Source organism: Sturnira hondurensis, unplaced genomic scaffold, assembly GCF_014824575.4.
Source record: "Sturnira hondurensis isolate 20B ecotype Veracruz unplaced genomic scaffold, ASM1482457v3 Scaffold0003464, whole genome shotgun sequence".
In the NCBI taxonomy this organism is placed as follows: domain Eukaryota; kingdom Metazoa; phylum Chordata; class Mammalia; order Chiroptera; family Phyllostomidae; genus Sturnira; species Sturnira hondurensis.
The window spans coordinates 1-117,831 of NW_028076095.1; the positions used below are offsets into that span (position 1 = coordinate 1).

General features: G+C 36.0%; 1 protein-coding gene across 1 annotated transcript; it reads right to left on the reverse strand.

Annotated features, from left to right (window-relative positions):
• Nucleotides 1-21,800: 21,800 nt before the first annotated feature.
• On the reverse strand, nucleotides 21,801-97,579 carry LOC118984195 (kynureninase). Its single transcript, XM_037041966.1, has 10 exons — nucleotides 97,269-97,579; nucleotides 87,919-88,100; nucleotides 68,862-68,982; nucleotides 50,009-50,091; nucleotides 42,840-42,901; nucleotides 39,768-39,839; nucleotides 38,511-38,585; nucleotides 35,391-35,537; nucleotides 22,663-22,761; nucleotides 21,801-21,878 (listed from the first exon to the last, which is right to left on the reverse strand). The coding sequence occupies exons 2-10, from the start codon at nucleotides 88,085-88,087 to the stop codon at nucleotides 21,801-21,803; spliced, it is 906 nt and encodes a 301-aa protein (XP_036897861.1). The 5' UTR covers nucleotides 88,088-88,100; nucleotides 97,269-97,579.
• Between the last annotated feature and the right edge of the window lie 20,252 nt (nucleotides 97,580-117,831).

Consider the following 117,831-nt stretch of genomic DNA (forward strand, 5'->3'; position numbering starts at 1 on the left):
TGGACCTAAAAACTGGCACATTTCCCTATTCACTGGCAATGATTGTCTTCCCTGCCCTCACGTTTTTGCCAACCTGTCAAAAACTAGAGTCCTTAGACATAAGATACAAGTGGCCTCTTTTAGAAGGTTCTCTGGACCCTGACCTCTGCTATTCCTAAAGCCATATTCCTTGTCCTATTCCATGCTTTGTTTTCTGTATGAAACCATGTCAATGAGAGAAAAATATCAGGATTCAAATGGCTTGTAATTGTAATGTTGCCCAAAGGCAGACATATGAATGAAATGACCTCTGAAGTTGACTTTCTGCTCTAGGTCAAATGGCTTCTCTTAGGAAAAAAAAATAAAAAAGGTCTAAAAAAACAATCTGCCTAAGTGTGATATAGTAAAAGGTAAATGCCAGATAGTATACTAATTAGAATGAATTAGATTGAATAGTAGAAAGTTAAAGCCAATAGAGTTAAGATTGCTGACTAGAGTCCCAATTAAAACTAAAGCTGCCTGAAAGAAATTTAGAATATTCTGTATCTTTAGAAATTCATCTGATCCAGACTAGGCAAAGTATGTCCTGTGGGCAAAATATGGCCCACCACTTATTTCTATAAATAAAGTTTTATTGGAATAGAGCTACACTCATTTATTTGTATATTTCTATGACGACATTAGCACTACAATGGCAGAGCTGAGCATTTGCCACAGCGACAGTTAGGCCCAAAAAGCTTAAAATATTTCCTCTCCAGCCCTTCACAGAAAAACTTTGTCCAGTTCCCTCATTTACAGATAAGAAACCCAGCACAAGGAATTTAAATGACTGGAATAACAACATAGCTAATTATTTCAGCAGCCAAGATAAAAAAAAAATCTCATGATTTGACTAGAAGAGCCCATCTTGATCCTTTGCATCTTGACTTCTGCAAATGTAAATTGGGTTAAAATACTATCTCAGGGTTGAAAGCAATTGGAACAACCAAGTTTGTTTAAGTTGAACTCTCACAACATTTGCGAAGCTTTTTGTATCCTGCATGATTGAAAACGGTTACTGAAGAAAAGAAGCAGGGCAATTTGGGAGCCCACTGTGCCTGGTGTACCTTCATTTCTACCTACTGAGGTTTAACTGCTACTGTTCAGCAAGTAGCAAAAGTTACAAAAGGAGGAAAAATTGGGAGAAGAGGAGATAAAAATGAATATATCTTCAATAACACTGCTGTTTGCTGCTTGAAATTGTCCTTACCCCCCAAACAAATCTTGAAAGAGAAGTTATTCACATGAAATATGTAAAAAGAATAATAAGAAAAAAACAGGATGATGTAACTTGTGTAGCACCACAGAAGTATTAAGCAGCAAAGTGGGATTGACACCCAAGTCTCTCTGGGCCTGACTTCAAGCCCAAAATTCCTTCTTGTCCTCACTGCCTCATGCTTTAAATACTCCATATTGATGAGACCTGAGCCCTTTATGTTAGATTTTATTTCCTCTGATCTCCCTACAAAGGGATAGACTCAAAATCATGTTAAAAGCTACAAACACTTAGCCTTACACTGAAAATGTCGTTTCTTATTTTAAAAATTCTCAGTGGCATTTTAGAAGTGCCCTCTCCAAGTGGCATGTATATCACATATCACACAAAGGGAGATGAAAATTAAGATAAAGTTAAAATAAAATTACAAAGTAAAACGGAGTACACTTACTGTTATCCATTTTAAATCTAGTGCTGAGTTCATGACCAAACCATCCCACTAACCTAAAATATAAATAACATCATTAGATATTTTGATCTACAAAAATAAGCATAGTTAGCACGCTAATCCAGGGCCTGCATATTGAAACCACTTGTGATATGAGTCATCAAATACTTAAGTATATATATTCTATATGATATCCATAAATTCTATATGAATGCATATAACCTTATCAAGAATAAGGATAAAATCAATTTATTCCTATTAATAGTTACACTATATTTTGCAAAGAGCTATTAGATAGTGACCTTTTTATTTAAAATAAAATGAAAAACAAAAAATGATGAGTTTTTCTATTTTAAAACAAAGATAAAGCTCAAAAAGGAAAAGCAATTAAAACAATATTTTTACAATAAAAACTCTAAAGAGAAATGGTCTAAAAGACCCCTATGTAATAGCCAAAATTTTTTGAATAATTTTTGAAAGGAATTGGTTTTCTTCATATTTTAATAAAAATGTTAATTGGCCAGACCTAAAATACAAGATACATAGGAAAAATCATATACATGTATGTGTGTGTGTGCATATGAGATGAAAAATTGCAAAATAGATTAAAAACACAAAATTGAAGGAAGAGTAATACAATAAATCTGATAATCAAGTCCACCTAAGTAATTTTTTACTTTTAAAAGACTATAAAACAAGTGAATAAACAAGAAAACAATAGAAACTATAAAATAATACTCTAGAAGATGGAAAATTACTAAGTAGAATTGCATGAATAAAACTGATATAGCTTGACAATAAGAGAGTTAAAAAATGAGTTCACAGAAATCAGAAAAGAATTAGAAAATAAAAATAAAATACACACACAAAAAAGAAGAATTTGGAAAGAATGCAAAGAAGTCAGGAAACCACCTAGAAGACATCAAAGAGGATAGCTGTAAGGAAAAAAATAAACAAAAAGGAAAAGTTTTAAAATAGTTTAGGGGGAAAGTTATAAACATAATAATCAGACAAAAATATTCTATAAGTGAACTCTCAAAGAAGAAAAGCAAAAGAAAAACTTTTGAAAAAGTTGTAATTCAGGAGAATTTTGATTAAATAAAAAATGATTTGAATGAACATACTGAAAAAAATACAATGTTATCTCTGAGAGATTTGGGAGAATTAACCCAGTGTCATTAATTGTATTTATAGCTTATTAGAGTTATTGGATTTTACAGATGAAGAAAATAATTGTGGTTCCAAGCAAAAAAAAAGTGATGACGGAACTAAGGGAAAAAACACCAGATTGGCTTCAAATTTATCCAATAATGACAGAGAATACTGTAGAAACACCTATAGTACTCAAAGAAAAAGAAGGAAAACATAATTATAAATATTATTTTGGGGTAAGCCAAACTGTATAAAGGTTACTGGTGTTGATCAAACAAGATTTCAGCTAGTATTTTTCCCATGACCTCTTCTTGAAAGTCTACCTGAGGGTTAACTTAAGTCAACCAAGAGAAGAAAGGGAAATCATGACAAAAAGATATGTGGTGACTAATGAAGGCATTTAATTATTAAACTAGGATTAAACAAATGTGAGGACGGAACATAAAAAAAGGAAATGTTATATGACAATGTAAAACTAGGCAACTAGTAGAGGAAAATGAACTATTTTACTGGTAATCTATAATTTACTGGTAAAAAATAGAAATACACTCAGATCAAGAAATACAAAGTAAACTCTAAGAACTATAAATTGATGGAATATGAATTAATGAGAGAATAGATAAGAGAAAGGGAAAACCTGCTAAATCTATTGTTTATGCAATGGAACTAATAGGAAAAATAAAAATGTAAATTAAGAAGGACATATTTCACAAATATAGAAAAATATTTCAAAAATCTCTATAGAACCATAAATGAGCCAGAAGAGTCTCAGCAATTTTGAGAAAGAAGAACAAAGTAAGAGGGATTAGAATATCTGATGTTAAACTGTATTACAAGGCCACTGTAATCAAAACAGCCTGGTACTGGCATAAGGACAGACACATAGACCAATGGAACAGAATACAGAGCCCAGAAAGAGACCCATCTCTCTATGGTCAATTATTATTTGACAAAGGGGGCAGGAGGATAAAATGAAGTAAAAATAGCATCTTCGATACATGATGTTGGGAGATCTGGACAGCTACATGCAATAAAATAAATAAATAAAACTGGAGAACCAATTTACACCAAGCACAAAAATAAACTCAAGATGAATAAAATACTTAAATATGAGTTGTGACAACTTAAAAGTCCTAGAGAATAACATAGGCAGAACAATTTCAGATATTCCACACAGCAATATTTTCACCAATATGTCCCCTAGAGCAAGGGATACAAAGGAAAGAATAAACTGATGGGACTACATCAAATACAAGCAACAAAGACAACAACAAAACCCTTCTGCAATGCCAAGGACAAGGAAAAGGCAACCAACCATATGGAAAAATGTATTTGCCAATGATACCTTGGACAAGGGTATGATCTCCAAAATTATAAAGAACTCACAGAACTCCACTCCAGGAAGACAAACAACCCAATCAAAAAAATGGGCAAAGACCTGAACAGACACTTCTCCAAGGAGGACATACAGAGGGCCTAGAGACGAATGAAAGGATGCTCAGCATCAGTAGCCATCAGAGTGACACAGATTAAAACCACAATGAGATGTCACTTCACAGCAGTCAGAATGACCATCGTAAACAAATCAACAAACAACAAGAACTGGCAAGGCTGTGCAAAAAAGGGAACCCTAGTACATTGTTGGAGGGGATGAAGACTGGTGCAGCCACTGTGGAAAACTGTGGAATTTCTTCAAAAACCTAAAAATGAAGCTGCCTTTCGATCTGGCAATTCCACCGCTAGGATTATACCCTAAGAATCCTGAAACACTAATTCAAAAGAACCTATGTGCACCAATGTTCATAGCAGAATTATTTATAATAGCAGAGTGCTGGAAACAGCCTAAGAGCCAATCAATACATAACTTGAGTTCAGATCCCATTTTGATCCTGGTCATGGGGTAAACTGAAAGAAAATAAAAAACTTATGGCATATTTTCATATGAGATGCTGAAATTTACCACAATGTATATCTACTTTGAAAAACATTAAGAATTAATTTAAAAGATAGTTATAACAAAATACCTGAAATTTTCTGGTAGTGATTTATAACATACACTCAAAAAATTCTGAATTTATATTGTATAGAAAAAAGAACTTAATGATTGTATTTAAAATAGCCTAAATTTTTGTAAAATATGTATTTTCATGTTGAAGGATATATCTATTAAAAAACCATTTGAATCATGGTTACATACATTCCAGTTAGAGCAATCATTAACCATGAAGTTTACATAATAGTAATTAACTTAGTACTTTACCTTAAAGATGAGCACTTTCAATTTTCAAAACCTCAGGGCAAGCTTTATTTAAAAAGTTAACTTGCCAAATTTTAACAGAGTAAACTCTGTTAAATAAACTCTGTTAAGTAAACTGTTAAGTAAACTCTGTAAACTCAGTTAAACTCTAGGAAATAAGAAGGAATATTGTTCATATTAGTAAATAAACAAATATCTCAGCTTACATTTAGCATATATATTTGTGCCTCCAGGAGAGGCAGTTACTGTTTGCTCTTTATTCGGTCACTAGCATTTGAACACTGATCAGATTTTCAGCTGTATACACGGACACTGTGAATGACCACTAAATGCCAATTCATTGTTTGGCTCACTGAGCAGTTTGCATGATGTGCCTCCCTGGTCTGCCTTACATTTCCAACACATATAGACTATGAGGGCTAATCCCCCCTTACCTCCCTTTCCCACTCTTATTTTTCTTTTTGTGCTATATTGTTTTATCCTAAATGGGTTCTGCTAATTTTCAGACTTAAGTTCACTAAATTTCTAGATGTGTGCTTAATATTCAACTTTAGAATTGTTGTTAAATAATTTTTACAGAATAAACTATTAAATCTGATTAGAAAATGGATGGTCTAGTTTAGATTCTGCTCCTGTTACTATACCATTTTGGTCGCACATTAATTCCAAGAATCCCCTCACCTGATAAATGTATGGATTTAGGGACAACTATTAATTTAATATTGCTTGGGAAAATATTTGGGATAGTAAAATCTTTGAAGATATTAATTAAAATTTTTTCATCACTTACAAATGGTTTCCTACCACTCCTTCTCCAGAGTGAACCAATAAATTTCATTGCTTCAGGGTCATTTGTTAAGTGGAGAGCACTGCAGACAGTACCAAAACACCTTTTAGCTTTGAGTTCTAAATTGGGCTTTTGAAATTTAGAGCAGAGACAGTCATCTTTTAAAATCAAAGTTTCTGGTTTGCAATAGACAAATGTTTTGGAAGTCTAACTGTCTCAGGTCTCATATGGCTCAGCATAGATTTTATGCTGTAAACAGCAAACAAGAAAAGAGAATAGGAGGAACAATGAATATCAACCATGAATAAATTCAAGTTTTCTCATGCTAAGGAAAGAGAAGCTTTCCTTAAAAATTGCTTGATCCATGTTTCCTCATCTTCTGAGGCATTCCAAAGGGTTTGTATATAATCTCTTTATGCTAGTTCGGTGCCATATGGTGCCATATGAAATGTAAAAATGTTAGGAGAATGAACCTGAGATAGTACCTCCATTTACAACCTAGACTCATACTCTCCCAAGAGACCCAAGAGAGTATCTGAGATTCTTGTGCCCTCAGATAAGAGAGTACAAGTGACTGAAAAACTCATCATCTTCATTGGAGCTGGAGGGTTGGCATGAAGGGCAACAGTCATGGTAATTCCACAAATGTATTAGAACGTGCAGCAATAGAAAGAAGATGACCACAGAGGTGCCAGGTACATTGTAATGGATCCCAGGAGGTGGTTATAAACCAGGTGCCTCACCCTTACCTATGTCTGCGTGCTCTGTGTATCATCTATCCCTGCCACCTTAGATGTCCTCCTAAGGGCAAAGGACAAGAAGCAAGCTCTCTACTGACAGAGCTTAAACTATGAATTGACTGAGAAAAATCAGAAACATTACTCTGTTTACCTAGAAGTTACAAACCGGTATCCCCTGTATCAAATAAGTTGATAGATAAGTATGAAGAAAGTAAAAGTATTCGCCCACCTAAATTTATGATCTGATGATATATACCTACATAGCTCTTAAAAACTATCAAATTTTTGACAAAACAGCGACATTTTTTCATTTCTCTTTAATGGGATCACTATAAAAATTGAGAGACTATTTCAATTAGTCTATTGAAATAGACTATTTGAAAGCTTTTTTAAATAGTCTATTTCAAAGCTTCTTTATTTAGCAACTTTCTTCTTCATTTTTTTACTAATGCACTGGAATCAATAATAAAATTCAAAGTATATTTGTCAAAGTTCTGAAATAAAATGTTTTTGTATTAAATATCAGAATCTGACTTACTTAATTTGAACAGGTAAGTGAGCTACATCGATGAGTTAAATTGAATGGGAAAAGAAAACCACCATACCAAATATTAGTTTATTTGAGGTTTATTATGATGTGTATTTATTCAAAGCCCATTTTTTCAGAAGGCAGGGAACTGTGCTGGGTACTAAGGAAAACTCAGTCTCACCCTTTCTATTGAGGCTCAGATTGTGTTCGCATGAAAAGGAGAAAGTAGGAAAGGGGTTCCACCCTGAATAAACGTGATCATTTACCATCATTTGGAACAGAGAAATTGATTATACTTTCATTTTACGTCTTTTGAAAGAGAAGGAAAAAAACCCTAAAGTTTGTTAAAGAGAATTATTTATTTTTGTATTTACATATAAAAAGGGTCCCTGCCCACAAGGTGTGGCTGGGGGTAAGAATTAATTAAACAGATATCAACCCAACAAAAGGGTGGGCAGATACCCCTCCCAATCCCTGCTTCCTAGTGTTCATGCCTTTGAGTGACCCTTTTCCTCTTAATTATAGTGGGACCTATGACTCTTTAACAAGAAGCAAAGATTCAGGGCACATAGTGAAATGGAAAGAATCCAGAGGGAAAATGGACTCAGACCTACGTGTCTGATATTAAGCAGAGCTGAGGAAGACAGAGTTGCTGACAAATCCTATCAGAAGTGAGACACTGAATGGATTTAAATCCTGAAAGAAATNTAAGTGAGCTACATCGATGAGTTAAATTGAATGGGAAAAGAAAACCACCATACCAAATATTAGTTTATTTGAGGTTTATTATGATGTGTATTTATTCAAAGCCCATTTTTTCAGAAGGCAGGGAACTGTGCTGGGTACTAAGGAAAACTCAGTCTCACCCTTTCTATTGAGGCTCAGATTGTGTTCGCATGAAAAGGAGAAAGTAGGAAAGGGGTTCCACCCTGAATGAACGTGATCCATTTACCATCATTTGGAACAGAGAAATTGATTATACTTTCATTTTACGTCTTTTGAAAGAGAAGGAAAAAAACCCTAAAGTTTGTTAAAGAGAATTATTTATTTTTGTATTTACATATAAAAAGGGTCCCTGCCCACAAGGTGTGGCTGGGGGTAAGAATTAATTAAACAGATATCAACCCAACAAAAGGGTGGGCAGATACCCCTCCCAATCCCTGCTTCCTAGTGTTCATGCCTTTGAGTGACCCTTTTCCTCTTGATTATAGTGGGACCTATGACTCTTTAACAAGAAGCAAAGATTCAGGGCACATAGTGAAATGGAAAGAATCCAGAGGGAAAATGGACTCAGACCTACGTGTTTGATATTAAGCAGAGCTGAGGAAGACAGAGTTGCTGACAAATCCTATCAGGAGTGAGACATTGAATGGATTTAAACCCTGAAATAAATGAAACCAAAGACTCAGGAAAATAAGTGTCTCTGGATCCTCTGTATGTCCTCCTTGTAGAAGTGTCTGTTCAAGTCCTTTGACCATTTTTTAATTGGGTTGCTTGTCTTCTGAGAGTTGGAGTCATGTAAGTTCTTTGTATATTTTGGAGATTAAAACTTTGTCTGAGGTATCATTGACAAATATGTTGTCCAAAACAGTTGCTTCTCTCTTTATCTTGATACTGTTTTCCCTAGCCATGATGAAGCTTTTAGTTTTGATGAGATCCCATTTGTTTATTCTTTCCTTTACGTCCCTTGCTGTAGGGGATGTATCAGTAAAAATATTGCTGCATGGAATATCGGAGATTTTCCTGCCAATGTTCTCCTCTAGGATTTTGATAGTTTCATAGCTTATATTTAAGTCTTTTATTGACTTTGAATTTATTTTGGTGTATGGTGTAAGTTGGTGCTCGAGTTTCATTTTTTTGCATGTAGCTGTCTAGTTCTCCCAGCACCATTTGTTGAAGAGGCTATCTTTACTCCATTTTATGTTACTGCCCCCTTTTGTCAAATGTTAATTGACTGTAGATATTTGGGTTTATTTCTGGATTCTCTGTTCTATTCCATTGGTCTATGTGCCTGTTTTTATGCCAGTACCATGCTGTTTTGATTACAGTGGCCTTGTAATGCAGTTTGATATCAGAGACACAGGAAAAGATGCTCAATATCGATAGCTATCAGAGAGATGCAAATTAAAACCACAATGAGATACCACTTTACACCAGTCAGAATGGTCATTATAAACAAAGAAACAAACAACAAGTGCTGGAGAGGTTGTGGGGAAAAGGGGACCCTAGTTCACTTTTGATGGGATTGCAGACTGGTACAACCATTATGGAAAACAGTATGGAATTTTTTAAGAAAACTAAAAATGAACATGCCTTTTGGCCCAGCAATTCCACTATTAGGAGTATATCCTAAGAACCCTGAAACACCAATCCAAAAGAACCTATGCACCCCAATGTTCATAGCAGCACAATTTACCATAGCTAAGCATTGGAAGCAACCTAGGTGTCTGTCAGTAAATGAATGAATCAAAAAACTAGGGTACTTTTACACAATGAAATTCTATGCAGCAGAAAGAAAAAAAGGAGCTCCTACTCTTTGCAACAGCATGGATGGAACTGGAAAGCATTATGCTGAGCGAAATAAGCCAGGCAGTGAAAGACAAATACCACATGATCTCACCTTTAACAGGAATCTAAACAACAAAACAAACAAACAAGCAAAATATGACCAAAGACACTGAAATGCAGAATAGGCTGATGGGGACCAGAGGGGATAGTGGAGAGAATCACAGGGGAAAAGGGGAAGGATTCACATGAACAAGTATAAAGGACACATGGACAATAACTAAGGAGGGGGGTCGAAATGGGAGGGAGATGGGGAGCACTGGGGTGGGGTGGTTGGCAGGGCTGGGAATATAAGACAGAAAACTGTACTTCAACAAGAACTAGATAAAAAAGAGAGTTAAAAAAAGGAAGATAAGTGTCAGTTTCATCAACATGAATATTGAATTTTCTCAAAGAAGGAAAGTAGAGTAAGAGAAACAGAAGAAAATAACAGATTTTATAGACATGTTTTATACCATAATTCTCTAAAAACTAGTAGTAAATGGGGTCAAATTACTCCAGAGCAGGAGAATAATATAATTTTCTATTTAACATACCACAGAAGTCTAGCATCTAGATGTGACCGTGATGTCCAGTGGTTAAACAGTTACTTGAAGAAAATGTTTATCAAAATAACTAAACAAATGATAAATACAAACTTTCTTACTGTTTTTTGCCAAGATGCCATTTTAAAAATGGGGAAAAATATTCCATCTCGTGTGTACTTCATAGTCAGTACTGGTTAATTATTTCAGACTGTCACTGATTTTTTGTATGATGCTTTTTCCTCTTTGCATCTATATTCTTATATTAAGTATTAATAATTACCGTGTTCTTTTAATCATTGGTACTGTCTGTCTTCAATCTAAACAAAATTCTAAATGTCATTTCCTCTGGATATAACTGCATCTTTTAAAAATACATTGTTCTACACTTTGACTTGATAAAAAGAAATGTAATCATTTAATTGGGCATTTGAATGAATGACATTTTTATCTTATTAAAATTTATTTCTATCTATAATCCCTTTTGAAGTAAAAATATCCTTTAGGTCACTTCTTTAATATGTAACATTTTTCAGGTTATTTGAATATTTTCATGAAAAACAATATCAATTATATATTTTAAATATAAGTCCATCATAATATAACTCTTTGCATAACTAGGTAAAAAAAGAACTTAATATTAAAAAAAACTGTTTTCAATAATTAAAAAAAATTGGAGAACATTGTTCATTTAAATAAAGTAAGAATATAAAAAATATATTTAATGAAAGAATACATTAGATAATTCTTTCTGCCTTATTGTCTTCCAGATGATAGAAAGTGAATGGGAGCCCAGGCAATTCAACTCTTCAGTTAGCAAAGGTCTTGTAAAAATGGTCAAACAAATTTAACATAGGGAAATGTATGTTTTTTCTCATTAGGTTCTTGTAGTTGTTTCTATAATTTTGAGAGCAACAAAAATGAATAGTAATTGGATTCTGTTATAAGTCAGACACTGTTCTAAGCAATCATTTACTCTTCAAATACTCCTGTAAAATAGATACTATTATTAACCTCATTATACAGATAGGAAAATTGAGGTTTTAAGATGCTTGACAAATAGCTTAAGATAGCACAATTATTAGCAGATCAAGCCCAAAGGTAGAATGCTGAAGTATATTCATGATCAAAACCAAAATCACCAGTGGTAGAATATTTAAAAACAAATCTGAAATTCTATACAGCAATATTCTCCAAATTACTTAAATGTGGCACTTAGGCTTCTGAACTGGCAGCATGCCAAGCTGGATGACAGCCATGTGCTTTATATAGGCAATGCTTTTTTTTCACTTTAACAAGGATTCTTCTGACTTTCTCTGTTCTCTTATAATTTCTATAGTCAGTTTCTCTTCTTCAAAATGCACTAAACTAGGCTCTAATTTAGGGAACTTAGGTAAGCACATCACTCATATTTATTATATGAGGTCTTTACAGATGGGTCGAGAGCTGCTTAAAGTCAAATAAAGAAATGATTATTTCAGAAATTATTCATTCAAACTCAAAATACATCACAAAGAACCTAGGGAAAAGTTAAATTTATTTTAAGATTTCCACCACTTGGAATACAGGACAGGTAAAATCAAAATACAATAAAAATATAGTCTAAATGAAATCTTGGCATGAATCCTAAGAAACAAATATTCTAAAGTTAGTACAGCAAAATTGAAAACCATTAAATTAGTTTATAAGTAGCTATTATCACAAGCTCATAAATCATTCCTACAAACTGAATATGAGCAATAACAATTAAGATGCAATCTCATAGTACATAAACTAGAAATTTGAATCCCTTGCCATCAAAAATAAAAAATCAAGCAAGGAGTTAGATTACTTAGAATGAAAATATTAACATAATTTGGAGAAAAGATCTTGGAAGAAATTTAATAAATAATAAAAAAGAAAAGATTTTAATATGCTTAGTGTTCTTTGAACATTATACATTCCCTAAAAGAAATTTCAAATAAATATTATCCAATGGAAAGCATCACTTATTATAATAACATCTTGAGGCATGATATTCAGATTCAGTAAGAGAAAACCACCAGGGACCCACCGAATGTGATTTTGCAAGCTAAGAATTATGAAATGAGTTATCCAATTCTCCTCAATCTCTTTAATAAGCCTTTAGTGGCAGCATCTTCAGTATAAATCCCTAAATATTTCATGCACTGAATTAATTTAACTTATTCTGCAAACCTCTAACCTCTTCTCACTCTGTACTTTACCAAAACTAAACAAAATAACTTATCCCAGTTATCTTAGCCTGTGTTAAATATGCAATTTATCACTGAAGCAAAATTCAACAAATGAAAAAATGAGATCACAGTTTTTTCTAAGAAGGTACAATTACATTAAAGGCTGCTTTTATAATGTCTCTTAATTTAACAATTTATCATTTAACATTTAATAACATAAGTCTATGCTTAGAGATGTGAACCTGAGACAAAATTTTATTTTCCCTTTTCTTTTCCTCTTCCTTTTCTTCTTCTTCACCCCTTTCACTTCTCCTCCCTTCTCCTCTCTCTCTCTCTCTCTCTTTCTCTGAAGGTCACAACTTAGCAATAAATACAATTTAGTTTTACTGTGCTCACAGCTTCAAAAAGTGTGTTCAATCAGACAAACTGTTATAACATTGCAAAAACATGACACATTTGAGATACGACATAGTTTATTCATAAGCGAAATCTGCAATAGCAACTGGGAATACGTTGGAATCTCTCATCTTCCACCCAATGTCCACTATAACCTAACCTCAAGTAAAAGTGTATTACTTAAAACCTTCTTCAAATAGTCACGTTTCACAAGATCAAAAGTAACACAAAGGTTGTTTTATTCAGAAAGTAATGAGACATTTATTCATTCATGTAGCTTTGATATATTCTTAATTTTCATAACAAAATTTTTGTCATGAAATTACAAATTTGTCTGCACTCACTGTGCTTTATTGCATCCACCTCTCGAACAAAGGGGAAGGGAAAGAGGGTCACCAAAGCCGCTGAATAGTCAATGACACACAGGTTTAGATCAAGTTGGTTTTAGGTTCTGAACTATCCCTACCAGCAATGCCCTTTATTGCAGAGCTTCATTTTCATCATTTGAGAACCAGAGAGTTTAAAGTCTAGGAGGGAAGTTTAGAGATCACTCAGGCCTAACCATTTATTTTTTTCGTATGAGCAAACTAAGACCTGATGAGGCAAAAAGACCTATATTTGTAATTTTGTTCCACTGGAACAGTCAATGGTTCATCTTTATCTTTAAGATAAAAATGGAAATCCTTCCCTGGGATGCAAAGACTTCAATGCCCTGGCCCCAGACGTGGCTGCATGTAAAACCACTCTGCCTGAAACAGCCCATCACTCCCTATCCTCCCTCAGTCTGACACAGAGTCAGGAGGACTTCTCCAGTCAGCTCTAATGCTACTTCTTCAGCAAACACTTCTTTAACCTCTTTTCACTCTTTATACTGAATAGTAAATTCTAGGACATAGGGATTCATTTATGTCTGTGTTCCCAGTGCTTTGCATACTGCTTAGCTTAGAGTAGATGCTCAAAAATATTTTTAAGTTAATAAATAAAACAATTGTATGACATTTGATTGATGATTTAGCATCTTTTCTCCCAAACATCAAATGAATATTTGATTCTAATTTCATTCTTGCCCATCTATTCACACTTTTCTCTCCGTGCTCTCAATTTCCTCAGAACCCTGTTCTGCTTTCTTCCTCTCATTTGCATTGCCATATTTTAGATAATGAGCAGCTCACTTCTGTATGATTGCAAACATCCCTTAACTGGCATTCCTGTTTCTATTCTCATTTAGAGTTCTACAACCAACCCTTTAGAGTAGATCCAAAGTTCTACAACCTCTTGACAGCTCTCTGCTGCTCCCCTGCCTTGAGTTGTGGTCACTTCTTGCCTGCTTTCCGTGATGATTCCCCAGCAGGTCTTCCAAAGCCCACCTTTATCTTCATACAGACTATTCCCAACAAAGCCACCAAAAAGTTCATTTTAAAATGAATTAGTAATTTCATCTACTAATCCTCAACTTGCTCAATCTATTTAGCCATGGGGACCTTATTGATGTTCCTGAAACATTCAAGACACATTCCTGCCCTTAGACCCTTTGAAAAAATATTCCCTCTTGCCTGGAGCACTCTTCCAAAATAACTGCTGGGTTATCTACATCTCCTTTATCCTTTTCAAGCAGTTATTTATATTAATATGAATTTTTTCCATTACATATTCAATTATATCTTTGAATCTTATTCAATAAGAGGCATCTTCAAATATGCCCAATGAGCTACCAGTATGGTAAGCATAGTTATTTTAAAAATGCTTCCTGATATTATGAGTTTCAGTTAATGAAAATTGTTTCCTGAAGTTGCAGAATAATGTGTTGTCCTTATAAGAGTTAGGTCAGTTTTTTGATATGAAAGCTTTATTAACAAATAAAGCCTTTGAAAATTTCCTGCATATATTTTCTTAAAATATATTATATATTTGAAATGTTGATTTATAATACTTTGAGGCAGTGCTGATGAGAAGAGAGAGAGAGAAAAGCACACAAAGAGAATGTCTGAATTTAGAACTTTAGAAAGAACTATTTACCACATTGATTAAATGCTTATAAAATATTTTTAAGTTTCTACAGCTAGTTTTCATGAATATATTTGGTATTTGAAGAAGCATATGGAAATACATATTTAATTTGTAGTATTTTGCAAGTCATACCCCTTCAGAATAACTTATAAAGTAGAAATGCTTTCATGTGCTAGAAAATGGTTTGTCTATTATGCTGAGTCAAGAAAGAGCTATATATTCAACAACAAAAAATATTTTCTTAGACATTGTGGATAATAAAAGTAAAGATCAAAGTGACAATGCCCCTGTACTTAAGAATTTCAGAATTAATTTATCATCAATTTTTCAAGTAGCCTCCTTTAAAAATAAAAATAGCTAAATTGTCTTTTTCTGCCCCAGTTGCCATGGCTTGTGCCCAGTCTTTTTCTGTGATTGGCCAAAGCAGATTGAAGATGGATTGATATAGGTGCCAAGGCAAGCTGTCTGTCCATGAACTGGCCGTGATGAAGACAGATGTCAACTCTAGAGAAAAGGATAATTCCCATCCAATCAAATCTCCTTTGGAGTAGAATGAAAAGAAGAGAGTAGAGAGAAAAAGGATCAGATGTGTTCAGACCTGTATTCTGAGCTATGTTTTATACATAGTCTCATGGTGTGTGAAGTTAAGCTGCCCCAGTCTTGGATGACCAGGACTCAGTGGGCCTGTGTGTGACGCGCAGTCCTCCATGCTGCCCCACACAGCATGTGTCACTGCACTGTGACTTTCTGGCAATCATAAAGTGCCAGACACATGTATTTTCCCCACAGGAACAAATAAAAGTTTAGCAATAACTCTTCATAGTTAATATTAACAACAACAAACCCTACATATTTCAAAGGTCACTTTAGGGATAAAACCCACAGCAATTAAAACAAGAGCTAAAGCTCTTTGACAAGTTTTACTTTTTTGTGTCTTAAAGGTTAAATGACCTCCTGTATCTCCAGAGACACTAGACTGCAATATTAGAAGAGAAGATAAAGTTCCAGGTTTCAAAAGGAGAGAGGTGAGAGTTACGGGTCAGAATTCCATAGATGGCTCTCCGTCAATCAGTTTGTCTCCCTTTGTAATCCTTAGAGTAAGAACCTGGGCACTAGGAGTTAGGACAGGTATGACCTACTCCTGCAGCGTGGCTTTGGAACTAAGTGAGAGCGTGAGGCAAAATCAACTTTACCTCTGTAATTTTAAAATATTGTATAGAATGGGGATAAAGAACAAATTTTTGATAAAAGGTGAAATTTTAAATGTTAAGCCAATAGCTCAGATTCCATAAAATTTTAGTGAAGAGTATGAAAAGGAAAATATTATTTGACATACACCTTTAAGAAATGCCATTTAAGTAAGTCTTCCTTAAATTTATGGGACTAATCAAGTGAAGTCTCTGTCGTAGGGAACTATTCCAGCTTTCAAAGTCACAGTAAATTTATTCATTTAGTTAACATAGCATTCCAATTTGTAAAGGATTTGTACCTATAAGTCCCCTACGCCTGCTCAAGATGTTCTGAAGCAGCTCTGAGTGAAAGTCATCTGTCCCTCTGCTGTCCCTATGACAGTGCCTGGGAATCCACCTCACACCGACCAAGAAGTTGCCTTGTGGCATATTTCTGCCTTTGTGTTACCTGTTATTCAAACCATTTATTTGACTATTGAAACTGTAGTTCTCCAAACAGAGTGTAAGATTTTAAAAATCATAGGCATACCCTACATGTATTTCCATTTATGAAAGTTTCTTATATAAAAATATTTGTTGGTTATATTTTTTATATCCTTAATTGACTCTGGTCATTCTTGCTATATGATAAAGCAGTGAGCACATTACAAAGGACACTTTTGTTGGAATAAGTCAAAATGGAAGTTTCCTGAGATTAGAAAGTTATATGGATATATTAGAAGTCCTCATTATTGGATTACAAATAAAATTTTTAAAAGATCCATTTAAAATAAATCAACTTTATGCCAGTAACTAAACTTTTACAGTAATCGATGGTGAAAAAATAAAATATTTGATTGATACGCTCTGGAAATAGAGTTTAACATTGTACAAAAATTTAAACAAAATGTTATGATATATAGATTAAGATTATAATATTCTAATTATTAAAGTGAATAAATGCTAAATCTAGTTTTATTTTGGTGTATTTTGGCAAATACAATGATAGCAAAATATAATCTTTTTCATTTTACATTTAACATTATCGGCATGACCATAAAGATGATCATATCTACAAAATGTTTAAAGCATTCATCTTTTCCTTTTAATCCCTGATGTTCAAATCATTTGTTTTTGAAGTACCATGTCCAATTTCCTTCACTTCATCTGTTAATCATTCTAAATCTGAAAGACTCTCATTGTTTGTGATTTTGTGATTCAATAGTTCATTAATGTCAATTGCATCATGAATTCCTGAATCTCATGAAATATTTTACTTTACAATACAATTTATTATGTTTTCACTGTGTTTTCTGCTATTTATAACATCTATAATCAGCAAGAGGCCAAGTGTTTTTTATAGTAATTCATAGATATATATGCTAATACCACCTGGGGAAAGGTGTCAAATAAGTGCTAATTTTTGTACATGGGTAATTCATAGTGAATGTTTCCTATCAGCCCTTGCTTTCCTATATTATCATGTATTTTGGGCAACTGAAGAAATGCTTTGATAATCAGGAACTCTTATAATTTCCAATCAGATGAAAATAAGAGTTAAAAAGGAAGCAAATGGTATAGGTAGAAGTGGAAATCGGTGCCCTCCACAAATGTTTGTTGTTGAAATCATTCATGACAGTAGAAGAGATACTCCTGGGTGAGAGGACCAAGGGTGGGGAATTGAGAGAGTCTTCTAGAATATAGAAGAATAATCACCTACTTTGGAACAGGAGCAAGAGAAAATGGTACACTGTAAACTTAGAGCCGTGGGAGGTAACATTAATGAAATAGGAGATGGTCAGGTATATCTGATACAGCTGAGAGGTCAAGAATTCATGGCTGAGAAGTCATCCGTGTTAATAACTAAACAAATAACTCCAGTAATCAGTTAAATAGCTAGAACAGATTTCCTGAGAAGTCTAGGTCATATTTCAACCAGAGATTCTGTGAAAACTGTCACTTCAGAATCTCCTGATATTGGCCTATCCCAATGGAAAGAACCTGGAGTCTTGTGAGTTCACACAACTTGCTACTGCCACCTATACGTCTGTGTTCTTTCAGTCCTTGTCAAGATGACCTCATGCAGGTACTGGGTAAGGATATAATGTTTAGGAAACCAGAAAGGATTACTGGGATACCAAACATAGTTTAAATTACAGATGAGTTGTGGATTATGGCATTCTCCAGTATTGTCTGGACAAGAACGTGGAGTCAAATATACCAAGTGAGCATTGTCCAGAACAAAGGTGCTGTAGATGTTCTCATCATGTAACCTTAATTGTAAAGTTGGGCCAGGCATGACATATACTTATCATTTTAATATCTTTTTGCTAAAATTTTGATGTTTACCTTTATCTGTTTAGGCTTTTATAAATATTATTTAATGTGCCTTTTTTCATGTTGTCAAATGGTAATAATTAAAAAACCCAAGAAACTACATTTCTGAGTTCTAAAATTTGCCCTAGCCACACACTGAAGTTAGCCAGCCTCTTTGGCTGGTGCTTTTTAATCTGCAAATTATTTACTACAATAAAGAAGATGACTCAAGCTCTTAATAGAGTTTTAAAAATGCCACCCATTTAAAGCCTTCAATGAAACACCTCTAGAGGTTATGCAAAAATTTTGGCATGATTTGAAATTCTAGCATTGTCATCAAAATTATCATTAGGCATCATTCTTGGTCACTCAGAATGTGGGATTCTTATGGGATTAAAAAACCCCAGGAGAAAAGAGCATCTCAGCAGATTGAATACATGGGAGCATTGGGAAGTATGTTGCACCATCACAGGAAGTGAGGAAGAGCAGCCTAGTGGAACGCATGATGTCACTGGACAGGCATAAAATGGTAGGATGAACCTTAACAGATCATATGATCCACTCCTGCATTCCTGGTAGAGTTTCTCTGAACATTGTGGGGAGGGGATGATGGGATCCTGGATTGCAGTCTATGGGTACTTAGAGAAGATGTTCCATGGGCTTGACTTATTTTTGAAGTCACTAAAATGAAAAGGTTAAGTAGTGATCTAAAGTGCACCAGAAAAACAACATTTATGCAGTTAAAATAAATATGTAAAGGTATTTAAGCACCTATTTTAGTGATATATACCTGATTGTCAAGTTATTACAATTGAAAGTATTTCCCTTCATATCTCAGAGAAATAATTACTAACTTTGTAGACAATTACAGTAAGCCCTTAAGGAAAAAATGTACAACATAGTATTTACTCAAGATCAGTCCTAATTTAGTATAATTTGTAGCTACATTAGATACTTAGCATATGACATTCGAATGAGATCAAGTATGATAAGCTCGGAAAAGTTCAAATTCTAGTTGAGAATAGCAGTTTGAGTTATGATGCTTAATGTAGTGGATTGACTTTGACCTTTACTCATTCCCCTTATTGGCAAAATGTTTTGGAAAAAGTCTTAGGGCATCGGTATAGAACAATGGCCAAATGCCTAATTTAAACAAACAAACAAAAAAGGAAGTGAAATATCTTGGTAAAGATGTAATTTACCAGTTGCTAATGGAAATATCATAGCAAAGATATTTCAAAATTATATACCAAATAATACACTTTTAGAGTGCACATTTTCATATTCTGGGCCCCTCTCTATACTAGGTGGGCTGTAACACCCTTCTTTCCCTGTTTTGATGAACACAGGTGTGGGCTGTCTAACCTTGCACCTAGAATCCCTCTTACTTCAATGTCTGCTTTCATCTTGTTCTACCTCTTTATCAGAGGCTTTAATGAAAAAATTATTGTGCTATAAGTATGTAGCCAAATGATATGAAATAATAAATCATTTAAATGTATATACTTTAAGAATACTTTATAAGGGATGAAAGACTCCACCAGGAAATGTTATTTGGATATTATTTATCTGAAATAACATAGTTAGCCACTAGATATCATCCATTTTCAAGCAACGAAATTTGTAATATCAATATTAGTTACTTTCCCTAGAGGGTATTAGTTGGGGTCATTGAAATTAGCCATACTATCATCACATAAAAGAAGACTTAACAAACTAACAAACAACCACAAACTAGCAAACAACAACCACATTTTCCTGGAAGGAGGGTTTTGTGAGTCAAGCCTGATTTGAGTCTTGTCAGTCTCCGAGGCCAGATAGTTAAAATTGAACAATAGTTAATAAGGTATAATTTAAAAAAAACAGTTAAATGTATGGCTCTTATACAAATAAAAAAATGAACATGCATAAAGGTCTTGTTCAACTCATTAATTAGTAAGATAAGCCAGTAAGATAAAAGGCAGGTAAAAGAGACAATCAAGAAATGGAAACTTACATAGTCAGTCTATCAAAGGCCTGTGGAAATGAACTTGGTGATAGATACAAAATTGTATAATGTCCTAATGGTCAAAACTATAACATAGTGTTGGGGTTATATTCTCTCCTCCAGAGAAATGAGCTCTACTAGGCAAAAGTCTGTAAGTCAAAAATGCCACTTTACAGAGAGGCGACAAAGTTCTCAGCTTACATTTGTGGATCACATGTAATACTCATGGGATGTGCATAGTGCTTTACATGTATCGCACCATTTTAGTCTCACACAATTGACAGTGAGGCAGATGCTGATACTCTCTTTGCTTAGAGGCTAGAACAGAATACGGAGATACCAAGAAACATTCTTCAAATCATGGACCAGCAAGCAGTCGAGCTGTCCTGTGAATCTGGTCTGCCCAGATGGTCTTTCTCCTACATGCATGGCAGTCTTACAACAAATGCTTTACATTCTTTTCAGAGAACTGGGGGAACAGGGAAAAATCTACTAACAATCAGTAGAGGAAAGCATCTACCTGACAAAATACCTGTCTAGAGACAATGATCTATCTAATTTTAAAACTCAATCTTAAGGAAATTGTGGAAATGAGTAAATGAACTATAGAAAATTATCTTAGATTTTTAGGGTTTATGTACACAGAATCCCAGAAATGTGAGGTACTCCAAGCTTAATTACTAATTCAGCTTCAATTCTTATAAAGATTTTACCACTCAGCCAAGGCCTGAAAAGATTCAGAAAATTAATTGAATTTTATTATATTACCTAGTAAGAGTTTAGTCAGTCTCCTTATGACACATACTCGGATACAACTATGAAAGGTTTTTTTTCCAGAATATGATTTCTTTATCCTCATACCAGACAACAGGAAAAGGTACACTGTGAGTTCCCCAGTCACATAAAAATGTGTACATTTGTTGGCATATCACATTTGCATTTATACTTGCTCTAAAAAACGAAGTTATATAACATAGAAGAAGTATTGGTTTTTATGTAGTTAATCAGTTGTTTAGTGTTCAGCTTTTTCAGTTTTCATAGATTATAAGATCATTTAGGGTATAAGATATTCTCTACAAGACCATCATATTATGTTTCTGCTTCAGCAGTAGGTGTGACTTAAATAACAACACACTACATTTAAGGCTCTATTAGGCACATCTCTGGTTGCCTTTGATTTATTCATCAATGTGAGAAATCAGAACTTTCCTGAAGACTAATTATTGAAAAAAAAATGAATCTTTGTGTTAAACCATCTGCTCTGCTTGACTACAATAACTCATTTTTGGCATTGGAGTCTCCCTTTTGTGATTTATTTTACTCAACCAATTAAATTTCTTCCTGATAAAGCACATCATTGTTAATACAGTAGTAAAAATAACTATAATCAATGCAGCTTCATAATGGATAGCACTTTAAAAAATTCACAGAAATTTAGCATTTTATTAATGCAGATTAATTTATTCATCACCAAAGGAGAATTTAAAATGGTACTCACGCTGGTTTAACTGTATGGGTGTGTTTTTCATGGACAAAGGCACCGGCAATACCTCCTGCTCCTGAATTTAAATACTAGATTGAAAATAAATTAAATTATATGGGTTCATCTGAATATATGTCAAAGATAAACAACGTAACCAGACTTTTTTGTTGTTATGAAACCAATTTAACCAGCTCAAAATGTGTGATTAGTTAAGCATTCATAATGAAACAGAATTTTGGGTCACTTTATTCAAAGAAAAGCAAATAAAACATAGAATTATTAATTGATAATAAATAGCTATTATTTTTGGCCAAATTTTGCCCTGACTAGTAGATAATAGTTCCAATGAAATCAATCTAATTTCAAAATATATTAATTTTATTTATTTTGCCACAAAAATATTTAAATAATAAAACTATCATGTTTTAAAATTGTCTAAATTAAAATAAATTGGTTTTATTCCTATGCTCCCTGTTAATTAAATTGTCTTCAAATGTCACTATCAACTCAGTTCTGTGATAATTATCTTATACATGTAGAGATTTCACAACATACCAAAAAAACTAACTAAAAGTTAATTAACTTAAGATAACTTTTAAGTGTAGAATTGTTTTTTCTTTTTCATAACCTCCTGACTTTTTATAGTAGCCAGAGAACTGAAGGAATAAGCATTCAATAGTGGATGGAAACACCAAATTTAATTATCATACTATTCTATTGTATGACTATAATTAACTGAAATCAGGAAATACACTAGTAAAAGAAATGAGCAAATGTAATTCCAGTAGTTAAAATTGGTCACCTCTACAGTTTTTAAATTTAGGTTAATGTTAATGTGGAAAGAAGGATATACAGATGTTAACTACTTTGTACCTTATAGGAGCACCAGCAGGCAAAATCGACTCCCCAGTCATGTAAGTGGAGTTCAACATTTCCAACTGCGTGTGCTAGATCAAAGCCAACAAAACAACCCTGGGGGGAAACATAATAACACGTTTTAAAATTGCTTAATGATTAGAAATAATAAGTACAAATATCTTTAAAAGAATCTTCGACAAGCTGGTGTAATATTCAATATAAATATGGATCACCCTTTGGTTCTGTGGTTCACTAAGTGAGAAACACAAAAAAACTCTGGGCATTTTCAAAGTTCTTGTAGGTCAAGACAATTTTCATAATACCAAGACGTTCTTTCCCCCCTTCACTGTGTTGATATTTGCAGTGGTTAAGCAAAAGCACTTATGGGCAAAACTGCTCATCCACTGGCGGCTTAGCACCAATCCAGCCAGTGGCACCAAACTCTGTGAGTGGTCACTACATCCTAAAGCCATTCAACTGCAGGGGGGAAAAGATAATTTGACTTAAAAGCCTCCTTGATAAATCTGCAAAAATGATACATTTTTAGATCCATCATTTGAATCATTTTCATTCAAATGAAAAAAATCTCAAAACCTAACTTTTCATATTTTTAAGGTTTAATAATGTGGGAAGTATGCATAAAGTATTCGACCACATTCTGAAGATGGTTGTCTCAAAGTAATGTACTTAATGTTATAATTTAAGTTGCAGGTCAACAAGCTACTTTCACTTGATGAAGAACCTTTTTTTTTCATGTAACAGAAACTGATAAGTAGTAGTGTGAATCATATGAGTCGATCAATTTGAGGAAAACAATTCATAATATTTGTTTCCAATTAGAAAAATAGTTCCCAAGAGATGTTAGAACTTTGGGAAATTTGTATTCACTTCTGTGAATATTACCTTTTCCCAGTATCTAAAGATGTTTCTGATTACCTTAGTAGTGATATACAATTTAAAAATAATACACAATGAAATATGTAAATATTTGAAAAATCTTCATAGCTCAGAAAACCAAATGACCGATGCTTAATGTAATGCGTCATGGATTACAGCTCTATCCAAAATGAAAAATCAACCAATAAATTTTTAAAGAGCAAAGTAGAGAAAGTTCAGTCATTTTGTTTCACATTCCACACTACTACTCCAAAAAGTCCTCACTTGTCAAATTCTGGTGCATTACCAAAAAATATCCTCAATTAAACTACTTCTGCTTTTTCTGACTCTATATCTGTATGAGGAGCAATTTTCTTCATATTCTTCACAAACACAAAAAAGCAAGAGATTGAATGCAGAAGTAGATATAAAAATAGCTATCTTTTATGAAATCAAACAATAAAAGGATTTGTCAAATATAAAACATTTTTACTTGTTTCAAAAAAGTTTGTTTATCTAACAATATGTAATTTATGTTAAAATGTAATAGGTTTTAAATTTGCTATTCTGAAATAAATAAAAAGCTATAATATTTTAAAAGTTTTTTAATTGTAATTTCATTGAATACAAATAGATATACATACAACATAAAACCCTTTTTGAGTCCTGTATGATTTTTGAAGTTACAAAAGCTTTGTGTTACTGAAACATTTGAGGACAGTTGCTGTAGTGTATCCTACTAAAGTGAAGGAATTAATGGAAGTTTTTAGTTTATTACTTAATCTCACATCAAGCCACATTTAATTTAATTGGCTCAAATGTATACATGCTGTGACAAATTTCCTTAACAGTTGCGATTCTTTGTCCCTTCTTATATTCATGTTGATATAAGTTATCTCCACAGATAATTTCAGTCCCTCCCACTGTGGACAGGGTTCAATTCTGTGCCACTGGGATGAGACAGATAAGTTGTTTGGGTCAAAGGAATGTTAGCACACATACTACAAGCAGAATCTCAAAAGCACTTGAGTGGATAGGCATGCTCTCTCCTGCCCTTTGCCATCTCTGTGAGAAGGGATAGCATGAGCCAACCCTGCTGCCCAGATGGAAGATGAAAGAAATGTATTTAGATCAGAATCATCCTTAGTGAGCTCAGCCTGGATCTGCTTGTCTGCCCACCCTCCTCTAGTTAGCTGGAGGTACCTAAATGAGCTCTGCTGAGACTAGCAGGACTCCTGAGACCAAGTCCTGCCTCAGTCAGCTGACATAAAGATAACTGTGGGGCACTGAGAACGAGTCACACCAAGATGCGCCTCAGAGGTGCCCTGGCTCCTGTGGGTCAGTGAAATGAGCACCAGCCTATAAACCAGAACGTGGCCAGTTCCATTCCCAGGCAGGGTTCCTGCCTGGGTTGTAGGCCTGATCCTGGGTTGGGGACATGCACAAGAAGCAACCGATCAATGTTTCCCTCCCTCTCTTTCTTCCTCCCTTCCCCTCTCTCTGAAAATAAGTAAATAAAATCTTTTTAAAAAACAATTTAAAGTACTTAGACTTGGATGTAAAATAAATAAATAAATACAAAGATGTGCCTCAATAGTATGCAGATTACTTAGAGCCAATGTCAACTTTAGCAGCAGACTGAAGAGGAATTCCTGCACTCCCCTTTAACTACCTAAAAAAATTAAATATAGGGTTTTCCCGGTACTAAGTGATCATCAGATATAACTTCTATTTAATAAACATCTTCTATTATGATCTTCCACTGACTCTTTGAAGCCTCCCAGGCACATTACCTCATTCCTGGCTCTGCGTGTCCTATGTGCCCACATGCCCTTGTATCTCTGAACCATTTCTGCGTGTGGGGCCTCTGACTCTATCACACATGCAGGATTCCCATACATACATACGTGTTAAATTTAGTTATTTTACTTGCTAATCTGTCTTATGTGTGTTTGATTATTAATCAGCCAGAAGAACCTTGATGATAGAGAAAAGTTTGTTCCTCCCCACACACAACTCATAAAAATATTTTTGACTCTACGCTGTGTTCTCTATATGCATTGACTTGAATCCTTAACAGCTTCATGTTGTCTGAATTTATTCTCTCATTGCTTCCTTATATGGCTTCAAGTGTTTTGTATGTCTGCCTAGTAGAATTCAGTGTTTTAGAAACAAATTCTTCTGGAAGGACTATCTGGATTAGTAAATTTGTATTATCCAAACTGCACCCAAGTAAAATTTTCTAAATGAATAGCTAACCATCAAAACCATTTAGCTTTCTGCATATCACAATGCTAAGTTTTAATTAGAGAATATAGTGATTCACTTCACATTAAGATAAGTTTGTGCCCTGACCAGTGTTGCTCAGTTGGTTGGGTATCATTCTGCAAAGCAAAAGGTCACTGGTTTGATGGCACACACCTGGGTTGTGGGTTTGATCCCTGGTCTGGATGGTGTGAGAGGCAACTGATTGATGTTTCTCCCTCACATTGATATTCTCCCTCCCTCTCTTTCTTCCCCCATTCCCCTTTCTCTATAAATAAATAAATAAATAAAATATTTCAAAAGGACAACTTTTTACATGAGTGTAAAACAAAACAAAGACCAACTGGTCATTAAATAGGGGTGATAGTTCACCTTGCAAAAATGTTTTACCTCTGAGTTCTGTATTGTTAGTTTGCTAATAGCATATATGTTACATTCTCAAAACTTTAGATTTTCTGAAACTTTGAAGAAACATCTACCAATTGATATTTTGAAGGAAATAATTACAGAAGGACCAATTTTAGACTGTTCTAACATCACTTAAGAATAACCCCAAATCACTGTTATAAGAATTTCACCTAGAAGAGAGGGTAGAAACTATGACCTGTTTTAAACAAATAAAGTTCTATTTGAGCACAAACTTCTCATTTGCTTGAATACTATCTGTTGATGGTTTTGCAAGTGAATTGAGTAGCTGCAACAGAGACCATATGGCTGACAAAGTATAAATCCTTTACTATCCCACCTGTAGCAGAAAAGAAAGAATTTCTGATCCTTACCATAAAGCATAGTTTCTATTTTACAAACATCAATATATTGAAGAATTAGTTAATTAGGAGTCTTGCTGATTATAATGTAGACATAAGTAGCATCTCAGAAAAGTTTTTACTGGTAAAAAATAACTAATTTTTTGAGAGATATAGATTTGGGCTTTGTTTCTCACAAAAAATAAGCAATGTATAGCATAAAAATACAACAGATTCTCCATTCTAATATAAGGTTTAGGAATGATAGAAAAAATGCAATTAACTTTTATTAAGATTTAGAGATTATTAAAACCAGCTTTTGCAGACTAATGAGTTTTCATCTTAACTAAAATTTTAGACTAACACAGTTTTTATAGATACAATTTGCAAATCACACTTCTTTTAGAAAACTCAAGGAAGAGAAAAGACAGCACTTTTATTTTATTATCAGTTTATTATGAATAGCACAATGAGGAACTATGGAAGTTCACACATAACTCGTTACTAAAAGCCCTGTGGTCACATCTGTGACACCACCTAAAAAAAGCACTTGTGGCTCCTACAATGTGTTCTAATGTGTGTACGATTCTTTCCTAATCGATGGCATCAAACATAATTGATTAAAAGACCAGAAGATACAGAATTGATTATCACAGAGTGATTTCACCAAAGGTTCACTAGATGGCAGCATCATAAAAATAAAGAACTCAAAGATTCCACAAACCTCCCCAGTTAAAATTTTTATTTTGCTTTTAAGAGTAAATTTTATACTTACTTAAATTTAAATTTACTTAAAAGAGTAAGTAAAAATATGAATGGGATAAAATGTAAACCCCATAATTGAGTACCTACTTCATACAAATTTTCAAATAAACAAATATTTCTTAACAGGTTTTAATAAAATTACCCACAGGGCTCATACTCTGAGGCTGATAAAGCCACTGAGAACCTTGCTTTATAACTACTCCCTGGAGCATTGCAGTGGTCTTCTAATCATTCTGAGTACTGCCAGCCTGCCTTCCTCCAATATACTTCCTACATCACCCATTTGATTGTATGATTCCCTGTGCCTCTTCAGAGAACCACCCACTAACTTCAGAATGTAACTCATTTTATTTGGTATGGCTTTTCACTGCATTGAATCTGGCCCTTTCCAGCTTCTCCTCTGGGGTACCCCAACATATCACCCTCTATTTGCGTAAATCTTTCTCTGTCTCCAGGGTACTCTATCCTTCCTCACTTGCCTGGGGAACTCAGATTTTGATCACAGTGCAACATCTATGGAAACATTCCTTTGTCAAAGCCTTTCTCTTCTGTCTCATTTCACAGTTCTGTTTGCAGATATCTTGTAGCAATTTTATCTTTACTTTTACACAGTATAAACCCAAAAAATTGTTGAATAAATAAGGGAATATACAAATAACAAAATCATAAAATTGTCAAATATTCTTTAAACTGATGATAAATTTTAAAAGAATATTACTTGAGGTTCTTTTTTCCTGTAGTAATTTTATTGCATAATCTATTCAGAAAGCATCCTTTAAAATGAAATTTCTTGCCCTGGCTGGTCTGGCTCAATGGATCAGTCTGAGAATCAAAGTGTTGTCGGTTTGATTCCCAGTCAGGGCACATGTCTGGGTTGCAGGCCGGGTTCCCAGTTAGCAGTGTGCAAGAGGAAACTAGACATTGTTGTTTCTCTCCCTCTCTTTCTCCCTTGCTCCCTCTCTCTAAAAATAAATAAAGGCTTTAAAAATAAAATTAAAAGAAAGAAAATAATAGTTTTTAAATGTTCAAAACCTATCTCAATAATACAAATATTATCATGTGTTTTTTCTTGCCGTCTTTAACAAAATGCTAAATATAGTTTTAAGCAGTAAATATTATACACAGGGCTTGGGTATAATATTTGCACAGAGCACTAATATAGAAGCTACATTAATCTTTTTAGGACAGGCTATTTTAAAGGAGGTATTGATGACATAGGCAAATCTAGAGATGAGAAATATGAGGTGGGGAGCATGGTAGTATTTTGATAATAAAATCTAAGGGAAAATGTGTTAGATAAGAAGGTATGAGGGGCTGGGAGAGGCTCCCAGGCTCACAGAGAGTTCTTTGGAGAGACCCACAGGGTCCTGGAGAGTAAACAGGCCCACACACACAAGAACCAGCATGAGAGAGACCAATTTTGCTTGTGGGAAGCCGCAGAGGAGACAGAAATCTGAGAGAGAGCAGAGTGAAGCAAAGCGCCATTTTTCCCCTCTCTGACCCTGCCCCCACATACATCACAACCCAGCAACTGGGTCAACCCGCCCTGGTGAACACCTAAGGCTCTGCCCCTCCTACATGACAGGTGTGAACAGACCAAGCATTATGACTCAAGAACAGCTCAAAGCCCCAGAGCCTAAAAGTCTAAGTGACCAAGAGATAGCCAACCTTTCAGATGCACACTTTAAAACACTGGTGATCAGGATGCTCACAGAATGGGTTGATTTTAGCCACAAATTAGAGGAACCTATAGAGGCTAAACTGATTGAAATGAAGGGAAATGCACAGGAAACCAATAGTGATGGAAAGGAAACTGGGACTCAAATCAAGGGAGTGGACCAGAAGAAAGAAAGAAACAACCAAACAGAAAAGAAGGAAGAGACAAGAATTCAAAACAATGAGGAGAGGCCTAGGAACCTCCAGGCCATCTTTAAATGTTCCAACATCCAAATTATAGGGGTATCAGAAGGGGAAGAGGACCAGCCATGAGTGGAAAACTTATTTGAACAAATAATAAAGGAGAACTTCCCCAGTCTGGCAAAGGAAATAGACTTCCAGGAAATCCAGGAAGCTCAGAGAGTCCCAAAGAAGTTGGACTCAAGAAGGAACACACCAAGGCACATCATAGTGACATTAGCCAAGATGAAAATGAAGGAGAGAATTCTAGAAGCAGTAAGAAATAAGGGGACAGTCATCTATAGAGGAGTTCCCATCAGACTGTCAGCGGATTTCTCAAAAGAGACCTTACAGGGAAGAAGGAGCTGGAAAGAACTATTCCAAGTCATGAAATCCAAAGACCTACATCCAAGACTGCTCTATCCAACAAAGTTTTCATTTAGAATGGAAGGGCAGATAAAGTGCTTCTCAGGTAAGATCAAATTCAAGGAGTCCATCATCACCAAGCCCTTATTGTATGAAATGTTAAAGGGACTTATCTAAGAAAAAGAAGATAAAAAATATGAACAGTGAAAAGACAGCAAACTCACAGTTATTAACAAACACACCTAAAACAAAAGCAAACTAAGAGGACAGTTAGATCAGGAGTGGAAACATAGAAATGGAGATCACATGGAGGTTAGCAACAGGGGAGTGGGAGGAGGAGAAGAGGGGAGAAGATACAGATAATAAGTAGCATAGAAGATAGGTAGAAAATAGAAAAGGGGGAGGGAAGGAGTAGTAGGGGAAATATAGAATCTAAAGAACTTGAGACACATGGACATGAACTAAAGGGGGGAATGGGGAGAGGGGGTGTGCAGGGTGGAGGGGAGTTAAGGGGGGGAATGGAACAAATGTGATGGCATAATCCATAAAATATATTTAAAAAATGTAAAAAAGAAGTTATGAGTCAGAGCTAACAGCTATGTGGCAAGAAAGCATAAAGGATTTGGGAAGCAGGAAAAAGAAAAAGATCTCGAGAACCAGAAGGGCTAAGTAATTTGTAGATGAAAACCTCTTACAATCTAAAGGTATGCTTCCAAAAACAAATGCCACCTTTTTTTAAAACTGGAAGAACAGTGATTGTCTTCTCTGTTTATTATCAACATAAGTACAAAACTGAAGGCGACAATGAAACAGATTGTCTTCTTGAGTTTGTCTGCAGCTCATAAGTACCTCAAACAAGATATAATTTGTTTGATTTATTTCAGATACTGAAGATAGGAAAAAATAGCTCAAGGTAATATTTTAAGCTTAATTTAGTTCATTTAATATTTATTGACTTAATGAAGCATTGTGCATGTTCTAACAAACAAAGTGTGCCAACAAACAAAAAATGAAATTTGAAAGATAACTCGAAATTTACAAAAATGCATTCTAATTTTTAGAGTAATTAATCATATAAGTCATTCTTCAGAAGTTTCTGAGTCTATTTAAATGGGAGCAGAGTTGTAATTTTTATGCAATATTTTTATGCTATAAAAGTCTGATCTACTCTTCCTAATGCACACTCACTTATTCTTCCACTGGCCAAACAGGTGTGCATTTAAATGCAAATGACACTATGCAAAGCACAAGCATGAATCTGTAAGTTTTGTAGGGTCAACCCTTAATCAGTCATTAAACACTTTGTTGACATAATCTTCTTAAATTGGATCGTTAAGATAGGCATAGAAATAATTGCCAGATAGTGTGATAATACATCTTATTATAAAAATACAATGGGAAGAGATATTTAGCTTGACAGAGGAGCACAGAAATTTTGTTTATGGTCACTAATGGAACACTCATGTTTCTACAGGAGTTAGGCAAGTAATATATGAATTTGGTCTATAAAAATTCCTTGCTTTACCCTTTATTGTAAGAATACTGCACCATGAACATAAGTACTTATGTCAGCTGGCACTGTCCTTCAGTGCGGGGGTCAATAGTGCAGGTAGAAGCAGTGTTGAACTCCAGGTATGCAAAACCATAAAAGGCTAAAGCTATTTGAACTTTTGTTTTATAAGTGGTAGAAGAAGAATGCAAGCCAAGAACTGAAAGCAACATAGATGCTCCTCAGTAGATGAATGGATAAAGATGTGCTATTATTGAGTCATAAAAAAGAATGAGGTCTTGCTATTTGCAGCAATGCAATGGACCTAGATGTCATTATACTGAGTGAATTAAATCAGAGAAAGACAAATACCATATAATCCCACTCACATGTGCAATCTAAAAATAAATGACTAAACAAAACAGAAATAGAACCTGAGATATAAAGAACAAGTTGATGGTTGACAAATGGGGGAGGGTGATGGACTAAAATATAAATAAATAAGTGAATGAAACCTTCCTCCCTCCTCAAAAATATTGTGCAATAAAACCCACAGGCATATGGGGAAAGTGTTTTGGGGGGACAGCACTTAAAAATTTGGTGACACAAAAAATGGATAGGCATCTAATAAAGATGACAACACAATTTTACAGGTTAAATAGTTAAGAAATGTCTAATAAATGTGTAGAAGCCTTGAATAATCTTTTTTTCAGAGAAGACAGACAGGCACATGCAAACCCTCCTGATGTCACTAACCATCAGGGAAATGCTAAAATGAGATATCACCTGTCAGAACGGTGATTATCAAAAACTTTTAGAAAAGTGTTGGTGAGGATGTGGAGAAATGTGATTCTCTATACTCTGCTGGTAGGGATGTAAATGGTGCAGCTGCTGAAAAACAGGAGAGAAGTTCTTCATAAAATTAAAAATACTGTTACCATATGATCCATCAATTCATCTTGTGGGTATTTATTCAAAAAATCTGAAACAGTAATTTGAAGAGCCACACATACCCCTGTGTTCATTGAAGCATTATTTAAAATAGTCAAGGTGCGTAAACAACCTAAGTGTCCATCAATAGATTAATGGGCAAACATGATGTGGTACATTTATACAATGGAATATAACTCAGGCATAAAAAGAATGAAGTCTTTCCACTTGTGACAAAGTGGACATACCCGGGTAGTATGCTAAGTGAAATAAGTCAGAGAAAGACAAATACTGTATGATTTCACTAATATATGGAATCTAAAAATCAAAACAAATGGACAAACAAAACAAAATCTAAACAGACTTACAGAGCCAGGAAACAAAGTAGTGTTTAGCAGAAAGGGCAGTGTTTGCAGGGTGGTAAAATGAGTGAAGGGGTTTAAAAGGTGTAAACATTCTGTTTTAAGATAATGTTACTGGTGTGTAATACAAAGGATAGGGGATATAGCAGTAATATTATAATAACTTTGTATGGTGACAGAGGGTAACTAGGCTTATTATAAAGTTTATTTTGTAATGTATATAAATACAAAAACACTATGATGTACTCCCAAAACTAATAAGATAATATATATGTTGATTATACATCAAGAAAAAACCTACAATGTAGCTACTATTATAAAGTAATCAGATCTGCTTTTGAGAACAATAGAAACTCTTATTAGAGCTGGTAATAGTATATGCCAAATTGATACTTTGGAAAGTTGGCATTATTGATTAAAAATCATCATACACATACCTAAGAATTCCACTTCTAACTGCATATTTAGCAGACCTGTGTATGAATGCTTACCCAAAGAATATGAATGCTTCCTATAAATGTTCAAAGTAGCATTTATTTTTAAAACCCTGGAGTGAAAGTAAAACCTAAATATCTATCCTGATTGAAATGGATAAAAATAAATTGTGATCTATTTCATACACTGTAATAATACACTGAAATAAAAAAAACACAACCACTGCTACATGCAACATGGATAAATCTTACAAATGCAATAGTCATCAAGTAAGCCAGACACAAAATAAATATATTAATCCATTTATATAAACTTCAAAGATGGACAGAGATAATACATAAAGTTAGAAGTCAGAAGAGTGGTACCTTCAGAAAAGAGGCAAAACAGGCAGTGTTTAGAAGGCACAACTGAGGATTCTGAGTAATATAAAGGTTCTAGAAGTTTCTTGATGTAGGTGTGATGGTTTTAGGGATTCGAAATAACTTATCAAGATATTTATGATTGTTGTTCTTTTTCACATGCATGCATTTCTTAATGAACATGTTATTCAAAATTTCTATCTTCAATTTCCTTTTACATAATTTGAAGCCATACATCAAAATCTATTCTTGTTGACTTTCATTGCTCCATACCAACATGATTTTTGTTTCCATACTTCATTTCTGAAAGCTTTCCTCTTTTTTTATCTCACTGAGCCACTCCTAATGACCTTTTGTAGAATTTCATATCTCTCTCTTGATTGACGCCTTTAATATTCTCTCTGCCTCTCATTCGGGTTTATCTTTATATACCACCTAAGAGAGCTACGTATGTCTACATTTTAAAGAACTTTCCTCCACCTCCAGTGAAAATAGGGGGGAGGAAAATGTAAAAAAAGACTATAAATGTTTGCTAAAATAAGTTTAAAAATATATATATACACACACACATATATATATATATATATATTTATATCTGCTATATCATCATTCCACTATCATAGTGCATCACACCCTTGTGGTTTCACTTAGATGGAACTGCTCGCTCTTATCTTTATTGGACTGAAAATTCTGACAGAATTTCAGGTGGCAGGCACTTACTACATTTTCAACTGAATGAAAGCATGCAAAACACTGAGAGAATTATTTTAGCAACCCAAGTAGTTAAGAGTAAGAATAGCATATAACACCTAAGTAAACAAGTGCATTTTGTTTTCAAGTGGGAAAGAAAAGAAAACGTACATCTGAGCACTTTCCCTAAATTTGTATTTGCTGAGGACAGGGAAGGGGGAACATGGCCATCACTTAACAACAACGGAACAGATATTCTGTACTCTTCCACATCTACACAAAATGTATGAACTGGCTCTTGGCATTCCGAAATAACACCTTTGAAGACAGCGACTCAGAAAAGTCAAGTAATTTGACTGAGACTATATAACAAATGATGTAGCCAAGATTTGAACCTCAGACTGTGTGGTTGATTCCTAAACCCCTGGTCTTTCTTCTGTATCTTAGTGCTCATTTCTGTGAAAGTTAATGAGATGTGCATGTATACTGAGGGACTGCTGATTTCTTATATAACATTTTAAAACATGATGTTTTATTGGCCTCCCTTTATTTTGGTGCTTAACATTTAATATCTAAATTGGTGTTTAACATTTGATATCTAAATTAAGAAGACATTATCTTTATATCTTTTGTAATGCACCACTTTCACCGTTATCCATCAAATCAGTTGGAAGTCGTGGTTGGAAATTCCTAGAGATTTCTGATAATGGTGCTAAATTTCTCTTCATTAGTTCCATTCATTAGCTTCAATAACTGAATATATTAACTAGACCTCACGTGTACATTACTCCCATAACTTATTAATGTTCAGAACAAAATTAGATTGTCACCTTTTTGAATACATGACTTGATTTCCAAATCAAATAAAACTAATTAAAATTTTTTAAATCCAAATTTTAAACGTTGAGCATTGGTCCTCTCTGATTTCTTTTTTTAAGCAAACAAATGTTAAAATGACATTTTTATAAACACATATATAAAGAGACAAAATTTCAAAATGCTAAACAGTTTAATGCGATTTAGTAATACTTAAGGAATTGTGATAGGTGAAATTATTTAAGATTTTTAGGGGGGGAATGTCTTCCTTAACGTAAACTGTGCAAAACTCAATCTACTGATAAATGTTTCTTCTTCATTTCCTTTTCTTCAGATACCAAGGATTAATAGAGAGTGAATTATATTTGAAATGGGTCACAGTAGGACAAACAGTCCTAGAATGTAGTTACTAACCTAAATATTCCATTTGCTTCTATTGACTAAGCAGCTCATTCCCATCAATACTACCTGTAGGAAGCTCGCCTGTTCCCTTGATTAGAGGTAAAGGTCGAGACAGGAGATGCTAGTAAAAAGGTGAGACCAGAGAATTGACAAAAAGATGTTTGTTTGTATAGAGATGCCTAAAGCAAAACAGACTATAGGTCTTTTAAATGCAACGCTTTTTCTTTTTTTAACTCTTTAAACACTTTTACGCAGACAGAAAGGTGCTCTACTCGAAGTGTGGTTAGTATACTTCTCAGTAGAGTGATGCTTGGGTGTGATGGGAAGGAGCAGATGAGCCACACACCTTTGCTTGCCCTGCTTTTGTGATGGCGGGTATATCAAAGAACTGTCCAGTATAAAAATGCAGGCCGCTGAACAGGATCACTGCGATGGAGTCTCCTTCCTTCTCAATTACTTCAAGGATATCTTCTGTTCTCAAGGTCTCTTCTCCCTAAAGTCGAGTGAAGCCTAGGTTACATCATATCCACAATAATGAGTTTCTCACTTCATATTTCCCCACCTAAAATTCTCTATGAGCTCTTTCCCACCATAAATAAAGTCAAAGGTAAGTTCTTTTCAGGTTATTGATTTTCCAAAATTTGGTAAGAAAGCAGCATTTGAGCATGTTTTGTCTTATTATTAAGTAATAATAATAAAAGAGTAAAAAAATTTCTACAAAGTGTATGTTTTTACAGAACCCTAATTGATTTATTTTTCAGTTTTTCAATGAACTGTTATTATATGCTTACCTATCAGTTGTTTCCTTCCTATTCCTATTCAATACAACACAGGAAGTAAAAGTTCATGAAATACTCAATAGTGAGATAACTTTTTAGAAATAAGTAATTCAATGTAATATTTTTTTCAGCTTAAATAAAAACACATGCATATGTTATAAATAAAGTGTATGTGCCTTTCCTCTGAATATAGCCTAACCAAGATCTTCTATTAACTTAAGCATTAAATCTTCTCCACAGCAATCTAAAGATCAAAACTCAGACATGAAGGAAAATATCAACAAAACTCAATTATTAAGGCTATTTTTCTTTACATCTCCCTAGCTAAAATTAATGATTGATTGCTCAGTGGAAATTGTGAATGAATTTAGATTTGGTCTTACAAACAACATGAACAAAAAGAAGTCAGCTACACAGGAAGCATCAACTTGTATCATAACAATTTTTATCTATTTACAAACTCAGTGATACTCAGCAAAACATCTAATTCCAAATTTACTAACTTTCTAATTGGAAAAAGAAATTGTGTAAGGAATGAACTAAAACTGGCTAGTATTTTTTTAAAAAAGTGTTAAGGACTCTTCTCCAGTGCTGAATCTCACATGACTGTGAGGTCAAAGCATCATTAGCTGTATTACTATCTGAGGAAAATTTGTTATTGTATTCATAAGTTTTCCTTCAGTTATGTTTAATGTTCGGTAATTCTTGCTGCTTGCTAATTACTGCATCCCATGTCAGACATAAATTATGTGTACCACAAGCATAAACACACTCTAACTTCTACTAAAAGCTTAGAACTTGTTCACAAAATAGAATCTATGAAAACAATATTGATATTGCAATCTCTAAGTTGTTAAGTGATCCATACTTTATATATAAAAAAGAATGATTTCAGTAATTCTGAATAAATCTAAGTAATAATGCAGAAATATAGAACTCCTTTTCTTAAAAGACTCTAATGTGTTGTGTCCACTATAATTTCAAAAAGAGTAGGAAAAGTACTCAATATAATAATATGTTATTTATTTTAAGACTCAGTATTAAGCAAACAAATATATTTATTAAAAATAGAATAAGGCAGCAATTTTCAACTGGTGTGCAGAAAAAAAATTCAAAACATGCAATACTCAACTATTTAGCCATGAGCAATGACCTTTTTTTCTTTTAGGTTGTTAAATAAAAAAGTGACAATAGTCAACACAATAGCCACCCAATGAGAAAGAATAACATTATCCCTATTTTTTGTCAGATTGGCAAAAATATAACATATTTTAGTGTGCCACAGACTTTTAGTAATCAGTTTATCTGTGCCATGGGTGGAAAGAGGTTGAAAATTCCTGGGATATGGTCCTTTTCCATGTTGACTTGCTCTAATCTACCAATGNATTTATTAAAAATAGAATAAGGCAGCAATTTTCAACTGGTGTGCAGAAAAAAAAATCAAAACATGCAATACTCAACTATTTAGCCATGAGCAATGACCTTTTTTCTTTTAGGTTGTTAAATAAAAAAGTGACAATAGTCAACACAATAGCCACCCAATGAGAAAGAATCAACATTATCCCTATTTTTTGTCAGATTGGCAAAAATATAACATATTTTAGTGTGCCACAGACTTTTAGTAATCAGTTTATCTGTGCCATGGGTGGAAAGAGGTTGAAAATTCCTGGGATATGGTCCTCTTTCATGTTGACTTGCTCTAATCTACCAATGCACAAAAGTGTCCCCAAGATTATGACTACTTAATGAGGCTTCATAACACTTGTCATCTTTAAAATTAAGATGTGACATATTGGTGGCTATATTCACTTTTGTTTGACATAAGCTATTCATATATGACCTATGAAAACATATCCTCTCACAGGTGTGGGAACTTTTTGTTTCATTGATTTATTGCATATTAACAGATAAAAGTGAATGAAGTAGATTTTAATTCCTCCAAGTATTCTAGATTGAGAGAAACAATTGCTCAAACATTGGTTTAGCAGCCTGGTAGCATCATTTTTGGAAACTAAAATTTATTCTGTGTAAATCTCTTAGTGTGAAATTTCACAAGCTGCAGGGTTTGTATGTTAAAGTTTCTACAGTTTAGATATGCCTCTATTAATGTAAAGTGAGCAATATTTTAGATCTTGAACCCATGCTCACATCTTTTAGGTATTTCCACTGTTGCCTGTTTAAATATGAAGGAATCCCAGAGAGATAAAGTAACTTTCCTAAAGCCCCTTTCCCAGTAAGTTGGTGGGTATGAAATTTTTCACAGGTATATTATCCAATTACAAAACCCAAGCTTTTTCTATTATATGAATCCCTTCTTTCACCTTAGTCTGAGCTCAAAAGAAAACATGTGATCCTTAGACTAAGAAGAGATAAAAGACTGGGATCATTCAGCAGTTCCAAAACATTATCACTAGTTTTTAATGTTATTTTAATCTGTAGACAATGACATTTGAATTTAAAAATTTGCAGTAAAACAACATGCTTGTAATATAACTAGCCTTTGAAAAATAAAAATAGATATATATCTGAGATACTTCTCCATTTTTAGCAAAATGATCTGTCATAGGAATATAGTCCTTTTACTTCCTTGAAAGTTCCATTGAAATAATGAAGATAATAAATTGAGGAAAATTTTAAAATCAATATTAAATAGAGGCATGATGAATATTTATTTGTTTCTCATATACCTCTCTTGGCTTTATCATCCGCATGCTTTTCTCAATGCTGAGTCCATGAAGTCGCAGCTGGGATTCAATAGCATACTGGAAAACAAGGATAATGTATGGAATCAAGTCCAATATATACAAGTACTTTGAAATAAACTCTGATAATAGATAATAAGACAACAGTAAAAGTGTATTGTTATATTAAATCCAAGGTCAAGGTTAAAAATGATAAACATTACGCATTAGAGAAGAACTGCTTAATTAATTGACACGTTCAGGAATCTGAACATTCCTCAGACACTAAAGGATAGAGACACATGAAAACACAGGAGTGATCTAGGCTTTACAGGGCCATAAGAAATTTTTAGAATAGGATATTAAATCACTTATGAAAGTCAAAACCAGAATTACAAAATAACCAAAGTGAGTAGTGTCAACTTACTAGTCTAGAAGAGAGCATATAGAAATGGCTTGCCCTGGAAAGGGCAAGCTAATAAAAGGAAAGAACACCAAAATTTCTCTCCCTTGAGAGTACAAGATAAGAATGGGTTGCAATCACAGTGACTTGAATTTTTTAAAAATATTAATTGAGAGTTTGTTTTTTTTTACTATAGTAGTGACTATTAATAGAGACACAGTTAAAAGACTTAAAATTACAAGATGTGGGCTAAAATAGTTAATGGTGAAAATATAAAGACAAAAGTTTTCTTTGACATTAAAATTGAAATGTGCAATACACTGTTATCTGTGTCTGTGTCTGGAATGATCGGATTTCTTAATTGAATAGCCGGTAAAGTAGCATGATTTTTTAGTGAACCACATGAGATATTTTAATACCTAATAAGCAATTTTTAAAATATTTATTACTAGTATGCTATAAAAATGGACAAATAAGAGTTTATCTTACTACTTGTACCTAAAGGGTTAAGCCCTGGGTTATGTACCAGTTTGCTTTTATATAAAATAAAAAACTAACATGAATGAACAAAACTTTTCTAACTGCACTAGACTTAGACCAGCAGTTTGTTCAATGTCGTTAGAAAACACTAATGAGTCAATGTTCTGTTCAATTTTTACCTTCCTTAGCACATGTTTTACTTGAACAAAAGAAATAAAGATATAATTTATCTTTTAAAAATTCCTCATTAGAACATTTGGCAGATCTTTTATTCTAAGGTTACTTGACAAAAACTAGAAAATAAACATTCAAGTCAGGCAAGTGATACACTCTTCTAGAAGGAATAGGTAGAATATAAATATAATTTGAAGAATCCTTACATGGTCTGAGGGGAAGGCTTTGGCTTCTAGAAGAATTTTATACCGTTTTGGTGTAGGCTTAAAAAATGATAACTGCAATAAAATGGATTTATTGAGAAAATCATTAATTCACAATTATACATTTATTTATTTTATAACTATACACCATTTTATAATCTCCAGCATTTTAAATACATTAATTATACATCTAGGTGTCTGTCAAGCATACCTTTTCCAATTAGCCTCATTTCCAATGAATTATAAAAAGAAAAAAATACTGGCTCGTTATATTTATTGCTGTAGAAGCAAATTCAGGAGAAAATGTGAATCACAAAATACAAACCCTTCAAGTTATTTAAATTTCAATCAAAAATGATCTTCCCAATGCATTCGATGGTAATTTCTCTATTGTGAGACTGAAATCCCATGGCTTATACATGTCTTATTTATGCTGATTTATCTTCCACTGCAGATTTGGTTTCTAGTACAGAATATTTTCACTGCTTTATTATGTTATGGGACTTTACTTTAGATCCAACTAAAAAGTACCTAAGCCCTAATACGAAACACTGCACATTTCTAGAGGCACCAGGGAGAAGTGGCTCATTTATGCAGTGGAGCCCTTTTATTTCTCCCCTCAGCTCCCAGCGGAGAATGACAGTAACAGCAATGAAGATGATCACTGCAGGTAATTCGGCGTCGATCACTGGTGTGAGTGCTAAAGCAATTTTCACATAGCATTACATTTCAAACTGATGCATCCCTACAAGGGAGGTATTATTTTCCTCATATTCACAAAGAATAATATTAAGATTTTAAAATGCCAAAAAACCTTGTCCAAATTCAATCAGGCACTAAGTAACGTAGGTGGGAGCCAAATCCAGAGGTGTCTGAACTTAAAACTATGCTTTTCACCTTGATACTTAACATACCCCATAAGTATGTTTCTTCAGTTGTATTAGTAATGATTTCTCCATTTTACTAAAATAAAATATTAATATCTTCATTGTGAATTTTGGTCATGTAGACATGTTAATAAAAACTTAAAAAGAAATTTCAAAACATCAAGCAATTACTGTAGATATTATACTTCAAATCCAGAATATACTGAGTTGGCCAAAAAGTCTGTTTTATTTCATAAAATAAAAGACATATTTTTCATTTTCACCAATAACTGTATTGATTTGGATATTTTGAGTGTGTCTGCTACCTCCTGCAGGGTATAGTGTTGATTGTTCTCAATTAATGTCTCAATTTGGTTGCTATCAATTTCAATTGGTCTACCCAACCATGGAGCATCGTCCAGTAAGAAATCTCCAGCACGAAACCTTGCAAACCACTTTTGACCACGTTTGGTCTCTCACAGCACCTTCTCCACATCTTTTGTTGCATTTCAGTTGTATTTTTGCCTTTCTTCAAATAATAAAGCATAATATGGCAAAATATTGTGTATTTTCTTCCATCTTCAGTATTAAAATGGCTACACAAAAATTCACCAATCTTGACAAGTTTTTTTAATGCACACTGATATGACAGCTGTCATAGTGTCACAATAAAATCTAACAAAACTCTTTTGAATGAAGTTAAAGACAACTAAGTGCTATTAGAACCATCCTTGAGAAAAAAAAACTGACAAACTTTTTGGCAAACCCAATATTTCACATTTATTAAATACTTATAGTACAAGAAGCACCGTATGCATGGTGACTCATTTTGGGTACTAGGTCCCTTTTCTCCAATTTAAAGTTGGGAACTGCTCTGCCTGGTTTCAGGAACTGTAAACCATCTCCCGCGTCTAAGGCTGTGAGCGACCTCCAGAATGCGAGCCACTGAGGAGACAATGCTTGTCTCTGGCAGCAGATGCTGCCCCTGCTTCATCTCCCTGCCTTCAAAGTATGGTCAGATGGTCAGAGACAGGTGAGACCTCTCAGAGGAGGGGCAACCTAGGCCAAACACAATCATTTGGGAGGCGATCATAGAAAGACTTGGGGGGCTGCAACAAAGAGAGAGTGATGGACCCTTGCCCCCCTGGGCTTTGATGAAGCCTAAGTCCCCATGTCCTCTGGGAGAAGAGCTTCCTGGTTCTAATCCACTTAAGCCTGAAGACCTGTGATGGGGAAGATGGTGCAACCTTTCACCAGCTAGAGCAGGGCCTGGGTAATCTGGCAAGATAAAGAATTCTTAACAATCCCGTGAGATCTGCTTTGCTGAGAATGCTTTTAGTTAAATGATAAAGGCCTGAACGAAAGTGAGTTTGTTTTCCCAAAGTTCTGTAGCCTTTTAAGTGACAGACCCTGACTTAGGAGAAGTCCTAATGGTTCTTTGTATACTATCTACTGTTTACTGCCTGGCAATGATTAATAAGTTGTACCTGAACTCCTGTGCAAAAAACAACAACAACAACAACAACAAAACAACAACAACAACAACAAAAAACAATAAAAGGCTGTCTAGGCAAGGGTCAGTGTGCTCTCTCTCTCCTTGAGAGAGAGTTGCCAGACCACTCCAAGCCACTCTCCCTTTGAGAGGGTGGCCAGGCCATTCTGAGGCTCTCCCCCCTTGAGGGACTAGCTGTGCTGGACTTTTTCCTCCATAGGAGTTGGTAGTCCATGTGAATTTGTCTCATGTCTCATCCATGATGTCACGGGCACTGCTGGTCGGTGCACTCGTCAATTTAACCTTATTTTCAAATCTATTTCAAATAGATTTTTATCTATTTTTAAATCTATTTTTAATCTATTTCCAAAAACGAATCTACTGACCTATACTAATCCATACTCCTCCCCTGCTAAATTCCTGCATATTGAAAAACTACCTCTCTATAAAGTTCAGTGTTTACTAGCATTTGTACATCATTAGTTTGCGTGCCTGCTTCAGTTTTTCTTTTTACCCACCATGACTCTTATTCCTAACATTCTGAGATAAGTGTTGTTCATTATTCTAAAGCTCTTCACAAGAGTCAACTCTCCCATGAGTATGAAGAAGCCATTTTATCATGGTCCATCATTTCCTGTTAAAAATGAAAAAAAATCTAGAAACATGTCAGATTATGTAATGAATGTATACTAAACATTGGTGGGAAAGAAAACTTACCAGTAGAAGATGTAAATTAACAGTCAAACCATTCATTAGGACTATTTCTTTTTCATTGGCTCCTGCAAAGTAAATATGTCATAATTAAAATATTTCTATTAGAAGCCCTGGCTGGTGTAGCTCAGTGGATTGAACTCGGGCCTGTGAACCACATGATCGCAGTTAGATTCCCAATCAGGGCACATGCCTGGGCTGCAGGCCAGTTCCCAGGGGACAGACGAGAGGCAACCATACATTGATATTTCTCTCCCTCTCTCCTTCCCTTCCCCTCTAAAGATAAATAAATAAAATATTTTTTTAAATATTGCTATTAGTGCTAAAGATACTTGAAAAAACAAAGTAGGAAGTTTTCATTCCATCCTCCTCAATGTTTTTAGGGATAAGAGTACATTTGATGTGTCATCACAAAGAAATGGAAGTTTTCCCACTTGACTCATTTTATGAAACAATATCTGGACTTAATGGAAACAGCCAGCTAAAAATATGTTTTATTTTTTATACAGTAAATAATAATAGCAAAGTAATGAAGCATTTGTTTTTTCCTGTAAACTAGAAATGATTTACTCTATTATCAGCTAGCTGGTCAAATTCCCCCAGAGCACATTTTTGTGGTAAGTGTACGTCCAAAAGAAATTGTAAATGAGCCCCGGCTGGTGTAGCTCAGTGGATTGAGCACAGGCTCTGAACCAAAGGGTCACTGGTTTGACTCCCAGTTGGGGCATATGCCTGGGTTGCAGGCCAGGTCCCCAGTGGGGGCCAAGCGAGAGGCAACCACAGACTGATGTTGCTCTCCCTCCCTCCTTCCTTTCCCCTCTCTCTAAAAATAAATAAATAAGATATTTTTTAAAAAAGAAAGAAATCGTAAATGAAATGAAGTCCAATTACATTTTTAAAGTTGTTTTTAACATCAAATTAAAATGCACATTTTACAAAAGAAGGCTGCTACACCAAACTTAATTCACTTTAATTCCAGAGAGCTATGTGATAGTTTAGAAGACAAGAGAGCTAGCAAGTAAAAATACAAATATCTAAATAGTCATGGGGCTTATTTATACACGCTGACATAATTAACATACATAAGTATTGTCTGATGAAAAAAACATGCAAAATTAAGATATCCACTACACAATCATATCTGATCCAATTTCTGTTACTGAGAGTTTTGGCGGTAGAAACAGACCCAGAGCACGTACTGGAGCACATACTGGACAGTAAACTCAGAGAATGTTAACAACAATGATAATACTTTTCCTATTGTTAATTCTCATGTTGTCTCTTAAAGCCAATTAGACCTGTGCAATTGGGATAATGCCTCTTTACCATCACTGGGAAAAATAGGCTACAAGTTTTAATATTTGTAAAGCTGAACTAAGTAATAGAAAAAACATATAATACAAGTCCTCTATTCTGCATGCAAAGAAATGCTTCTACTAGAGTCATTGTAATAGAAGGGACAGTAATTGGAATAATTATTCTAAATAATACATAAATTACAGGATTAGTTTACTTGAGGGGAGGCCACTAGAAATAATTGTACAACTTATGCATTTAAATTTCAACATAGCCATTTAGGAAGGAACCTGTGTCTTCATACAGAAACAACAAACACACAGCCAAAAAATCCGCCTCTTGTTGCATTTGGCAAATGGATTTCCCCATTTGATATGCAGGGTTTGATATGCAAGGTGGGTGTATGCCTGGTCATTGTGAGATGTACAGTACCTGATGTCAAGGGGCAACAGAAACAATTTAATTCTACATTCCAAGGAGTAAGTAAAATTTATCTTAAACGTACTACATAGATATGGATATGATGTGCTTATGATGTGTACATGACATGTATCTATTATATGACAATCTTTTTGAAATCTGATAAATGATGCCAGATCTATTATGATTGTTTCTCTGCATGACAGTATAAATATTTGCTATTATTTGTACAAGATTACATTATCTAAGATATGTAATCTGATATTACCCTTCACTCCCTGTTAGTTATTTACACAGTTATTTACAATGGTTTCTGAGAACCATTTATTTCAATAAAATGGCAGGGAGAGTGGAAGAAAGGAAGGAAAAGTAAAGAGACAATGAATTAGTAGAAAAGGAAGCATTGAAAGAGTAAGAAGAAGAAAACACACACCAAAAAAATCACAAAATGAAACTAAAGAAATAGAAGAGTCAGGATGGAGCAGGGGAGAATTTCTACAGAAGCTCAGACATTCCATTTTTGCTTAATTCCAATTTTGATTATATTCTGATTAAAATAATGATAGATTCCTGGAAAATTTTAGTCCTCCATAAAATGCAGCACTCATATGAGGTCACCAATATTTTTTTCTTGTATTGGAATGTGATGAACCAGATGTACTGAGTGTAATTAATCTAGACACACACTTGGCACTGTGCTTTCCTCCCCTCAGAAGCTAACACTGAGTCAACTCTTTGTAAAGAATCCCTCACTAACTAGAATAATTTGTCTGCCCAAACACATGACAATTATTCTGCCTTGGGACATTTAAATTAAAAATTCAGCTTCTCAAAACGCTGTCCTCATGTGCTACTGAAGTTTATCAAGAACAGGGTCAGCCTGGCATACATACCCACACACACATGTACACCTGAGCACATATCTTTTCCAGTTCAAATAGTATTTCTGAAACCATCATTGTTTTTCTAATATATTTAAATATTGTCAGCATTCCTTAAGAAAATAAACCTTTAAAATAAAACCTGGAACTCTTTTAAGTTGATTTTCTTTGTTTCTCTTCATTTTTAAAGAGCTTTTAAAAAATTAATGTTGCATCATCAACAAGTATTCAGGAAAATTATTTTGAAACGCTTCTCCAAAGCTTATCAGACCCTGAAAGAGTCTTCACTTTGAAGGCCATCCTATAACTCACTGTAGTATGTGTTAAGGTTGAATCACTTCATTTGAGATGGGTGTGAACCACATCTCTCATGGGGAAAGTGAATGCCTGCTTGTTTATTTATTGAACATATATATATGCAAGCAATACCTTCTTATCTCTTTGCCTGGCAAATTAAAGTTTTTTGAGCCCTTACTAAGTGCCAACACTTTTAAATATGTGACATGTATTAACTCATATAGTCTTCATAGTAAACTGATGAGGTTATCTACTTAGATTTTTCATATTTTATCAATGAATAGAAGGATTCCAAAGAGATGAACTAACTTTCCCAAAGTGTCACAGAAAGTAGAAGACAAATAATTAGCCTCTTGTAGAAAAAAATGTAATTAAAGTCTTTGTTCACAATTATACAAAAATTGTCTATTCCCTGTACATCAAATATAGGAAGTCATGTAATTCACAGACTTTCTCCTGCATCTTTCTAATTGTAATTTATTTTCAAATATTTTGCAAGGTGAATATGACAGTGTTCCCGGCTGCTTAACACGGTAACAGGGTTCATGATGGGTTTTGCAACTTCCATATTCTTTTCTGTTCATTTTATTAAGCAGTTGCAAATATTATTGTGGATGTAAAGTCTGTGGCTGGAAGAAGTTTGAGAACTCTCCACTTTATCTTTCAAGCAGCAAATTCCTTTAGCTTCTCAAGGTGGCAAATGCATGGCTGAGCATTCAGACTCCTTGGAGAGAGCCTTCAGGGATTACTGCTTCTCTGAGGGTCAATTCCAAATTTCATAAAGCAAATTTATGTTCACATTACAACAATATTATAAGCTGAGATGCATGTATCTAGACCTTTGTAATTTTTATGTACCCAGGGAGAAGTAGGTTTAGTAATAATACTAATAATATTCTTCAGCAATTCTATTTCTAGTATCTTGATAATATGATATTAAATATAAGAGAACATTATTACATGTTTTGAAGAATCATTGGCTCTATATAAAATGTGTCCTTAATAGATATTCTTCTCATCTGAAATTGGTATGTTTTTTTATGTCTATGAATACTGTTTGTTCATTGTCTCTTCTTCCTTTCTATCCACTCTATCAATTTGAACAGCATAATAATTTTTATTATCCTCCTGTTACTTCTTTTTGAGATATTTTATGATGAAATAAAGGCTGTGGTTTTAAGAACGTGGAGGAATAGACCAAAACACACAACTCATCCATTTGCCCAGCAGGCAGCAAAAGCAAATTTGGTTTCTGCTGCTCTTTACTGTACTAACCACACCGTAATTTTAAGTATTTTGTGATTGTTACCAATTCTGCTCTCAAAGAAGATTCCAGGATTCTAGTATTACGATGTGGAAAAATAATAAAAGTAGATATAGAGTATAGTATATACTCTAAAACTAAAAACAAATGAGCAGCTTATTAAGTGTTTTTCCTATTTTAAATTCGACCAAATTTTTCAGAACTTTCTAGTAACTGAGACAGAAAAAGAACTTGCATGGGATTTGCAACAAAGATAAATATATGCCAACACATTCTAAAGGATGTATTTCTATTAAAGCAAACAAAGTGAAATCATTCAGTTTTTCCACTTGACTTAAGAACCATTTCTGTGACTAGTACATACAATTTTAAGAGTAAAGGAATTTGGGCCTAGTAGCTACTCAAGTTAAAAGAAAATACCAAGCTTTTAAAATATTGCTCATAACATAACGTTTGTAGATGCTGTCAATTGGTATATTTCTGATCAAAAACAAAAACCCAAAACAATAAAATAATAATTAAAATAAAAATTACGTTCATTCACTGACAATATTTCAAAGGAAACATGACAGAAACACAGATAATTAAGAGAAGTTTGTTCCATACATGTTATAACTTTGTATAATATTTCCAAGACTAGCAGAACATCCTAAGGCTAGAGTTCATAAATATTCTTTAAAAATTAAATAATTTCAGTCTCTTTATCCTTCTAAACAAATCTGAGTTTTCTTTCATTTTCCTTGCAAATGATAATGATGGGTGATTGGTTTGAATCTTCAGGGATTATTGTGACATACATTTATTTACTAGGCAACAAAACACATGCATATTTACTAAGCAGCAACAGAGCTATATACTTTTAAATGGTCAAAGGAGATGTTCTTGCGGGGTTTATTGGCTTTATAAATAAATCTCACTAAATAATATCGGCTGACCGGTTTCCTGGACTGGATATAAACATCCTAACTCCTCTGTAGAGGATGATAAATATTAAGCACAAACTAACGGGATTAGAATAGAATTGCTATTCTGAAAGCAATCCTGGAGGGGAGGAAAAAGATCCAAAGCTAAGGAAAACATGTATTCTCAGGTCAGATTAATGGAGGAGCTATTTTAGGCTTTTTTGTTTACATGTTAGACATTTGAATGAGTGTAAATGGCTTCTAAAAAGTGAGTACAGATGAAAGCGTTATTAAACAAATGCTTACTACGTCATTAGACACAATTCCACGTTTGTTCAGGGGTGAGTTCCTCCATTAGAATATGCATTCCTCTTAGTAATGCCCAGAGCCTGATCAAGTGCTGCATTTTTAAGAACCTGGCTGGTCTGGCGGAAAATGCTCGGTTTTTGCCTTTAGCAGCACAGGATGACAAAAAAACTTTCATTCTCAAGCCCCGGCGTGGACAGCTGTGTTAAAATGCCCGGAGAGCTCATGGGGCAGTCCTGGACTCAGGCCCTGCACATGGCCTCCCTCCACGTGCTGCCCCCCAGATACCTCCCTTCCAGCCTCTCCACTGCTTCTTTCTTCAGCAATGGCAACGTTTCTGGTTTGTAATGATTTCAATTTAATTCTTTAAAGGTACTATATGTTTGTTAAGTACGTTTTTGTACCATTTTTCTGTGTTTGGAATAGAAGGAAGAATTTTCAGTTTGTACTTCATTGATTATGGTAAACTAGAAGTCAACATACTGATCTTATAATATAAAACAGGTAGAAATGTGTAGGGTATAAAGATTACTTAAAAATAACTAGTTGGAAATACAGCCTGATTTTGCTTGCAACCATTCTGTGAAGTTTTTTATTGTTTAAATATTTTGAATTGGTAACATATTAATATATTTCATAAACTAAGACAGATTATCCTTAAAAGTCCAGTAATTTGGGCTGTTTTAAACATGAGGATACTCTTCTTCATGCTTGTGGTAGAATTTGATATAAGGTAATTTTAGGAGGCCATTGTACAGGGAAAAAATGTCAGAATCTTTGGTTGTCCAAGTACCACAGAGAAGACTTTTTCAGTGCAATCACAGAAGGTGGTATCTACAAGCGAGAGGCCAAGCCAGGAACCAGTCTTTGTTCTTGGACTTCTTGCCTCCTTCCAGCACTGTGAGAAAATAAATTTTTGTTGTTTAAGCCACCCAGCTCTCCTCACTCTAATTCCATTTTCTCACCAGCTCAAGTTGATTTTGTCTTCTGATTACTGGCCAAGATACAATTAGGGTAAAATAAACGTATTTTTATACTTGCCTATAAGGGGAAGAGTTTTGAAAAGCCTTTTGAAAGTCAAGATTCTTCTAAATCCTTGATATATTTGCAAATAGCACCATTCCAATTGCTTAAATATTGTTTTTCATTTGTCTAAAACCCTAAATTTCATATAAGATTACAGGCAATATGGAGTACTCAACCCAGTTAAGTAAACACTTTTCAAAATGTTAATACATTTACTATGTAAAACTAACTTGAATACCACTAAGAGTACATATAACTCACTTTAGGAAATACATCATAGATCAAAAACCAGCATAATAAACTATGTTATTTTAAGTAATGTTTATTCTAATCTTCAAGAGAACTCCATGGATTAAATTGTAAGGAGCCAGAAAAGAAAAAAACACAATATAAAATTATTGGATTTTTAAGCTTTTACCATGTAAAGGCTAAAGTTTATTTTACTATATAATGAAATCTTAGAAATTTTACTTAAGATGATTTTTATGAATTTTGTTTAATTATAGTTAATGCAATGCATGTGTTTTCCACTGGAGAGTAAATATTAGTTTTAAAATAGACAAGGAAAGCCATAACATGTTTTATTTTTGTACCAAATAACCTAGTTATATTCTTGGTCGATAGCAGTCAAGTCCCAATTAAAAGTGTGCTTGCTTTTCCCTATTATGGATTAAAATGGAAAATCAGGATGTTTTTCAATAAGATTGTAACATCATAATCTATGTCTATAATTAAATAATAAGGTCTTTATAATTATTTTGGGATAAATTGTTTTGTACTTACCGACAATGTCCGTCATAAGGCCTATAATACCCTCATCTCCTGTAATCCAAGGACGTTTCCCTGTGTCGTGACCATAGATTCCCCTGAAAGGGACAAAGGGAATAAACATTCTTTTCTTGCTTGTGTGTGTGTGTTTGTGATATTTTCAAATATCATCATTAACAACTGGACAATTCTACATGAGCTTTGTAATGTTTTAAAATGTGTTAGAAGCATGCTTCTAATGTGTTTCAAAATGTTTTAGAAGCATGCTTTCAATCACATGAAAGCATGCTTCTAAAACTAAAAGCAATACTTGAGAACTCTGTTTTTTAACCTGTCATTTAAAATTTTCTTTGATTCACTTTCTCTGCAGGATGTAGGGGAAATTACCTATATACTATCCATTACTTTTATTTAGAATCTAAGATACTTTTTAAAATTATTTTCAAAATGTTAACACTATTTGTGTTACTACTTGTATACCTGTAGCTTATGTAGTATCTATAATAAAACACACCTTTTCTGAGGCTAAACATTCCAATGATTACAAATTCAATGATAAAATATGGTTACAATCTCTAAAAAGTATATACAATATAATTATACTTATGATGACATTTTAGGTAGAAAAGGAAACTTGGCAATAAAGTCCATCCTACATCTTGACCTATGTCTAGCGATTTCATCTATCATATTTCAGATTAATTTCATTATTCTAGTGAGTATCCCAGAAGGCATAATAAAAAAATTTAAAAAATACAAGAGAACTTCAACTCACAAGTTTTCGTCAAATGAAGAAGGCAAATAAATACATGAAAATATAAAAGATTTTAAACAAAGGGCCAAGCCAGGAGGTAGGGGTAGGGATGGGAGGATGGTTGCTGTTACAGACTTCTTTTTAGGAAGCTCCTAATTAATTGTTCTTAATTTTTAGGGGATCAAAACCTATGTAAACTTGGAAGAAAGAACAAGCATGTGATTTTGTTGTTGTTTCATTTTTGTTTTTGTTTTTTATTTTTGCATAGAGCAGACTGGGAATGCAATTCAGTAAGCTGGTGGTAGTGAGCTGTTAAACCTGTTCTCAGAGTTGAAGGGTAGCAGAATATGCCAGCCTCAAAATATCATGCAGTGCATTATTTTGAGCTGTAGACAGTTGAAAATCATCAAATGCAGGGGAGGCTGCCTTCTCTCTGTCTAAAGATAGATACCCCAAAGAAACTAGATTCTATAAATACCCTCTGTAGGAATTTCATCAACCAGGGAAGATTGACTCACTGCAGAAGAGATTAGAAGTCAAAACCACACCCAGATAAACTTTGTCACAAACTTCTTATTTCTCATCTATTATTCATGGGTCTATTCATCTTTTCTAAAAATCATTTATTCTCTCTTGCCCCTCTCCATATTAAGATGGGATTTAAGCCTGAATTCTAAGCACCTTGGGGAGTTATTCATTTTCCCCTGCCTATCCCATGTGTGTACATGAGGGATACATGTTAATAAACATGTTAGTTTTTCTCTTATTATATTTTATTATAATGTTTCAGCTAACAACTCAAGGTTGGAGGCTGGGGTGAAGGTGGAGGGCATAGATTTCTTCTCCTTCCCTAGAGAGCAGTGGAAAAATCAGAGAAGGGGCACCCTGTTTTTCAACCTTGCTGATTTTCATGGCGTGAGTTCCCCCACTGTGGTCGCCTTCAGGGTATCAACAAAAATCCTGAATACTTAACAGTTGCTTTTCGTCACCTAGTCTCCGCCACTTCTGTGTCACTGATGGTTATGAGACTATCTTTATAGAAGCTTATCGGGCCTAATCTTCCAGTTCTTTAAAAGTAAACGGGTGACAATATGCACTTGAAAGGATTGCCAGGAAAACTAAATAAAATGACATGTAAAAGAAGACTGCTATGTACTAGGCCTTTTCTGAGTCTTCTTAACTAATGCGAATCTGATGTTAAAATTCCTTTCTTTCATGGGTCTGTGCTGTACAGCACAATTTGAAGACTAATATTTCAATTACCATGTAAACTAAGATGAAGGAAGAAGACTGTCTGTGGGAATAAATATAGACTGTAAGATTTAAGGAGGAAGAGAAGGGCAATTATTAGTTATTATTATTCATATTATTATTAGATAGCCTGCAGCTTGGCTTGTTCTTGACTTCAAATATAAATGCTAAAGACAAAAATCATTATCATTAAATGGTAGTTAAAGGCAGATACTTGGATCCTTTTTTTATTTTAATCACACGGAGCTCTATGGCCTTCCCGGAGAGCACAATACATCTTATCTCATTTAGGTAGTAAAATTCTATGTTCTGCCTCAGAGAATTTATATCTCAGAATATAATGCCACCTACATCTCACTCTAGTAGACACTGTGGTAGTGGTAATAATCTTTAAGAATATGTTTCTTCCTGCAATGCTTTTGGCATCTCTGTCCCTTTAAAATATCTTAAACAGAATGTGCTTCTTCATTTTGTCAGGCCACTGGCCTGGGGTAAGAAAATGTACTTAGAAACTGTTACCCAAATAAACTCAAAGTGAAGTGGCCTGTCAATTGAAATAATTGATGTAGATTAGAGTGCAGTTATAAGCATTTATATTAGAGTTAAGAAATAATTATATCACTCTCATTCAAAACTGCTTAAAATAAGTTGCAATCTTCATTTACAAATACTAGAAAGAGAGGATAGGAGAGAGTTAACTCACTCCAAGTTAGTAGACAGACAGACAGCTGTGAGCAGAATAAAAAAGATAAGCTAGGTATTCAAGGTCATGAGGGCAGAAATCTGTGGGTAGCTAGCAAGGGGCGAAAATGGGCTGGCATGTCACACCCAGGGTGACCTATCTTATCTAACCTAGCAGGTCCCTGGTCATGTGGTTTAGATCCCTTGACCTTTCATATTGCTGGTCATGAGGCTTTGATCCTGGTCTGACCTTTCCTTCCCTGGCATGTCACTAGCCATTAGGCCAGAAAGTGATCTCACACGACCTCCATACAAACCCTTGCACACCTTCTCCCTTAAGCATTTACTGCTAGAAGATAACATCCAAGCCTCAGTTGTGTTTCAGCTCAAGGCACAGAAAACCATCAAGGCCAGGTAAGGCAATGCCATGCTGACATCAGGACCAGCTACGGAGGCTAATACCCCCAACCTTCCTTGGCACCAACCAATCAGTAGAGACTACACCCTGAAAGAACGCACTTGGAGAGCCGATGAATAGGTGAACATTCTGTTGAGATCGTCCCCAGGGACCTCCTCTAAAATTCTCACCCTTAAAAGTCCTTAAGAAGAAGAACCCAGCATGGCTTTTTCTTTCTGTGGAGCTCTGCAAAGCCTTTCCTCCTCTCCTTCCCCCAGATGAATATATCCTTACCTTCTTTTTCCTAATTTTCAAGGACCCTTCTTTTGCCTCTACAACTTGTGTTTTGAGCCCACGCAGCCCAGCTGGCTCATTCCTTCCATGGCTCACTTCTTCTATCTCTGTGACTTTCTAAATAAACTTTTGCTTGTATTTGAGTCTTGGCGTGGGGTTCTTTCTTAGCTGGAACTCAGATACCAAGGTTGCTAACACTCAGGTGAGTGTTACTGGTGATTGGATCATTTTACCACTGACACCAGGGCATACCTGGCCATGAGTAGGGTGTTCTCTGAGAAGTCCAGGAAACAGTATTTGCTCATGAAATTCAATTTCAGAATATAAAATCTAATCGTGCATAGATCCTCTTTCAAATAGGACTATGGTTTAATCATACTACAAAATAAAAAAGTGGCACTGCTTTTAAAAACCCTCCTGCCAATGAGTAAATAAATGATTTTAGAGTTTTCCTTCATCACATCACAGCTCTTGTATGTGTGCATATGTGTGTGATTTAATTGATAATCACTAACAGATGTATCAGGAAAATCTTTGTAACATGTCATGTTGTGTACTCTCTTATTCATACTGAAGGGTGGCAGATTATGCCACAATAAAATTTTCTTCTTTGGCATAAAATTATTTTGAGCTGAAGAAACTTAAAAAATAGGAAATGCATACAGAGATGGTCTCTGAAGTCCCCTTAACCTGCCTGAAAGCAGATCTTCCAAAAAGAAGTCAATTGTCATAAATCCTCTCCCCAAGAAGTTTCATCAACCAGGGAAGATTGACTCTTGTCACAGGAGAGGAGGCTAGATGTTGACACAACACTCAGAGAAACTGTCACAAACTATACCTCAGGTCTATTCTTCTAAGGGCCCATTTGTCTTTCCTAAAAATCATTAACTCCATCCTAAGTGGCCTGTTCCTCCCCACTTTTTCCTACTGAGGTAACACATAAGTTCTCAAACTGCATTGCTTTTGGGGGGGTTGTGTACAAAAACGAGCCACCTAGTGAACCTGACAAGCTCAGAGGGGGCCTGCAGCATGGGTCTTACAAACTCAGAAAACTGAAGTAATCATAGAGGGTGGACTGAAATTAAAAATTCCTAACTAAGCCCTGGCAGGTGTAGCTCAGTGGACTGAGCCAGGCCTGCGAACCAGTGTATTGCCGTTCAATTCCCAGGCAGGGCACATGCCTGGGTAGCAGGTCAGTTCCTAGGAGGGTACACAGAAGAGGCAACCATACATTGATACTTCTCTCCCTCTATCCTTCCCTTCCCCTCTAAAGATCAATAAGTAAAATCTTTAAAAAAAAAAACTTTCTAACTAAAAATGAGTCAGAGTAGGAAGTCATGTCCTAGGCTATTGTCTTCCTTGACAAAAGTTACTCTTTACTTTATCTGAGTCTGTCTATTGTCTTTTTGCATCTATGATAACATACCCAAGAAATGTTAAAGTAATCCCATTTTTCCCAGGTGCCTCAAGGCACAATCTCCCAGCAGAGCACGAGATCAAGAAACTCCTCACTATTTGTCTTTGTTTGTTTGTTTGTTTCAAATAATGTTTTCAAATTTATTTAATTATTTTTCAAGTACAGTTTTCTGTCTATTACTCCCATCCCATCCCACCCCCCATCTTCCCCCCTCCCTCCCATTTCCACCCTTCTCAGTTGTTGTCCATGTATCCTTTATATAGGTTCCTCTAAATCCCTCCCTTATTTCCCCTGAAATTCCCTCCCCTCTCCCCTCTGGTCTCTGTCCCCCTGTTCTCTATTTCAGTGTCTTTGGTTATATTTTGCTTGCTTGTTTGTTTTGTTGTTTATCTTCCTGTTAAAGGTGAGATCATATCGTATTTGTTCTTCAACACCTGGCTTTTTTCACTCAGCATAATGCTTTCCAGTTCCATCCATGCTGTTGCAAAAGGTAGGAGCTCCTTTTTTCTCTCTGCTGAATAGAATTCCATTGTGTATATGTACCATAGTTTTTTGATCCATTCATTTACTGACAGGCACCTAGGTCCTTCCAACTCTTGACTATTGTAACTTGTGCTGCTATGAACATTGGGGTGCATATATTCTTTGGGATTGGTGTTTCAGGGTTCTTAGGATACAATCCTAGCAGTGGAATTGCTGGGTCAAAAGGCACTTTCATTTTTAGTTTTCTTAGAAAATTCCATACTGTTTTCCATAGTGGTTGTACCAGTCTGCAATCCCACCAACAGTGAACTAGGGTCCCCTTTTCTCCACAACCTCTCCAGCACTTGTTGTTTGTTTCTTTGTTTATGATAGCCATTCTCACCAGTGTAAAGTGGTATCTCATTGTGATTTTAATTTGCATCTCTCTGATAGCTAGTGATATCGAGCATCTTTTCATGTGTCTCTGGATCCTCTGTATGTCCTCCTTAGAGAAGTGTCTCTTCAAGTCCTTTCCCCATTTTTTAATTGGGTTAGTTGTCTTCTTAAAGTGAAGTTGTGTGAGTTCTTTGCATATTTTGGTGATTAAACCTTTGTCTGAGGTATCATTGACAAGTATGTTTTCCCATACAGTTGGAACTCCTCACTATTTGTCTTGTTCTCTACAGCGCAGCTCTACCTGCCATAAATGTCAAATGTTAACCATCCTATGCCCACCTACATAAAAGAAGTGAGTGCCTATCCATTTTACTCTTTACATAATCACAGATTTTCCCTCTTTCCCTCCCTAATCTACTACCAACAGACTTCACCTTAACTTCCTATGCCTCCTGCTTTGATGGTAACACACAAAACTAGGTGCAAACCTACCATTCTCCAGAGCATTTTCCCAATCCATTGAGATTTTGCTTCCCAACAATTGTTGTCAGTTTGGCCCAAATAAATTCATAAAATTTCTCTACAGGTTTGGATGTTTCTTATATTTATAGGGTATTACTTTAGCTGTTTTTGGTGATGCCTTCATATACGTAACTTTAAAAATTACTGAATTTTTATGTAATTTCTCTTGCTAATTTGCCTGTTGCCACTTTATTTCACAAACCCAGCTATCAGACTTAGGAAGATAGAATAATCTTCTTTTTCTACAAGAGAGAAACACTGACATTCAAGGAGGCTGCAGTGTCTGCAGGAGCACACCTCTCCTGTGGGTCTCACCAGTGCCTCTGCTGTACACACTGCCATGTGAAACAAGTCATTGTCTGCAAAGCAATGTGTTTGTTCCCAATATGTAATTCAGTGGGCTATTTTCTTCTTTAGTAATCCTATGTAATATGTTACCCTTTTAAATGGATTCCTATAAAGACACAACTACGGCAAATTTTTCACTTCTCTGAAAAAGAAAGAAAACCATTTATCTAGCAGATATGTCAACACAAAAGACCTAAAATATTGTGGTTAAAACTTAGGGTCTTAATATACATCATGCAAGTTGCAATTTTGCTCTTTATGATTGGTATATATCTTTCCCTTCTAGCCGATACAGTGTGCAGTGAAGAAGACAACCCCAAATAGGGATTTGGAATGGGGTCCAGAACCCAAGGTGTCCAGGAAATATTAGAAAGTTATATAAGATGTCCTTACCCCTGCCACACAGGTATGAGTTGGGGAAAAGGATACATGCAGCAGGAACATGCAGAGCTGTTTTATACAGCAACAGCTTTGCAGCTAACCTCTGGCATGATCATTTAACATATCTATGACCTTTAACTGGTTGCATAGATATGTTAAATAGCTGTGGCTAGGCTTGGAGCCAGAGGGATGAAAGTCACTTCTCTCCAAGATGTAACTGGGGTCAGCTCCCCCTGGTTATAGTGCCCGAGTGAGAGCTTGGAGATGATTGGCTCCACGCCATGGGGCCAGACCTGCCCAGACTCATGATGGCAGCCCGGTAAACTTGGAATAATACAGGAGTGCTGGCAGATATAACTGATTGTAGGAGGAGTTGGAAATGGGGGTAGAGAAGAAGGTTGGCATGGGGATTCACATCCAGACTCAACAGCCATGTGAAAAGAGAACCACACAGTTTTGCCAGGGTGGGGACCTTCACAGCTTTGGTGGAGAGAACCACATGGCTTTGGCAGAGTGAGGACTCCGGGGCTTTGGGGCACTCCCTTTGGCCACATGTCTTAGAAAGCAGGAGAGACTTTACCTGGAAGAAAGGGGGTAAATGGACTCCTGCTAGTGGGCCATGAGAAGGTGCCACATGACCTTGGATTAACTACAGATCCTGGTGACAGCACAGCTGATGCTGGCGGGAGCCCAAATCACAGACTTCTTCTTTTCCTGACATGCAGTACCACAGATTAAGGCAGAGGGAGAAAGAAGGACTGTGTGTGTCTGTGGGTATCCTAAAGTACTTTAATATTTTAATGAAGACATTAGGTCACTACTTTAAGCCTGTATAGCTTTAAATAAACATTTCCTTTCCTTCTCATAAATCTCTGACATTGGGAGACATCTTTCCTCTGATGGAAGACAATGTGAACCTAGTGGGGGGTCCTTTCAGTAATAGTATATATCATACCCTCCTTGGCCCTGTTCTGTAACATAGCTTCACTTTACCACTGTGATTATTAACCCATGTTATTCTCCTTGACATAACCTAGACCACTAGTAAATATTTAGTATAAAATGTTCTCAAAAAATTATTTAAGCCCATTGCCTGCTTATTCTAGCATACCCACAGGGTCCAAGCATATTTGTAAAAAGGTGCAAAGCAGGGGTCTCCAGAATATAGGAGAAGTTCACCACAGCCCATGGTTGGGGGAAGGGGGAGCAAGTGATATGGCAGTTAAAGTACTTTTCACAACAGTGGAAAATTGATAGCCACATCCTTCCTGAAGGGAAGCAGACTGCTGCTCAGGACAAAAGGACTACATGACTTGCAGGGCATATAGTCACTCAGGCTGTAGCTGGGGGAGTTTATACAGAGGCTCTGTGAGAGGCAGGGACCCAGTGACTTTTTGCATCATGGAGAACTGATGCCCTGACTAAAGATGTCAGCGAAAAGAAGGTAAAAGATACAGGATCTCAGGAAAAAGTAGTAAACTGTAGGAGGGACCAGATGTGAGGTCCTGTAGGAAGTCCCAGGCCAAGCACTCAAAATAAAGGTGGGCTGAAAGAGAAGGGAATTCTGCTGTGAGTGCCAAAAGAGTAGAGAAGCAACCACGGAGGCTGAAGAGGGATTCTGTCCTGAGGCCTGAGAGAGGAAGCAGTGAGCAGTTATGCAATTTACAGTGAAGTGGTCCACGATGAGGGCTGGTGTGTAAGGTAGATGCCATGCTGGCTGGGAGTCAGGATTCCACCATGAGGCCTGGGGTAGTGAGGAAGGCAGCCATGTGGGCTGAGGAAAGGGTGTAATGAGAGAGCGATAGAGCTGTGCACAGACCTGCCTATCCAAGCAGATTCATGGGTGGTTCTTTGGAACCTAACTGTGACCAGGAATGCAGACTTCTGCTTCTCTGAGGGATGTACAGAGAAGCCACTTTCTTGGGACGTGTGTCTCCCTGGACTCTATCATAATCCAGTGTGACAAGGCACATGTTTCCTAGACAACTTACCCTGATCCTAAAGGAGAGAGTTGCTGGGAGAGGAGGTGACTCTGAAACCCACGAGTGTACCTTCCAGAAGGGATGGAGACCTGTTTGCACAGCTGGCTTAAGAACAGATAAGAATATGGGGGCCTTTGGGGCATGCTTTTTGCTTATAGCCTGATGGGGACAAAGGGAAGTGCTGAGTCTCGTGGGAGAACAGGGCTCTGAACAGAAGTGCTTCCATACCCGCTGCCCCAAGGTTAGAAACCTGTAAATAAAAACCTGCTGCCTTCAACACTAATTGTTGGGTCATGTGTCAAGGTGCCACGGGGATGGGCCCCAGTTTGCTTATATATTAATCTTGTTGCTTCTTTTTGTTATGAGACCATTTTGCTGATAATTATTATATATCAAATGGGTCAAATCACCCTACACATTTTCTATTTCAGAATATTATCTAAATATTGTCATCTCACAACACAAATACATTCTCTGAAGTAAATGTTTTAATCTAATTTAGAAAAATGACAGAATTGAAAGTGATATTGGGAAGTGACAATAATGAGCATTTAAAAAACCTGGAGGTTAGTGCTGTATTTTTAGTTTTGCCTTGAATAACTTGAACTTTTAGAAGAAATCACTTGGGTTTTGAAATATCTCAAACATTCTCAAATCTTGACCTTCTTTATTATAAGTCAAAGATTGTACCATATGAATTATAAGATCAAGCTACATTTTGATGAGTTATTGTTTTTTATAAATAGGTTGTAGATAAGCAGGTAGTATGTCTGCAACAGACCATAAAAGATGGAGACATGGAAAATGACAACCATGAACCAAGTGTCATTTCCTATCTTACAGGTCATGGATGGCCAATCAGAGACTTGACATTATTATCCCAGAGCAAAATCTTACTTAGTTAAAGCACTGTCATTTTTAGGACTTCGTAGACTATAAGTTGTTAACATTATTTTTGCAGTTAAATAATTTCAATGTACAACAGCACAAGATTAGTGTGATTACTTTACACTGAAGGATGTGAACAAACAGTAGCCAAAGACAGAGCATCTAAATTTAAGCTTGGTACATGAGACTGTACTCCTGCCAGGCCAGGGAATTACTCCCTGTAGAATGCCTCTGCATGTGAAATAAACTTTTCTAACGTTAATCTGGTCGTNACTACTTAGACTATAAATTGTTAACATTATTTTTTCTGTTAAACCATTTCAATGTACAAGAGCCCACAAGATTGGCGTGAATACTTTACACTGAATCACGTGAACAAACAGTAGCCAAAGACAGAGCATCTAAATTTAAGCTTGGTACATGAGACTGTACTCCTGCCAGGCCAGGGAATTACTCCCTGTAGAATGCCTCTGCATGTGAAATAAACTTTTCTAACGTTAATCTGGTCGTTGTTAACTAATGCAGAGACCCCCAACCAAAAGAGCTAGTATTTGTGGAATAAAAATTTTCTTCCCAACAGAACCTTAGATGGAAAAGGTCAGAGTGGGATTTTAAACTAAATATTCAGAAGCAAAGAAATAACAAACACTTTTGAGGTCAAAGGTAGGAGATGGGGTGGGTGGTCATGGGATTGCAGTCATGCATGTCACACTCCATTGACATCAGTGGGCAAGCAAGGCCTCCGTGTTGACTTGCCCCGCCCCACTTAAAGCAAAACAGCTAAATAAAGCAATCACAAAGCAAAGCAAACTAGCTACCTATTCTTTGGCTCAAGGGAAATTATCTTTTTACTAATTTAGTTTGCATTGCTTGAAGCATTAAAATGTACCTCCTTTCTGAATAATCTGTCTAATAAAAATTAGGAAAGAAGTTTTAAGATTATGCAATATTCTACTGTCACAAATCAAAGTGTACAGTTAAGAGGTAATTATCGCAGGGTAAGCGTTATGACAGAGAGACACTATTCTCAAATATAACTTAGTATCAAAAATAATCAACTATTCCCTGAATAAAGTAGGATAATCATAAGGATATGAACAGGATAGCAAGGCAGCATATTTTAAAGTACCAAGAGGCTAAAAATGCACAGCATAGCTGAGTGAATATCCAAGAGTTAAGGACATTCTCTGAAGTTCAAATTCATTCAACTTAATTCTCTGCTGTTTTTTACATTAGGGCCAAAAATGAATACTAACCATTTTTATTAACTCTGACCTTCATTTTAAAAATATTAAAACCTGCTAGGACAAACTGCTTCCAGATGTAGTGATATTTATTTTCCAATGCATGCATAAAAGCTATTCGGATAAAGTTATAATAGGCTTCATGAATTATATAAACCTCTATATTTTTGTGTTAAGTTGTGAACATATATTTTAACCACTGAAATTGAGAGCTTTGCTGTGTTATTTAATAGCTGCAAACTAACTTTAAAGATCAGATACTATTCCAAGTGTAAAAGGCCAGTGACATAATGAATAAAGAGAGATGGAACAGACACTCTGGGTTTCTATGGGAGCCCAATGTCTTGCCTTTTGAGTTCTCACATGGTTTGATTTCATTCTCCTCAATTTTTTTTTGTTTTTGACCTTCAAGTTTGGCTCCCTCTTCATAACTACTTTTTAGAATCAGAAAATATTTCGGATCCTGGGAAGATGGCAGCCAAGTAGGACAAAGGATTTTGCTTTTCTCCATGCACCCAAGGACCTGGCTGATCTGCGGAAGAGCATGGCAGATGCCACACTGGGACCCAGCATATAAGAAGGCAGGACTCCAGAGAGTGTAGTGGACACTGAATGACCAGAGGTTGAGGAGAGGAGACAACCGCAATCCACAAGGTACGAGGGAGCAGTGCAGAGGCAGTGGTGGGCCCCCTGCCAGGCCGCGCCAGGGCCCTGGCCGGCGGCCCCGGTCTCTGAGAGCTGAGGGTGGACAACACCGTCTCTGGGAGAGAAGTGGTCACCAGCAACCCCCCCTGCCCCATCTGGCAGGGCTCAGATTGGAAAACACCATAAGAGATCGGTCTGCCAGTAGTGGCAGAGAGAGGAGTGAGCATTCGGAAGCAAACCAGAAAGCTCCGATAACCCATGGAGTCAGGTTGCTGGCTTGGGAGAACTGAGAGTTGCCAGAGCATTCCCTGCTTCGAGGGGCCTGTGTCTGCCCTCGAGCAGTCCCAGGGAGTCTCGGGCTGCTGGCAGAGCCTCCAGAAGTGGGTCAGTTGCGAGCTCCATCCCTACTCAGCTGGCACAGACCAGCTCCATCTCTGCTCAGCTGACGCAGACTGGGTGGCACTGGGAGTCAATCATTGGCTTTCGACTTCACTGGCTGCAGGTCGCGTGCACCTTCCCGGCCCCCAAGCAGCCCGCAGCTGGCCCTGGCTCCACCAACCGCCGGTCGAGAGAGCCTTTCGGGCCCTCGAGGGGCCCCGCGCAGGCCCTCTACTTGGGGAACTGCCAGTCGCCCATGCTTTTCCAGAGGGGCGGGGGCTGCACCAACCCTCCGCTTCCGGAATTGAGAGTCGCCCCGGTGATCCCTGTGGCGCTGGACCTGCACCTGCTGGCGAATAGTCTCAGGGAGTCTCAGGCTGCTGGCTGGGCCCCTGGAAGAGAGCCAGTCTCCAGCTCCATCCCTACTGAGCCTGCGCAGACAGGGAAACACAGGGAGTGTGGCTGTTGCTGTTGGTTTGGGAGAATTGTGAGTTGCCCTGTGTGTTCAGCCACAACACAGGGAAAAGTCCGCACCCAAGCCTAAGAGAACAGGAAAGCCTGGCTGGGAGCACGCACCCTCAGGTCAGACCAGGGCTGGGAAGCCTAGGAGAAAATCCGCTCTCAGTAGGGCTGGAGAGCAGTGCCAGTCTGGATCTTGGGGGGTACTGGCAAAACCAGTTAAGTGGACTGAGGCGTGAGAAGAGCCACAATAACAGCCCCTCAGGCTGCTGCAGCTAGTGAGACCAGAAGAAAAGGTTTGACTCGCTGGACACCAACCAGAGGAGTAGTGGGAGCAGAGAACACCAAGATACCTACAGGAGACTGCACCACTGAATTGCACAGGTATCCTACCACAGAAGTTCACGCCATAAACTCAGGGTACCAGAACAGATCAATCTAAGAAGCTGAGGCCAACAAGAAGAGCATCACAAACAATGGGAAGACAAAGAAACAATCCCCAAATGAAAGAAAAGGAGGAAGTCTCAGAAAGAATGTTAGATGAAATAGAGGCAAGTCAACTATCAGATATTGAATTCAAAGCACTGGTTATCAGGAAATTCAAAGAGCTTACAACGAGCTACCAGAAACTACAAGGGAACTACAATGAACTCCCTGCAAACTATACCAGCATGAAAAAGGAAATAGAAGCCATCAGCAAAGGCCAAGAGGAAATAAAAAATACAATTTCTGAACTGAAGAACACAGTAGAAGGTATGAAGAATAGAATCGATATGGTGGAAGATCGCATAAGTGAGATTGAAGACAGGATAGAAAAAATCTCCCAGACGGAACAAGTAAGGGAAAAGAGAATCAGAAAAAATGAAGAGAATTTAAGAGAAATGCAAGACAATAGGAAACATAATAATATCTGAATAATAGGAATACCAGAAGGGGAAGAAGAAGAAAAAGGGATAGAAAACCTACTTGAAAGAGTAATAACGGAAAATATTCCTAAGATGAGAAGAGAGAAAGTCACATGAATCCAGGAATCACAGAGAGTTCCAGGCAGGTGGAACCCAAAGAGGCCTACTACAAGACACATCATCATTAAAATGGCAAAATTCCAGGACAAAGAGAGAATCCTAAAGGCAGCAAGGGAGAAAAAGGAAATAACTTACAAGGGGTCCCAATAAGGTTGGCTAATGACTTCTCAACAGAAAAATTCCAAGCAAGAAAAGAATGGCAGGAAATACTCCAAGCAATGAGAAACAGAGGCCTACAACCAAGACTACTTTTTCCAGCAAGGCTCACAATCAAGATAGAAGGCCAAATAAAGAGCTTCAAAGACAAAAGAACTCTAAAAGAATACGCCTCCACAAAACCAGCTCTACAAGAATTACTAAAAGGGCTGCTTTAAGGAAAGGAAGGAAAAGAGAAAGACAGAGAGGAATACAGATACATAAATGGCAATAAATAAGTACCTTTCAATAATAACCTTAAACATAAATGGATCAAATGCACCAATTAAGAGACATGGAATAGCTCAATGGTTAAGAAAGCATGATCCACACATATACAGCCTACAAGAGACCCACCTCAGGTCAAAAGACCACCACAGACTGAAAGTAAAAGGATGGAAACAAATTTTCCAAGCAAATGGACAAGAAAAAAAAGCCGGGGTAGCAATTCTCATATCAGACAAAATAGACTTCAAAAAAAGGGCTATAAAGAGAGACCCAGAAGGTCACTTCATAGTACTCAAGGGAAGAACCCACCAAGAAGACATTAACATCATAAATATATATGCACCCAACACAGGAGCACCCAAATATATAAAGAAAATCCTAGAGGACCTCAAGAAAGATATTGACAGCAACAGAATCATAGTAGGGGATTTTAACACCCCACTGTCAAAAATGGACAGATCTTCCAAACAAAATATCAACAAAGATATAGCAGCATTAAACGACACTCTAGAAGAAATGGACCTAATTGATATATATAGAGCTATCCATCCCAAAGAAGCTAAATGCACATTCTTTTCAAATGCACATGGAACATTTTCAAAGATAGATCACATGATAGGACACAAAACCAGTCTCAACAACTTCAGGAAAATAGAAATCATACCAAGCATCTTCTCTGATCACAAGGGACTGAAATTGGAAACCAACCTCACAGGAAAAAATCCAAAACACCCAAAAGCATGGAGATTGAATGGTATGCTATTAAATAATGAATGGGTCAAGAATGAAATTAGGGAAGAAATCAAAAAACTTCTTGAAACTAATGAAAATTAACTCACAAGAACCCAAAACTTATGGGACACAGTGAAGGCAGTCCTGAGAGGGAAGTTCATAGCAATACAGGCTCACCTAAAGACAATAGAAAAATTTCAAACAAACAACCTAAACTGACGCCTCCAAGAACTGGAGGAACAACAACAAAGACAGCCCAGAGCAAGTAGAAGGAAGGAAATAACCAAGATCAGACAGGATTAAATGACATAGAGACTAAAAGCACAATTCTAAAGATCAATGAATCCAGGAGTTGGTTTTTTGAAAAGATAAACAAAATAGACAAGCCTTTAAGTAGTCTCATCAAGAAGAGAGAGGACCCAAATAAACACACTCAGAAATAAAAGAGGATAGATTACAACTGATACCACAGAAATAGAAAAGATTGTAAGAAATTACTATGCAGAACTGTATGCCAAGAAATTTGAAAACCTAGGTGAAATGGACAAATTTCTAGAAAAATATAATCTTCCAAAACTCAATGAAAAAGAAGCAGAAAACCTGAACAGGCCAATAACAGCAAATGGAATTGAAGAAGTAATAAAAAAAATCCCATCACACAAAAGCCCTGGACCAGATGGTTTCACAGGAGAATTCTACAAAGCTTTTAGGGAAGAGCTAACCCCTATTCTTCACAGACTAGTCCAAAAAATCCAAAAGGAGGGAAAACTCCCCAACTCTTTTTATGAAACCAACATCACCCTAATTCCAAAACCAGATAGAGACACAGCAAAGAAAATTACAGGCCAATATCACTGATGAACATAGATGCTAAAATCCTCAATAAAATATTGGCAAATCGCATCCAACAATACATCAAAAAGATCATACACCACGACCAAGTGGGATTCAGCCCAGGGATGCAAGGATGGTTCAATATACGCAAATCAATAAATGTAATACACCACATAAACAAAAGCAAACACAAAACCACATGGTCATATCAATAGATGTGGAAAAAGCTTTTGATAAGGTTCAATACCCATTTATGATAAAGGTACTCAGAAAAATGGGAATAGAGGGAGCATTCCTCAATATAATAAAGGCCATATATGAAAGACCTACAGCCAACATCATACTCAATGGACAAAAACTAAAAGCTTATCCACTAAGATCAGGAACAAGACAAGGTTGCCCACTTTCACCACTTCTATTCAATATAGTATTAGAAGTTCTAGCTACAGCGATCAGACAAGAAAAGGAAATAAAAGGCATCCAAATTGGAAAGGAGGAAACAAAACTGCCATTGTTTGCAGATGACATGATAGTGTACATGGAAAACCTATAGCCTCTACCAAAAACCTGCTTGAACTAATAAATGATTTTGGCATAACAGCGTATACAAAGTCAATATCCAGAAATCCAAGGCCTTTCTGTATACCAACAATGAATCAGCAGAAGCAGAAATCAGGGAAAAAAATCCCATTCGATACAGCAAAAACAAAAATAAAATATCTGGGAATAAACCTAACCAAGGAGGTAAAAGACTTGTATGCAGAAAACGACACAACACTGAAGAAAGAAATCAAGGAAGACACAAACAAATGGAAACATATACCGTGTTCATGGATTGGAAGAATTAACATCATCAAAATGTCCATACTACCCAAAGCAATTTACAGATTCAATGCAATACCTATTAAAGTACCAATGGCATATTTCACAGACATAGAAGAAACACTTCAAAAATTTGTATGGAACCATAAAAGACCAGGAATAGCAGCTGCAATTTTGAGAAAGAAGAACAAAGTAGGAGGGATCACAATACCTGATATCAAACTGTATTACAAGGCCACTGTAATCAAAACAGCCTGATACTGACACAAAAACAGGCACACAGACCAATGGAATAGATCAGAGAGCCCAGAAATAAACCCAAGTCTCTACAGTCAATTAATATTCGACAAAGGGGGCAATAACATAAAGTGGAGTAAAGACAGCCTTTTCAACAAATGGTGTTGGGAGAACTGGACAGCTACATGCAAAAAATTGAAACTTGAGCACCAACTGACACAATACACCAGAATAAATTCAAGGTGGATAAAAGACTTAAATATAAGCCATGAAACCATTAAAGCCCTAGAGGAGAGCATTGGCAAGAAAATCTCAGATATTCTACGCAGCAATATTTTTACTGATACATCCCCTAGAGTAAGGGATATAAAGGAAAGAATAAACAAATGGGATCTCATCAAAATTAAAAGCTTCTGCATGGCTAAGTAAAACAGTATCAAGATACAAAGAGAAGCAACAGCTTGGGGAAACATATTTGCCAATGATACCTCAGATAAGGGTTTAATCTCCAAAATATACAAAGGACTCACTCAACTCCACTCAAAGAAGACAAGCAACCCGATCAAAAAAATGGGCAGAGGACTTGAACAGACATTTCTCCAAGGAGGACATACAGAGGATCCAGAGACACATGAAAAGATGCTCAATATCGATAGCTATCAGAGAGATGCAAATTAAAACCACAATGAGATACCACTTTACACCAGTCAGAATGGCCATCATAAACAAAGAAACAAACAAAAAGTGCTAGAGAGGTTGTGGGGAAACGGGGACCCTAGTTCACTGTTGGTGGGATTGCAGACTGGTACAACCACTATGGAAAACAGTATGGAATTTTATAAGAAAACTAAAAATGAAAGTGCCTTTTGACCCAGCAATTCCACTCTTAGGAGTATATCCTAAGAACCCTGAAACACCAATCCAAAAGAACCTATGCACCCTGATGTTCATAGCAGCACAATTCACGATAGCCAAGAGTTGGAAGCAACCCAGATGCCCATTGGTAAATGACTGGATCAAAAAGCTATGGTACATTTACACAATGGAATTCCATGCTGCCGAAAGGAAGAAGGAACTACTACCCTTTGCAACATCATGGATGGAACTGGAAAGCCTTATGCTGAGCGAAATAAGCCAGGCAGTGAAAGACAAATACCATATGATATCACCTTTAACTGGAATCTAAACAAAACAAACAAGCAAGCAAAATATGACCAATGACACTCAAATACGGAACAGGCTGACTGGGTCCAGAGGGGAGAGGGGAGAGAATCATAGGGGAAAAGGGGATAGACTCACATGAACAAGCAGAAAGGACACATGGACAATAACTAAGGGTGGGGGGCAGAAAGGGGAGGGAATATTAGACAGAAAGCTGTACTTGAACAAGAATTAAATTAAAAAATTATAAAAAAGAAAATATTTCTATTCATTTTTAATATTTTAAATATGTAAACATTTTAATAGGTACAAATATTCTGAAAGTGTTTCTAATTTTAGCTTTGCCAGTAGTTAACTGAGGAACTATAATAAATTCATAAGATTAAGTATTTCTAATGTAGTGAAGAATGTGGAACTAATGAAAATAGATTTCTTTAAACTGCCTATTAAAACAATGGATATTCAGGAGAGACAGTCAGGATTTTGGAAAAGTTTTGGATTAAAGACAGTACATATTTGGGTAAACCAATTATGGGAAAGTTTTCTCAGGCAGACAATTAAAAGTGAAAGGAAAGGGATGGAGAAAAGAATGGACCCTGATTTAAGATCCCTGAGTGGTTGGAAGGAAGCTGCTTAGCTAAGCCCAATGAAGCATCTTCTTAATAATCCTGCTCAGTTTGGGAAGAAAATGCCTTCAGTTTCACTCAAGGCACTTCTCACACCTCCCTCAATAATTTAATTTCCTTATTTATAAAAATTACTATGATAGAGTTTAGCCAAGAATTAATCATAAAAATACTAAATTAAATCCTAAATGTTAACTCCTTTGTTAGTCATTAAAGAGATAAAACAAAATAATTATATATGTTTTAACTATGACAAGCAGAAAAGAGACTTAACTTTTTTAATATTTTAAAAGTTTTACTCTTGACTCTGACAGTAACTTATCACATGATCTTATGTACTGATCTCATTTATTTTGTCAGTAAAATGATAGTGTTGAGTGACATGTTCACAAAAATTTCTTTCTGCCCTGAAATTTTATTATATACCTTTTCAAATATTAGACAATCTAGTGTGACTTTTAAAATTCTAACATGAGATGGTGAGTGATAGCTTTTGAAATCATACTCACATTTTGGCCCACTTTTGTAGTTCTTCCTCCAGATATGTTTTAACTATTTTTGGTTGAAGGCCAAGGGAGTTTCCTGAGAAATAGATGGCATTTTCATCCTTATTCACTAATGATAAATCAACTGAAATAGAAGAAAATGTACAAAATGCTTATTCAATTACTTCACATTCTTCCATTTGGCATTGTTAATCCAATGCAAACAAGTAATTAACTTCACAAAGGATACTAAATAACTTCAATTTCTCCCAAGGATAACATTAGGTTTTGTGAAAAAGAATTCATCTTTTCCATTTATATTTTAAAATATAGCTTATACCTATAGAATCTTTTGCTAAAAATCTATCATATTTAATGTGTTCCATGAAAAAAGTTAAACTACCAATTACTCCCAATTTTAAATTCTCAAAGTAATTAGAAAGTTTTAAAAACAGTAATTTTTCAGGAAGTATATCAGATTCCTCATTCACAGTGAAAAGTTACCAGAATTTAGGCAAGTACTAAACTCCTGAATAATGGATGTTGTAGATATGCCAAATTAAAAAAAAAAGTGTAAATGATTGTATACATGTCTTGACTAGATAAATTGGCTTGTTATTTTTTTCATTCTATATATCTATACACATGTAATGTCAATACATTAGGCAAAGATTGTTCTCTTCATCTACTTCTTCTTCGAATAAATAAGAACTTTAGTAACTTGGTTGTATTACAACTCTCCTGACAGTACAAAATGCAGTTTCATTAGCAATTAATCCATGTGCTTGAACTATAGCCCAGATATACACATGTTTATAATTGTGTTCTACTAAGATTTCTCTTAACTGTAAGGAAAATAAAAGTAATTTCTGGCTTATATTTCCTTCAAATCATTTGGTAATATAATTGTCTATACTTTAGACTACCTCATTGAACCTTTGCAGACGTTTTACAGACATACACTCTATCTCAACCTGATTGCTTGTATAGGTGCAGGGCCTCTTTTTCATTGAGACCGTTTAAGCCTGACCCAATTAATGAGGTGAAATATTGTTCTTAGACTAAAATTGGATTCATTAACAGTTTTTTGGGGGGGCTAGAAAACAAATATTGAAAGATTTTATTTAGAACTCAGGGCTTTACATTGGTGTATTATGTGTCAAATTTCAACTAAGCACTCAAATAAATACACATGGAAGATGAGACATGTCCTCTGTGTCAGCCCCATCAATGATCACAGATGAGGAGTCAACCACTCAGGCAGGCCTCTGCCCCCATTATATTAATTGTGTTATTTCACTGTGGATGCTTTTATAGACAAATAGGTAGGGAACTTCTTTTATTTAGGAAGTGGGTTTTAAAATGTACTTATGTGAGGGACTTCTGCCAAGATCAAGGCGTAGGTGGAAACACTGTGCCTTCTCCCACAACCAAGTTCGAATACAACAAAGGTTTGGAGAACAAAGTTGCAGCCAAAGAAGAGAAAAATTGAACTATGCAGAAGTCCGACAACAATGAACCGTTCAAACAGACCGGTAAGAGGGACAGAGCCAGCAGCGGAGCGGGGACAGGCAAGAAAGATCCCCCAAACCCCAGGCACCCAGGCAGCTCCGCATCGGGCTGACCCAGAAAAATTCAAAGCCCCAGAGTTGATAACTCTAAGCGACAAGGAAATAGCAAACCTCTCAGATGCACTGAAATTCAAGACACTGGTGATCAGGATGCTCACAGAATTGGTTGATTTTAGCCACAAATTAGAGGAACATATGAAGGCTAAACTAATTTAAATGAAGGGAAATGCAAAGGAAAACAATAGTGATGGAAAGGAAACTGGGACTCAAATCAAGGGGGTGGACCAGAAGGAAGGAAGAAATGACCAAACAGGAAAAAGTAAAGTTACAACAATTCAAAAAAATGAGGAGAGGCTTAGGAACCTCCAGGACATCTTTAAACATTCCAACATCCTAATTATAGGGGTACCAGAAGGGAAAAAGAAACAGCCATGAGTGGGAAACTTATTTGAACAAATAATAAAGGAGAACTTCCCCAGTCTGGCAAAGGAAATAGACTTCCAGGAAATCCAGGAAGCTCAGAGAGTCCCAAAGAAGTTGGACTCAAGAAGGAACACACCAAGGCACATCATAATTACATTAGCCAAGATTAAAATGAAGGAGAGAATCCTAGAAAGAGCAAGAGATAAGGGGACAGCTACCTACAAAGGAATTCCCATCAGACTGTCAGTGGATTTCTCAAAAGAGACCTTACAGGCAAGAAGGGGCTGGAAAAAAGTATTCCAAGTCATGAAATCCAAAGACCTACAGCCAAGACTGCTCTATCCAACAAAGCTTTCATTTAGAATGGAAGGGCAGATAAAGTGCTTCTCAGATAAGATCAAATTCAAGGAGTTCCTCATCACCAAGCCCTTATTATATAAAATGTTAAAGGGACTTATCTGAGAAAAAGAAGATAAAAAATGTGAACAATGAAAGGACAGCAAACTCACAGTTACTAACAACAACACCTAAAACAAAAGCAAACCAAGAGGACAACTAGATCAGGAGTGGAACCATAGAAATGAAGAACACATGGAGGGTTAGCAACAGGGGAGTGGGAGGAGGAGAAGGGGGGAGAAGATACAGAAAATAAGTAGCATAGACGGTAGGTAGAAAATAGATAGGGGGAAGGCAAGAATAGTAGGGGAAATATAGAATCTAAAGAACTTGAGACACGTGGTCATAACCTAAAGGGGGGGGGCAATGGTGGGAGGGGGTGTGCAGGGTGGAGGGGAATGAAGGGGGGAATAGAACAACTGTAATGGTATAATCAAAAAATATATTTAAAAATAAAATAAAATAAAATGTTCTTATGTGAGAGAAAAACACAATTGTAGACTAAGTTATCTAGTCTCGTGCTGGCCCAAAGTATGGCTCATTATGAAGTAGCATTAATTTTTCTCATGCCTCTGCTCTTCAAACAAATTCTACTTAAAACTCATGTGTACACCTGGGTGATATCTCCTGTAGGGTCCACACTTGTAAATAATACAGATTCATTTTATTTCTCTCCCCATCCCAGCTCTCCTTTGCCCTCTTCCCCCAACCTCCCATAGCACTGCCAGAATGGCTTGTTTTCTTATGGAAAAATGAGTGTAAGATTAGAAATGTGAAAGGAACAGTAGGCACCATAGGTTGGGAAGAACAATCTCTCACCTTTATACATACCGACTGTACAATTGCCACCTCCCCACTACCCCCATCTGCAACTATGAGAAACAGTAGCTTGGGGAGTTTGCTAGGGGAGGAGATATAGAACTCAAGTGGCAGCAGTAAAGAACCCTTGAGGGTATTGAGACAGCTGCTGTACAAAGAATATATCATGCACATAAATATTATGCTTATAATTACATGGGTCAAAGTTCTCTCCCTTTTCCTTTTCTCTCCCTTCTGTATTCTTCATAGCAACCCAGGAACTCTTTCCATATTCTATATAGAAGGAAAGAGAAATAAGCTGAACATAGCATCATCAAATTGTGATCAGCTTTTGGATCTTCTTCAGTTATAGGATTCTTTATATGTTCCAGGAGTGTCTGGGGGTTATTTGGCATTTATTCCAAGATAAGGACCTTTATTAGGATTCCAATGATCTACTAGACCTTGGAGTTAGCTATGAGTCTTTGACTCCCATCCTCAAGATTATCATGATCATTGTTATTGCCTGTCACATCGATCATTACTGATAATCATGTGCTGCTCTTTTATAGCTAGAGTCCAAATTTAGAGTCTTCTGGAAAATATCTAGGAGAAGGTTAGGGCTCTAGATGAGAGCATGTTCTCTTTTGTTTTTCTTTAAATTTAGAATTAGCCAACTACACTCAGTTTAGATGCTCCCAATTTTTTTGGAACATCCAAAGCATCACAGTCCTGAGCCAGCTGAACATAGGCCTTCTTCCCTCCATCAGGCCTGATCAGGGTATTGACCTTGGCTGCATCAATGTCATGGAGCTTCTGAATGGCCTGTTTGACCTGGTGCTTGTTGGCCCTGACATCCGTAATGAAGACAAGTATATTGTTGTCTTCTGTCTTTTTTACACAGGGGAAACTTGATGATGGCATAGTGATCAAGCTTGCTTCTCCAGGGGACACTCTTCTGAGAATACTTAGGATGCCTGCAGAGCTACAGTGTCTTTGGCCATCGGAGGGTGGAGGATGTGTAGATCTTTTTGCTGTGTGGCTGTGGATGCCTTTTGTCATGCTTTCTTTGCTTTCAAAGCTTTTGCTTTGGGAGTGGTATGGGAGCTTCCTTCTTTGCTTTTGGTGTCATCTTAGTGAAAAGCACAAACACACTTCTTACTGTTTCAGTGCCAGTGGCTTGTCTGTTGCATAGCTCAACATCTTGTAGGCCTTGTAGGAGGATTTTTAAAATATGTCTTCATGATCTTGGGAGAGTCTTGTTTATAAAAACATTTATTGCATTTATTATTTTCTTCCAAAGTCATGTCTGGATTAACATAAACCAGTCATTTTTTGTTCTTCAGGATATTTTCTTTCTGTTGATAAACTTTTAGCATATCGAAGATTTGGTGTTCTCCCAAATGTGCAGTCATACCTCAGTGCTCACTGGCTTCAGAATGCGTCAAATCCTGCAATCATTGTATTTTGACAAGAAAAAAATGTTTCAGCATTCGGCACTTTTTCTGGACTCATCCCACTTGCTAGAATTTGTATGAGTCATTATACCACCCTGCAAGAGAAAATGCTTCATCATTCAGTCCTCATTGGTTTTGGCACTGATCATGAATTCTGGAATAAGTGCCAAATATCAATATACCAGTATATTAATAGTATCTTAGAAATGATGACATTCATATTTCTTTTTTTTTCAAAGTAGGAGTTGCCACTTTGGGCATGGGCTTTTGTAATTTCTCAATAGTCTTTTTTGGTTTTCTCCTGAACTTCAGTGGCCTTTTCACAAAAAACATGAAGCTTACTGCAATCTCTCCCTTTAAATAATTACTTTCTGTTTAATTAACATATGTAATTTTGATGGGTCCCAAAATCTTGGTTAAGCCTTAAGACTGTGAATAACTGTTTCTTTCACAGCTCTTGCTTTCAGTGCCTTTATTGATTTTACTTGGAAGTTCTTTCTCCTGTGGATTTGTCTCCAGCTCATAATTGGGATGAAGAAGTAAATGAAGGATTTTATTTCCTTCTTCCTCATCCATTTTAATCCTATTGAGATCTACTCTAAAAAGTCACGATCTGGGGATCCTGTGACATTGTGCAAAAGAAAGACCCAGTAGGTAGGATGCCTGGGCAGTGATCTTGTCCTGGGCAAGACCAGGAAAACCCATTCTGTCAAAGTCCAGAGAGCAAGTATCTTAAGCTTTGTGAAACATATTCTCTCTGCTGGAAGGACTCATTCTGTCACTGTAACATAAAAAGAGCCATAGGACAATATGTAAATAAATACGTCCCTGTTCTCATAAACTATTATTATAACAAATGTTTCCTGTCCCTTGTCCTAAGGTTTATCTCCAAATTCTAGCACAGATTGGGTACACTGAAATTGTTCGTGAAATTTCTCTGTCAGTCAAGTCTCTGTCTTCTATAAATCCTCCTTGGTGTGGGAATACTGTTTTTTGTTAGAGGCCATCTGTGTTGGTTCCCTAGGGGTTTCATATCAGAGCTCTACAAACTTAGTGCTTAAACACTGGAAATGCTTAAGCACTATCCGGAGGCTGGAAGTTCAAAATCAAGGTGTTGGATTTGTTCTTTCTGAGGACTGTGAGGGGAGGATCTGCCCTAGGCTTTTCTACTTAACCTGTAAGTGGCTGTCTTCATGATCACAGAAGTTCTTCCTGCATGTATCCCTGTCTGTCTCCAAAAATCCCCTCTTCATAAGCCACATTGGACTAGAGTCCACCCCAATGACCTTATTTTAACTCTATTAAGGTCATATTCTGTGGTAGTAGTGGTTAGGACTTCAGCACATGACTTTTTAGGGTACACAATTTGACCTATAACAGCCTCCTTAAAGGTTCATTTGACTGCATATGGTCTAAGAACTCTAAGAACTCAGGAGTGTCAGCTTTCTACAAACAAGCTTCACCTCAGTTAGGCCTTGAGTGGAAAATCTTAGAATCATTTGGCTGGAAGTCTCGCCTCTTGAAAAAAGTTAGAATATGATTGCTATAAAGCTCAAGAGTATGGACATTCACTTGATTGCTTCTGAGTAACATTTAAAATGTATTAAAAATGTCTATCATTCTAAACTTTACTTGTTTTCCCATTCAGTTTATTTATATGTCTCAAGTTTAACCCAGAAAGCAGCTTCATTTATGCAGATTAATAGAAGAGCTACAAAGTAACTCAAAAGTATTTTTTTTACAAATTAAAGAGAAAAATCTAGAAGTATGTGAATGGTTTGATGAAAAACAAAGTAAATTCTAAAAGTATTTAAACTGACTTATCTATACAAAGAATATTTTTAATTCAAATATTAATAATCTTATCTATCAGGTGCCAGTGTGTAACTTTATATGTATGCCATAGAGTTAATGTATACAGATAAGCCAACATTAAATAGGACTCTCAGTGTGTGAAATGAATATAAATATTTCTTATCAAAATTGCAGACATTTAATCCATTCCACATAATTAATGTTTATTGTTGGAGTATTATTAGTTTTATATTTTGATTAGACTAAAAGTTTAGCTTGATCTATTTTGTAGAGTAAATCTTTCTTTTCTTAAAATATCATTTAGTTTGAATTGACTTATTTACCATTGAGCATAGAGATTTCACTTTCCACTTGTTACACACTTCAAAAGTCTAAGATATAACTTGATATGAAGAAGCAAAACTGACTCAAAATCCAGGATTATGATTGCTCAAAAGTTATTTTTTTAAGTAACTAGGTATTTTCTGTGATTGGTTGCTGTGACTGTTAGATTTTAATGCTGCCTTTTGATTGAAAGTGTAGAGATTAAAAAGAAAATCTCTGTGAAGAAGTTAACCACTACAAGAAATATACTTGCTTATTTGTTTTGAAAGAGTTGATATGTGAAGCATCTTTTCTTCCATATGTTTATGAAAAGAAGAAACCCCTTTAAAAAGCCATGTGATGTGTGGATATAGGTGCATTATCACAGTGCTCTTCTGATTAGAAATCCTGGGATAAAATTCCAACACATTATGATTGCTCTTTTGAGAAATCTAACATAATTTTTTAAACTAAGATTTCTGTTCTCAAATTTAATAAGAAAAAGAAAAGAAACAAGAAAGAAAAAAGTACCCTCCTTAAAGATACACAATGTTTCTGCAGATTGGTGAACATGACCTTGTTGCTGATTACATTATAATTAGTGATGTCAAGCAGAAAGTTTCCAGCTTGTTTGATTCATTTATGTTTTGTGTATTTGAACCTTTCATACTATTAAGGAGATTATAAGCAGTGAACAGGAATTTGTTGGATAAAGATAATCTAATTGCAAAATTGTTGTAATCTATATACTTGTGATATTAATGTGATTAGGTTTTGGTTGTTCTTGTTGTTGGCAATATTGATTTGAATTTAGCAATTTGGAATACTCGTTAAACTGGATTGTTTATGTCTTTTAATCTCTGATACCATAGCGTTTTGAAAAACTAGGTGAACATTTTATCACTATACAAACAACGTCCAGAAGGAAACCAATGAGCCCAGAACTTATTGCTTTCATTATATGACACAAAGAACACTGTATCTCAAATTTCCTAAGGACTAATTCTGAAAAACCAGCTTAATAACATTCTTCTAAAAATATTTTAAAATAAGTGTTTCTTCTTTTTAAGTATAATTTAGAGAAGTACTCTAGGGGTTTTTTTTCCATCTGTGTGTGTGTGTGCATGTGTGTGTGTGTGTGTGTTGTCTTCCATGGTGATCACCAGTCAACTTTGTGACATGGGGGACAGTTACAACAGCAGCAGCTGCACATGCACCTGAATCACTGAGTAAGAAACCACTTCTCTCTAGCCAGATTATCAAATGGTTCTAAGAATATGGTATGACTCTGGTTGCTTTTGTTTTCTGATGTCTTGCATCATCAGAAGCAAGCATAGTTCCACAAAGTGCAGAACAAAAATGTAAATTATAATTTCTGTTTTCTGGCCAAAGAAAAATTAAAGTAGGCCTCTGGGAGCAGGAAAGTTTTAAGCTTATTGCAAAGACAGCGGGCTTAAGAAAATGATCATATGAAGTTGTACACAAAATCCTGAGCTCACCTCTGAACTGTGTCTGAGTTTATCTAACCCTAAAAAGTGTAAAAGAACTGTTAGAACTGATCCTAGATCTCAGATTGATGACTAAGTGGCAGGTTTGCAGGAAAGGTCCTTGTAAACTAAATTTATCCAGGTAGACTATGGGCTAAGATAAACCAAAGGAATCAACATTCACCATAGGATTTAAAAAGGATACAATGTCACATAAGATAAAATCCAAAATTATTCAAGATAAGAATTAAAATCAACTCAATGTCCCTGATAAGAAAATAGTCAATGAATATCATCCCTAAAAGAACATGACTATTGGAATGATCAGATAAAGATTTTAAGAAAAGCTGGTATCACCCTAATGTATTACATAAAGGAAATTGCTATTGTAATGAATGAAAAGGTGATAGGTTTCAGCAGCAGAGAAGTAAAATATTTTAACAAGAAATAAGTTAAAACTTTATGACTAAAATACAATAAATAATAATTGCAGTAGTTTCAAAAAGGACTGGAGAATAGAGTACAGATGGCAGAGAAAAGAGTCCATGAACTTACACATGTATCAAAAGAAGTGGTATGATCTTTGCATCAGAGAAAAAAAGAGATTACAAGAGAATGAACATCAGTGGATTGAGTGTGGGCCTGCAAATTAAAGGGTCACTGGTTTGATTCCAAGTCAGGGCGCATGCCTTGGTTGTGGGCCAGGTCCCCAGTGGAGGCCGCATGAGAGGCGGCCACATGAGAGGGGACCACACATTGATGTTTCTCTCCCTCTCTTTCTACTTCCCTTCTCCTCTCTCCAAAAATAAATAAATAAAATCACTTTACAAAAGGAGAGAATGAATATGACACATAGGCTAACGTCAAAAGGTGTAATATTTATATCATTGGAATACCAGAAGCGAAGAAGAAAGAGTAGGCTGCAATAGGATTTTAAGAAATAATAGTTGAAAATTCCTCAAAGAGTTAAACATACATATTCAAAAATCTTGGTGAATTTCAAGGAGACAGTCAAATATATGATGCCAGACATGTTGTAATCAAGCAGTTCAAAACTAAAGACAAGAAAAGAAAAATAATTTCTTAAAGCAACCAGAGAAAAATAGTAATGGCCAATAAAGGACCAACAATTCTAACAACTACACGACTTCCATCAAATTCTACGGACGCTAGAAAACAATGAAATAAAAATCTTACGTGTCTGAAAAAAGTAATTGTCAGTACAGAATCTAAAAATATACATGAGGAATGAAGGCATAATGTAAACATCCTCAGGGGAAGGAAAACCAGGAAGTTCTAGCCACTAGATCCATCTAAATGAAACACTGAAGGAGAGTCTTGAGGATGAAAAGATGTAATACTGAAGAGGAATTTGAACTTCAGAGAGGAAGGGAGAACAACAGGAATAGCAGATATCTAGCTAAGTGTGACAGTCTATCTTCTCTTCTTTAATATTTTAAAATATGTACAGTACACAGTTTTAAATTTAGAAAGAAAAAATAGACATTATCTGATTGGGTATCAGTGTATGTAGCTGTAATGTGTATGATGACTACAACACAGAGAAAGGTATAAAGAACTGACTGTGTAACTACTAATAGTAAGGTTTTTATAATTTATTTAAAGTGATACAACAATAGTTTTAAGATGATTAAAATGTTTATTTGTATTTAATGTATGCAAATAATAACTATTAATACATTGCATATTATGTAGATTATATATTATGTAGACGATAATTTCTAAGTAACCACTAAAACAAAAAAAACTACACGAAGTGATACAATTCAAAACTCTATACATAACTTAATATTATAAAAACAAAACAAAACATGATCAAAGAAAAGGCAAAAAAGGGGGGGAATAAGAAAAATTTAAAAAAACTGAAGAACAGAAAGCTAATAATAAAGTGGTAAACCTAAGTCAAAACATATTAATGTTCACATTAAACTTAAATGGTTTAAATGCCACAATTAAAAGACACTGATTGCCAGAACAAATTAAAAGGGACTCAACTAAATTCCATCTCTACACACACCATCTGCACTTTAATTGTAATGATAGAGATGGGAACAAAATAGAAGGTGGAAAAGGACTTGCCATGGAAACACGGACCAAAACGAAACTTGATCTATAGCCCAATGTCAGAACAAGTGGACTGTACAGAAAGCAAATCACTGGGGATGAAGTAGGACATTACATGATAAAGAATGTATCAATTGAACAAAAAGATAACGATCCCAAATACGACTACATCTAACGACAGTGTCCTGACACATGCAAAGCAAAACCAAAAAGACTGCTAGGAGAAAAAGAAAAACCTACACAGTTATTACTGAAGAATTCAATGCCTTGCTCACAATAATTTAGATAATAAGTAAATAGAAAATCAATAAGAATATAGAGCTGTAAAACACCATTAAGCAAGTGAATGTAATTGGTATTTATTGAACACTCCAACAAACAACAGAGTAAACATTCTTTTAAATGCAAACAAAGAGTTCAACAAGATAAAGCATTATACTAATTCAAAAACAAAAAATAAGAAAATTAAAAAACTGAAACCGTACAGTGAATGTTCTGTGACCACAATAGAATTAAACTAGAGATCAGAAATAAAAAGAAAATTGAAAAATATTCAAACACTTGAAAATAAAACAGCACACTTCTAAATCAAACAGGGGTCAAAGAAGCCTTTGGCGATTAAGTTTGGGTGAAAAGTTCTCTGGCATGACACAAAAAGCACAATCCATAAAGGAAAAAAGTCAATACATTAGCCATCCTCAAACTTAAAATTCTTTGTTCTGTGAAAGACACTTTTACAACCATAGAAAGATGAGCTACAGACTTGGTGAAAATATTTTCATATCACATAATCGACAAATAATTTGTGTGCTGACTATAAAAAGAACTCTTAAAAATCAACAATAGGAAAAACAGCACAACTTATAACTGGTTCAATAAAAACCAAACTGACAGTAAGCAGAGAGGAGTGGGGGGCAATGGGGGAAAGAAGAGGAAGGGTCATCAAGGGACATGTGAGAAGGACCCATGGACAAAGCCAAAGTGGGGAGGATTGAAGATGGGACATGGGGGTGGGTGAAGTGGGGGACAGAGGTGGCGGAAAATGGAGACAACTGTACTTGAACAACAATGAAAAGGGTGTTTAAAGGATTTGAGCAGACATTTTTAAAGGAAATATATAGACAGTTCACAAGCTCATAAAACAATTAATTCTTAAGTACATTAACCACTAGGGAAATACATATAAACACCAAAATAAGATATTACTACACACATTAGAAGGACTAAAAGAAGAATAACAAAACATGGAAATACCAACTGCTAATAATAACAGAAAACAACAGACACTCACACATTGCTGAGAGCAATGCAAAATGGTACAGCTTTTTTTGGAAAACAGTTTGGCAGTTCCTTATAAAGTTAAAAATACATGTTCAGTGGGATCCCACAATCAATTTACAGCATGCTAAACCAGGGATGGACAAATTATGTTTTTTGTGCCAATTCTCACCCATGGATTATTTTTGTACAGCCTACCAGCTAATAATTATCTTTTCTTTTCTCTTTTCTTTTTTTCAGCTTTAAGTGGAAGATGAAGAAAAGATGGGAAAGTGAATATGTAGCTTGCCAAAAGTCAAATATTTACTATCTTAGCTTTCACATGCACAAAATATGTTTGGTAAAAACAAATTCACACAAATCCTGTATATGGTTGTATGCGTAGCAATTATTGAGAGTTAACACAGCTGGACAGAACTCAAATGTCCTTTTAAACAATCAAATCAAACCAAAATCAGACTTGATGGTTTCTGAGAAGACCAACCCAGTTCAGTCATTTTTTAAAAAATATTTTATTTATTTATTTTCAGGCAGAGAGGAAGGGAAGGAGAGAGGGAGAGAAATATCAATGTGTGGTTGCCTCTCATGTGTCCCCAACTGGGAACTCCCTGCAACCCAGGCATGTGCCCTGACTGAGAATCGAACCGTGATCGTGTGGTTCGCAGGCCCGCGCTCAATCCAGTGAGCTCCACCAGCCAGGGCAGTTCAGTCATTTTTATTTAGCTTTTTATCAATCATTGTGAAGAATAAACAGTCACTGCCTTAATGAACTGCTTTGGAACAATATACCACTGATCCTCATTAAAGGTTTGGTTTGAATGTTACTGGTTTGTAAACTGTCTTTTTAGTGTGCGAGCTCTGCTCATGCTGCATTCTGAGCTCTCCAACTTTATTGTGGACACTTAATTTCTATTTCTGTTTGTACTGTTCTGTTTCTGTCTCTTCATTAAAAGTTCATGGTAAGTCATTCATCTTGTCTTTAAAAAAAGGAAAACATGATTCTTGGCATTTTGAAACAGCTGTTGGGAACATATTTAAGATATTTTAGAGAATCCAAAGGCAGGATAGGTTCCATGGAGTCCTTGTCCAAGATCTCATTCTTTTCTGAAAAAAATAGGGGCTTTTTTGGATAATTTGGAATTGTAATGGTCATTCTGGGGAAACTGTTTTTAGATAAGTCCATGTTAAGGGGCTTCCTTAAAATGAAACATTCCCATACCTCTTGGGAAAAAAAATGTGATGCACACTTTGCCTGAGGTGGGGGGAGAGGGGGAGAGAGAGAGAGAGGGGGAGAGAGAGTATACTGCAAGAGAAAAACATGGATTAGTTGCCTCTCATAGGGTTGGTCCTTAATCAGAGGTTGAACTGGCAACCCAAGTATGTGTCCCAACCAGGAATCAAGCTGGCAACTGTTCGATTATTGAAAGATACTCCAACCAACCAAGCCATATCAGTCAGCGCTGTTCTTGGGAGATTTTAGAAAGAGAAGAAGTATTGGTGACATATTCTTGTGTTGACCAAAAAGAAAAACAAAAGGAAATTTCAACATTGACTCTTCCTGAGTCTGATGCTCTTGTGCAGTACAAACTTGAATAGTCACTGGGCTCATCTTCCCCTCTGCATGAGGCTCTCTCTGCTCAGGTGCCATCTCTGCAATGTTTCCTTCCCAGACAACTCTGAATAGTACATTTCCACTTCTCCTCCCCTCCCAGCTGCCCTCTTAACACTCAGAGCACTACCTGAGAGTAGAGTGTATTTTACTCACTGTTTTTTGTTTATTATGTTTCCACATATCGCAGTAAAAGTTCATGTATGTGACAACCTTGTTCTTTAGTTCACTGATAATTAAACTGTTCTGAAAATAGTTTCCTGAACAGAGTAGTGCCTAAAAATGTGTTGAAAGAATGAGCCCTCAGAGAATAATAAGCACCTAGAGTGAGAATAAGAAGTTATTGATCCAACTCTATGATACCATCCCAAGTCATCCAGTCCTGACTCTCCGAAGAGTCTCCAACTCAGTAATTCAGGAGTGGGACTCAAGAACGAACAATGCTAGTGAACTACCCGATGATCCTCATGTAGCTGGTTAGGAGACCACTTTGACAATGCTTGATTGATAAGAACTTTGGAGCTAATGAAGTAATTTTTTTCATTCAAAACTGTACTTTTTAAATAACAAAAAAAGTTGAAATTCTTTTTTTGTAAGTATTCACATAATTTTAATTTAAGGCTTTAACTTTTGTTTTCAAATAAACGTATAATGCTTTTATAGCCAGGGGTGCAAGGACTTGGTTATCTTTGTTGGAAAAAGTGTTGGTTCTCCTCTGTCTGGGGAAGTCACTGTACAGTTAAGGCCTGGGAGGTACTCTAAGAAAGCAAAGGTTCTTCTCAGAATAAAGGTAGTTATTAGTCACCTCTAGACTGTTACTATGGCTAGAATTCAAGAAATGGCATACAGAAGTTCATTTTTTCTTCATTCTTTGTGGATTATACCACTGTGATTAATAGCTACTTCTAAATATGATGGTTAAAACTTCAAGGTCTTCATTCTTTAAACTCAATTATTCAAGCAGTGTGGCCATAAAGTGTGAAAACACCATATTTTCCCTGAGAATACGTCTGAATGGCAAGAATTGAAGTGAGCAATGGCAGCAACACCACAGCAACTAAGGCTCATTCTGCAGTTTGTGTATGATATCTCTATTTGTTATCTAAAACTTCGGACAGGATTTTTAACTTGTGTGTGAGTACCTCCTAATGCAATCTGAAGAGGTCCCAAACACCCAGGTAATACTTTACTCAACTTTTCAAGTATGATGTGTTTTCTAATTTGGTTCTAAGAACTTGAATCTATCAGTGGAAAGGTCATATGCTTCTGAGTCTTGTGATTGGGTGGTTTCTTCATTTAAAACACATCATCCTCTATAAAACTTTCTGATCCTTAGTTTTAACGTTTCAGGTTCTTTTCTCTTTTTTTAGATTTTATTTATTTATTTTTAGAGAGAGGGGAAGGGAAGGAGAAAGAGAGGGAGAGAAACATCAATGTGTGGTTGCCTCTCATGCACCTTCTACTGAGGACCCAGCACAACCCAGGCATGTACCCTAGACTGCGAATCAAACTGGCGACCCTTTCGTTCACAGGCCCATGCTCAGTCCACTGAGCCACCACAGCCAGGGCTCAGTTTCTTTTTTCAAGGTCTGGTAACTTAGCAGTGGTTAAATGACTGTATCTGGGCACCAAGAGGCAAGGACTCATCCAAGCTCTCCAGAGATTCCTGCTTTGCAGAAATGACTATCTGGGTCAGACTTTATGCTGTTTAAGAACTTCATCAAGTTCTTCTTTAACCAGAGGAGCTGAAGAGGATTTCAGACATACCGAAGCATAATTCTGGCTCTATAAAACCTTCAAAGTTTCTTTTATCTTCCACTCAAAGTCTCCTTCAGAAATGAAAGTGGGTTTGCCTTTGCAACTTCAGGACACATGTGCACTGAACTAGAAGCTTCTCTAGAAACTTGTTTTGATTTGGTAAACTTCCTCCTAAAATGCTCATCACTTTTCTTACTTGTGCCTACTAGAGTTATTTTCAAGGTTTCTAATTTTTTTCCTCAAAGGACTATTTGAAGTAATTTGAGTATTTTTTGTGAAGAAGTTCTTAAGTAGCAGCTTCCCCGACTATCTAATCTGTAATTGCCTAACTACATATTAACATCTATTACTGTTCTTTGTCTTCTTGCTTGAAGTGAGCATTTTGATCAGCTTTCTTATTCGTGATTTTATTTCACAGCTATGGACTTACACATGTTGCATTAGGTCTTTCACCTGGAAAAATGGAGGGTAAAAAAACTCTTGCTCATTACACTGCTCATCACTATAAGTGCTAGAAGAACTAGATTCATACCACTTCTCAAAGTGGCCAGGGTTGTTGGTATCGGATATTTGAATGGCCTTACAGTATAACTGTACTTCTCCAGAATGGCCACTTTGGAGTGTACTTTGTACTTCCTGTAGCAGCCTTTCTTCTCTTCCAACCCACACTGGAATTTGGGCTTCAAAAAATAGATATTTTATAACAAAATTGCTGAAAAACACTTTCTCTCACTAATAGCATAGGTTTTACTGGTTTTAGAGGAAATTGTGTATTTCTGTTTGGTACAATGCCTAGCTTCTTATGACAGAGCTGGATAATAGATCATTCATTCATGACATTGCTGTATGAGCAAGTGTGATAATTTCCCACACTCCCTTAAGAATTCTTTTGTAATATTTTCTTCTGAAAGCTGTTCAACAATATGTAGAGCTTTCCTCTCAAATTCAATTTTTTTTCTCACAGTCTCTTCTCTTTCTTCTTTCTTCTTACAAGCACCTTCTCATTTCAAGGTAGTACCTGCAGTATTTTGGGAAGGCCCCAGGAGGGTGAGGGCAGGGCAGGGCTTAGGGAAGATTCCCACAGGAAGCATCAGGGTCTGAAATCCCAGATGTCTTTATCGGAGGTTCTGCCTCCCCTAGCATTGGTTGTACGAGTCAGGGAAGCAAGGACAGGACCTGGAGACATTAAACTCTTCATTGAATCAATTCACCTTCTTTCCCTTTATATTCTTTAAGAAAAAAAAAACCCATAACTTATCCAAGATTGTAATTTTCTTAGTCAATTTCTATTGGATATCTGATTAAAACAAATGTAATACCTAACATCAGAATACTAGAGTCAAGTATTTCATATAATGAAATATTTAAATGTGCAATCCTACCTTTACCTGGGTTGTTATGATTTTTTCTCAAGATTAGTAGAAGAGCCCTGCATTGATCTGGTATTAACAATTCCTGTTAAAGCTAAAAGTCTGCAATAAAAGGCCAAATGTTCTGGCCCTTTTTAACTCTCATTTTCGTACTCTATAAGACCTTAAACATTTTTAATAGCTTTTGTCTTTTCCACGTGAAGAAACTGCGTTTTTGAAAGGCTACTTGCTTCTCAAAATTTACCCAACTAGAGAGTTAGAGCCAAAAATTCACAGAAATCTCAGACCACAGTGGCTCCCAGGAAAACATTATGACTTGTTAGTTCTTTCTGCTGTGAATTCATTGAGCTAGGAGTAGGAGACATGGATTAGAAAGCAGTTTCAAAGCATGAGGAGAAATATAAAAATATAGCTAATAAATGTGTGTTGAATGAAAGTGACTCGACATGGGAATTAAAATTATGTTAGTTGATGAGTATTAGGTTTAGTAACAGAAAAAGCAACAAATTCAAAATGCCATTGTAACTTTCTATGTAGCCCTTCACTTCAATAGCCTTTTGTTTCTAGAAATTCAGGATTGGGTTCTGTCACAAACCCTGAATATTATCATGTACAAGTGTTTTTAGAAAGGAAGTCAAAGACGCCAACTCCCTAATGTGTCACTGCTAGTGTCCAGGAAGTAGTCATTGCTCGTAAATGTGTGTCTGGGTGTGGCAGTTATTTAGCATCATTCCCAAGACAACACAGCCCAAAGCACAGGGGACCACTGGCCCATTTCTCTCCTCAGTGCTTCTGCTACATTCTTCCTTCTCCCTGTAATACCACCATCTGCCCTTACTGGAAAGGTTCTGTTACTGTTTTTGTTTGCTTACTTTTTGTGTCTGTTTTTCTTAACATTCATGAAAATCAATAAAACAAATTCTATTAAATATGAAGAAATTACAACTTTCATCAATGTCATGAAGGGCTAGAGCACTGATTCCTGACTATAGATCTTGTTGCATGCCAAGAAGGCAACCTAAAGCTCTGTGGCACTGCAGAGTTCTGCTCTCATACCGCAAACAGGAGCTCAACTGACCTCTTAGGCAGCCCGCAGTGCAGTGGGGCTCACTTGTCTCTGTTGGGTCATGGTTATTTCTGAGGACTTCCACATTGTGTGCTGCATGTCCCTCCCATCACTGAAAGAATGTTCTTAGACTTAATTTCCTCATTTTCACTCATTATTAAATATTTTCATTCCTGAAGATTCAAATCAAAATGCTCTTTAATTCTAGATTCTAGGAAGACATAGAAAGTTTTTATTTTGTGATCTCAGAACCTTTCACTTATGTCCCTATTTTATTTGGTCTCATATAGGTGTCATTTGTATTGATATGTTTCTCACCTGGCATCAAACAACTTTAAATTGGATATGGGAACTTCTCTTATTTCATTCTTTCATTATTCTACAGGGTGTCATACTGTTTGACATAATAATATAGAAGTCAGTTAAGATAGTTACGTGAGTCAGTCTTACCCTAAAACCATACTAGCTGATTCTTCTGGATTATAAATATCCAAAATTGCACCTGTCTCACTTAATCTGAAGAAAAATTGAACAAAGACTCTATTGTAAAGTGTAATGTGAAATCCATTTTAGTAGGTCAATTTTATTCAACCTGGTAGCCATTTTCACTGAAGTAAATTGAAGCAAAGCTAAATATATAAAAAAAATATTTTGTATTCTTGAGTTACCTAGTTTTTTAAAACAGCATGTCTCCCTAACCAGGAACAAAGTCAGCTTACTTACTCTATTATTGTTTTTTAAATGCATTATGCATTTCTTAGTCATTGATTGTTTTATTTATTTTCTGTAAATCTTGTCCATGCCATCTTTCCTCACAGCAGAAAATAATGGTTATTCACATAAAATTCCTCCTAATTTACTAAGTCCCCTAATTATATTGTCTCAAGGGCAAATATCATGCTATCATAAAGTTAGGTGCCACAAAAATCAGAGATCTAATACTAATATATTGAAAAGGAATTATTTTGAGTTCAAAGTGCTTAAAGAACAAGTAAATTACTCTGTCTATATATAGAGTTGGGCAAAAATAATGTCCCCTTTAATTAAAAATCATAAGCATATAATTCTATAACATAAGAATATCACACTCAGGCATACCATATGACATTTTAGATGAAATGTTCAAATAAAAACTAGAAATTATTACACCTATATTATTATTCTATCAATCACACTCAAGCAGACCTTACGTCTGCTGGACACTGTATGTATTTTACTGACTGATTTTGAGAGAAAGAGAGAGAGACAGAAACAATGATTTGTTGTTCTACTTATTTATGCATCCATTGGTTGACTCTTATGTGCTCGGACTGGGAGCTAGCTCGAAACCTTAGCGTATGAGGGTGATGTGCTAACCAATTGAGCTACCCAGGAAGGGGATATAATTTTTCAATCAGTCACTCTATTGTTCAGCGAAGTTGATGATTCTATTAGCCCCCTTTAAGTATTTTATTCAGAAGGAGAGAGAGCACAGAAATAACCTGAAGCTAAGAGGAGCTGACAGGTTGATTTGGTAGCACCAGGAGTCTGCTGTTTTTCAGACAATTTCAATAACCCTATTTGTAATGGAATGATGATTTTCAAAGATTTATGGAAAACATGCCCAGTAACAAAAATAAATTAATAAATTGATTAAAAAGTAAAGCCCATTTCTAGTATTCTTACTTGGAGGCAGATCCTGCATTTTGGGAATATAAAAATACTCCCTGAAATGCCTCAGCTTATCTTCCTCATCAAGACGGAGAGCGACCCTCTCATCTGTGGGGTGACATCTAAGTTCCGACGCCACTCGTTGCACTGTGTCAGCTGGCATTTCAAAAGGTAAAGGCTCCATTGCAAGGTGAACTCTAAAAATGAATAACAATAATAATAATGTCACCATTATTTTCTTTTCTGCAGAAAATTAGCACTTTAGGTAAAACACCTTTTGATTTAACCAAGATTCCCACCTTCCCAACCACAAAAATAGTACAGTTACCCAAACAGCACTAAACTCTACGCCTGGGTTTTTCCTGTGTATAAAACAAAGAGAATAAGGGTCACTTAGGGATGCTGAAAGGATTCAGTTAAGTGATGGTGCTATCAATAAATGGCCGGTTTTATTTTCTGGAAAATGAACCAAACTAGTTACTGTCAAACATATATCAGTTCAACTTTTCCTCTAAATGCCTTACGAGAAGGTAACAGTTAAAGATACTTTCGTGAAAGTGTAGAAGAACAGTGTCCCACCTAGCTTGTCCTTCTCCCTATCTTGCCTCCACTAACTCAACTCCAGTGATTCTTAGGTCATAGGGTTAAAACTATAAATATATATATATATATGAATATATATATTAACGTTCTTAACCTCTAATATATATTATATCATATCATTATATATTATATAATATATTATGATATATAATACATTATAATATATAATATATAATATATTATATTATATATAATAGAACCTTAACAAATTCTTTAATATGAACAAAAATGATGTTGATTTAAAAAGGTAACTTTAGCCCTGGCTGATGTAGCTTAGGGGATTGAGCACAAGCTGCGAACCAAAGCATCGCCAGTTCGATTCCCAGTCTAGGGCACATGCCTGGGTTGTGGGCCACTTCCCCACTGGGGACCACGTGAGAGGCAACTGCATTTCTCTTCTATTCTTTCTCCTTCCCTTCCTCTCTCTCTCTCTCTAAAATAAAAATTGATTCATTAATTAATTTTTAAAAAGGTAACTTTACTTTAAATAACATTACTATTTTTGGCATATGAAGAGCATAGAGAGCTACTTTCTGCTAACAATGAGAAACTTGTCTTTCACTACAGTATTTTAGATCAAAGCAGGTGTTTGTGGTGTTTTTTGAAACCGCATTCTATTCCATCTAATTATCATTGAACATTCCCCACCTTCTTGGGATGAAAACATTTTTTTTCTGAAAGGGATAAATAACAATGGAGATTTAAATACATGTTTTAAACGTTACCCAAGTTTTATACATTTTTTTGCATTTCTCAAAGTTTTTTGAAATTGAATAAGAACGGTATTAGAGTTAAAAAGTTGTTTTTCTCAGGCTAGCTTGATTTACATATGTATACTTTTGCTGGCTTCATTTCCGCGTTTTTCTATTCATTTTCTCTTTCAATAAATATTTATTGAGAACCTACCACATGACACCATGCACTGGGGGGGATCAGCAGTGTATAAGATAGTGTATAAGTAGTGAATCTTGTAGAATTTACTTTATAAGAGAATGAAAAATAATTAAAGTATACAATATCACGTGGTTTCAAGATCTGTGATTAAGCAGAGCAGAGTGCTGGGATAGAAAGTCACAGAGCTATCGAATAAATACTATGGGAGTTCAAGCACGCCTCTATGGGCCGGGGATATATTCTCATTTCTGAATTCTGATGTGGGTGAGAGCTGGACCTGGAGGAAGACAACAGGTTCTAAGACAACAGGAAGAGGAGAGGTTCTAAGGTGGAGATGGACTTGACCCATTCGACTAATGCACTAAGAGAGGCAGGGGAGTAGGAGACTATGATGGAGGAGAGGCAGAAGTACAGGTCAGTCATGAAGAACTCCGAAGCCCAGGGGGAGTTTGTATATTTTTCTACATTTAATGGGAAATTATTGGATTACCTTAAGTGAAAAAATGATATGAAGTAATTTTTATTAAATAAAAATCACTTTTTCTCTCTGTGTTGATTTATTAGTTTAAAAAAGAGATAAATTAAGGCTATTTTAATAGTTAAAAGGAAAACAATGGTAGATTGAATGTGGTGAGGGGAAAGATACAGAGAAATATTTGGTTTTATGTGTTTTGGAGAAGAACTTTAGATAATCTCTGGTAAAGGCAAGCGAGGGGGTAACTTTTAGCTTTGGGAGAAATGCCTAAAGAAATGCCTGGGGAAGAAACATTTTAAGAAGGAGAACCAGAATTCTATGTAGAATGTGTTAAGTTTGAGATAAATACTGAGCATTCAGGTAGAAATATCAAGCTGGCTCTTGAATATTTATGCCTGTAGCTCAGGAGAAAAATGGGTCACAAGTTGTACGTTTGATAGTTTCCATTCACAGAGTGTACTTATGATCTAGAATGCCTAGGGATAAACTAAAACTAACATAGATAAGAGTCTAAAATTGCAATTTAATCTCTTTTTCCCACTCCCCACTGTTCTTCCTCTTACCCCAACACACACAGTATAAGACAATAAGGAACTGCATGTCTAAATGTACACAATGCCAGTAAGATAAACACTCTTCCTGTCCTCTAAATTCTTATTCTTACCTGACCTCTTTTTTTCTCATTTGCCAAGGGCCTCCCTTGATGGCCATCCTTTACATTATGCCCAGATAAGGATACTGAGCTTCATCTGAGCATTTTTTATAGTTTTGATACCCATAAAGATTTTTGATTGTTACAATTCCTGCTTCTTTATGAAAGTCAATAACTTCACAATTGATCTTGATTTTTCTTTTAATATCTCACCATACTAAATTTTATTTGTTCTCTGCATGAATTTTTTTCTGGGTTTTTCTCATAGCATACCCTTTGCCAAAAATGTTCTACTTTCCTTTGTATGTATTGAAATCCTAGTCATCTTTCAAAGTCTTAGCTGAAATGTGACTTTTTCATGAGGCCTGTCATGGTGTCTCAGCTAAAGTAGTCTCTCCTCTTCTGAGCACATAATATTTACAGGCACATATTTTATAATAAGTAATATATTTTGTCAGATCCTGTATATATATATATGGATGGGAAAGATCAAACATGCTTGTCATGTTTACAACTTAATTCTAAATGGGTCTCTACCTATAGTTTTCTTTTATTTAAATTATATTTTATTGATTATGCTATTACAGTTGTCCTGATTTTTCCCCCTTTGCTCTCCTCCACCCAGCACCCCTCATTCCATCAGGCAATGCCCCCATCATTGTTCATGTCCATGGGTCATGTATGTAAGTTCTTTGGTTACTTCCTTTCCTATACTGTATTTTACATCCTGGTGGCTACTCTGTAACTATCAATATTTGCTTCTTAATCCTCTCACCTCTCACCCATTCTCCCACACCACCCTCCCATCTTTTTATCTTTAACCTTTGGAATTTTAATTATGATGTGTCTTTGGGTGGGCCTCTTTATATCCACCTTCTTTGGGATTCTCTGAGCTTTCTGGACTTGCATGTATGTTTCCTTCACCAAATTAGGGAAGCTTTCTTTTATTATTATTTCATAGATTTCCAATTTCTTGCTTTTTCTCTTCTCCTTCTGGCACCCCACATGAAATGAATGTTGGATTTCTTAAAGCTGTCCCACAAGCTGTTAATACTATACTTGTTTTTCTGGATTCTGTTTTCTTCTTGTTGTTCTGATTGGTTGTGTTTTTCTTTCTTATATTTCAAATCATTCATTGATTCTTGTCTTCATCTACTTCCCTGTTTTTCCCCCTGTAAGTTGTTCTTTATTTCAATTCACGTATCCTTTGTTTCTGACTGGATCTTTTTTATGCTATTGAGGTCCTCACTAAATCATTGAGCATCCTTACAAACAGTGTTTTGAAAGCTTCATCTGATAAACTGCTTATCTTCTTTTTGTTGGGCTGTTTTTTGGAAGTTTTGACCTGTTGTTTCATCTTGGCCATGTTTCTTTGTCTCTTCCTTTTGGCTGCCTCCCTGTGTTTGTTTCTGTTTATTAAGTACAGCTGCTATGTCTCCCTGTCTTGGTAGTATGGCCTAATGTACAATCTGTCTTGTAGGGTATAGTGGCATAGCCTCCTCTATTACCCAAACTGGATATTAGAGGTATATCCTTTGTGTGGACTGAATACACACTCCTCTTGTAGTTGAGCCTTGGTTGCTGTTGGCAGGTCAATGGGAGGGATTTTCCTAGGCCATTCAGCTGCAAGGACCACTACCACCAACCTCTATTCTCCTTGAAGGATCAGCTTTGTGGGGGCAGGGTGGCTGTACTCTAAAGTGGTCTATAGCTGTCCATTGGGTGTGGAGGCCCTAGAGTTTCCCAGGTGGTGCAGGCCAAGTTCAGCCCTCACCTGTGTTTTGCCCGGGGCCACCCTACCTGGGCAAAAAGCAATCTGAGATGACTGCTACTGGTGCTGGGCTTGGAGATTTCCAGCTGATACCAAGCTGTGAATCTGGGCCGACAGTTCATGGCCTGGGGCTCACTGAGGCCAGCTGCTGTTTGTTTGAGAAGATTTAGGAAGTTGTGAAGTATGAGCCAGGACCAGCCATTCATATGGAAAAGCAGCTTGGATGGGCCCATAAGTCAGGTGGGGTGAAGTCTCCAGGGATTTCTGTGGTGAGTCAAACAATGTTAGCCAGGATAATAGAATCTTAGATACAGCACCAGTCTGCCCATTCTGTGATGGGAAGGCCCCAAAAAGGTACAATGGCCTCTGCTCACCTTGATGCCTCCCTCTGCATGCCACTAGTGCCCCTCAAGCTGCCTTCCTGGCATCAAAGCTCAGAGGGAGTGAGTCTGAGTAAGTGAGTCTGTGCGTGGGTTCTTTAAGAGGAACTGCTTAGGGCTTCAGAATTGTCTCCTACTGACTCAATCCCCCCTGGTTTTCACAGCTGGAAGTTGTGGGGACCTATCTTCCTGGCATGGGGACCCTGGGCTGGGGGTGTTGGTGTAAGACTGGGACTCCTTGCTTTCAAGATATCCTTCTCAAATTTTTATCCACCACACATGGGTGCGGGACCAACCCATTCTATATCTGTGCCCCTCCTACCAGTCTGGATTAGATGTGGTTTTGTTATTTCTGTAGATGTCAGACTTCCATTCAACTCAATTTCTGTCAGTTCTGAGCAAGTTTGTTCTGTATTTTAGTTGTAATTCTGATGTGGTTGTGTTTAGAGGTAAGCCGTGTTGGGAGCCGACCCACAGCAGTCCCTTGACACAGTCAGAATGGCAGAGATGCATCTGCACAGCAGAGGCAACTGTGGCTGAATTTCCTGTCTAGCTCTCTTTGCATGTCTGTCTTTGAGGTTAATAGGTGGTGGGATTTTTAGACACCTGTATTTCAGGTCCAGTGATCTGCAGAATTCCAATGAAGTTGTACAAAATCATTTCTTGTTCGTAGAACAAAAATGCCCCCTGATGGGGTAGCCCCTGGACATCTAAAAGTTGATGGAGTAACAGCCCCTCCTCTACCTTGGACAGAAATATATATTAATAGAATTAGACAGGTAAAAAAGCAGGAGAAGCTGGTTAACTATTACAAACTGAGCATGTAACTATCACAAATTGCTAAGAAGTTAGAGTCCAAAGTACATAAAGTAAGATTCTAGACAAGAAGATAGCTAAGTTAGATATCACAAAGGCCTTGTAATGAATTTCCTACAACCACTGTTCAGTCTGGGTATCCTTTTGACCCACACCAAATTCTAAGAACTTTAATAAACAATAAGACATTTAAAACTCTGCACATACAGCTATTTCTAATTGTCTGATTGATGGCTCTCCTGGTCAAAATAACCTTTGTTTATCATAACTGAATCTCTGGAATTTTCTGTACTTTTTCTAGTTACCTCTGCATTGAGTTTCTGCTTAACTGATCATGCCATACAACTGTTCCTTTTATGTTATTGTAACAATCTCTATAAAGATAAAGCTTAAATCAAACTCTGTGAGTTAGGTCAGACCCACAGAGGCTGGCTGTTCTCCAGCATCCATTTGGGTGTCTGACTCTTCATTCGTCACCTACACCATCCATCCTTCGGGGACACTAAGACCTGCTGAGACTAGACCCCGGCAGAGCCAGATCTGCCTATGATACCATCTTGACCAGAAGTTCTCTACCTATAGCTTTCTAATGAAGAAAATGTTTTCTGAGTAGAGAGAACTAAAACTCTACCACTTGACATTATCAATTGACTAATTACCATTAATTAGAGTGTTCCCAGATACTTGACCCACTAAAGACAATGGTGTTGTCAAAGGTCTGTGAATAACTTGGCTGTAAAAGCTCTAACCAAACAATTATAAGGGTGTTTAGCCAATTTCATAATCAAATTCATTCAGGAATGAGCTGTGAGATTTTGTTCTTCATTCAGTTAGAAACAGGAGCAACATTTGAAAGAATCACAGAGAGAAAGAATAAAATAGTAAAATGTAGAAGGAGTATTGTCGAGTGATTCATTTTCTGCAATCATGAAAAGCCACTGATTGTTAAAGTTTGAAGTGATCCCAGCAGAAAACAAGAATCAACTGTTAAAACATAGCTGGAGATAGAACATCTATGGTTCCCAAAAAGTAGACAGGGCAAGTCAATCTGCACAGTCACTGAATTCTTCCCTGTAACAAACTGTGTGCAAGGCCTGGGAGGCTGCCTGCTTCACTGTTCTGAAAGTATAGTATATACTTCACTTTACAATCAAGTATATCTTTACTATAAACCTATTAGAAGAGAGCCCCAGTTTTCAAACTTAAATTGTTCTAGAACCTGTCTGAGAAATTTTTTTTTTCTTAATTGGATCTCCTTTGTCATTGAGGGATGCATGACTTACCATACAAGTACCAGAATGAAAATGTTGTTGGGTAGGGAACCAAAGTTTTGCTAAACATCTGAGACATTTTTCTCCTCTTAATAACTTGATTGAGAGACAAATTATCTGAGATGGGAGATGTTCAAGAACTGAGGTTTGATTGTATTTACCATGGCTTGAATGAGTTGCTGGTCTACCATACTGAACTGTATTCCACTTGGGGAGCCTGAATCTTGTTTAATTTATCTCTGTAATCATCCCATTGTTGAGAAATGCCTTTTAGATAGTGCTCCACCAAATTGGCAGTTGAATGAGAATACACAAAATAGCTGGGTGAATTATTTGACATGACAAATGGCATGTTCCTAGGGGTATACCCTCTCCCATCCAACCACATGGGAAACAATTGGAGGAGCACTTCCAGTGAGGCTTGGAATCAAGGGAGTTTACCTCATATTTGGGAATTTCCTTGAAGTCAGCATTTTGAGACATTATTGGGGTTAGGTCTGAGCTCTAAATTGGGTTTCTAAAATTAATGTACAGATACTTTTGATACCACCATATTCCAGTAAAATTCAACTTTCCTTACTTAAAAAAATATACGTCTTCATTCATTAGCTTCTTTATATTTGTTTCTTATTCAGTGTTACTTGTAATAATTTTGATCAGTGTTATTTCCTGTACTTAGAAACTAAATTTTGGAATAAATAGAGCAAGAAAAACCAGAAATAGAAAACTAACAAATGTCACTATGTGGGACTACATTTTGCTTGAGGAGCTGACTCAGCAGTGCTGACTTCCTCACGTCATGTGGGTGGGATGAGCAGAGCAAAATTCCTGGCCCAAGATGAACCTCCCACTTTATTTTTACTTACCTCTTCCACACACACACACACACATGCACACACATGCACACATATATTTATAATATATATTATACATATACATATACATATACATATACATATACATATACATACGCACACATTTTACTATTTCTTCACCCCATTCCTTTTATTACTTGTTCTGGTCCTCTATTTAGTCTGCAAAGCACAACAGACTATGAATCCATCTACTCTTTTTAATCAACCCTTCTTGTTTTGTGCCCATGATACCACAGTACCCTCACTCCAAGGAAACAACTTATTAATTCATAAAAACTGCTACTTAGCCCTGGCTTGCGAAGCTCACTGGATTGAGTGCCAGCCTGCAAACCAAAGGGTCATTGGTTCAATTCTCAGTCAGAGCACATGCCTGGGTTGTGGGCAGGATTTCTGATGGCGGGGGGAGTGTGAGAGGCAACCACACAATGATGTTTCTCTGTTTCTCTCCCTCTCTTTCTCCCTCCCTTGCCCTCTCTAAAAAACAAATATATAAAGTCTTTAAAAAAAAACCTGCTGCTTAATCCTGCCTTCAACTCACCAGCTCAGACAATTCTTTGCAAGCCATAATTTTATGATTTTTAGGTTTTCCTTTTGCAAGCAATTTGACTTGCCATTATTCTGAAATCAATTCAAGTTAAACAAAACTCTGGATCTTATATCTGACATTTTTAGTACCAATTTTATGAAGAACGTGGCCATATACACATATGGTCTTGGGCAAGTCACCTAAACTTTTTGTGTTGCAATGTTACATAAAAGTAAGTGAAATATTGCTTTCTTCGAAAGATCTTCAGCACTAACCTTTGCAAACCACTTTGGACATATTCGATCAGTCACAGTACCCTCTCCCTTCTCCATACATCGCACAAATCTTTTTTTTTGTATTTTTATCTTTCTTCAAGTAATACAGCATAATATGACAAGAATGCTGTTTATTTTCTTCTATCTTCAATATTAAAGTGGCTGCATAAAACACAATTTTGATAAGTTTGTGTTTTAATGCATGCTGATACAATAGCTGTCACAATACAATCTAACAAAATTGTTTTAAATAAAGTTAAAGAGAACTAAGAGCTACTAGAGTCATCTTATGGGAAAAACTAAACAAACTTTTTGTCCAACCCAATATTTCTTGAAATCAAAGTGGAAGTAACTCTGTTTAAAAGACATACATTTTCACTCCTCTACATAAATAATTAATGACTAATAGCATTGTAAGACAACTAAAGAGTAGCCAGAAAACAAGGGACTTAAAGCTGAATTAATTGTCTAAATTTTGACCTAATTTTACCATTTAGACTCAGGTAATCACAGGATTAACTTTAATTATTCAAAAGTATTTATCTTTTAGTAGATAAATTCAGTGAACTATTGACACAAATTCTTTTTTACTACATTGAAAAAGATCTTTTTATTTGACACAAAATTTTACAAACTATTGAAATGATCTCTGGAAATGTAAAAGAAGAGTTATTAGGGGATTTCACTACCTTTATGAATATAATTTAGAGAAAAAAAGAAGAACCTTGCAGAAGAAACCTCTAAATCATTGTGACAAGGATACTAGCAAAGAGAATATCTCTTTGGAAAAATCATCAAGTGTATATATCAAGTGTCTCAGTGCTTACCAGCTAGGGTTCCAATGAGTTCACAGCTCCTGGTCTCTTGTAAAAGAAAACATCTCTCAAGAGTTTCTGGCAGATTTAGAGACCAAACCTCAGGTTCAGAAGTTCTACCACTTCTGCTCCAAGCTCACCCTGTGGGGAATTTTTGAGCTAACTTTAGTTCCTCCCACCATTTCTAACGTAATTGTAAATTTCCAGTTACTCTCAAAGATGTCAGCAAAATGCTTCTTTCACTTTCTATTTTAAACACTAGGAGCTCTGCTTGCACTATGTTTCTTAAGCAGCTCCACTCTTTAGACTGTGATAAACACTCCCTTGTCTTCCAACTACATGACCACTGGGCCTGTGAACTACATCTTCTATTATCCCGTAGATCAAGTAGGGCATCCTCTCTAGTGTGTGAGCTGCACCAAAAAGTTTTTCCAGGAAACAGATTCCAAAGTTTGCTTTTCTTGCTTCCTTTGGCATTTGGTAGACTAAGGGTTGCAACTAAGTTCTTTCCTAACTCTGCAGCTAGAGGAAACCTTTATCCCTTATTTCCCAGGATGTGTGTTATAACAGTTCCTAGGTCATAAATCTAGGCAGGTAATAAGCCAATCAAGGGAGTAGAAGTTAAAGTTTCAATCATGTTGAAAGTAGCCTAGGAAACGTCATAAAAGTAAATTATTCATTCCTTTTAAGCCTGTAGACTGCATATTGTTCTCTCTTACATTATCTCTTTCTCCTTATTTTCAAACTTAGGTCTCTTGATTGCTGTCTTTTTAGTTATAAAAACCAACGGCAAAGACTTTCAAAATTAAGACCGAAGATAGAAAGTGGGCCTGAATAATTGAGTTACTTCTGTATACTTACACCTTGTTGAGCTCACACGACACACCAGGTAGAGCAGTATTGATACAGAGATAGGCTGCCCAGACTACTGGGAGTGGGCTGAGTGTAGGGAACAGGAGGAGCCACATGGGAAAATGGCTAACCATCCAGAGTTATGGGAGGGCAGTGCTAGGTCCTGCCAGGTCTTGCGGGGGAGCCACATTATCTGGGTAACTGAAGGCATGCTTTCTGCCCCCCTGGGAAAGATGGCAGCAGAAGGAATTTCTTACCCTTAGCAATGCAAGGCTGGCAAGATAATTGAATAAGATGGTAGCTACCATCTTCTGCTACCGGGTTGGGGCAGGACAAAAGAATGGCAATTATATAATATGTAATATATATTACATATTGCATATATACATATTTTATAAACAAGTAATATATATTACATAATATATACATATGTATATATAATTGCATGTAGAAAGTGTACCAAGATAAGGCAATAAATAACCTATTCCTTGTTTTTAAATTAACCAGACCCAAACTACTTCTCTTTTATTTCTGAGATGGGGATAAAACATATGCAATTACTTTAATATAAGTCATTAAAAAGTGATAAGAAAATATATTTTCTCATATCACTCCTATCCCTACAGTAATCCTAAGAATAAGTATGGTGTCCTCATTTTGTTAAGTTTGAAGTATAAAAACTTGTACTTTTCTTAAAAGTACAAGTGTGTCTCAAAACTTGTACTTTTTCTTATTTTTTTATATGCCTTCCTGCAAGAACTTAGGAAGATCTGCTAAGCTTGAATATTCAGGAAATGAGCCTGGGGGTGAAGTGTGTTATTGTTTGTAGGAGAATCATACTCCTTTAAGTACTGACTATGATATTAAAATAGAAATAGAGATAGAAATCTATATAAAAATTTTTACTTTCATCTTGTTTCTTCTAAAATCTTTTGATAATAGTGTTAAAAACCATTCCATCAAAATATTATCTTGAAATCTATTATTTAATATAGTTGCTCTCAAAGAACTTGCTTGGAGTTCTAAGCTACATTTTAATTTCTCATATTTGGTAAAGCTTTGCTCTGTAATTTGTTACCTTCATTCATTTCTTAAAAAGTATTCAGCTTATTCTTCGTACTAGGTACAAAGCTAAATGTCAGGGATATAGTGTTGAACATATTCTGTGTATATTCACATAAGCCCCCCCAAATAGAAAGGAATTGTGTGATAGCAAGTTACAGGGGCAGTAGTGAAAGCAAAATCAACTGTGGGGCCAGTTGTGGAGGGAAAAGAAAGAAGGAAGTGAATTTCTACCCCTCCTTTTTTGAAAACAGGAAGAAGAACCATGTTTCCAGGACAAATGTTAGTACCAATTCTGAATTGTCCATTAATTTCCATGTATGTCATCTTGCTTACAACATAAGTCTCTAAGCAGCAGAGGCTGATTTTATCTCTAAGACTTGCCCATGAATGAAGCTAAGTAAATATCTGTTGGATTTATCATTTTTTTCAAAAATAGATTAGTTCCTCCCATCATAATCAATGATCGGGATTTTATGGAAAGTTCTGTTCTCCCAAAAAGTAATTCTTAAACTGTAAACTTTATCCTTATTCTTCAGGCTTGTTTGCTAGAGCTAATGTAGATTTCAATGGATGTTTGTTGTATTATTAACCAAATTAAATTCAGTATAGCAAGATGTCTCTGTAAGATCCCAAGGCTACAGATACAATTGTGACACACCATTTCTGAATGCTTCCTAAACAAAAATGGGTAAGGAGATTGTTAAGTAAAACTGGGTGAAGCTTGGTGGCCAATTCAGGTGCCACAATTAAAAGTGTTTTGTAGAAATAAAAGAAAACTACAATCCTAGAAGCCAGTTGGGGAAAGATAGATGAAAAACTGCATTCTCAAACTTGGGTAATGAAGGGTAGCAGAATATACCACCCTGACATGTGACTAGGTATTTAAAGCTTGCCATTGCAAAATACGCTACATTGGTATATTAATTATTTTGTTCAGTAGGCACTCGAAAAACAGAAAATGCAGGTAGAGACTGTCTCTAGACTCTCCTTATCTACCTAAAGACAGATCCTCATAAAGGAACCCCGTAGTCATCAACACCCTCTCTGGGAGGTTCATCAATGGGGGAAGACATTTTATGATTCTTATCATTAAAAATGACACCACACACAGGCAAACTTTGTCACAAACTTCACACCTCTCAGTTCTTCTACAAGGGCCTATATGTCGTTCCTAAAAATCATTGGTTTTCCCCTCAAAGGTCTTCATTTCTCCCCTTTTCCCATTAAAATGAGATTTAAGCCTGAATTCTAATCCGCCTGAGTCAGTTACTCACTGTCCTTGTGTATCTCCCATATACACATGACAGAAGCGTATATGTTAATAAACTTCTGTCTACTTTTTTTTCTCTTGTTAATCTGTCTTTTGTCACAGGGATCTCAGCTAAGAACTCAGAAAGTTAAAGAAATTTTTTCTTCCCCTCTAGTATATAGGAAATTTCTCATAAATTTAGTGTTTAAATGAAATAAAAACTTTTAAAGAGCATATTTCTCACTTCTGTAAAGGGAAATTTAATCTGTGTCATTATTGGGATTCTTCAAGAGGGTGATGGAAATTTCCCTGATGTTTCACCCACAGCCAAGTACTCTGGCACTGGCCTGTTGGCTTCCTTCTGTGTCTTCCTTTTGTAGTCTCAATTTTCCCCCATCCCTCAACCCTGCACACCCAAGCACTCTCTGTCTTTCCACTTGGGAATGAGAAATATAACATAACATATGCATTCCCAGAAGCCAGGTCAGGACTTTCTCATCAAGCAATTTCCATTCTGAAGCCAAGGAATGCAGAATTGTCCATATCTGGACAGGGAAAATTATAAAGAAGAGGAGACACACACCAAAAATTCTCTCTTCTCTGCTCTTTTCCTTCTCCTTTCCTTTCCACCCTCCTCCCCTTATCTTCCTTTTTTCCTCCTCCTCTCATCCTCTCCCCCCTTGTTGTCCCCTCTTCTGTCCCTGTTTCCTTTTCCCCATGCCTTCCCTCTAACTCTACCTCTCCCCTTTTCCTCTTTCCCATTTCTTCCCCTCCTCACCCTTCTCCTCTACTCTTGCCCCTCCTGTCTTCTTTTCTCTCTTCCCTCTCTCACTCTTTTCTCTAGCAGGGAAAGCAAAGCAAATTAATGCACCAGTAAATAATTAGGTTTTATTTAGATAATCTATTCTCTTCTTCCTGTGAGGTATATATTTGCATTATTAGAAAAATTTCCCAGTAATGGGCAGGGGCCTTCCTTTCTGTTATGTGTAATACTTTTTTCTGAGAAAAACTTACAGGTTCATTATAAGCAGTTTGCCAGTTGGTGATTAAAATTCATTTAGAAACTAAAATTCCTATGAACCATTCCATTTTCTTCTCAATTAGAATTCCTCTCTCACTGTTAAATTCACATAGATATTTAAGGCAATGTATCACAGTTTTTAGCCAGCGAACTTTAGTAGTTCTTTATTACATGATTGCATGTCAATTAACCCAATATCTGATTGTTTACATGAACAATTGAAATTTTAAAAAAATCTATTTTTCTGTATTTAAATAGTAAGTGAATAAAAGAATCAGAGCTGAGCTACATAGAGTTTTCAAAATAATTTTGAAATAAGCAGACACTTTTAACATTGCTGGCTTCAATGAGTCATAACATCAGAATACACAGAACTTTGCTTAATTAGTAAATTATCATTAAGGATTATAAAACTTTCATTGTAGAGTAAGAGTTTGTTCTCAAACAAACCACTGTATAGTCATAGTTGTTGTTTTTGCTGTTTACTTAACAACACAGATTTTTGTCAAAGTAATGCTATTATTGCTATCCTCATCCTCTTGGTAACTAGAGTCCCCCTGAAGCTTCTATAAAACAAGAAACATGAATAATGAGTCATTTGGGCATTATTGACATTGTGATGACTTTTTGCAAAATGTGAACAAACAATGCAAAATTTCCATTGAAAGGCAATGCTGTTATACACTAACTAGGACTTCTTTCACAGTGCAAAGTACAATACAGATGCTCTATTTTTACCATAACAACTCACATGTCACTAAAACATTTTTAAAACAATTTTTAAAATATAAAAAATGACTATCAAGACAGGTAGCAAAATGTATTTCTTTGGAGGTAGTTCTTCAATTTCTTCTTGTGGCATCTGAATGTCTTCCTATGACTGAGTGGTAAAGAAGTTTCTACTACCACTAACAAATGCTGTAAAAGTTCCCATTGCTCATGTGTCCAGCAGCTGGACACCAATTTTTCCAGTTAGTATTCATTTATGACCTTTATTGCTATAATGCATACTCACCAAAATACACCAAATTCTAAAATTTTCTTAATTGCACACTGCAGAGAAGATTGTATTAGTCTAGAATCCAAAAAAATATTAAAGTAAATAACAAAGAGAGAGAAGAAAATGTTTCTAAGTGTTCTTCATTTAGATAAGGAAGGTGCATATTAGAGAAGAGTAAAAGCTTATAACAAGTGGGGAAAAAACAGCCATACTTGAAAATTTAACTTGCATTTACATATAAGAATCACATATTATTCTATAAAACTATTTTCTATAATCTGGAGAAGAAATAGGTCACTTTTAGTAAAATAGACATTTTTAAAATTGACTGAATTAGAGGAACACTTAAAACCAATAATTCCTTCAGAAGAGATTGAAAATGTTTTTTGAGGGTTAGCAGAAAGATGGCTATATTATGTTTGAATTGTTTGCACAGCAAAGGTGAAATTCTAGCGTTTCTTTCTTTCTTCTTTCCTATCTTTCTTCCTTCCTCCCTTCCTCCTTTCCTTCATCATAAATCTTTTTAATTATCTTCTTTTAAAGTACATTAAGTACATCTTCTTTTAAAACTTACATTTTATTATAAAATCAATATCCATCAAAATTAACTAATATTTTTAGTGATGCTGGTGACTCTCACTAGCACATTCTTTTTATTTTTACTAAGTTTTATTGGGGTAACATTGTTTAATAAGTTATATAAATTTAAGCATATATTTCTATGATAAAATATCTGCATATTTTATTTAATGCCACCATCCAAAGTCAATTAATCTTCATTGACACCATATATTTGGCAGCTACTATGGAAAACAATATGGAAATTCGCCAAAACAATAAGAATAGAGTCACCATATGACCCAAAACCCCTCTCTTGGGTATCTCCTCCAAAATATTGAAAATATTTATTTGTAAAGATATAGGTACCATTATGTTAAACGCAACCTTATTCACTGTGGCAAAGACATGGAAACAACTTCAAAACATGATTCTACTTAGAGAAACCATAAGAGAAATGTCATCCAGGTTTTAGTTTTTGGAAACGATGTGGAATTGTGCTACTTTTTGTTCTGATCACTAGAATTAAAATGAATTTTCGCTCTATGCTTAGCGCCCTTGTGGGAACTTTACATAAAGCGTGAAACCCTCACTTTGTCCAAGTACAACTGCCTGTTCGTTCCCTCCATCCCATGTCCTGCCTGTCCCAGTCTAACCTGTCATCATCTTGTGACCTCTTTTGGGCAGTCTCCTAACATTTTTCTCTGTCTTTATATTTTTCCCTATAATCTAAACTCCAAGTCACCCACAGATTAATATTTCCAATCATGCCTTGAAATGCTCATAAAAGGCCTTTTAAAACAGTATTCAGAAAGTATGAAGCTCTTGACATCTTATACAAGGCTCTTTGTGTTCTGGCCTCTACTTACCTCTGGAGTCTCCTTTCAGGCCCTTCTTCCCCAGGGGTGCTGTAGTCCAGCCACATCAAACCCAGCATGAGAATTTGTCCCAACTCTCACAACTCTTGTGTTTTCCTGCATGCAGTTCACCCCCTCTGGTTTAAATATTCTTTTCTCTCTTGATTGCCTCTTCCAAATTCAACTTAAAATTTTACCTGAAATGCGAAGCCTTTTTTAATAATCTAGTCAGATATTATTGTCTGTTTTATACTGCCTCCCATGATATTTCATTTAACTAATTATGTGTTGAGAGTATTAAAGTCTTCTATAACTCAGAAGCATGACTGAGGTATTTGGGAGGTATGAGGGGTATTTATCTACCCAGTATGGCTAAATTCTTTTTTTCTTGTTGTTAATGGAATAAACCAGTATGTCTTAGAGCTTAGGTCCAGGTGACACAGGTTTTTGTGTTGTGACATGACTTAGCTACTCTTATTATTGTGTATATAGCAAATTGCTGCACTGTTTCCTGCACTGCCATATTGATTGCAGTTTCTTATGATAATGGATGATCTCTGTACTTCCTTCTCCAGTCTTATGTCTCTTTCTAATACTCAGTGTGGAATGGGGTTTAGAGATTGCTCTCCAGCCTATCCAATTTTCCAGAATTACTGCTCTGGATGAGGTATTTGTCACTGCATCCCATTGGACCATGTCACCTACCTTGAGAGAACTCCAGGACCCACATGAGATATGAGTATACTACCTGCACCCAGACTTGTTAGTTCTGAAATTTTATTGTGTTCAGCAGCTATTCTTCACAACTTGGGGTTTGGAATTATAGATACTACTATATTAATAAAGAAAGTTTTATTTTTGTTTTGTAAGTTTTCTTCTTAGTTTTCTCTTGGCTTCAGAATGAAGAGCAGAGTAGAGATGCTATTAATGTGCTCTTTTAATGTCTAGCACCTTTTAAATCTTACTTCTGCTTTCTCTGTATAACTGAACTTCCTCTCTGGTAAACCTCTGAGATTTCCTAACTGGCAAATCCAAACAGTCTTCTCTGCTTACGGCCCCTATATTAAAAGCACTTTTTCCTGTCATTTTCCTTTTATTTTAAAGTGAGAATCTCAGGTTAATCTCCTTTCTCATTCACCCTTGTCTCTTCTCTTCCAATCGTATTCCACAGTATTTTCCTTTGTTACTAAAAAANTCTGCTTTCTCTGTATAACTGAACTTCCTCTCTGGTAAACCTCTGAGATTTCCTAACTGGCAAATCCAAACAGCCTTCTCTGCTTACAGCCCCTATATTAAAAGCACTTTTTCCTGTCATTTTCCTTTTATTTTAAAGTGAGAATCTCAGGTTAATCTCCTTTCTCATTCACCCTTGTCTCTTCTCTTCCAATCGTATTCCACAGTATTTTCCTTTGTTACTAAAAAACTTGAGTCCCTTTGTTTTTGAACTTGTAGCACTTTTTGTGCTGCTCTTTATAGCCTTTAGCACAGGCTGAGTTCTCAATTTATCATATGCATGATTACTTTCCACTAGGTTATTTGTTAGTTGAGCATGAGGTTTTATCTCTTTATACTGCCTTTACTAGAGTAGATATTCAAATATTATTAATTAAATTAATTAATTAGATTGCCTCTGCATTGCCTCCATTTACCTGGATACATTATTAACCATATAAATTCATAAATTAAATATATTAAAATGTCACTACTTGTAAGGAATAGCAAAAGAAGCATCATGTTAATGGAATAGAAAATTAAAAACAAACAAGCAAAAAATTAAACAAATCTCTGAACCGTGAACCTGGGACTCTGTTTACAGTCTTGACCCAACATTATTGCAAATGAAAATGGGACCTTAGGAAAGTAGGCACATAAGAAATGGACAAGAATAAAGTTACTTCCCACACATAATATGTTCAATTTTAAAATCTTGAGTTTAGAGATCCTTTAATTTCAAGGATTTGGACTATATTTTAGCCTATAATTTTACTCTTACAAAATTTTATAAGTAAAGCATTACAGAGTTATGCAATATTAATAAAGCAAAAGAAAATTCCACCAATAAAACCAACAGTTTGCTTTTTTATTAATAAATATATCCACTCACTATTAAACTCTAGCTGTAGAGGCACTAGGAAAGGGAATATGCTTTGTCAGAGCCTCTTCCTTCATGATCACACCCTCACAGCTGACTCTCAAAAATAACGCTGCCTCTGTTATGAGCCATCATAGGTGTTTTGGGGGAAATATACACACTTAGTAAGAAGTAATTCTTTCCAGTGTATGCCCACAAAAATATTGTGCTTATATTTGCTGCTAAAGAAATGTTATGAAAAGCTTATTCTTTGCAATTCTGCCTCTTTGTCTAAGAGTTGACCCAGAGTCTTTGCTTATTAAAGGAATGTCTCATGATATATGAGAGATAACTAACGTCTATTACAATTGCTTCTTGTCTCTATCTGAATTACAATACAATTACAGAACAACACGATGAAAGGAGCACTTTTGTTTGTGAGACTTGAGCCTATTGACATTTCATTTACGGAACAGTGTGCTGTCTAATGAGTATTTGTTAATAATCCAAAGAAAACAGCAGAAGTCACCTATTGCTCACTGAACCACATAAGGGGGTTAACTTCATTTGACAAGGCCTAGCACATGCCCAGTCTCTAAATCTACAATGCCTAGTAATCCACTTGATTAGTTAATTGAATTTATTGGTTAATATAGTAAAGGTCCTTAGCTTATCTGAAAGTTTCCCCCACAAAAGCAGTTCTTTTATATTTATATTTAATCTATTAGGTTTTCAGAGAACATGATTAAAATTAATGATTCCAAGTATTCTGAAAGTGTGTTCCAATGGAAACAGGGAAGTGTAATGATGATCCCATGTGAGGGAAGTCAGAGAGGGTTCTAGAGAAGAGTCTATGAGCACACAAACCTGCTCCTTTTCCCTTCGCCTGTGCCAGTCTTAGCCAGGGGAGCTCACACAGCCCTCCGTTCCTCTGTGCCTTCATGTGCTCTTTGGTCTTATCAGAGTTCTTCAGGAGTAAACTTTAACAGATGGGATGTTTTTGCCAACCTAGACTGAGCACACACAGCCAAGGACAATGTGCACTGTAGGCTAATCTGATATAGGTACACAAATACAAAATATTCCCCAGAACTACTTGCTAGTAAAGAATATGGCCAAGAACAGAGGTATTGATTGAAAGAGCCAAAAAAGGACACTGGGGTGGGAATGTATCAAAAACTAGCTAGCAGTTTACTTTAATGATTATTTCCTGAGAACTTCTGAAACATTTTCAATGTTTACAGAATTTACTTAGTAATAACTGAAAGGAAAAGTTTCTACTAAGAGAAAACTCCATGCACTTAAAATAACATTTCACTTTCCTCATTTTTCATATCTATTTTTATTTGCCAGTGTCTGTAATAGAAATTTTCAAATGTTTTGCTTCATAAAGTTATGAATCCATGCTTTTAGTTCCTGTCATGACATTAGCAATGTGATTTTTTTCTTTCCCTTCTAGGTCTATTCTTTCTCAGTAAAAAAAAAAAAAAAAAAAAAAAAAATCAGACACAACTTAGACATTATATTTTTTCCCAAATATTTTGTCATGTTGGGTGGTAACTCATGGACTAGAGGCAAGACTAATGGTGATCACAGTGTTGCAGTTTTAAAAATATAAACACATAGCTTCAATGAATACAACTGTGCCCCAATGCAGATAGCGTGGGTCCCTCCACCAGCCGCAGGTCAGGTGCCTGTTGCAGAAAGGTAGGTAAGGTTTAAAGGCAGAGTCACTCCCCACACAAGCAAGAGTGCCAGTCTAATGTGAGTTCAAGAGCAGAGTAATGTCCCCTGGTGTCCTGGCCACATTAGCTTCTCATATCACTGCAATGCACATTCTAAACACTGAGATTTTGGTCCAGAATTAAATATAGTATAGGACAAATCATTCAATCTAGATTAAACTAAATTTAAATCTAAGTTTACATGTATATCTAGGTCCAAAAAACCTGTTAGTTTAATTTGAAAGAGGCTTAAGGAGAGCCCTGGCTGATGTAGCTCAGTGGATTGAGCACAGGCCTGAGAATCAAAATGAAAGAGGCTTAATGAAAAAGTACTATGTATTGAATGAATCCTAAGTGTCAAACATTGTACTAGTGTTTTATCTACATTATCTCATTCAGTCCTTAGAAGGAAAAAATTATAAATACCATCACTATTTCTACTTTACAAAGGAGGAAACTACAGTGGAGATATATCAGATCCAGCCAATAGAAAAGTAACAAATTGGAAAAAGTTTTTCTTTCTAATTAATGATTTTTAATTACTATTTAAATATTGATGTGAACTGTGCCCATAAGATATCAAAATAACTGATTTGCATGTGAAAATTGCTTTGCAAGTACAGTATTCTGTCTTTTACTCACTTCCCAACCCACCCCTCCCTCCCCACCTTCTTCCCATTTCCACCCCCCTTAGTTTTTGTCCATTTGTCCTTTATACTTGTTCCTGTGAATCCTTCCCCTTTTTCCCTGAAATTCCCTCCCTTCTGCCCTCTGGTCCCTGTCAGCCTGTTCTGTATTTCAGTGTCTTTGGTAATATTTTGCTTGCTTGTTTGTTTTGTTGTTTAGGTTCCTGTTAAAGGTGAGTTCATGTGGTATTTGTCTTTCACCACCTGGCTTATTTCACTCAGCATAATGCTTTCCAGTTCCATCCATCCTGTTGCAAAGGGTAGGAGCTCCTTCTTTCTTTCTGCTGCATAGAATTCCATTGTGTAAGTGTACCATAGTTTTTGGATTCATTCATTTACTGATGGACATCTAGGTTGCTTCCAACTCTTGGCTATTGTAAATTGTGTTGCTATGAACATTGGTGTACATAGGTTCTTTTGGATTGGTGTTTCAGGGTTCTTAGGATATAATCCCAGGAGTGGAATTGCTGGGTCAAAAGGCATGTTCATTTTTAGTTTTCTTAGAAAATTCCATACTGTTTTCCATAGTGGTTGTACCAGTCTACAATCCCACCAACAGTGAACTAGGGTCCCCTTTTCCCCACAACCTCTCCAACACTTGTTGTTTGTTTCTTTGTTTATGATAGCCATTCTGACTGGTGTAAAGTGGTATCTCATTATGGTTTTAATTTGCATCTCTCTGATAGCAAGCCATATTGAGCCTCTTTTCATGTGTCTCTGGATCCTCTGTATATCCTCTGCGGAGAAGTGTCTGTTCAAGTCCTTTGCCCATTTTTTAATTGCGTTGCTTGACTTCTTAGAGTAGAGTCATGTAAGTTCTTTGTATATTTTGGAGATTATACCTTTGTCTGAAGTATCATTGGCAAGTATGTTTTCCCAAACAGTTGGTTATCTTTTTATCTTAATACTATTTTCTTTAGCCATGCAGAAACTTTTTATTTAGATGAGACCCCTTTGGTTATTCTTTCCTTTATATCCCTTACTCTAGGGGACATATCAGTAAAAATGTTGCTGCGTGAAATATCTGAGATTTTCCTGCCATTGTTCTGCTCTAGGACTTTAATGGTGTCACGGCTGATATTTAAGTCTTTTATCCACCTTGAATTTATTCTGGTGTATAGTATAAGTTGGTGCTCGAGTTTCATTCTTTTGCATGTAACTGTCCAGTTCTCTCAACACCATTTGTTGAAGAGGCTATTTTTACTCTATTTTATGTTATTGCACCCTTTGTCAAATGTTAATTGACTGTAGAGACTTGGGTTTATTTCCAGGGTCTCTGTTCAGTTCCATTGGTCTATGTGCCTGTTTTTATGCCAGTACCAGGCTGTTTTGATTACAGTGGCCTTGTAATACAGTTTGATATCAAGTATTGTGGTCCCTCCTACTTTGTTCTTCTTTCTCAAAATTACAGCTGCTGTTTGGGGTCGTTTATGGTTCTATATTTTGAAGTGTTTGTTCTATGTCTGTGAAATATGCCATTGGTACTTTAATAGATATTGCACTGAATCTGTAAATTGCTTTGGGTAGCATTGACATTTTGATGATGTTATTTCTTCCAATCCATGAACACGGTATATGTTTCCATTTGTTTGGGTCTTCCTTGATTTCTTTTTTCAGGGTTGTGTAGTTTTCTGCATATAGGTCTTTTACCTCCTTGGTTAGGTTTATTCCCAGATATTTTATTTTTGTTTTTGCTATATTGAATGTTTTTTTTCTTGATTTCTCCTTCTGCTGTTTCATTGTTAGTATACAAAAATGCCCTTGATTTCTGGATATTAACTTTGTAACCCACTGTTTTGCCAAATTCATTTATTAGGTCGAGCAACTTTTGGGTAGAGTCTATAGGATTTTCCATGAACACTATCATGTCATCTGTGACCAATGACAGTTTTGTTTCCTCCTTTTTCCAACATGGATGCGTTTTATTTCCTTTTCTTGTCTGATTGCTGTAGGTAAAACTTCCAATACTATATTGAATAGAAGTGATGACAGTGGGCAACCTTGCCTTGTTCCTGATCTTAGTGGAAAAAATTTTAGTTTTTGCCCATTGAGTATGATGTTAGCTTTAGGTCTCTCATATACGGCCATTATTATATTGAGAAATGGTCCCTCTAGTCCCACTTTGCTGAGTGTTTTTATCATAAATGGGTGCTGTACCTTATCAAAAGATTTTTCTGCATCTACTGATATGATCATATGATTTTTGTCACCTTTTGTTTATATGGTGTAATACATTTACTGATTTGTGAATATTGAACCATCCTTGCATCCCTGGGATGAATTCCACTTGGTCATGGTGTATGATCTTTTTAATGTATTGTTGGGTGCAATTTGGCAATATTTTGTTGAGGATTTTAGCATCTATGTTTATCAGTGATATTGGCCTAAAGTTTTCTTTCTTTGTTGTGTCTTTATCTGGTTTTGGAATTAGTGTGATGCTGGCTTCATAAAAAAAGTTTGGGAGTCTTCCATAATTTTGGATATTTTGCAATAATCTGTGAAGAATAGGGATTAGCTCTTCCTTAAAAGCTTTGTAGAATTCTCCTGTGAAACCATCTGGTCCAGGGTTTTTGTATGATGGGAGTTTTTTGATTACTGCTTCAATTTCATCTGCTGTTATTGGTCTGTTCAGGTTTTCTGCTTCTTCTTCATTGAGTTTTGGAAGATTATATTTTCCTAGAAATTTGTCCATTTTCCCTAGGTTTTCAAATTTCTTGGCATACAGTTCTGCAAAGTAATTTCTTACAATCCCTTCTATATCTGTGTTATCAGTTGTAATTGCTACTCTTTCATTTCTGATTGTGTTTATTTGTGTCTTCTCTCTTCTTTTCTTGATGACCATACTTAAAGGCTTTCCTATTTTGTTTATCTTTTCAAAAAACCAGCACTGGGATTCATTGATCCTTGGAACTGTGCTTTTAGTCTCTATGCCATTTAATTCTGCTCTGATCTTGGTTATTTCCTCCCTTGTACTTCCTCTGGGCTGTCTTTGTTGTTTTTCCTTGAGTTCTTACAGATCAAAGGTTAGGCTGTTTGTTTGAAAAATTTTTGTCTTTTTTAGGTAGGCCTCTTTGCTATTAACTTCCCTCTCAGGACTGCCTTTGCTGTGTCCCATAAGTTTTGGGTTGTTGTGAGTTCATTTTCATTTGTTTCCAGAAACTTTTTGATTTCTTCCCTAATTTCATTCTTGACCCATTCATTATTTCATAGCATGCCATACAATCTCCATGATTTTGAGTGTTTTGGGTTTTTTCCTTTGATGTTGGTTTTCAGTTTCAGTCCCTTGTTGTGGGAGAAAATGCTTGGTATAATTTCAATTTTCTTGAATTTGCTGAGGCTTGTTTTGTGTCCTATCATGTGGTCTATCTTTAAAAATGTTCCATGTGGATTTGAAAAGAATGTGTATTTAGCTTCTTTGGAAAGGAGGGCTCTCTCTATATATTAGTTAAATCCATTTAATCTAGGGTGTTGTTCAATGCCTCAATATCTTTGTTGATATTTTGTTTGGAAGATCTGTCCATTTTTTACAGTGGGGTATTAAAATCTCCTACTATAATTGTGTTCCTATTAATGATGATATATCTTGAAGTGGGCCTCTTTGTATTCCTCTTGATTGGGACTCTCTGTGATTTCTGGGTTTGTGTGACTTTTTCTCTCATCAAATTAGGAAACTTTTCCCTCATTACTTTTTTCAAATAGGTTTTCTATTCCTTGTTCTTCTTCTTCTCCTTCTGGTATTCCTATTATTCGGATATTATTATGTTTCATATTGTGTTGCATTTCTCTTAATTCCTCTTCATTCTTTCTGAGCCTCTTTTCCTTTTCTTGCTCTTTCTGAGTTTTTTTTCTACTTTGTCCTCCCACTCACTGATCTGATCTGCTTCATCGACCCTGCTTTTGATTTCTTCTACTGTGTTCTTCAGTTCAGAAATTGTATTCTTCATTTTCTCTTGACCCTTTTTGATAGTTTCTATTTCCTTTTTCATGTTGCTATAGTTTGAAGTGAGTTCATTGTAGCTCCCCTGTAATTTTTGGTAGCTCATTGTGAGCTCTTTGAACTTCCTCATAACCAGCACTTTGAATTCAGTATCTGATAGTTGACTTGCCTCTATTTCATCTAACATTCTTTCTGAGGCTTCCTCATTTCCTTTCATTTGGGGATTGTTTTGTTTGTTTGTTTTTTTTTTGCCTTCTCATTGTTTGTGAGATTCTTCTTGTTAGCCTCAGTTTCTTAAATTGATCTGTTCTGACCCCCTGGGTTTATGGTGTGAACTTCTGTCATAAAATGCCTGCTGAATTCAGTGGTGTAGTCTTCTTCGGTTATCCTGGTGTTCTCTACTTCTACCTACTCCTTTTTTGTGATCAGTTGAAGTGGGAGAAAAAGTGGTTTATGACAGCAGGAGAGTGTTCTATGCTACTTACAGTAGCTGCCGGTAGAGAAGAGACAGATGATCTTTAGGCTATATATAGTGTTAACCATAATCTTCAACCCAACTTGCCACTTTTAAGAGAGGATGGACAAAGGATAAGTCTCTTGTTGAAGAGGGAAGACTTGTGAGTTGGATCTAGAAAGCAGTGAGATTGTGGGCGGTCAGATTCTGAGGTAAGGTCAGAGTAAAGGACAGTGAATAGGTATAGTGTGTGAGCAAATAGAATTAATCACTCCAGTAATAGAATTCAGGAAACTGTGAAGTGGACTAAGATCTAGGAGATGTGTTGTGAAGTATGTACATTTGTATAGAACAGCTATTAATATTTATAATAATATTAGAGCAATAATCATATGACAGGTTCTACGTGATCTGGATAACATGAAAAGGGGGTATAGAACTTTCGGTAGTGTGCTAAATGAAAACAAGTGGTGTGAAGTGTAAAAATTGGCAATACACTGTGGAGGAGAGAACAGGGAAAACCTGTCAAATGATACAATATAACCAGCCAAGACAGAGAAGCCTATACAGAAAGAGGAGGAATACAAAGATGCTATTAAAAGATAAAAGAAGTGAGAATAATGAGAATAATAATAATAATACAAATACACAGCAACATGTGGCTTCTCTGCTATAGCAAAGTGAAATTTGTCTTTTTGTCTCTACTGTTGGGATGCCCCTTCTTTGGGTCCAACTCTGGTCTTTTGGCAGTTCCAAGTTGTGTTGCTTCTGCGTAAAAGAAAAAAAAAAGGCAGGAGAAAGGAGGAAAGAGCAATAAGTTTGGAAAGAAAGGAAGAAGGAATAAAAGAGAAAAGAAGAAAAGAGAGGGAAAAGGTATTGAAAGATGAAACAATAATAAAATTAAAAAGATAAAAGATTACTTTAAAAAAATCTCTTGTTGGTTTCAAACTGGCCAAACTGTTTTTTCTGGCTACAGCAGGCTGAGAGGCGATTGGATCGGTGTGGTCTTTCTTTCTTTTTTTTTTTAAATTTTTATTTTATTTTTATTTTTTTCAATTTTTTTATTTAATTATTTTTCTTTTTTTTCCAATTTTTTTATTTAATTATTTTTCAAGTACAGTTTTCTGTCTATTACTCCCATCCCATCCCACCCCCCATCCTCCCCCCTCCCTCCCATTTCTGCAAGCGCTCTCTCATGAGTCAACCCAGCGCCTCTCCCCAGCACCCCACGAAGGGGATCTAGGTCTTCCTCATAGCACTTCCCCCCCCTCCCCCGGGGGTTATCACTGTGGGCTGGGTTGCAGGGCTCGCATGCACACACGCTGGCCAGGCTGCCTGGGTTCTGCAGATTCGGGCACATACCCATCCCAGTTCTGTGGAGGAAAATGCAGGCCCTCTGCCCAACCTCAGGTTCCCTGCCAGGCTGAGTGGGGAGCAGGCCAAACAGCTGTCTCAGAAGAATCCTTCAGTTTACTTTCCAAAAACTTTCTCCTTTAAAAAATCTGCCTCTCAGCACAGCTTAATCTCCCAGCCAAACTGGTGACCATCGGAGTCATAGCCCCACACTGTGCCTCTTGGCTCTCCCGGCCTGGCAACCACAGAGTCCGAGGTTGATCTTGGCCCTTTGTCCTTAGTACCCTCTCTTCGAACTCTAGCAAACAAGTCTCTTCAGGCGCCCAACCTTTCTCCCCGGGAAGGGAGGGAGCTGATAACCCAGCTCTCTCCCAAGGACCCTTTGGCAGGCACGGGGCTCCCAAAGAGTCCAGGAAAGACGACAGCGACAGCGGGAGCCAGAAGCTGGGAGCCGGGGCTGAGCACTGGGCTGTGCTCTGACTGAAGCCGCTGCTGCTCCTGTCTTTGCTCTGTTCCCTGAGACGCTACTGTCCTGCAGCCATCTCCTTACTGTCTGGTTTTTCAGTGTCCGTTAAGATTTCTGATCTCTTATTTTCATACATGCTAGCGAACTGTTGGCTGTTTGAGCTGTTCCTCCCAAGGTTGGCCAGGATTTTCTCCATGTGTATGAGAAATTGAATCTGCTCCGTCCTACTCCGTCACCATCTTGGAAGCCTGGAAAAAGTTTAATATTGACAATATTTAAGGAGTTCCTCGGGAAAATATACAGGGAACAAAAAGAAAATGAGTAAGAGACTAAATTGTACAATTCAAAAGGAAAAACCTGAACAGGCAAAACAGTTTTTTAAAAGACATGCTTTAAAGATATGCTGAAATAACTTCTACATCAATCACATTGGTAGAAATTACAAATTCAGATGACATCTGGAACTAGAGAGAATGAGGAAAAATGGTCTAGTAAAGACATTTGGGTTTTTTTTGTAATTTATTGAAATGAAAAAGGAACACACCCAATGGCTCAGCTATTCTACTTTTGGGGCTATATTTTCTCTACCAGTTTAGATATTGAAACTGACTCGCCAGACCACAGAGTACATTGACTTGAGGCTTTTATTTAGAAAATGCAGGCAAGCATCTGGCATCCAGAAGACAGTCATAGAATGAGTTCACCTTTGGCCCAACCTCTGTTTGCTGGGACTGGGCTGAGTATCTGACTTGAACAGCCAAGGTCTGCAGGAAAAATTTTGTCTTTGGGAGAGCTCTCTTCAAAAGCACTCAATGTCTCTTTAAGTAGTTGAGCCAGGCTCATTTAACTGGTTAAACCATTTACAAAGTTTCAGTGAAGAAGCTAATCCGGGTTGCCATCATGGGATTTTTGACCGTAAATAGAACATTATACACTCCACTGCCTTTGCCTTGGCCAAGTCAAAAATTGGATGTCATCACCAAAGATAAAGTCATAGCTCTTTCTGTCCATCTCAAAACCAGTTCTATCTCAAGCAGAAACATCCCCACACTTAACAAAGAGAAATGTATGATGATGTTCAGATTCAAATGTGTCCATTTGTATAATGCTCCAACTTCCAAAGCCAGGGAACTCCTAAGATGAAGTTATATTGGCCATTAATTTGCATATGATATCACACTCTTCTTAATGATGATAATTGTAGGTAGTGATATAAAGAAATCTTCATTACTAGTTTACAACTTGAAACAGTTCATATATATACTCTATAGTTCAGCCTTTTCAGGAGAATTTTATTTTACCTACAATTTAGTATTTAAGACCTGTTTGCCTTGGTAACACACTTTGAATTCTTGGTTCAATTTCAAATATTCACTTTTCCCTACTATTCAAAACATACTTAAATATATCTATAGATAAAATCATCATAAGCCTGAATAAAATGTGAGAAAGAAATTGCATATAGGTACAGAAAAATTATAGTTGTAATTTATATAAATCTGCTTCCTTAAAAGCCAGATTTGTTACAAACATTATGGAATATTTTAGGGAACTCTCATTAGAGTTAGAAAATGAGTTTTACAAGTCAGGAAAATGAAACAGAAACATATAATCTTTTTGCATCAGTATTCAATAGAATATTTTATCTTAAAAGAAAACAACATACATTTAAAATACATGGGCATCAGAGACACATGCAGAGACATAACTGCACTTGCTTTGCACCCTAAAGAAATGTCCTGCACTTTCTTCTAACTTGTATCAATCTATTATCTGGCTTCTGTATGAAAACTACTTCAGCAGTGTTGTTTTAAATATTAAACTATTATAATGTAGCTCAAGCAAATGACAGATCTAAACTCAATATTCAGAGTATGGTCCTCCAGTGATGGAAATTGCTCATTCTAAATCTCCAAAGTGAAAACATATTCAGGGGAGAAAGACCACCATTTCTCTTTGAAAGTGGCATAGTTCATTCTGCCCAGATGATAATTCTCTGATGTTGTTTGGAGACCTATTCTGTGCAGAGTTTCAACAGACTATCAATAAGAAACACAACTTTAAAGCTCTTTTAACCGCAGGACTTTTTATTTAACAACTTTTGTTCTTTGCCCCTTGCATTGTGCCCTTATGCTAAGTGAATCATGTCATTTCTGCTTGACAAACAGATGATCTTCTATTACTTCAGGCTCTGTCTTGATGAAACGTCTCTTAAGTGAAATCTCCTATTTCCAGAACATGTGACCTTCAGTCTGTCTTCACCTCCTTGCTTCACTGGTTTTACTTCTTACAAGATTTTACATATTTGTTTCTAAGACTCCTTCATCTTTAATCCTGCTACATATTTCTAAACCCTGAAGTCACAATGATGCCGCATAACATTACTATTTAACTACTTTCGAGCACCAAGTATCAATGCTGAGAGATTAATTAGTTGTTTCTTTTATTTGGTATGCTGTCATTCCCATTTACCTCCTTGCATCAGAGCTCACTAGGTTTGTTCACACTATCCAGCTTTAGACCTACATTACATGGCAAGGTGAGGTGCATTGTATAGCTGGGACTCAAGATTCTTACACTGAATATTATGTTATATTGACATGATATGGTCATAAATATTTAGAAAGAAATACACAGAATCTTGAAATGAACTGAGGCCAGAGAAGAAAAAGTTCCTCCACTACCCATTTAGGTTCTTTAGCTGAGGACCTTTAAATCAGACTGGCCAAGAACAGGTTAATAAGGAAAAAAGAAACCAAAGTTTATCCACATGCTCATCATGCATGTAGCACATAAGACTAGCTGGAGATGTACCTCAAACACTTGGTTAGAATTTAGCCTTTTATATCACCTTACCAAAGACTATCAATTTTTTAAGGAAGTGGAAAGGACCTCTAGAGGTAGCAAGTTGTAAAAAGGCAAATATATGGGAAACTAATGGCAGTTGGAGGCTAGTTATTAAAGCTGGTATGTAAATATCTTTGGTGCTGCCTCCTGACCGCTAGAGTCTAAAATTGTTTTTGATGATTGGTTTTTGTCCTTTCTAGCAGAAACAGGAAAAGGGATGGGCATCTTGTAAATTTATGTCCTGCTCTTGGACAAATAGGGGAGGGCAGAGAACTTTTTGTATACAATTCTTCTCAGTTGCTTTGAGCTCAATAATAATACCTATGTTTAAGTGGCATATTGGGGGTTTAATAATCTGCTGCCCTACAGTAATTAAGATTCCTTGATAATCTACTTACAAAACAAAGTTTCAAGTATTCAAGATTGTAAAATTGG

Coding starts and splice junctions, on each gene's coding strand:
- LOC118984195 (XM_037041966.1), bottom strand. CDS start 88,087: ATGGAGCCTTTACCTTTTGAAATGCCAGCTGACACAGTGCAACGAGTG. Junction 50,092..68,861: donor CTACAAAAGTGGGCCAAAAT/GTGAGTATGATT, acceptor TGTCCCTTTCAG/GGGAATCTATGGTCACGACA. Junction 38,586..39,767: donor AAGCCTTCCCCTCAGACCAT/GTAAGGATTCTT, acceptor CTTGTTTTCCAG/TATGCTATTGAATCCCAGCT.